The sequence below is a fragment of the Tachysurus fulvidraco genome, chromosome 16 (genome assembly GCF_022655615.1).
Source record: "Tachysurus fulvidraco isolate hzauxx_2018 chromosome 16, HZAU_PFXX_2.0, whole genome shotgun sequence".
Classification (NCBI taxonomy): Eukaryota; Metazoa; Chordata; class Actinopteri; order Siluriformes; family Bagridae; genus Tachysurus; species Tachysurus fulvidraco.
In genome coordinates this window covers 19586439-19721021 of record NC_062533.1, presented here as the reverse complement: position 1 = coordinate 19721021, position 134583 = coordinate 19586439, and the positions used below count along the sequence as shown (strand labels likewise).

General features: G+C 41.0%; 5 protein-coding genes and 3 long non-coding RNA genes across 9 annotated transcripts; 7 read left to right on the top strand and 1 right to left on the bottom strand.

Annotated features, from left to right (window-relative positions):
* Positions 1–36210: 36210 nt before the first annotated feature.
* LOC113635523 lies at positions 36211–37749 on the top strand. The gene is made up of 5 exons (XM_047801546.1): positions 36211–36250; positions 36377–36706; positions 36835–37176; positions 37268–37310; positions 37575–37749. Exons 1-5 carry the CDS (start codon positions 36211–36213, stop codon positions 37747–37749), a joined length of 930 nt encoding a protein of 309 aa, XP_047657502.1.
* Positions 37750–59811: 22062 nt separating this feature from the next.
* LOC125138965 lies at positions 59812–60661 on the top strand. Its single transcript, XR_007138050.1, has 2 exons — positions 59812–60486; positions 60575–60661. It is a non-coding gene; the product is annotated as an uncharacterized LOC125138965 (long non-coding RNA).
* A 593-nt stretch (positions 60662–61254) lies between these two features.
* On the top strand, positions 61255–62275 carry LOC125138973. Its single transcript, XR_007138060.1, has 3 exons — positions 61255–61353; positions 61450–61487; positions 61651–62275. It is a non-coding gene; the product is annotated as an uncharacterized LOC125138973 (long non-coding RNA).
* An 11071-nt stretch (positions 62276–73346) lies between these two features.
* LOC113649916 lies at positions 73347–100836 on the top strand. The gene is made up of 3 exons (XM_047801545.1): positions 73347–73932; positions 100029–100346; positions 100475–100836. Exons 1-3 carry the CDS (start codon positions 73893–73895, stop codon positions 100834–100836), a joined length of 720 nt encoding a protein of 239 aa, XP_047657501.1. The 5' UTR covers positions 73347–73892.
* LOC125138971 lies at positions 82968–84161 on the bottom strand. Its single transcript, XR_007138058.1, has 2 exons — positions 83544–84161; positions 82968–83258 (listed from the first exon to the last, which is right to left on the bottom strand). It is a non-coding gene; the product is annotated as an uncharacterized LOC125138971 (long non-coding RNA).
* A 260-nt stretch (positions 100837–101096) lies between the features above and the next one.
* On the top strand, positions 101097–107712 carry LOC125138954. 2 transcript variants are annotated; one of them, XM_047801435.1, is made up of 3 exons: positions 101097–101321; positions 102158–103378; positions 107344–107712. In XM_047801435.1, exon 2 carries the CDS (start codon positions 102430–102432, stop codon positions 103333–103335), a length of 906 nt encoding a protein of 301 aa, XP_047657391.1. In that variant the 5' UTR covers positions 101097–101321; positions 102158–102429; the 3' UTR covers positions 103336–103378; positions 107344–107712. The 2 variants fall into 2 exon arrangements, with proteins under 2 accessions (XP_047657391.1, XP_047657390.1); XM_047801434.1 differs by having other exon boundaries at positions 101098–101321; positions 107341–107712.
* On the top strand, positions 104096–106730 carry LOC125138989. Its single transcript, XM_047801544.1, has one exon. The coding sequence runs from the start codon at positions 104244–104246 to the stop codon at positions 106728–106730; it is 2487 nt and encodes an 828-aa protein (XP_047657500.1). The 5' UTR covers positions 104096–104243.
* A 5921-nt stretch (positions 107713–113633) lies between the features above and the next one.
* On the top strand, positions 113634–115199 carry LOC113656709 (T-cell surface glycoprotein CD8 beta chain-like). Its single transcript, XM_047801449.1, has 6 exons — positions 113634–113885; positions 113974–114324; positions 114476–114532; positions 114663–114761; positions 114858–114895; positions 115059–115199. The coding sequence occupies exons 1-6, from the start codon at positions 113834–113836 to the stop codon at positions 115182–115184; spliced, it is 723 nt and encodes a 240-aa protein (XP_047657405.1). The 5' UTR covers positions 113634–113833; the 3' UTR covers positions 115185–115199.
* Positions 115200–134583: the final 19384 nt, after the last annotated feature.

Below are 134583 nucleotides of genomic sequence, written 5' to 3'. Positions count from 1 at the left end.
GAAAGACCTCGGTGTTATATTAGACAGTAACTTGTCTTTTAAAAATCATATCGCCCATACTACCAAAACAGCCTTCTTCACCTTAGAAATATCACCAAGCTGAGAAACATCCTGTCTGTATCTGATGCTGAGAAGTTAGTTCATGCCTTCATGACCTCTAGACTGGACTATTGTAATGCATTACTAGGTGGTTGTCCTGCATCTTTAATAAATAGGTTACAGTTAGTCCAAAATGCAGCTGCCAGAGTTCTCACTAGGACAAGAAAGTATGACCATATAACCCCAATTTTATCATCTCTACACTGGCTACCTGTTAAGTATAGAATTGACTACAAACTGCTGCTACTTACGTACAAAGCTCTTAATGGTTTAGCTCCCATGTATCTAACTAGTCTTCTAACACGTTACAATCCTTCACGCTCTCTGAGATCACAAAACTCAGGACTTTTGGTAGTTCCCAGAATATCTAAGTCTACTAAAGGTGGTAGAGCATTTTCTTATTTAGCTCCCAAACTTTGGAATAGTCTTCCTGATAGTGTTCGGGGCTCAAACACACTTTCCCAGTTTAAATGTAGATTAAAAACTCATCTCTTCAGTCAGGCGTACACATAATACATCCCATAATATCATGCACCAGTACATCAGACCAGCACATTTTTATGAACAGCAGATATGTTAATCCCTTTCCACTGCTTCTCTCTTTGTACCTATCCCGAGGCATCCAGACACTGTACCAGCTCCCAACGTCCTCTGTGGGACGAAGCCTTTGGACGTCCACTGAACCGAGGCCGACTCTAAGAATCCTGAGACATCTCCAGTTAGACTCTGTGATACTCAGGAGATCAGAAGTCCTTGAACCTCACACCAATACAACATTTAACTGACTGTATATTACAATCACACCCCCAGTGTCACCCATATGAGGATGGGTTCCCCCTTGAGTCCGGTTCCTCTCAAGGTTTCTTCCTTTACCAATTTAAGGCAGTTTTTCCTTGCCACTGCTGCCTGAGTCACCTCAGACTTGCTCATAGGGGAATAAATACATACACACTGTGAACTATATACATCTAATAATAATCTAGAATTTTTATTCTGTTAATTCTTATTTCTTTTATTATTCGTTATTTCCTTTATCATTAATTATGTTTACCTTCTGCTCTGTGTTTATGTTCTGTAAAGCTGCTTTGAGACAATGTCTATTGTAAAAAGCGCTATACAAATAAACTTGAATTGAATATATATATATATATATACAGCCATCTCTTCCTCAGGTAAGTACCACGCACATGCAACAGCCCATCTGCATGAAGTCCTTACACCTTACACCTGACTTACACCTGACTTACACCTTACACCTGACTTACACCTGACTTACACCTTACACCTGACTTACACATTACACCTGACTTACACCTTACACCTGACTTACACATTACACCTGACTTACACCTTACACCTGACTTACACCTGACTTACACCTTACACCTGACTTACACATTACACCTGACTTACACCTTACACCTGACTTACACATTACACCTGACTTACACCTTACACCTGACCTACACCTTACATCTGACTTACACCTGACTTACACCTTACACCTGACCTACACCTTACACCTGACTTACACCTGACTTACACCTTACACCTGACCTACACCTTACACCTGACTTACACCTTACTTACACCTTACACCTGACCTACACCTTACATCTGACATACACCTGACTTACACCTGACCTACACCTTACACCTTACTTACACCTTACACCTGACTTATACCTTACACCTGACTTACACATTACACCTGACCTACACCTTACATCTGACTTACACCTCACTTACACCTTACACCTGACTTACACCTTACATCTGGCTTACACCTGACTTACACCTTACACGTGACTTACACCTTACACCTTACCTACACCTTGCACCTGACTTACACCTTACACCTTACACCTGACTTACACCTTACACCTGACCTACACCTTACATCTGACTTACACCTCACTTACACCTTACACCTGACTTACACCTTACATCTGGCTTACACCTGACTTACACCTTACACCTGACTTACACCTTACACCTTACCTACACCTTACACCTGACTTACACCTTACACCTGACTTACACCTTACACCTGACTTACACATTACACCTGACTTACACCTGACAACTGACTTACACCTTATATCTGACTTACACCTTGCACCTGATTTACACTTTAAACCTGACTTACACATTACACCAGACTTACACCTGACTTACACCTTACACCTGACTTACACCTTACACCTGACTTACACCTGACTTACACCTTACACCTGACTTACACCTTACACCTGACTTACACCTGACTTACACCTTACACCTGACTTACACCTGACTTACACCTTACACCTGCCCAACAAGACAACTGTTCTGTAACACTGACACATTAAGTGCCAAATAAACTCATTGTGTAAGAAAAGGTCAGAGGTCAAAATGAGAGCTTTTTTTAAATGAATATGCAGTTATTATATTATAAAGTGTAACACAACAGAGTCAACAGTCAACATTAAAAACAGCAAATATCAACCAGGTGGAAGAGGATTAAGAAGAGGGAAGAAGGGAAAAAAACACTTTCCTGAAGAAAGAATATTTGGTATCAGAGTAAAACTCCACCTTAATGTGATCTGTCATTGTGATCTGGTCTTTTTGGCGTAGATTCCCGATTTCTTTAACTAGCATTGGGTGGTGTTGAGGGCAGGTGTAAATGGGCAGGAGCAGTTTGGAAGAGTCATCTGATTGGAAGAAAGGGCAGGGTTGGGATTTGTAGGCATTCCAGAAGAAAACAATTTACTATGAACATGGCTGCCTTTCTAGTTGTTGAGTTTAACGTCTGTCACTGAAACATTACATGGTGCTAGATCACACAAGCTGTCATTTGTCCTCATCCACTCCCTCCCACCCCACCCTGACTTTTCTTCACTTACATATCATCTTCTGACATATCATCATGAATGACAGCTAATCAACTGAAACTCAATCCCAGTAAAACCAAACTGCTGTTTATCCCAGGTGATTGATCCCCATGTCAGGATCTTGTGCTCTCCCTGGATGATATCCTGATATCCCCTTTATCCATTGCACTCAACTTTGGAGTAACCATGAATAAGGAAATGTCCTGTTCTTCACACATTGCCAGTTTTACATGTTCATGTTGATTTCTCTTTCACAACATCAGAAGGATATCAGCCATTTTTTATCCAAATTTTATCCATATTTTTTAAGCCACTCAGGTGCTTGTTCAGTCTCTGAAACCCTCTGATGGCAGGTTTACATCTAAGCACAACTTGACCTTTGAAAGGATCTTTGGATTTTTCAACCTTCCAAAGTTCTCATACACCACCCCATTGCTGTGCTCCCTCACTGGCTTCCAGTAGCTCAAGCATTAGGTTTAAAACACTGATTCTTACCAACAAAGCCAAAAATGGATGAGAACTATTTTACCTCAGAGCTCTTATCCCTCCTCACACTGCACCATGCTCTCTCTGACCTTTAGCACTGCACGATTGGTCCAACCATATCTCGGAGTACAAGGTAGTTAACCATCAGAACTCTTCTCCTGGCACCTAGCCAGTAAAATGACCTTCCCTTAAATGTCAAAACTGGTTAAATGACAGGTAAAGGCCTACATCTTCCTAAAATCATTAAACTAGCATATTTTTAATTGTTTGTCTGTGTGCTCTAGGCATCTCCCAAATGCAGTAAATGTACAATATATATATATATATATATAAAACATCATCCCCACATGTTCTACATGTGACGTGTGGAAGTATTTTGGAGTTCTGACTTTGGGTTTGTTGAAGTCTCCAGTACAATAAGCCCTGTCAGGCTCCTGCATCTCCTTTGCTGCTGCTGTTTGATGAACAGTCGACCTGGACAGTTTTAAGACTTTGCTTCTCAGATTTTATACTGTTTTTAATTTTAGTGTTCCAGTGCTGTGAATTATTTCTTCTTGTGCTGTGGATAATATTACTGTTCCTGTACTGTGTAGAATATTACTGTTTCAATGATTTGGATTACACTACTGTTACTGTGCTGTACATTTCTATACCAGTGCTGTGGAATATATTACCAATATTACCGTTCCACAAATATATTACAGAGATAAAATAAAGACGATTCAGAATAAGGCATGAATATATAAGGAAGACAATTAGACACATAAGAGACAGGTGTACTGCGGCAGAAAGGAATAGACAAGGGAAGCGCCGAGCAACATCCACAGCCGAGTAGAAGCACCAAGCGGCAACCCCGGCAAGCCGCAACCAGATCCAACAATAAACAACAAAAAAGGGCAAACATACGGGCCTGCAACATCCTCAGCAGAAAGGAAGTGAGGCGGCTTCCTCCATGGGAAAAAAGGAAATGAGGTGGCGTCCTCCACCAGAACAGATGCGTGATGTCCAGCGAAAAAAAAAAAAAAAACCTTCTGTCAGAGAACAGGGGTGTCTTCATAAATAAAATTAAACAAAGATTCTGCCCTGCCAAAGGCAACACAGCACAAATAAATAAGAAAGACAGTTAGACACATAAGGAACAGGTGTGCTGAGGTGGGAAGGAATAGACAAGAATGGGGCAGATGCATGAACACAAAATGTAAACAAAAGGCACATGGCAAAAGTCCAGGCTACATCCTCATGACTTTGTTAAGAACCTATGGGTTCAGATGACAAGGACATGTTTTATGTTATTATTAGTGTTTACTTCAAAGAAAACAAAATGCTATTAACACGTATCAGCGGTGTGTTTTTAAATGCTTGTCACTGGGAACTGGAGCTTAAGCTTAAACTGGAAGCTCTTATGTAAAGTTGCGTTCTTAAGTTTGATTCAAAGTAAAAGATAAACTTATTTAGAAAATAACTTTTTTGCTCTTCATTAAACTTCTTTTATCAGAGAGATTTCAGCACACAGGACTGATAAAGCTCCAGTGTATCATATCTGTAAAGTCATGTGACTCGTCACACCATCAGAATAGACAAGAATTCACTGTGAGCTTCACACCTCATTACAGCTAATGGACCAATCAAATCAGTCCACAGCTTCAAAACATCCAATCAGGTGTGAGTCTGGACCTGGTTTTGTACTGAACACACAAGTTCATTAGATCACTTGGTGTGAACAGGAACGATGATCAGACTCTTTGTCGCTCTTTGTGCTCTTTTTTCTCTCTTCACAGCTGGTGAGTAACTTTCTGACACTTTAATGTAAAACTATAATATTTTATATTTAACTCATTTACTGACATTAAATATTAAACATTTTTACAGTGAAAACTTCTGACATCAAGGAGATTGACGTGATAACAGTAAAGAATGGAGAAGATGTAACTATGAAGTGTAGCATTAGCAGTGACACAAAGAAAGAGAATGTAGTTTGGTACAGACAGATTTCAGGAAAATTACCTCAGTCTTTTGCAAAACCATACACGAACGAATTGGGCTACAGATTTAGTGGTGGATTTAATGATACTCGTTTCAGTTTTAGTGTAAATGACAATAAATTTGATCTTAATATTAAAAAAACAAGAGAAGATGATGAAGGAGAATATTTCTGTGGAGAAATGGAAGGAAGTGTAGTGACGTTCACATCTGGAACACGTCTGCAATTTGAAGGTAAACAGTTTTACTCTGATAACCTGCTAATTCCAGATCAACACTTTAACCAGAATTAATGTCTACATATGTATTAAATGTTGAATATTTCACTTTATTTATATTTAGCATAATTTCTGTTTATTTTCTCCTTTACTGATGTATCTGTAAAGATAAAGAGACGACACACCGTCCAACACTTGGAACACCCATGTGCAATGAAATGAGTAAGAACTTTAAGATCTACATTTATTTAATGTATGAATTTGATAAATTTTTGCAGATTTATTAGTTATTCTTTGTTTGACAGCAATTTACCAACACAAAACAACACAAGTCAATGTGCAATAAAACAATTTAATACAAAAAAAAGCGTTGCGAATTGTGTCAACCAGGGGCGGTTCTAGCCCTTTTTTAGGGTGGCTTCAGCCCCCTGTCTGTAAACTCAGCCACCCTAAAACTATAAGGATAATTTTTACTTTCAAAAATAAACAATAAAAATTACATTAAAATGCAGGACATGTCGTCGATGGAAAGAAAATTATTTATCAGTTTGATCCAAGAGCGATTTATTTTTTACTTAATTTTACACGAGTGTGTTGTAGTCTTTCAAAAGTGCATCTTCAGCTGTCTGCTTTATTTGAACGGAGAAGCACAGGTACGCGCAGCGTGCACACGCAGTCAGAGCTGGAGGCGTTTATCTATAACGTTAATCGGCGGAAAGACACAAAGACGGCAACCAAAAGCAGTGAAATTATTCTCACTGAGGGCTAAAACCCCTAAAGATGAAACCCTAGAACTGCCCCTGGTGTCAACCCAAAAAACACGAAGTGCTTAATTTAATTAACATTAATTTTGTCATTTGTAAAACATCACAATAATTTTGAGTTGTTTTCAAGGACAGAGCTGGAATCTCCCTACAGTTTGGGATATGGCCTTGGCGATACACTTGGTATATATTGTATTTTCCAAAAATTTTTTCTGATCTCATCCCTACTGAACACCTTTGGGATGAATGTGAACACTGACTCCACCCTACCTCACCTACATCAGTACATCACACACACACACACACACACACATATATATATATATATATATATATATATATATATATATATATATATATATATATATATATATATAAACATGACGTCCAGTTACCAGCATGACACTAAACAGGTAGTAGTAACGGTGACTTTTTACGTAAATACATGTCAGAGCCCAAACTTCTTTACTTTACCTTGAGTAAAAGAGTGTAGTCACTACTTCTACTTTTACTGGAGTCTTTTAAAAAATGAGTATCTGTACTTGAGTAAAGGATGTGTGTACTTTTGCCATCTCTGCTTCATGATGATAGGAGTAAGTGCAACAGGACGGTAATCATTGAAGTATGATGGAGATGGCTTTTTCGGGACTGGAAGGATGGTGGCAGCTTTGAAGCATGTGGGGACAACAGCTTGACTGAGTGAGATGTTAAAAATGACTGTGAATTCTACTGCACAGTATCTCAGTATATGCCCAGTAATGTTGTCAGGACCCAGAGCTTTGCGTACATTGATCCTACTGAAGGATCTCCTCACACTATCCGGGGTCAGCATCATCACCTGGTCACCGGGAGGAGGTGGAGTCTTCTGAGCAGTGGTGCTGTTTTGCTTCTCAAAGCGAGCAAAGAAGGCGTTCAGCTCATTCAGCAGAGAGATGTTACTGTCACAGGTCCGTGGTGGAGACTTGTAGTCCGTAATGGTCTGTATCCCCTGCCACGGGCTCCAAGTGTCTCTGCTGTCGCTGATTTGATAGGCTATCCTCCTGGAGTACTGCCTTTTAGCCTCTCTAATGCCACGGGATAGGTTGGCCCTGGCTGTCCTCAGGCCCACCTCATCTCCAGCTCTGAAGGCGGCGTTCCGCATCTTCAGGAGTCTATTGGTGCTCAGTGCTCATCATTATCAATAGAGAAATATACTGCAGTAGAGGTCAATGATTTGTCTTTTAGTGTTGTTACCATGTGTGATTCACTGTATTTTATCTGCCATATCTAATAACATTTATGTGGGTGCCTGACTCAACTTGATAAAGTAGGTCTTGGTTCTTAGTTCTACCCTCTGATCTCTAGCATGCACAGACTTAAAGGGTGACTGTTGTTTGAGGTTGGGGCTGTGGGATGGCCCAGTGAGCAGTGAGACTGTCTTTGGTGATCCTTAGGAGCATGCACAGGTTCCGTTTAGAAGTAAGCAGGCATTGATATATTATGAGTATATATTGGCATGCTCTGTACACTCCGCTCCACAGACTGTATGATATCATTTGTTTGTGACCTACTTTTTTGTCCTTGTCTATGATTGTGGTGTACTTTGACTTCATCTGGACATTATTGTTCTGTTAAAAATGAGCCAAACCCAGAAATTTCATAACAGGCTCCTAAAAACATCAACAGATGCGTTAACCCCGAATACTACACCTTTATTCTGTACAAATACTTCCTGTAAGTCTCAGTAATCTTTGAAGAGCTTCACTATACAAACACAGTGTGTCTCTTTTCCCTGAATTCAGCTCAGAGGTAGCGACAGCAGGGCGACAGCAGGATGACAGAATTCTCCAAATAAACCTGACAAAATGTATCAGTGTTCTTAACTATGAACGGAAACATGAACTAATTATTTTTGTTCACTCAAATAGTTGACTTCATTCATACTTTGGAAAAAACCTGGAAGAAAACATTTCTTGTCAAACTTTGTGTGTACAACATGAAATTACAATACAAACATGAACAATGGTAAATCATAATACTGAAAAGGCTTGCGGCGGCGAGCATGTTGCGGAGAGCGTTTGCCAAGGTGGATCGTGAGAGAGACTGACGCATCCCTGCCGCAGCGGGGCGAAGGCGTGTGTATAACTGCCAGCTAGTGTGGACGGAAGGGGCAGCGCACCCTATAGAGAACTCTGGAGCTGGGAGCTAATATGCATAGCGGAGGCATGAAATGAGAGCGAAGGCAATAGCAGGAGAGGAGAGAGAGAGGGAAGGGAACACACATTAGGATGACAGACATGATCAGAGGAGGTCCATGGCTTTTTGAGCATTTAACATGTCCTTAGTTCACGGACAGACGTACCGTTTGTATGCCGCGGAGGACCATCGTCCCAGACATTTTAAGGTGGGAATCGTGGTGACCGAGGCTGCAGTTGTCACGGCTCTGATGTGGAAAGAGTGGGGTGTGTAGAGCTCCGGTGAGAGGCCGCAGGCTCGCATTCCTCCACTGGCTTCCGGTAGCTACACGCATCAGATTCAAAACACTGATGCTGGCCTACAAAGCCAAAAAATGGACCAGCTCCCTCTTACATCAAAGCCCTCATCACTCCTCGCACTGCACCCCGCATCCTCCGATCTACCAGTGACAATGAAAACTTTGGCAGGTTGAAATCAAGCAGTGCAGCAGCATTTTAGATCATTTGCAGAGGACGGATTGCATTCATAGGTAGACCTGCCAGCAGTGTGTTGCAGTAATCCAGTCTAGAAATGACAAGAGATTAAACAAGTACCTGAGCAGCCTGTGAGGACAAAAATGGCCGAATCCTTCTAATGTTGTAGAGAAGAAACCGACATGAGCGAGTCACAATAGCAACATGAGAGGAAAAGGACAGTTGATTGTCCATAGTTACCCCAAGGTTGACGAGAGCATCTGTGACAGTAGGAATTGAGTACAGAGATAGGTTTGAGGCACATATTTGCAGTCAACCAAAAGTGAGAATTATGGTATAGTATAATATATCAAAACAGTAATAGACACTTATGTTACAATGTGAGATAAAGAGATACTTACAAATGAGAACCTTCAATTTAAATGGCTAAGCGCTGCCCACAATTCACACCTTAAGGGAGACTGAAACTACTTCTGATTAATCAGCTGAGAGAACAACAAAGAGCAGCACTATAAAAATCAACAATGGTATAGAATATTACAAAATTCAAATCACACTATTCTAGAACAAAGTGAGTTGAGCAGATAGTATACAAAAGTCAGGAACCTACTTTACCAGAAGACAATATATAAGGCATAAAAACTCAAACACCACCAGCTCAAAACCAGCTGAAACACAAATAAAATCTTTATATATATATATATATATATATATATATATATATATATATATATATATATATATATATATATATATATATATAACTGTGCCTCTTTTTAACAACAAAAAGCAAAAGTATATATATTTTTTTGTGTGGGCCTTAATATGAATGAATGAGAACTGGAGTTTGGGTGAAGGCTTCTTTCAGCTCTTCGAATGCTTTTGTAGCTAAGGCAGACCAGCACAGGGATTTCGGTTTGCTTCGGAGGAGTGAGGTGAGGGGTGTGACTATGAGGCTGAAGTTGTGGATAAACCATCTGTAGAAGCATCTGTAGCAAATCCCAAGAAGCACTGAAGCTCCTTGATGGTGACTCCTTGACAGCTTTTACCTTCTCTTCATCTATAGATGATACCTCATAGCCTTTGAAAGGCTATATGGGAGGTATGGAACTCACACTTTTTGGCTTTGAGATACAAATAGTGTTACCGGAGCTTCCGAGGGACTGCAGTGACATGTTGGATATGTTCTGGTAAAGAATTGAAAAACATGAGGATATCGTCGATATAGACAATCACGAATTGATTCAGGAAATCCCAGAATATGGTGTATAAAGTCCTGGAATACAGATGGCGTGTTCACTAAGCCATACGGCATCACCAAATATTCATAGTGGCCTGTCAAACGCCGTCTTCCACTCATCCCCAGAGCGAATTCTGACCAGGTTGTACGCACTTTTTAGATCAAGCTTAGTGAAAATCTTGCAGTCACGTAGTTCCAGGGAAGGGGTAGTGGAACTGGCTGGTGATACTGTTGAGTGACCGGTAGTCAACACATGGTCGGAGGCCTCCGTCCTTCTTAGATACAAAGAAGAAGCTGGTCCTGACTGGAGAGTTAGATGTACGCATATTGCCTTGAGCGAAAGCTTCTAAAATGTACTCCTGCATGGCCTTTTGTTCAGTCACAGATAGTGGGTAGATCCTTTCCCTGGGCACTGGTTCACCTGGTAGAAGATCATTTGTGCAATCCCTTGGACTATGAGGCGGTAGCTGCGAAGCTCTCTTGGGACAGAATACTTCGGCATACTCCAGATATTTGAAGGGAAGGGAATTTTCTGGTGAGGGCTTTTAATGGAAGTGGTACATACTCGTATTCTGGATATCAATGGACTCTGTCGTAAAGGCAGTTGAGGGAAACAGGTCGACACACAGGAAGAACTCCACCTCTTCACCTCAGTGGTTTCCCAAGAGAGCTCCTGGTGGTGTTGTATAAGCCACGGATGACCGAGGATGATATCAGAGGTGGAATTCTCCAGAATTAGAAAGGTGATATACTCCACATGCAGCGTTGCCACTGTCAGCGTTTAATAGTTTAATAGTTTGCCGGTGATGGAGTGGGCAATTCTCTGCCGAACCAGAGTAGGGTGCCGAGCTGGCCATGGGGGATGCGACTTTGCTGTGACAGGTGTAGTGGTGCTGGATTGTAGCGATGAGTAAAATGTTTTAGTGAATCCTCAGAAGCTTCAGAGCCTCAGACATGTACTCTGTATCGTCATATATATTGCTGTGTAGTTTAAACAATTCTTAAAAATAAAGCATGTTAAAAAGAAATGAGTCTGTGACTGCATGTGAGAACAGAAAACAAAAACTTGAATTATTTTAACTCAATATACAACTGAAACTGTATTCCTGATGTAACAGAATGTGATTTAATAGTGCTCCTGAAAGACTAGTTTAAATCGAGCCACTGCGCCACCTGCTGTTTTGAAAGAGGAAGAGGAAGCTTTTAAATCTGCTTTGATGCATTTGTGAGAAAATCAAGACAATCCTCTTATACACTTTTCCCCTTATATTGTCTTTTGTATTTGCAAACTGCTTCTGTATATTTGAGAATGAACTTTTCCTTTACAAAGAAGCAAAATAATTTCTTTAGATTTGGCACAAATTTATCTCTCTAAATGTCCCATGATCAGAGGTTGTGAGATTGTGAAGGTGTTCTGAGTTGTCACCTAGATATTAGCAGCAGATCCCTTAAGGCCTGTAAGTGAGGTGAGGTTCCCGTGGATCAGACTTGTTTGTACAGCACATCCCACAGACGTTTGTTCAGACTGAGATCTGGGGAGTTTGGAGGCTGAGTCAACAACTTTAACTCTTTGTCTTTGTCTTGTACAAACCGTTCATGAACAGGTTTTTCAGTGTGTCTGGGCACATTATCATGCTGATAGAAAGATGCCACTGCCACTAGGGTTTTGCATTGCAGTGAATAATAGACCTGAACAGCTCCTCTGTGTTTACCAGCAGAACATTGCCCATACCAACATACTTGCCTTGTTCTTCATTTAATCCTGGAGCCATCTCTTTCTCAGGTAAGTACCACACACATGCAACAGGCCATCTGCTTTAGGTCATTAGTTATGCTCACGTGTCCATCTGGGTGGGCTCTTTGGATGAGGAAGGGGTCCAGAATTAAAGACCTGCGTTCACTCTTCCAGCCTGGATCTCTCCCAGTTCACCAAGTACCGCACTATTTGTCTCCTGTAATGGACATTAAAGACATATATTTGTATAGCACTTTTTACAATTGATATTGTCTCAAAGCTTTACAGCACATAGAATAAAAGATCTGCAAGTGATCTAATGTTCAGAAGCCCAAACTTTAGGAACTGTTTTTGTTTGTTTCTTTGGTATTTTTCTGGTGTAATTACGATAAGATTATTTAGAGAACTTCCGGGAACAGACACAGTTTCTATAGGATGAGCTATGTGTGCTTTTATGTCAATGTGATGAGATGAAGGATGGCTATTGAAATTTAGATTTAAATCGTAGTTTACCAGTCAGAAGGTGTGTAGGTGCCCTGGAGATGTGGTCCGAGAGGATCTCAGCTTCAAATCTGCTGGGGTGAGTGCATCAGCACGAAAATGCCTAGGACACTCCCAGAAACATTCCAGTTATCAATAAAGAGTAAATTCTGAGCCTGACACCATGACTGTAGCTAGTTATTTAAAGCAAAATGTCTACTGAACCTCTCAATTCCTCGGCTGGTACGTGGGAAGCGGTCCAGACACAATGATCCTTGCCGTGGGCACTGTGCTGCAAACCGTCTCCACCAGGGTGTTGAAGTCCCTCTTCAGGATCTCCGACTGCCTTAGGCTGGTGTCGTTTGTGCCGGCATGAAGAACCACAGCTCCGGTGTTCCTGCTCACGATCCCAGCGAAATCAAGAACACGAGCACTAGGTAAGCAGTGAGTGCGAGCCTTACCTTTAGCCACAGCAGCACGGACGTGGTGAACAATGGAATCTCCGATGATCACGGCGTCAAATTCCGTGGGGTGAAGTTGTTCTGGATGGGGATCTTGAAGACCGGTGGAGGCGGAGGGGTAGAGGTCCTCGAATGGGGCCCGGCTCACGTCTTCCGCTGCTGCTGCCTGGGCCTGGGCAGAGAAATACATGGAGTAGAGGTGGAGGGAGTACTTATTTCACACCGGGAATTTACCTGAGACAGGTGAGCGACTGACCGGGAAGCTTCCAGTGTGGCTTTCCTCTCCCTATGCAAAATGCATATCTTAATGTTATTTAAAAAAAAACATGAAATTGTTTATAATGTAGTGAAATAAATATTAATATAGTGAAATAAAATAAATTCTCATGACTGCAAGACAAACACAAAATGTCCTGATTTGCTGGATAATCAGATTATTACACTAAAAGTCAATCTGGACAAATTTTAAGAACTTGTTGCATTTTTTATTTCATGGCGCCTTTCAGAACACCCAAGGTCACCTTACAAGCAATATACAGGTCACTGCATAAGACAAAACACATGTACAAACAATATGTACAAATAAAGTGCATTTAAGTGTCATATTCTTCCTGCTCAGTCGGTTGTTAAACGGCCACTTCCGGGCGGCAGCCATCTTGGCTGTGGCACTTCCGGGTTATACCATTTTATAATCCGCCACACTATATAAGCACGCAGTCTGCAAACACTCCTTGCCAGATTGTCTCATCGCGTTACCGCTCATGTATGCCTCTTCGGCCTGTAAGTTTCACTTTCATTCTCGTGTTGGATTTCAGCCGGGTGTGTGTCAAATCGTGGATTTTCCCTTTTGTTATTTTTTTGGATTACTCATTTTTGCCTTTGTCGGCCAGAGACCCTTTTTTGTATTTCTGCTTATTTCGTTTGTGGATCAGTCCTATTTTTCTGACATTTTGGTGGGATTTATTTTTTGTTTTTCCTTCTGTGGACTTAAGGGCCTTGTTGGATTATTCATTTGTTTTCTTCAAGAATTTTTCCTGGACTCTCTCTTCTTGATTTCGTTTGTGGATTCTTATCATAGTTTCTTGTTGGAACATTTTGCTTGGCCTGTTTTTTCTGCGACTGTTTATTTCTGTGTTGGATTATTCCCTGATATTATATACATTCCCCTTATTAAACCTATTTTTGTGGAAGTCGTATGTGTTCTGCATTTTTGGGTCCATTCCCCCTGCACTCTGACATTAAGTCTCAATAAAACATTGTTATAAGAAGAGCATTGCAGTAGTCTATACGTGAAGTGACTAGTGCGTGAATGAGAACTTCAGTATTATTATTTAAAAGAAAGGGACGGAAACAATTGATGTTACGCAAATTGAAGTATGCAATCCGTGTTATATTCTTAATTTGAGCTTTAACCCTCTGGGGTCGACAGGCTTGTAGGCGTGTTTTTGGTGCTTTTTTCCTCCTCAACGTAAAAATCCATTGAAAATACTGTCATTCATAATCATACACATACATGTAATACATCATTCGAAACTGTGAAGTGTCTACTTTTATTTGACTGCCTTCATAATAACAACAAAACGCTGTTGTTACGAACCCCACTTTCAACACTGCTCGTGGGGGGGGGGGGGGGGGGGGTCAAGTAACATAAAAAGGACACGCGAGTCAGAAAGGACAGTTTTATCAGTTTATTAATTCATTAACTGCACTCACGCATCACAGGCAACTAGTACTTCCCTAAACCATTCATGAACATACACAACACTGAACAAAAAGGAAAATATAATGGAAACCAAAAAGAACACAACGATCAGCAACACCTGGGCAAGACGCACACAAAGCTCAGTTCGGTACAAAACGTCAACACAAATGTGACGGAAGAGAGAAAGAAAGAGCTTCCCTTCAGTGGGTGCCGCGCCCACTGGAAGCTAAGCCAGGGGTAGTGGCCGTGACCTGCTGACTGGAGTTCTGCGTGGAAATAGTGCAAACTCAGGCCCCCTCTTCGCTCGTTACTCTCCCCTTTTATTTCCACCCGATTATGAATGGCCGCAGGTGTGCAGGGGCGGAGCCTAACCTGGGAGAAAGAAAAAAGAAGAGACCAAGTCAAATTGAAAACACCGCACTAATGCAAGAATAAAGGCTTAAGCCGTAACACTTCCCCCCTAAAAAGACAGAAACTGTTCTGTTTAACTCCTTTTGGAGCAACAACAAAACAAAACAAATAAAACCAGTTCTGTAAACAAAATGTGAGTTTAAGCCCGTGACAAAGCATCCGCCACCACATTCTCAGATCCCTTCTTATGACGTATCTCTAGATTATACGGCTGCACCATTAGAGCCCACCTCATCAAACGTTGATTGTGATTGTACATTTTGCTGAGAAAGACTAATGGATTGTGGTCCGTATAAACTATGACCGGATGCATACTGGCCCCCACATAAACATTAAAATGTTGTAATGCCAATAAGAGGGCTAAGGTCTCCTTCTCAATGGTTGAGTAGTTACGCTGATGACGATTAAACTTGGAAGAGAAATAGGATACGGGATGAGCTATTCCATCAGCACCCTCTTGTAGGAGAACAGCTCCTGCTCCGACATCACTGGAATCTACCTCCAGCTGGAACGCCCGATATACATCCGGAGCAGAAAGGACTGGAGCACTGCAAAGAAGAGATTTTGCAGACAGAAATGCCTGTTGACAGTCATTAGTCCAACTGAAATCAATCTTAGGACTACACAATTGAGTTAAAGGAGCAACAACACTCGAAAAGTTCTTGCAGAAACACCTGTAGTATCCGACCATTCCGAGGAATCTACGCAGCTCTCGCCTCGTAGTGGGCACCGAATACTCAAGAACAGCAGCCACTTTCACATCTAATGGTCGAACCTGCCCATTTCCCACCTGTTTCCCCAAGTACGTGACCGAAGCTCTAGCAAATTCGCACTTTTTTAAATTTAATGTAAGGGACGCTGCAGACAAACGACGGAACACTTCATGCAAAATTGATAAGTGTTCAGCCCAGGTACACGAATAGATAACTACATCGTCCAGATAGACGTTACAGTTCGAGACATCACCCAAAACCATGGACATTAAACGCTGAAACGTTGCTGGTGCATTTCGCAGGCCAAACGCCATCCGCGTATACTGGAGAAAGGAATCTGGGGTGACAAATGCGGAGATCTCAGAGGCACGCTCAGTTAAAGGCACCTGCCAGTAACCTTTTAGCAGGTCTAATTTTGTAATATACGTCGCCACACCCAGATTATCGATACAGTCATCGATACGCGGCAACGGAAAAGCATCAGGCACAGTTACCAAATTAACCTTTCTAAAATCTGTGCAAAAACGAAGCGATCCATCAGATTTAGGCACTAAAACACATGGCGAGCTCCAAGGGCTGGTACTTGGAACTGCAAAGCCATGTTGCCGAAGATAGGTCACCTCGCGTTTCATTTCTTCCCGTTTTCTTACCGGACAACGATATGCATGTTGTTTTATGGGTGATGCACTACCGACATTTATATCATGCGAAATGACATTAGTACCTGGAGGGACATCGTTAAACAAGTTCGGGAAACTATCCCACAATTTCTTAATGTCCTGTTGTTGTTCACTGGGCAAATAAGACAATTGAGTGGGAAGTGTTGACAAAACTTCTGAGTTTTTCAAATTTCCACCCCTTACAACCTCCATGGATACCTCCAATCCATCATCCACGTCATCTGTAGGCAGAGTTAGAGTAAGCAATGAAACACGCTCCCTTGAGTCAGTCACTGGCTCAAGTGAGGCAATATCAGCGGTCTCGCCCTTAACCTCAGAACGGCACAAATATGGCTTTAACATATTTACATGACATAAGCGGGTTTTTCGCCGCCGTTCAGGTGTATGGATCACATAATCCGTCTCACTGACCTTACTTTTAATCACATATGGACCAGAGAACCGCGCTGCAAAAGCCGACCCAGGAGTAGGAATTAATACTAAAACTCTCTCTCCTGGTAAAAAGTTACGTGCAACTGCCTTCTGATCAAAACAACGTTTCATTTTCTTTTGTGACCGAGCAAGAGCTTCTTTAGCTGCAGTACAGGCGGTGCCTAAATGTTCGCGAATACGAGAGACAAGATCCAGTACATTAGTCTTTTCCAAAGGACCTGTACAGAGAAATTCTTCCTTCAACATTTTCAAAGGACCATGAACCTTATGACCAAACACTAACTCAGAAGGGCTAAATCCCAACGAATCTTGTCGTGCCTCGCGCACCGCAAATAACACAAAAGGAACTCCCTCTTCCCAATCGTTCCCCGTCTCTAGGCAATACTTGCGCAGACTTGATTTCAATGTCTGATGCCAACGTTCAAGAGCCCCCTGAGATTCAGGATGGTAGGCACTCAACACAACATGAGACACTCTTAGAGCTTTTAAAACATTACGGAAAACACGAGATAAAAAGTTGGAACCCTGATCTGTTTGGACAATCTTTGGGAGGCCAAAAGTCGTGAAGAATTTCATCAGAGCTTTGGTCACAGATTTGGCAGTTATACTCCTTAAAGGAATCGCTTCTGGAAACCGGGTAGCCACACACATGATAGTCAATAAATATTGACACCCAGACTTAGCACGAGGAAGTGGACCCACACAATCTACCAAAACACGCTCGAATGGCTCTCCTACAGCAGGGATAGGACAAAGAGGAGCAGGTGGTACCACCTGGTTAGGCTTTCCTCCGGTTTGGCAGACGTGACATGTTTGACAGTATTTAGAGACATCAGATTTTAAACCTGGCCAGAAAAAATGTTGAAGAACTCGATTATAGGTTTTATTAACTCCGAGGTGTCCAGACCAAGGATGATCATGAGCCAAACTTAGTACATGCTGTCGAAATTGTGAAGGAAGCACAATTTGATGCACCACATTCCAATCATCTACCTCCTCAGCATTACGTGGATGGTTCCATTTGCGCATCAGCACATCGTCACGCCAATAAAAATGTTGATTACACGGCGACAGTAGATTCCCGGCACTCGCACGACATTTTTGTAAGGTCACATCATCTTTCTGCGCATCAATCAGGGCTTCACGAGAAATTGACGCATCAGAAACAAAATCAGAGTACACTTGTGAACTCCGAGTCATCGTAGTAGCGGGCAAAGCTTCTGGAAGTGAATCATTTCCTAGAATCTCTGAGAAGGCAGTCTCACAAAGACTAACCTCCTCCTGAACGTCCCGTTTTGCTTGTGCTCGTGTCGTCACAGCACTTATAGAAAAAACATCAGGTAACATTTCAGCCAGCACATCAGACTGCGTCTCTCTGCTCGGAGCATCAGTTACCCTTACAACCGGCATGACTTTACCACCAGCTATATCGTTCCCCATTATAAAGTCTATACCTTTCACAGGTAGCGATGGGCGAACTGCGACTTCAAAACATCCAGATGCTAATTCGGAAGTTATCCATATGCGATGAAGAGGAACAGTTACAAACCCCATCTCAATACCCTGCACAATCGTGCTGGTTTCACAAGCAGAACTCCCAGAAAAATCTAAAACATTTGACATTATGAAGAACTGAGATCCTCCAGTGTCACGCAAGATACGCACTGGTTTCTGACTTTCGACCCCATCTAAAGATACGAATCCATCAAACACAAAAGGCTGGAAACAGGGATCAAGAGTAGAAGTAGTGCCGGATGTAGGGATGGTTTTTACTAAAACAGTACCGCGAGGTTGAACAGGCAGAGAATCCTGTCGCTCGCGTTTTCGTTTCAAGCTATGACATTCCGCCATCACATGTCCCATTTTGTGACAATAACTACACTCTTTACGAGCGTTTGCACTACTGGGAACCCATTTGCTTTTAGCATCTGAGACAATCTCATGTGGTGCAGTACCTCCAAAATCACTTGAACGCTTATAAAACACTGTTTTATGCATCAGAGCATATTCGTCTGCTAATACAGCAGCTTGCTGCACCGTACTGACTTTCTGTTCATTCAAGTACAGAGCAGTGCGCTCTGGAACACAGTTCTTAAATTCCTCAATCAGTATCAGCTCTCGCAAAGTAGTATAATCCGTAACCTTACACGCTTTAATCCAGCGGTCAAACAACATTGCTTTCTCACGAGCAAACTCAACGAAAGTTTGAGACGCAGATTTTTTCGTGGTACGGAAACGTTGTCGGTAATGTTCCGGGACCAATTCATACGCCCTCAGAATCGCAGTCTTCACGCCATCATAATGAACGCTCTCTTCCAACGAAAGAGATGCACACACATCTTGGGCTTTACCGGTTAATTTACACTGCAACATCAGGGCCCAAACTTCAGTTGGCCACTTCAGAGCACTCGCGATACGTTCAAAAGCTTGAAAATAGGCTTCAACTTCTTTCTCACGGAACGGTGGAACGATTGCAATATTTTTAGCCACATCAAAATTTGGAGATGACTCAACTACAGACTCAGATACATGACCTGATGGAACAGAGTGATTGGAGACAACATTTGGATTCGATGGAACAGCAGCTGCCTCAAAACGATCATTCAAACCAGTAGATGTTTTAGCAATCGTTTGCTTAGAGAGATCTTGAGCAGCCTGCAACTCCACCTGCCGAAGTCGCACTTTTGTGTCAGCATCAATTCGATACATTTCAATCTGACGTTTTAAATCATCTTGTCTCGCCTGAGCTCTATCCTGAGTCTCTAATTGTAGACGAGCTAAACAAACTTTTAAGCGCACATCCACATTGATTTCAGGCGAAGCCCCGGAAGAAAGAGAACTCGGGTCGAATTTAGGCATGGAGAATGGTGGACCTACCGCGGCACTAACAGTCACAGGAGTAGACTGATCACCAACCGGAACTCGTGAGGGAGGACTTCCTGCAGCAGTTATCGCGGGACCTGCTGTCTCCACAGAAACAGTCTCCGTAGGAGGAAAAACCCCTGTCTCAATCAAAGCAGACATAGTACAAGATTTGATTTCCGCTTTACGCTGTGTTTTCAAAATAGAAATCTCATAATGCTGAGCGATCAGAAACAAATCAGTTTTCCGACACACCTCTAACGCCTCAACACTAGGCTGATCTATGAATTTGTGAATGTCAAAAGTTGCCATCTTACAAAATCGGGCGAAGCGAACACGCAAAAATCCACACAAACTCCGGTCCTACCTACCTAACCAGAAGCCAACTATATCCTACTGCTAGTCTTCGGAGGGTACCGATTAAGAGATTTCTCTTCCCCTTCCCGGAATACCTCCAAACAAAATAAACTAAAATAATAAAGAAAACAACAAACAGTAAACCGTAGCCAGAACTGGCGCTAAGCACAGCCCCGTTGGCTTACTCTGACTCACCGGAGAATGTGTAGGACAAACTCAATGCGTGCGCACACGCAACACGTTAATTACTAACAGCTGAACTCTCGGGAAACGGTAACACAAGGCAAATCCCGGACGAGCCCCCATTTATGTTACGAACCCCACTTTCAACACTGCTCGTAGGGGGGGGGGCAAGTAACATAAAAAGGACACGCGAGTCAGAAAGGACAGTTTTATCAGTTTATTAATTCATTAACTGCACTCACGCATCACAGGCAACTAGTACTTCCCTAAACCATTCATGAACACACACAACACTGAACAAAAAGGAAAATATAATGGAAACCAAAAAGAACACAACGATCAGCAACACCTGGGCAAGACGCACACAAAGCTCAGTTCGGTACAAAACGTCAACACAAATGTGACGGAAGAGAGGAAGAAAGAGCTTCCCTTCAGTGGGTGCCGCGCCCACTGGAAGCTAAGCCAGGGGTAGTGGCCGTGACCTGCTGACTGGAGTTCTGCGTGGAAATAGTGCAAACTCAGGCCCCCTCTTCGCTCGTTACTCTCCCCTTTTATTTCCACCCGATTATTAATGGCCGCAGGTGTGCAGGGGCGGAGCCTAACCTGGGAGAAAGAAAAAAGAAGAGACCAAGTCAAATTGAAAACACCGCACTAATGCAAGAATAAAGGCTTAAGCCGTAACACTGTGCTTTTGGCAAATAAAGAAAATAACCAGGGTGTGCATTCAGACATCTCTGTGTCCTTGACCATCTTCCTGAAACACGTTACAAACATGAACTGATAATTCCTGCAATACTTATCACACCAACATGATACATATGTCTAATGAAAGCCTGAAATGTCTACTTTTAAATGAGGTAATAAAAATCGAAAGCAAATATTGTCTTTTTGTGCAATCTGTATGTAAGTAAAGAGAGGTACAGTTTTTCTGGCTCGACCTCATTAGCGCTAATGTGATCCCACCTACCGCGCGTGCGCCATTCATATGGAAATTACCTGACGCGGGCTATGCGAACAAGATCAACGCCCACAAACAATGCTATAAGAAGCACCAACTTTTAACAGATTCCATTAAAGATTAAAAAAAGATTCCATTAAAGATTCCATTAAAGATTTTAACAGAGCCATATTGTATTGGTCATATACAATATCGTTACTTGTATACATATTGTTACTTTATTATTCATTTTAAGCATCTGTCTTGTAGTGTCTGTTTGCTCGGTCTCTTGCCTGGCACACATGCACTATGTGGATTTTAGGATTTTTTTAGTACTTTTCTCTTGTCTGGCACTGTTTGCACTAGTTAAATATTCTAAATAAACTACAAACACAAAATATACACATTTATTTTGTCTTCACATTCTTTTAACGCCTTCTTCTTGTAATCTCCACATTCTTGTAACTCCTCTCTCAGTCACACACTTACCTGTAAGGCTCATTATGCAGCTCATTATGCGGGCCTTTGTCTTCTCAGGTGTGAATAACATTAATATGCATGATAGTTGATGCCTACTCGCATATGCCCTTTACAAACAAAAAGTGTCTTTGAAAATGTAAATCAATATATTGTTTTCTGTGAGCGAGTAAACAAGATGATTTTCACATAATTTTGAAGCAAAAACACTAGGATACAAGATCCAGTTCTCAAAAGTTCTGTGAACCTGTGTCCTATGTTCTGTATGTGTTTTATGACCTTTTTCAAGTTATTTATAATGTTTCATTTTTCACTAACCATGCATAATTGTTTTCTCAAAAACACAATCATGTACATACAAGCTGCTCACATATTATTGTAGTCCAGTTTGTGCTGATTACAGTGATATTAGACTTTAGCCATTTATATCTTCATAAGCAACTGAAAAAGCACAAATATCAGGGAATGTCAAAACTTCTACAGGCCCAAAAATACCCTTAGACCTCAGAGGGTTAAATGATAGTGTGCTATCCAAGATGACACCCAAACTTTTAACCTGAGAGGAAGGGCAGATTGTAGTATTGTCGATATGTAAAGAGAAACAGTTAGATTTAGACACAACAGATCTAGTGCCAACAAGCAGAGCCTCAGTTTTATTGCTATTTACCTTCAAAAAGTTCACTGAGAGCCAGCCTTTTATTTCAGCTAAACAGCTTGACAAAGACGGCGGAGGAAAAGAACCAGTGGGTTTGGCAGACAGGTAGAGTTGGGTGTCATCCGCATAGCAGTGGAAATTAGTACCATATTTCCTAAAGATATCACCAAGAGGAAGCATATAGATAATGAAAAGAAGTGGGCCCAAGACAGAACCCTGGGGAACACCAGTGGTGACTGTAGATGTTCTTGAACAAAAACCTTTTAAATGAATACGGTGACTGCGCCCAGATAGATATGACCTAAACCAAGACAGAACAGTGCTAGTAATACCAATGGAAACTAATCTGTCAATAAGTATGTTATGTGAGATAGTATCAAAGGCAGCGCTCAAGTCTAGAAGGACAAGTATAGAGTCAGCTGCCAACAGCAGATCATTGGATATTCTGACAAGAGCAGTCTCAGTGCTGTGGTGGGGCTGAAAACCGGATTGGAATGTTTCATACAAGTTATTGTTGGACAGATGTTCATGAATTTGAGTTGCAATACACTTTTCAACTACCTTAGGTATAAATGGTAAATTTGAAATAGGACAAAAATTTTCAAAATTGAATGGATCACCCCCTGCTTTCTTAAGTATTGGTGTGATAATAGCAGATTTAAGAGATGGAGGTACAAAACCAGAACCAAGTGAAGTTAAAACTCTCTGAGAATAAAATCACTGCATGGATCAGAAACATATGCTGATGTAGCTCAATGTAGATAAATTCACATGGAGCTGAATAATACTTTAATTATTTATACTAAGATTTTTCACAACATTACTCCCCCCTTTGAGGCTGTAAAGCATCAACCAAACCTATGTTGCAGTAATCCTGACATAAATCCTAACCCTAACCCTAACCTTATGAACATCAACAGGGGTTATAAACAAACAAAAAAATGAAATCAAAACATTTAAACAAAACAAAAATTTCAAACATTTAAACAAACCAAAAACTTAAACTTTAAACAAAACTTCAACAAATTTTAAACTTTAAACAAAATTTCAACATCACCACTTTTAGCATCCCCATTTACCAGATTACCTAAGAAATCTTAATATTTTAATAACACTTTAATTTTTTCTCCATCTTGACTACCTTTGACTACCTTTGAATCTAACAAAATAACATTTCAGTGCTCTAGTATAACCATTACCCCCCCTCCATATACGTAACATATTCTACGTGCTCATTCTCAAAGGCTTAACCAGGAGTGAGTGAAAAAACCCTCAGAGGCCAATTTGAGGGAAAATTCTCACTCTGCCCACATATATAGCACGACAGTGAAGTCAGTGTCACCAGGGTCACCATAATATACAACACACACATATATCAACAGTTTTTCCAGGAAAGAGAGTAAGTGTACACGCAGAGTCACACTATTATTAGTCATATTATTAGTCCCTCAGGGCCGTGATCAAGACAAGCCTTGTGGTGTCCTCGAGGCGGTTGGGGTCAGAGACGTCGGGATGGGTGGCACTCCATGGATCTGCACACAACGTGGATCTGCACACAACACTTAAAAAAGATACACAAACAGGGGAGACGCAGACAAACAGGGACAGTAGACACAGAACATATGACAACATATTTTTACAGTCTACAGTTTTATAGCCCACGTCACTGGGTTGGAAACTGATTTTGGAAAAGTGCCTGTGTAATCGAACGAGTACATAGCAAAGTAATTCGTGTTGTTTTGTATTTTCTTTTGCATGCTAGCATGGCAAGTAGACCTAGGGCGCACTTCATGTGTCTTTCTATAGCTGATTGGGCTGTTCCTTTGGTAACTCCTGTTAATGTGGGAATTAACCCTTCTCCTTTACACACTGTATAGCCATCAATAGTGGTGGACCCTGTGCCTGTACTACGTTTTGCCCGAGACCCACTTCTAACAGCATCAGAAGCCACCTGGGCATTACAGGTACCATTGTCGTGGGATAGTGGTATGGATCTCTATCGTAAGAAAGCCTATTGTGATTGCTAGGTTCAATATCAATACTATTACGCATGCTATATAAAAGATCTGGGCAGTTAATCTATCTGCTTCATTTTGTTTGCCAGTTTTACCCTACTTTGCCCTTGTTTTGGAGCAAGGCTAACTGCACCATGGCTTACAGATGCACTTTTACAGTTTTAGTTTTGAAATGATGAGTCAAGTGTCTCAAAGTCTTCTGGCGGGTCGATGTCGACGGCTCCTTGCTCTGTCTTTGAGGTTGAGGGCTCCTCCCCAGTGTTTGCTACAGCTGTCACACGACAACAGTGATTGAGGTGATACCAATATTTCTTACCTTCAACCTTGACCACTGTGGGAGCAGCCAACACCACTTTAAAAGGTCCTTCTCTCCTTGGTTCTTGCCAATGTTTTTTCTTGAATCTTCTGATGTACACGTAGTCTCCTGGTTCTACCTGATTATGTGGCTCTTCTACTGCTGTACCATGCATAGCCAGACCCACCTGAGGATACAAGAGTCTGTGGACATTGGTTAAATGTTTTACATAACTGTTGGAACTAAGTGGAGTTCTATGTTGACTCCTTAAGCTTACTAAACCTATGAGCTGAACATTATCTCAGTCTGTCACTTTCCAGACTGGGCTTGCACAGGCATATTTTAAGCCATAGTTTCTCTATTCCAGCAGGTCTGTCCAGCTGGTCGCCTGATTCAGGCTGATGCCTGTTGATCAGAGAGCTCAGACTGACTAGGCCTGATAGCACTGAGTCTGGTTATTTTTTACTAAGTTTATGATTACAATAAACATCTTTTCTTGTTTACACTTTGACCCAGGTGTGGCAATTTACATGTTAGTCATATATTACCTTAAAACTATTACAACATCTGTGGCCTACAAACTCGACTACATATGTCTTATGACACCAATTGCAATATTTTGCAAGACTTAATACTTTATTTTGGTTATAGTATTGTAAGGAATAATACTTTAACTATTTTTACTAAGATTTTTTCACAACAGGTTGCATTGTGCTGTTTATATATACACTCACCAGGTGACTATCACAAGATACAGGTCAAGAGCTTCAGTTACTATTCACATCAAACATCAGGAAAGGAAACAAAATGATAGACACTTGATGCCAGACAGGCTGCTGATCAACTGAAATTTTCACACAAAAGATTCCCTCAAGTTTATACAGTGTGTGTAAAAAACAAATCATCTAGCAAGTGTAACTTTTTCACAGGTGGGCATCACCTGAAACACACAACTACGGCCCACAGCTAATAGCTACAGTAGTTACTTAGGGATAACATGTAATATGTATGCAGTGGCCCAACAGGATCCTGGATTCTCAGGATGGTGTACTGGCTGATCTCCCTGTACCTAAGAAGATTTACAGCACAAAACAGGAAATAGTATTTAAGGTGACTAACAAAAAGATTGATATTCAGTAGTGCGGAGCCTCCACTGGTGATTATTACACTTAATTGTAGTAAGCAGTGTGTAATGTATATCACCAGAACATGAAAATACAATAACATTATGATTTCCTAAACTCTTTGTGTGTGTTTGTGTTTGTGTGTGTGTGTGTGTGTGTGTGTGTGAGTTGCCATTACACCCAGGTTAGAATAAAATAGAAAATGAGGCTTTATTAATTATGTCCTGCAATAGTTAGTCTGCAGCTTACAAATTCTCAGAAATATAAACCGTGAACATCGAACATAGCATTCGTAAGTGTCACGATGTGACACGGTGAGACAAAGGCGGGTGAGGATCCAAACGCAGTTTAAGGTTTTTAATAAACAAAACACAAACAAACAGGCAGGCAACGCGGAACAAACAGGAAACGGGAACACGGACATGCACACACCAACAACATTGAAGTGAACAGACAGAGTATATATGGTGAACCAGAACCAATCACAAAACAGAGACAGACAAGGACTAAGACAAAACACCTGAGGAAGAGATTGAATGTAATTAGTGTCCATGGTAACAGATAGGTGGGCGGGGTCAACAATTAACATCAGGGAGAGACGGCAGACAGAAACAAGGGGAAACAGACAGACACGTTACAGAACCCCCCCCCTACGAGCGGCTTCCAGACGCTCCCAAGTCCACAAAAACCAGTCCAGGAGGGTGGAGCGAAGGTGTAGCCAGGGTGGGAGGGCGGGTCGGGTTCGTGTAGTGGTGGCGCCCGCTGAGCAGGAGGCCAGGGCGGCGCCGGCAGAGCAGGAGGCCAGGGCGGCGCCGGGAGAACAGGAGGCCAGGGCGGCGCCGGGAGAACAGGAGGCCAGGGCGGCGCCGGGGGAGGAGCCAGAGACCAGAGCAGGACCAGAGACCAGGGTGGTGCTGGAGGCGGAGCCAGAGACCAGAGTAGGACCGGCGACCAGGGTGGTGCTGGAGGCGGAGCCAGAGACCAGAGCAGGACCGGCGACCAGGGTGGTGCTGGAGGCGGAGCCAGAGACCAGAGCAGGACCGGAGACCAGGGTGGTGCTGGAGGCGGAGCCAGAGACCAGAGCAGGACCGGGGACCAGGGTGGTGCTGGAGGCGGAGCCAGAGACCAGAGCAGGACCGGAGACCAGGGTGGTGCTGGAGGCGGAGCCGGAGGCCAGAGCAGGACCAGAGACCAGGGTGGTGCTGGAGGCGGAGCCAGAGACCGACGAGCGCATCTGTGACAGTAGGAATTGAGTACAGAGATAGGTTTGAGGCACATATTTGCAGTCAACCAAAAGTGAGAATTATGGTATGGTATAATATATCAAAACTGTAATAGACACTGATGTTACAATGTGATATAAAGAGATACTTACAAATGAGAACCTTAAATGGCTAAGCCCTGCCCACAATTCACACCTTAAGGGAGACTGAAACTACTCCTGATTAATCAGCCGAGAGAACAACAAAGAGCAACACTATAAAAATCAACAATAATATGGAATATAACAAAATTCAATTCACACTATTCTAGAACAAAGTGAGTTAAGCAGATAGTATACAAAAGTCAGGAACCTACTTTACCAGAAGACAATATATAAGACATACAAACTCAAACACCACCAGCTCAAAACAAACAGTGGAAATAAATTAAGGCCTGAAACACAAATAAAATCTTATATATATATATATATATATATATATATATATATATATATACATATATATATATATATATATATATGTATATAAAACTGTGCCTCTTTTTAACAAGAAAAAGCAAAAGTATATATATTTTTTTGTGTGGGACTTAATAATGTAGCAAGGTTACAACTTCTACGGTGAAGGGAAGCTGTGGATTGGGATGAATGAGAACTGGAGTTTGGGTGAAGGCTTCTTTCAGCTCTTCGAATGCTTTCAGATTCAGGAATACCCAGAACACATGGTGCATAAAGTCCTGGAAGACAGATGGCACATTCACTACGCCATACCCCATCACCAAATATTCAAAGGGGCCTGACGGGGTCACGAACGCCGTCTTCCACTCATCTCCAGAGTGGATTCTGACCAGGTTGTACGCACCTTTTAGATCAAGCTTAGTGAAGATCTTGCAGTCACGTAGCTGGGACGAGTGGAAGCGGGTAGCGGAACTTGGTGGTGATACTGTTGAGTGACCGGTAGTCAATAAATGATCGGAGGCCTCCGTCCTTCTTAGATACAAAGAAGAAGGTGGATGCAGCTGGAGAGGTAAATGGATGGATATAGCCTTCAGCGAGAGCTTCTGGAATGTACTCCTCCATGGCCTTTTGTTCGTGCATAGATAGCGGGTAGATCCTTCCCCTGGGCACTGGTTCACCAGGTAGAAGATCATTTTTGCAATCCCATGGCCTATGAGGTGGTAGCTGCGAAGCTCACTTGGGACAGAATATGTTGACATACTCCTGATATTCGACTGGAATCCTGGAGAGAATATTCTGGTGAGGTCTTTCAATAGAAGTAGTACATACTCAGACTTTGGATATCAATGGACTACGTCGTAAAGGCAGTTGAGGGAAACAGGTCGACAACCAGTGAGAACTCCACCTCTTTACCTCACCGGTTTACCAAGAGAGCTTCGGGTGGTGCTGTATAAGCCACGGATGCACGAAGATGATATCCGAGGTTGAATTCTCCAGGACCAGAAGGGTGATATTCTCCACATGCAGTGCTCCCACTGTCAGCACCACGGGTCCTGCACTATGGTGTATGTTGGCTCTGTTTAATGGTTTTCCGGTGATGGAGTGGACTTGGAGTGCCTTAGGAACTCTGATCTTGGGGATCTTAAGGGAGTTACATAGTTTCGAGGAGATGAAGTTACCGGCTGAACCGAGGAGAGCTGAAATAAAAATAGAGTGATGGTGAAAAAATATAACACTTGAGTTTGCAATGGTGAGTGAAGGTATGGCTCAGACTGGATAACACTCACCGGGTGTCATGGTGGGTGGATGGAGCATGAGGTAATAGTATGCTCTGAAGCTCCACAGTAAAGACACAATCCTCGATTAATTCTCCGCTGATGCTCTGACAGTGAGAGATGAGTAGAGTCCACCTGCATGTTTGTAAATTATGGAGTAGCGAACTCTGGTCGGCTGAAACGGGTGGTGAATTTTCCATCGTCAGACAACCTAGTGGCCGTGATCCGTGCAAATGGACAGTTGAATGAATCTCTCCAATCCCATTAGATCATCATAAAAGACGAGATTTATCCGTAATGAAAGATTCAATCCATTGTGCTAGGGTGCGAATCTTCAAGGCATTGTCAGTCACATTCATCTTTCCTTGTTGTAAGTGATACAATTTGTCACGTGCCAAGGAATCAGCATCAGAAATATGAAAAACTTCCTTGAACTTCCCTTGGAAATGTGATTTGATGAAAGTTATTTTGGAGCATTTGGTGGGGTATTGCTGCAGCTGCATCTCGGACATGAGTGATCATTGCAGGAAAAATCTGGTGAAATTCTCTGCTGAACCAGAGTAGGGTGCCGGGCTGGCCATGGGGGATGTGAATACGGTGGCAGAGGAGGACAGTTCCGTGACAGGTGCTGGATCGTAGCGATGAGCGAAGAAGATCCATTAGTTCGCAAATGGAATCCGATGCTCGAATGTTTAGCTTGCTTCTGGTACTACGTCTGGCCTTCTGTAATGATACACAGACACTACAGACCAAGGTAAGCAAAACAGAGTGAGGTTTATTGAAGTCCATGAACATATCTATCAGGAAAGAAAGTACGAAGCACCAAAATGTTGCAACACACACAAACACACATGCAGGGGATATCACAGGAATCCGAGTAACTGAATCCTTAACTTTAGGAAGTATATATAGGAGCGAATCCTGTCCAAAAGCGAGTACGAATTAAGGGTAGCCGATTGCTGTGAGACAAACAGGAATCTGGAGCTTGAATGACTGCAGAGAAAATCACGTTAATACTTACAAAACCAGACAATGAGTGAGTGACTGAGAGTGGCTTATATACGGTGTGTGTTGATTGGTGAATGTGGAATAGGTGGTGCTGATTAGTACTCAGGTGCATGTGAAGGCTGGTGAGTGAAGGAAGGACCTGGTTACTCCATGACGTGGTTGTTTAAGCTGAAATTATATTTCAGACACTGAGCATTAAATAAGATTAAAAACGTTTGTTAAACTCCTTTTTTTTAAATGATTTTTAGAGTATTTTTAATTCATTACCCCTCCTTGAACCGGCACCTTATTGTGGTGGAGGGTTTTGCGTGCCTGAATGATCCTAGGAGCTATGTTGTCTGGGGCTTTTTGCCCCTGGTAGGGTCTCCCAAGGCAAACAGGTCCTGGGTGACAGGCCAGACAAAGAGCAGTTTTAACCTCTTACGGGCCCCGTGCCATACACGGCACGGAAGTAGAAGTGACCACTAGGGGATGACCCAGAAACAAGCTTCAATTCAACTTTAAAGCATCAAATCCTCGAAAAACCCGAAAAAACCTATTTACCTAGTAAAGTTTTTACTCTCAATAATTTTTTAAGCCCACACACAAAGCACAATATGATTCACAGCCTTCATACAATTAGAAAAAAATTTCAGACAAAACTGACCTAGGTGGCGCTAGACCGGTTTTTCCCTTACCTTTAGACGCATCTCTTTCTTCACTGGGGTAATATATTCCAACACAAATAATCCACAAAAATACACACAGGTCCAAGGAATTGAATTGAAAGCCTTTTAATCCAAAACGCTCTGGTCGCGCCGCAAATATTCCGTTAGTGTTCTGAAAACTGGAAACAGAAGTGCGCCATCATCTCGTTTTGCCGCTCTAACTCCTAATTGGGATATTCAGAAATTCAAAGTCTACGTCATATTTATAACGTAAAAAATTATATGACCTAATTTTTGGGAACCCGCATTTGACTGACAATTACTCCTTCTAATAGCAATGAAATGGGCTGGGACCTATACAGCCGTTTAGCCAATAAGCAGACGATTCCAACGGTATATGACATGCAGTATGTTCTTTGCCTGTGTCTGCGTGAACTGGATGCGCAGAAGAATTCTTGCGTAATCCCTGACCTTTTGTCCCTCTCACAGCTCAGGGTGTCAAGTTACAGGCCTGTTTTCACACCAGAGTGATAGAGAGAGAGTCTAGGCTTATTTATGGCTTGTCAGACTGAGCCTGCAGACTTTTATTTCAAAGTTATATAGTAAACAAGTACACAAAAACGCTGCACCCGACGACCAGGGCCGTAGAAAAATATTCATATAAAATCCATTTTTGGGTCTTTTGACTTGAAATTTTTTTTGGTGAAAGCCAAGACATGTGGCTATGACTCTCAGTTGTTGGTTTGTCCCTAACATGTTCCAGAAAAATAATATTAATCAGTTTATCAGAAAAACAACCCAGGCGGACAGGAAAATCTGCATTCAAACCCCTGTAACTTTGTGCCAGTAAGGCCTAGAATCAATCTGAAACTAGTTTCTGAAACTAGAGAATCTCTTCTTTCAAATGAGACCAGGCTCACTCCTGTGTATGTGGGAGCTGTACCACTTTTTGTTGGACAATGGATATAGGCGGAGGTCCATAAGAGGTTAAAAACCCTTATGAGTAAATTAAGTTCAAGGTCCGTGACGTCGCCCGGTAAGGTGCAACCGGGGCCCTGCCCTGGAGCCAGGCCCGGGGTTGGGGCTCGCATGCGAGCGCCTGGTGGCCGGGTCTTGCCCCACGGGGCCTGGCCGGGCTCAGCCCGAAAGAGCAACGTGGGGCCGATCTCCTTTGGGCCCACCACCTGCAAGAGAAACCGTAAGGGGCCGGTGCAATGTGGATTGGGTGGCAGTCGAAGGCGGGGGCCTCGGCGACCCAATCCCCAGACACGGAATCTGGCACTAGGGACATGGAATGTCACCTCGCTGGGGGGGAAGGAGCCTGAGCTGGTGCGGGAGGTTGAGAGATACCGACTAGATATACACTAGTCGGGGTCGGGGATAGGTCTCTCACGGTTATTTGTGCTTATGGGCCAAATGGCAGTGTAGAGTACCCGACCTTCTTGGCGTGTCTGGAAGGGGTGCTGGAAAGTGCTCCTACCGGGGAGTCCGTTGTTCTACTGGGGGACTTCAACGCTCACTTGGGCAGTGACAGTGACACCTGGAGGGGCGTGATTGGGAGAAACGGCCCCCCCGACCTGAACCCGAGTGGTGTTCTGTTATTGGACTTCTGTGCTAGTCACAGTTTGTCCATAATGAACACCATGTTCAAGCATAAGGGTGTCCATCAGTACACATGGCACCAGGACACCCTAGGTCGGAAGTCGATGATCGACTTTGTGGTTGTTTCATCTGACCTCCAGCCGTATGTCTTAGACACTCGGGTAAAGAGAGGGGTAGAGCTGTCAACTGATCACCACCTGGTGGTGAGTTGGATCCGATGGCGGGGGAGGAAGTTGGACAGACTTGGCAGACCCAAACGTACTGTGAGGGTCTGCTGGGAACGTTTGACAGAGTCTCCGGTCAGAGAGATCTTCAACTCCCACCTCCGGCAGAGCTTCAATCAGATCCCGAGGGAGGTTGGAGACATTGAGTCCGAGTGGACAATGTTCTCCACCTCCATTGTCGACGCAGCCGCTCGGAGCTGTGGCCGTAAGGTCTCTGGTTGCCTGGTGGAAATCCCCGAACACGGTGGTGGACCCCGGAAGTAAGGGATGCCGTCAAGCTGAAGAAGGAGTCCTATCGAGCCTGGTTGGCTTGGGGGACTCTGGAGGCAGCTGATAGGTACCGAAGGGCCAAGCGAGCTTCAGCCCGGGTCTTCAGCCCCAGGCAAAAACTCGGGTCTGGGAGGAGTTCGGTGAGGCCATGGAGAAGGACTATCAGTTGGCCCCGAAGAAATTCTGGCAAACCGTCCGGTGCCTAAGGAGGGGGAAGCAGTGCCCTGCTCACACTGTTTACAGTGGGAGTGGGAATATGCTGACTTCGACTGGGGACATCCTCGGACGGTGGAAGGAATACTTCAAGGTTCTCCTCAACCCCCCGACATGTCTTCCATTGAGGAAGCAGAGGGCGGGGGCTCAGTTGTGGACTCGTCGATTCCCCAAGCTGAGGTCACTGAGGTAGTTGAGAAGCTCCTCAGTGGCAAGGCACCGGGGGTGGATGAGATCCGCCCTGAGTACGTCAAGTCTCTGGATGTTGTGGGGCTGTCTTGGTTGACACGCCTCTGCAACATCGCATGGAGTTTGGGGACAGTGCCTCTGGACTGGCAGACTGGGGTGGTGGTCCCTCTGTTTAAGAAGGGGGACCGGAGGGTGTGTTCCAACTATAGGGGATCACACTCCTCAGCCTCCCCGGAAAAGTCTATGCCAGGGTACTGGAGAGGAGAATTCGGCCGATAGTCGAACCTCGGATTCAGGAGGAACAATGCGGGTTTCGTCCCGGTCGTGGAACACTGGACCATCTCTATACCCTCGCCAGGTTGCTGGAGGGTTCATGGGAGTTTGCCCAACCAGTTCACATGTGTTTTGTGGATTTGGAGAAGGCTTTTGACTGTGTCCCTCGTGGTGACCTGTGGGGGGTGCTCTGGGAGTATGGGGTCCGGGGCCCTCTGTTAAGGGCTGTCCGGTCCCTATATGACCGGGGCAGGAGTTTGGTTTGCATCGCCGGCAGTAAGTCAGACTTGTTCCCGGTCCATGTTGGACTCCCGCAGGGCTGCCCTTTGTGACCGGTCCCGTTCATTACTTATATGGACAGGATTTCTAGTCGCAGTATGGGGCCAGAGGGAGTCCGGTTTGGGGACCACAGGATTTCGTCTCTGCTTTTTGCAGATGATGTTGTCCTGCTGGCTTCCTCAAACCAGGACCTTCAGCGTGCACTGGGACGGTTTGCAGCCGAGTGTGAAGCGGCGGGGATGAGAATCAGCACCTCCAAGTCCGAGGCCATGGTTCTCAGTCGGAAAAGGGTGGCTTGCCCCCTTCAGGTTGGTGGAGAGCTCCTGCCTCAAGTGGAGGAGTTTAAGTATCTTGGGGTCTCGTTTACGAGTGAGGGAAGGATGGAGCGGGAGATCGACAGGCGGATTGGTGTATCTTCTGCAGTGATGCAGTCGATATACCGATCTGTTGTGGTGAAGAAAGAACTGAGCCACAAGGCGAAGCTCTCTATTTACCGGTCGATCTACGTTCCTACCCTCACCTATGGTCATGAGCTTTGGGTCATGACCGAAAGGACGAGATCCTGGATACAGGTGGCCGAAATGAGCTTCCTACGCAGGGTGGCTGGGCGCTCCTTTAGAGATAGGGTGAGGAGCTCGGTCACTCGGGAGGAGCTCAGAGTAGAGCCGCTGCTCCTCCACATCGAGAGGAGTCAGCTGAGGTGGCTCGGGCATCTATTTCGGATGCCTCCTGGACGCCTCCCTGGGGAGGTTTTCCGGGCATGTCCAACCGGGAGGAGGCCCCGGAGAAGACCTAGGACATGCTGGAGGGACTATGTGGGCTGGAGCCAGGCCCGGGGTTGGGGCTTGCATGCAAGCGCCTGGTGGCCGGGTCTTGCCCGAAGGAGCAAGCGAAGGAGAACCGTAAGGGGCCGGTGCATTGTGGATTGGGTGGCAGTGGAAGGCGGGGGCCTCAGCAACCCAATCCCTGGACACGGAATAGGAACGTTGCGGGTTTCGTCCCGGTCGTGGAACACTGGACCATTTTGTACCCTCGCCAGGTTGCTTGGGGGTTCATGAGAGTTTGCCCAACCTGTCCACATGTGCTTTGTGGATCTGGACAAGGCATTCGACTGTGTCCCTCGTGGTGACCTGTGGTGGTGCTCTGGGAGTATGGGGTCCGGGGCCCTGCTAAGGGCTGTTCGATCCCTATATGCCCGGAGCAGGAGTTTGGTTCGCATAGCCGGCAGCAAGTCAGACTTGTTCCCGGTCCATGTTGGACTCCGGCTGGGCTGCCCTTTGTCACCGGTCCTTTTCATTATTTATATGGACAGGATTTCTAGGTGCAGTCGGGGGCCGGAGGGAGTCTGGTTTGGGGACCACGGGATTTCGTATCTTGTCAGATAAAAACAGTGCCGGTAGCACAATTTATTCAGTGTAGAAGTAATGGGAGTGAGGGAGTGAGTGAATGGTGTTAGAGAGAGAGAGAGAGAGAGAGAGAGAGAGAGAGAGAGAGAGAGAGAGAGAGAGATATGCTTCAGCAGAATTTAGTCCAGGGAGCCTTAGGAAGATTGAGGTCACCATTAACATTACTGTTACCATTCATTTAAAGCAAAAAGTCTTTATTCAAAATTCATTTTTACTTTTTAAAACTATATAACTAATAAACAAATCTTCCAGGTCAGTTCAGGGTTGACTTGTGCCAACACTTACAGCCCCAATGAAAAAATAATAAACTATAGTTGTAATTTTAACAACTAAACACTTCCTCAGATTTGAAACAGTTTAAGCAGGTGTGATGTTTCCATTAACTTTAACATGTATTGTATAGTGTGAGATGTTCTTAAACCAAACACCAGCATGAGGACGGCGTGTGGTTTATACCACATAAAAGGTGTTAAAATGCAGCAGCAGTTTGTGTGCAAGTTTTGCATAAATAAGAATGTAACCCTTATCTTTTTATAAATGGTTAACATAAAGTTATCTCCAGTGTCCCAGGAATATAATAGAACTTTCAGGCTATAATAGTGAAAAGGATTTATTTAGTGACCAAACCATGAGACGCTAGATTACCCACTCACACCATACTTTGACATCTTCCTCTAGAAACAGTGAAAGGTGAAAGTACAGAAATGTCTAGAATGTCTTTGAATGATGTAGATTCCACTTAATTGGATCATAGACATGGTGTGTGATGTTTGAGTGAAAGAACTCAAGCGTCCATAGAGCTTTGACCACAGGATGATCTGATGAGACTAGTGTATTAGTGCAGTAATGTTCATGCTTTTTTACTAATCTTCTCATCTGCAGCCTGCTTCTGCTGGCTAGTCCTTGTGGTGAATTGGGAAACAGACTTGTGTGTAAGCCTCCCCTTCCCAGTATATAACATCTTCACCAAGATACCACCAACCCTCTCTGATTCCACACATGGTAACTGGGTGCACTGGCATACAGCATGGAACCAGGAGGAAACATGAAACCAATGAAATTCAATCATATTCTAATAGTAAATACATAACAGTTTTTAAAGGTAAATTAAAAAATAATAATAAAAAAGATTCCTTCAGTTGTCCCAAGCCAGCCTCCCATCTCCTCATTCCTACCTGAGCCTTGGTTCTCATTACAGCCACTGGACCAATCAAATCAGACCACAGCTTCAAATCATCCAATCAGGTTGACTCTAAACTTGGTTTTCTACTGAACTGTCTGAGTTCCTAACATCACTATCACTTTGTTTGAACAAGAACGATGATCACACTCTTTATTGCTCTTTGCCTCTTAACATCAGGTGAGTTAGATTTTTAAATTTTTATATTAAAGAATTTGATAAAATTATATTAAAAATAAAAACATTATGACACATTTGACTTTATTACTAAAAAACCATTAAACAATGTGTATTTTTTTTTTTCAGTGAAACCTTCTAACATCAAGGAGATTCAAGTTAAAAAAATAAAGAGTGGAGAAGATGTTACTATGAAATGTGGCGTGTTTAATGACAAAACTAAACTTGTTTGGTTCAAACAGAGTTTTGGAAAGGTTCCTCAGTTGGTAGGGAGAGCAGTGGGGAAAGATTTCAGACTTGATGCAGAATTTAATGATGGACGCTTCAGTGTTAGGGATGACAAATTGTTTAATCTCGACATTAAAAATGTGACAGAAGAGGATACAGGAACATACTTCTGTGTAGAAATGCTGAACACTTCACCAGACTTTACATCTGGAACCCTTTTGGTTGTTGAAGGTAAACAGTTTTACTCTGATAACCTGCTAACTATAACTAATAACTAACTCCAGATCAAGACTTTATGTAGAATTCTCTGTAATTTCACACCACTCCTTATTTATAGTAATATTTTTACTACGTTAAAGATGAGGAGATGAAACGATCTCCTCCAGCTGTAAAGGTGTTGGAGAACGGAGAGTTGCTCACACTCCAGTGTTCAGTACAAGCCATTACTTCAAGCTGTGAAGAACCGAGCGTGTACTGGTTCAGACACGGCTCAGGAGAATCTGATCCAGGAATCATTTACACTCATGGAAACGCCAGTGATGAGTGTAAGAAGAGCTCTGAGGCTGGTTCTCCTCCACAGAGCTGTGTCTACACTCTCCCCAAGAGGAAGCTCACAACCTCTGGTAAAGAAATGCTCTACTGTGCTGTGGCTGAGTGTGGACAAATCCTCTTCAGGAATGGAATTATGCCTGCAGAGAAAAGTAAAACCTCTTCTTCATAAACAAGTTTAACTTTAAACTTTCATTATCTTCAAAAATAAGTGTTTTAAAACATCTGTATTTTTCCATACAGGTTGTTGTTTCCAGAATCAGGTGATGATCTATCTTTCCGGGGGGTGTTTTACAGTTGAGTTCTTTCCTTTCTTGTGGTGCTGGTCGGTGGGCTTGTTTACAAAGTCAGTGGGCTGTGTAGGAAAAGAATAAAAGAATTGGTGAGGTGGTGTTTGGTCGCGTGTGTGGTGCTTGTGATACGAAGGGGTGATTCCGGAGGCGTATGTTGTGTGTAGGTGGTTGGGGGGTTGTCGGCTCTTCTCAACATGTAAAATCAGGGGGGGCGGAATTTGTGTATACAAATAAAACACAGAATAGGTGTTCTCAAGGCAGAGTCACGCACAGCTGCGGACGGCCTTTAATGTCAACACGGTTGATGGAAGGGCCGCGGTGCACTTACAGACAGACGTGTGCAGGGTTTGGGAGCACGGGTGTCTGAGCATCAGCCGCGAGGGGGTAGCGGCGAGATCACTGGCACTGGACACGTGGCTGGGTCACGTCTAGAGTGGGGGCAAAAGGCACTGCAGAAAACTATGGTCAGGCGTAATCGGTACGATCGCGAGGGGGCACAAAAAAGGAAAAAAGAGAAGGTGCTCGGGCGCGGGAAGGTGGTATGAGCGGTGATCACCGTGATTGGTGTAAGGGAGCCTGTGAGTGTGACAATAGGACTCAGGTAGTGGATATAAGAGCCCGGGACGGCGAATCGAAGACCCCTGCGAGCAGGGACGGGGCGGGATTGTGTTGAGGGCGGAATAAGTTTGAAATAAAACCTCGACACGCAGGGCGACGTGCAAGAATCGTACGATAAGCGAACTCACGAGTACGGGAGAAAAAAGAATTGTGAGCAGACAGGAGGACAGGAGCGGGGGTACGGGGGTCGGGCGAGGAAAAGGAGGTAGGAGTTTATATGAACGTCTTAATGTATCAGGACGACAGCAGAAAGGGGGGGGGAGGGAGGGGATGGCCGCGCGGCGTAAGCCTGGAGGGGAAAAAGCAAACGGTCCCACGGAGACCACGGAACCCAAGACTCGGTCGACTAACAAAGCTCGACACGGGGCTCGGGTGGGAGGGAAGTCCAGAGCAAATCACGCAACCCAACGAATGTCGGGGGTGGAGTGGTCCATGGGTTGGAACCAACATTAAGGGCGGTGGTGTGATGAAGGGCGCCCTGTGGCGTGACTTCCGTGGCTGGGCCGCCTGGTCTAAGCGGGGGTTGGCGGCAGAAGGCAGTAGGTGGCACATGGAGCCGGGGAGGATCACATAGTGGGAGCTTCGGAGAAGCCCGGGAGGGAGTAGACCAGTAGGCGGACAAGGCCCAGTAACATGGTATGCACACGCGACGGAGCACAGTTGTACAGCAGCTTCACAACATCAGCTCGGGTGTGAAAATTCCTTCGTGAACGGTGGAGCGGGCAGGGCACCACTTTGGTCTCACGGGAGCAAAGGGCCAGCCAGAAGGGCAGGTCTTTTGGTTCTGAGTTTTGTTTCCATGGTCCGTGGCCCAGAGTGCTACTGGAGCTGGTGTGTCAGGTGAACCAGTAAGCCTACTGGTGTACCTGGGAAAGCAGCAGGTAATCATTGACAAACAAATGACCAGGGGATCATTAGGTTTGATCGAGGTAGATGCACTGAGGCAGGGGTCAGGAGAGCTCAAACTCCCACATGAAGGCCTCCATGCGTGAAGGAGGGTAGATGGCATCAGAACACAAGAACTACACAAACCTTAGAAGTACCATCAACTTCAGTCATAGCATCAAGAGGTCTAAGGAACAGGGCATTCAGTATGGATGGTACAGTAAGAACTTAAACACTGGCTAAGTTGAAGACCAACAGTCTGAATATTTTTCACCAACTGAAGTCAGTCTAAACAATAAATTGCTGCTTAGCTTCCATGAGCTGGTGCCTCCACTCCTCCATGGTTACCTTCATTGCTAGTAACTAACAATTTAACGCATTGTATTTGCATTAAACTGGGGAGAGGCTGCAATGAAAATGGTATAGTTCAGTGGATCCTAAATGAACATGATGGTGAGGAAGCACTTCATGATGTCATCCACAGTTTGAGAGTCAAGAAAACACTTGAAAAAATGAAAAAGGGGAGAAACAATGAGAAATTCACAGGGGCTTTGGCCCAGAGCATGAGAATTGTTGGCACATTTGACAATAAACAGGGGTCAGCCTGGGCACTCTGACTTGTCTGAGGCTATGCAGTGCCATGTACAGCAAACTGCAATGAACTGTGTGTTCTGCCACCTTTCTATCATAGTCACCATTAACCTTTAGAGCAATTTGACTACAGTTGGTATTTTGTGGGATCAGACCACATGGGATAGCCTTCACCCTAAATGCACATAAACAAGCCTTGGGTGACCATAACTATGTCAGACCACAAGTGGTAACACCACATTTAGTACTAAGTACTGCATACTAGGGAAATCCCCACAAGATTTGTCATTTTGGATATGCTCAATTTGGCCTTTTTTTTTTTAAAAAAAATTTCTTACTTGCACCTTTGTGTCAGGAAGGACAGCTGACCCAAATGTGAGACAGAGGTAAAACTGAACAGTCTTTAATGACCTCTCAAGCAGATAAACAATCCCAGGGCTGCCAACTTTTGAGTTCAGCTTAGAGCGAGATTTTGGGGGGTCGGGGCTTTGGTTAAGGGGGAGGGGCTTATGGAGGGGCATGGTGTGGAAAAAAATACAACCACAACATCCTTGCATTAGCAGAAGTGTATTACTTATATAGTGATTGTCAAAGTATTTGGTACCTGAACAGAATATCTTGGGAGATTTACATTACATTTAATTTTAACAAACATTTTACAGAAACAGGATTAACATGTTCACAGTTTAACATGTGCGCTATTGTGGCTGGTGGTAAGTGCTTTTGTACTGTTTTTTATGATAAAGTCATGTACAATAACTGCTCAGTACTGCAAAACAAACAACTCTGCTAATGCTAACTTAATTCTATACAAACTATATAACAGCACAGGCCTATTAGTTACTAGCCTAAACTGGACTTAACCCTTGTGCAGACCTGGGGTCTATTTGACTCATCTGGAAAGTTTAATGTGTCATAACTTGGGTTTCCTTCCACACATTTGCCTGAAATTTACAAGGATTGTTCCAAATTATGCAAATTATTATTTGCAAGTAAAATTAATTCTGTCTATTTTTGTTGAACTATTTGTTCTTAAAATAAATACCTTCCTCCTCAAGTCCTCCCGAGTCAACATTTAGTGGGGCAATAGGTCAACCTTTTGCCCTTTTCAGCGCAATGAACATACATACAGACACAAAAATGCACACACAAAATGTCCACTAACACACGCACCCAAAACACACACTCACACACCACACACACACATACACACACACACACCACACACACACACACACACACACACACACACACACACACACACACACACACACACTAATTGGGCATTGCATTTCATTAGGCCTCCAGACAAAACAAAAGCTACTCATTTGTAACTATTTCACACTTGTTATATGCATATGTCCAGCTGGGGACAATATCTTCTCTTCTTCTTCTACCAACAAGCTTCACACACACACACTCACACACACACACACACACAAACACACACACTACATATTCATATTTTCATGTTCAAATCATATTATGCCATGTTTTTGAGTGGTGTGTGTGTGTGTGTGTGTGTGTGTGTGTGTGTGTGTGTGTGTGTGTGTGTGTGTGTGTGTGTGTGTGTGTGTGTGTGTGTGTGTGCGCGCATGTGTGTGTGTGTGTAGCCCATTTTTGGGTGATCAGATGGCATCTGGTAGGCAAAATAGACATAAGTGCAAATTGTTCACAAATGTAAGCTGATCATACAGAATGGTGATCATTGTATAATTTTTGATTTCTAAGAATTCAAGTCAATTTGGCATGTAAAAAAAACAGGTTTTAATATTTACTGACATTAAAAATGGTCAAAATGGTTTCAAAACAATCTCCTGGCTTTGAAATACTGTATACCAGCCTGTAATTGTGCATTAACTTTTGTGCCTCTAGAGTGAAAATAATTCAAAATTTTTTGTTGTTTTTTTTAACTAGAAAATGAGGCATTATTGCATATTAATGAGATTTATTATACCAAATATTACAAAATCCTTTTGCAAAATATACGTTAATATGTTGTAAACAAGTTAGCCTTTTTTTCCCACCCTTTTTGTCTATCATATATACTTCATTTTTTATAAGAGTCAAAACAGACAAGGTCAACTCGGTGCTCCTAATTTGTATAGGAATTCAGGATGGTTAGGTTTGACTGTTTTTTAGTATTCGCTTTTCGGATTTTGCACTTTGCAGACGGTCCCTTGGAGTTTGTCTCTCAGACGTCTGCACATAGAGACTTACGTATTTTGTCCACCGTGGAGTTAAGCTGATATTGAGGAAAATTGGGTTGTAGATGCCTCTTTACATTACTACGGTAAAAAACAGGTATTATGTGTGTAATAAGAGCATTTAGCTCAGGAGTTATCGACTCAAATTTGTGAGTCGATAACTCATTTGGAAATTCAATAACTAATTTGGAAATTCAAATCTGTGAATATGCGGCCAACTTTAGCCTAAACTGGATGGAGACACGGAGCGCCCTGTAACTTACTGACCTGCCTGTGTTCACAATTCACATGGTGTAGATGGGAGGGAGAACGGCTGACTACACAGTTTATGGGAATAAATTGTGTATTTCCCTCACAATTGTCACAAAAAACTCACTACACTGTCTGTCTGGTCTCTCTGCGTGTTGCTTTGCGAGATCATGCGGTGGGGTTTTTTTTTCCCTGTGGGGGTAAATAGTCCATGGAAAACAGATCCTAAGATACTCCAAACTTGTAAACAATAGACAGTCTAAGCAATCGACAAACAGGGCATCAAAAGCGTGGCTATAGTAGGAAAATGGGAAGAAACTGGAGTCAAAAACAGGCAGAGAAACACAAGAGCAAGATGTGATACTCAAAAGCTGAAGAGAGCCGGTGTCCATAAATAATGCAGAGGCATACAAAATGGCAGTGAGCTCCAGAATTGCTCTGTCCAAGATGGTTGTCATCTCAAAAGTGGAGGAATCGTACTTTGTTTATTTTTCTATACATTAGTGTTGGTTTACAGGCTACAAGCAATAAAAAAGGTCAAACAGTAAACCAGAGACACCAGGCAAGGGTTTGAACATGATGCAATCTGGCTTGGATATTACACAGCTTGAATGAACAGCAAGAATGTGTTAGATCTCTATGAAGTCTTTACAGATATAATATAATAATCATATAATAATCTCAAATAACTTTTCATAAATATGAATAATTTAATAAGTAACTGTATAAAACATGCCCATATTTATTTAATCCAAACCTGTGCACAAAGCGCTACAAAGAGCTAGAAGGATGTCCTTTAATATTAACTTTTACTTTAAAAGATTGTCCAGTAGAAATAATCCATAGTTTAGAATTAATTTCTGTGTGAAAACAAACCTGGGATTATGAGCCAAAGCTCCTAACAAGCCTAGAAACACTCATGAGAGTAGACTGAAGTGTTCAAGCCATGTCTGAAAATACTCTTAACACATGTGTAGAAGTGTTACTGGCTGCAGCAGCGATCTCTCTCACACTACGCTGTAGTCTCAGTTTAAATGAAATAGCATTGTGGTTTCTGAGTTTCAGAGGCTGGGTGTTTTAGCCAGCAGCTCACACACACACTTATTCTGGGTCACGTTAATGGTCTAAATGTCTTTTTATGTTAGAATCTCAGGCCAAAACACAAAAGCTGGAATTCATACATTAAAAATATCTTTAATAAATAACATGTATGTTAAGAGCACTATTCAGGCTGAGCTAGAAACCGTGCTCTAACTGTGTAAGGCCTGATATCCAGCCTAAAGGTCTCAACAACAGAGTAAAGTATAAACTGATATGTTTTTTGTAAACATATGAATAATTATGATAAGCCCAAATAAAACACTGAGTCAAGTCAAGTAGCTTTTATTGTCATTTTAAACATATATAGCTGCATGAGTCTATAAGTTTCCCAGTAGGCATCCCAGAAGAAGTCCACTATGAACATCGCTGACTCTCTAGTGGTCGAGTTTAATAGCTGTTACTGAGAAACTACATGCTGCTAGATCAGCCAAGCTGTCATCTGTCCTCATCCTACTCGACCTTTCAGAAGCGTTTAACACAAGACTTCAGACTTGGAATTCATCGAGCAGCATGGCAATGATCTGAGTCTGGACCTGGTTTTGTACTGAACACACAAGTTCATTAGATCACTTGGTGTGAACAGGAACGATGATCAGACTCTTTGTCGCTCTTTGTGCTCTTTTTTCTCTCTTCACAGCTGGTGAGTAACTTTCTGAAACTTTAATGTAAAACTATAATATTTTATATTTAACTCATTTACTGACATTAAATATTAAACATTTTTACAGTGAAAACTTCTGACATCAAGGAGATTGACGTGATAACAGTAAAGCGTGGAGAAGATGTAACTATGAAGTGTAGCATTAGCAGTGACACAAAGAAAGAAAATGTAGTTTGGTACAGACAGATTTCAGGAAAATTACCTCAGTTTATTGCAAAACCATACAATAAAGAATTGGGCTACAAATTTATTGAAGGATTTAATGATCGTTACAGTATTAGTGTAAATGACAAAAAAATTGATCTCAATATTAAAAAAACAAGAGAAGATGATGAAGGAGAATATTTCTGTGGAGAAATGGAAGTTAATGTAGTGAAGTTCACATCTGGAACACGTCTGCAATTTTCAGGTAAACAGTTTTACTCTGATAACCTGCTAATTCCAAGTTGCTAACAAATCTACATTTCTCAGGAATAAAGCTATTATTAAATGAGAAATGTAGTTGCATGTGTGTGTGTGTGTGTGTGTGTGTGTGTGTGTGTGTGTGTGTGTGTGTGTGTGTGGTGACATGATGCAACATGTGTGGAAGTGCAGTAAGTAGACATTGCATGGTTTCTTGCTAACTTGCTAATCTGCTGCCATTGGCTAGCCCTTGTGGTGAATTGGGGAACTGCCTTGAGTGTAAGCCTCTTCATCAACAAGACTCCTGCCAGCCCTCACTGCTTCCAGACACTGTAACTGGGTGCTTTGCTGCCCCAGGCTACATTTGGTAGGGCATTTTGCAGTAGTGCCCAGAAGCTGTTTATGCCTGCCACTTGGCATAAACATTATAAGTATAAACATTCTTCTGGAGAAGCTACCTCCTGGTTGCTAATATCAGTATGGTGTTGGACTAGCAACTAATAATAAAACTGTTACGCAGCTTTAATTGAACATCCACTACAATGAATGAGAGGCTGATGATGTTCTGTATACCCCTAACAAAGTGCATATGTTCCCACAGCGCCATCATACAACAGTTTGAGGTCAAGTTGAACTGTGCAACCAAGAACACCTGAGAAACTAATATGTCAGGGTAATGTCTGTGTTCATTATAGACTCAACACTAATTCCTTCCTGCTGAAGTTTTCAAATGATAGATTAGGTATGCTTGTAATTATCTGATGGTTAAAGACAATATCTACATTATGTGCAACATGCAGGCAGGAACTCCAGCAAGACTATGACATCATAATTAAACGTGAGAGCCAAGATGTGACACAGACATGGGCGCTTCCTGGGACATAAAGTGTCCAACTGCTCTACAGTCAGCAAAGAGAGACAGGAGTCAGTAATCACACCAAGGTCTTTTACTGCTGCACATGATGAAACAAAGACCAGGGTTCTTCTGGAATCAGAAAGCTTACATCTGACTGCATGTGGTCCTAGTACAAGCACTTCTGCCTGTCAGAGTAAAGCAAGAGGAAGTTTGTAAGCCTCCACTGTCTGGTAGGTGAATGATGTCATCCGGAGCTCCGTGTGTAACCTGCTGGACTTGGATGTGATCTAAGGGAGCAAACATTGGAGAACATGATGGTTGAGTGAACGGCTGTCTAAAGTTCATTTTTAGCCTGGCACTGGCTTTCATCTCCTTGTGATAATCAACAGGACTTATAAATATTAAGTGAAGGTAAAGGTCATATGTTCAGTCATTGTTATTAGCTGCAGCAGCTCTCTGTCACACCATGCAGTAGTTTCAGTTTAACAGCAATAACATGTGGTTTCTGAGTTTCAGAGACGAGTGTTTCAAAGTGTTTTAGACTGTAGCTATTTTGGGTCATGTTAACAGTCTAAATGTCTTTACAATAGAATCTCAGGCTAAAACACAAAGTTTAACTTTATTAATAAAAAGTCTTTAATAAATATCATGTAGAATACTAAGAGCACTGTTTACTCAGACTGTGCTAGAAACTGTGCTCTAACTATATAAGGCCTGTTATCCACCCTAAAGGACTTAACAACAGAGAAACAGTTGGAATTAAATGATTCATATCTTCCAAAAAGTTTGACTTTATAACTTAATTAAGGATTAACCTGAATAAAACATATACAGTGTTATTTATGCAAAATGTTTAGACAAAGTGCTGCTGCAGTCTATAAGTCCGGCAGTTTCACACCTTTGTTTGTGGTTAAAACCTTAATGGCCTCATGCAGCTGTTTCTTTGAGATGTTTGTGCTGTACTTTCCATCACACCAGATAGTGCGAGTGTGTGTGTGTGTGTGTGTGTGTGTGGGTGGGTGTGGGTGACTGTTAATGGAAACATTTCTGTGGTTTTGTATCTGAGAGATACAAATAAATGACACAAAGAATTGTTAGACTTTTATAAAGCCGCCATTAGAACATTAGAACAGAAGTTGAAGCTCAGAGACACATTTCATTATTGAGAAACTTCAGTAATAAGTAGAGAGAGAATACTTTAAAGATAAAATTAATATAGTTCATCACTTCAACACATGGAAATGTCAGTATGTTTCTTGTAATGAATGTGTTGTAGTGACCAACACATTCACACTAGAATAAAAGTTCTCTATTAAACAATGTTAACTTACACCTTACTTACACCTGACTTACACCTTACACCTACATTTACATTTACAGCATTTGGCAGACGCCCTTATCCAGAGCGACGTACATAAGTGCTTAAATCTCTAACATTGAGTAAATGAATGCTGGTTCACTAGGTTACATACTTAAGATACCATGAGTTTAAAACATTTGTTTGTTTGTTTGTTTGTTTGTTTTTTTATGCAAAAGAAGGAAAGAAGTGCTAGTTGAAATGGTTCCTGAATGAGTAGGTCTTCAACCACCGCTTGAAAATAGCCAGTGACTCAGCTGTCCGGACCTCTAGGGGAAGTTCATTCCACCACCTTGGTGCCAGAACAGAGAAGAGTCTTGTATTATACTTGCCTCTTTCCCTGAGAGATGGTAGAACCAGTCGAGCAGTGCTGGTAGATCGGAGGTTGTGGGGTGCAGTGCGAGGAATGATGAGGGCTTTGAGGTAAGAGGGAGCTGGTCCATTTTTGGCTTTGTAGACCAGCATCAGTGTCTTGAATCGGATGCGTGCAGCTACCGGAAGCCAGTGGAGGGATCGCAGCAGCGGGGTGGTATGCGAGAACTTTGGCAGGTTGAAAACAAGCTGGGCAGCTGCATTTTGGATCATTTGCAGAGGATGGATTGCGTTCATAGGTAGACCTGCCATCAGTGCATTGCAGTAATCCAGTCTAGAAATGACAAGAGACTAAACAAGTACCTGAGCAGTCTGTGTCGACAAAAATGGCCGAATCCTTCTAATGTTGTAGAGAAGAAACCGACATGAGCGAGTCGCATTAGCAACATGAGAGGAAAAGGACAGTTGATTGTCCATGGTTACCCCAAGGTTGCGAGCTGTGGCTGAAGGGGAGATCAGATCTTTGTGCAAGGATATAGCAAGATCGGCAGTTCAGTTTTGCTAGGATTGAGCTTTAACCCTCTGGGGTCTGACCATTTTGGGACACTGGCAGAGGTTCTGACATGCTCTTACATTTGGTCTTTTTTTCAGTTGTTTCAAAACATATTAACCTCTTACGGGCCCTGTGCCGTACACGGCACGGAAGTAGAAGTGACCACTAGGGGATGACCCAGAAACAAGCTTCAATTCAACTTTAAAGCATCAAATCCTCCAAAAACACGAAAAAACCTATTTACCTAGTAAAGTTTATACTCTCAATAATTTTTTAAGCCCACACACAAAGCACAATATGATTCACAGCCTTCATACAATTAGAAAAAAATTTCGGACAAAACTGACCTAGGTGGCGCTAGACCGGTTTTTCCCTTACCTTTAGACGCGTCTCTTTCTTCACTGGGGTAATGTATTCCAACACAAATAATCCACAAAAATCCGCACAGGTCCAAGGAATTGAAATCTGTAAGCCTTTTAATCCAAAACGCTCTGGTCGCGCCGCAAATATTCCGTTAGTGTTCTGAAAACTGGAAACAGAAGTGCACCATCATCTTGTTTTGCCGCTCTAACTCCTAATTGGGATATTCAAAAATTCAAAGCCTATGTCATATTTATAGCCCAGGTCCTAACGAATCAAATAAGCCCTCATTTGAGCCAATCGGTGCTTGTATGGCAGAGATAGACGGCTGGGAAGCCAATGGTGGCATGACCTCATTTTTGGGAACCCACTTTTGACTGACAAATACTCTTTCCAATAGCAATGAAATGGGCTGGGACCTATACAGCCGTTTAGCCAATAAGCAGACGATTCCAACGGTATATGACATGCCGTATGTTCTTTGCCTGTGTCTGCGTGAACTGGATGCGCAGAAGAATTCTTGCGTAATCCCTGACCTTTTGTCCCTCTCACAGCTCAGGGTGTCAAGTTACAGGCCTGTTTTCACACCAGAGTGATAGAGAGAGAGTCTAGGCTTATTTATGGCTTGTCAGACTGAGCCTGCAGCCTTTTATTTCAAAGTTATATAGTAAACAAGTACACAAAAACGCTGCACCCGACGACCAGGGCCGTAGAAAAATATTCATATAACATCCATTTTTGGGTCTTTTGACTTGAAATTTTTTTTGGTGAAAGCCAAGACATGTGGCTATGACTCTCCGTTGTTGGTTTGTCCCTAACATGTTCCAGAAAAATAAGATTAATCAGTTTATCAGAAAAACAACCCAGGCGGACAGGAAAATCTGCATTCAAACCCCTGTAACTTTGTGCCAGTAAGGCCTGGAATCAATCTGAAACTAGTTTCTGAAACTAGAGAATCTCTTCTTTCAAACCAGGCTCACTGTGTGTCAAAGTATGTGGGAGCTGTACCACTTTTTGTTGGACAATGGATATAGGCGGAGGTCCATAAGAGGTTAATGGCTAATATCACATAACATTGTATTCAGCACAAACTGGGCTATAATATTATGCAAGTAAAGTGTATGTACATGTTTGTATTTTTAAGTAAATGATGTTTATGCATGGGTAGTAAAAAAAAAGAAAAAGAAAAGATGCTTAAATAAGGCCAAGAAACACATACTAAACATTTGTTAACACACAATAAAGTTCTCTACTCTTGTAGAGTCGATAATTTGCTACAATGTGAAAACCATTTTACCCACTCATTCACATGAAACAATACATTGATTTAACTTTTGTAAGACAGTTTTTGTTGTGTAAAGGCAATATGCAAGGGAGGGTCAATGGTCATGAATATTGATGATTCACACCTGAGGAGGCCCAACCCCCTAATGGCTTAGTCTGGATTGTGTTGACAAAAGAATGAATGTGGGGACTTAAAGAAAAATTCTTTTGCTTGTAGTGTAATAAAATAGTGTACAATAAAGTACAAAAGACTTAAGATATTATTTATATCTGTACTTGACAAAATAAGACTTTTATTTTACCAATGTTAAAAAAACATGAACAATACAATAGAGTCGAGTCAAGAATTGCATGCAATGATTGAAAATGTCAGCTGTAAATGTACAGTTTGGTGTGCATCTAAAAATACTTTACATATAAATTAAATATTTATATAAATATAAATTTGTTAAATGTTGTCATGCCATACTTTTAAATGAGGTAATTAAAATTCAAAGCAAATATTGTCTTTTTGTGTAATTTGTATGATTACACGAGTGAATGAATCTGTTAAAACTTTGTGCTTCTTATAGCATTGTTTGGGGGCGTTGATCTCGTTGCATAGCCCGCTCAGGTAATTTTCATATGAATGGCGCGCGCGCGGTAGGTGGGATCACATTAAGCGCTAATAAGGTCGAGCCAGAAAAACTGTACCTCTCTTTACTTACATACAGATTACACAAAAAGACAATATTTGCTTTCCCTTTTAATTACCTAATTTAAAAGTAGACATTTCAGGCTTTCATTAGACATATGTATCATGTTCGTGTGATAAGTATTGGCGGAGTTATTAGTTCATGTTTGTAACGTGTTTCAGGAAGATGGTCAAGGAGACAGAGATGTCTGAATGCACACCCTGGTTATTTTCTTTATTTGCCAAAAGCACAGCGTTTTGTTGTTATTATGAAGGCAGTCAAATGAAAGTAGACACTTCACAGTTTCGAATGATGTATTACATGTATGTGTATGATTATGAATGACAGAGTATTTTAAGTGTATTTCATGTTGAAGAGGAAAAAAGCGCCAAAAACACGCCTGCGAGTCTGTCGACCCCAGAGGGTTAACTGATGAGCAGTAATCCATGATGAAATTTCTGCCAGACATGCTGAGATCCGGTCAGAAGCTGTGGCATCTGAGGGTGGGAAAGAGAAAATAAGTTGTGTATCATCAGCATAGCAGTGGTAAGAGAACCCATGTGATGAAATAACTTCACCAACTTCACCGAGAGTGAGTATACAAGGAGAAAAGAAGAGGACCAAGTACTGAGCCCTGTGGGACGCCAGTGGAGTGTCTGCGTGGAGCATATGTCACTCCAATCCATGTTACCTGATATGAGTGTCCTTCCAGGTAGGAAGCAAACCATTCCCAAGCTGATCCGCAAATCCCAAGACTCTTGAGGGTGGATAAGAGAGTCTTGTGGTTGACCATATCAAACGCTGCTGAAAGGTCAAGGAGGATAAGGATGGATGACGGTTTGGCTGATCTAGCAGCATGTAGTTTCTCAGAGACATCCAAAAGGGCTGTCTCTGTAGAGTGAGCTGCTTTAAAGCCAGACTATTTGGGGTCTTGGAGGTTGTTCTGTGAGAGATAGACAGACAGTTGATTATAGACAATAAGTTCAAGAATTTTTGAAAGAAAGAAGAGAAGTGATACCGGTCTGTAGTTACTGATGTCTGATGGATCCAGAGCAGGTTTCTTTAGGATGGGAATAACCCTTGCTCTCTTGAAAGTAGTTGGTACTTGACCAGATGCTATGGATCTATTGACGATAGCGGAAATGAAGGGCAAGAAGTCTTGTGAGATGATCTGGAACATAGTGGAAGGGAGTGGATCCAATGGGCAGGTGGTAGGATTGCAGGACTGGATGAGTTGTAAAATCTCTTCTGCTGCTACAGTTGAGAAATATGACAATGAAGGTGTAGGGGAATCCATACTCTGAGATGTAAGTGCAGTTGGGGCTGAAGTGAAGGTCCGGCAGATTTCCTCAATCTTCTCCTGGTAGAAAGAAGCAAAGTCTTCTGCAGTCAGGGAGGATGAAGAAGGTGGAGCCGGGGGGTTGAGCAGAGAAGAGATGATGTGGAATTTCCGAGGGTCATGTGAGGAAGCTTCAAGCTTTTCCTTGTAGAAGGAAGTCTTGGCAGAAGTCACATCTCAGGAGAACTTGACAAGAAGTGTTTGGTAAAAGTCCATAGTTGAGGAAAGAGATGAGAGGAAAGTATCTGCGGTTGAGTCCAAGGGTAGTGAGGAAAAAGACTCAGTATCAGGAAGGGAAGAAAGAGTGCCAGAAGCTACAGATGAAGGGGAGACAGAGTGAAGGTTGCGGCAAGTAAGAGCGAGGGGATGAGAGGTAGTTTTAGGTAGGATAGGTAGAGTGATGGTGAAGGATACCAGGTGATGATCAGAGACGTGTAGTGGGGTAGCAGTCACGTCTGTAGCTGGAGAAGGACGGGTGAAAACCAGGTCCAGGACATTGCCTCATTTGTGTGTGGGAATGTAGCTGTTGAGTGTGAGGGAGAAAGAGTCGAGAAGAGACAGGAGGGAAGAAGAATGTAGCTTGTCAGAGGGGAGGTTGAAGTCACCAAGCACTGTCAGGGGGAGCTATCGGAAGGGAAAGCACTAAGCAGTGAGTCCATTTCTTCCAGGAAGTCTCCTAGGGGACCAGGAGGGCGTTAGACAACAATGATAACAAGGTTGTAGGAGAGGTAACTGAAATGGCATGGAATTCAAAAGAAGAGATGGTTAAATGAGAGAAGAGTAGAGGTGTAAAGCACCATTTCTTAGACAACAATAAACCTGTACCACCACCCCTGCCTGTTTCTCGTGGTGAGTGAGAGAAAGCATAGGCAGAGGATAAAGCAGCTGGTGTAGCAGTGTTCTGTGGGCATATCCAGGTCTCTGATTTACACCTGACTTACACCTGACTTATACCTTACACCTGACTTACACCTTACACCTGACTTACACCTGACTTACACCTTACACCTGATTTACACCTTACATCTGACTTCCACCTGGCTTACACCTTACTTACACTTTACACTAGAGGTCTTCAGGGGTCCACTTAAATCTGAAAACCCGAGGTCTAAAAGTTTCATGTGTACCTCGGACACGGGTCGGGTATAATAATAGCGGCATCAGGTCTCAGGTAATTTAAAGTGAATGTGTTTTTACCAAACGGACCCGAGAAGACCCGAACTATTGTATCTCGCATGTGTGTATCGAGTCCTTTTCCAACCTCTCCTCTGTTTCCCAAGGCCACATGCAACATGTGGCTGGTGACATGTGGCTGGTGGTAAGCTAATTTTCGTTGAAACAGACCTGTCAATCAATTCTTAATCCATGCTGTAGCGGTTATTTTAATGTAGAGTTATGCAACGTTCAGGTCCAGTCAGGTTAAAAAAAATTGCCAACGGGTCAAGTTGAACACGGGTCTAATTTTTTCGGGTTTGTCTCAGGTCGGGTCTTTCTTTAAAAAAAAAATAAAATATGCACGTCGGGTTCGGGGTAAAAAGTGATTCGGGTCACTTCGGGTCGGGTACATTTCTTTAGACCCGAGAAGGCCTCTACCTTACACCTGACCAACAAGACAACTGTTATGTAACACTGACACATTAAGTGCCAAATAAACTCAATGTGTAAGAAAAGGTCAGAGGTCAAAATGAGAGCTTTTTTAAATGAATATGCAGTTATTATATTATAAAGTGTAACACAACAGAGTCAACAGTCAACATTAAAAACAGCAAATATCAACCAGGTGGAAGAGGATTAAGAAGAGGGAAGAAGGAAAAAAACACTTTCCTGAAGAAAGAATATTTTGTATCAGAGTAAAACTCCACCTTAATGTGATCTGTCAATGTGATCTGGTCTTTTTGCTTAGATTCTCGATTTGATTAATTATCATTGGGTGGTTTTGAGGGCAGGTGTAAATGGGCAGGAGCAGGTTGGAAGAGTCATCTGATTGGACGAAAGGGCAGGGTTGGAATTTGTAGGCATTCCAGGAGAAAGCAATCCACTATGAACATCGCCGCATTTCTAGTTGAGTTTAAGAGACAGGTGTCTTAAACACGGGAAAACAGGAAGTGAAGCGACATCCTCCAACAGAACAGATGCATGATGTCCACCAAAAAAAACAAAAAAACAAAACATAAATAAATAAAATACCAAACCAAAAAGTAAAGGGCAGAAAGAATAATCCAAAGAAATGCTCCCATAATTATCCGGTGCCAGGCTAGACACTATCCATCTGTCAGAGAACAGGGTTTTTTTTTTGTGAAAGAAAGATTCAAAAAACAAGACACAAAAGACGAAGACATTGCAGACATAAAACAAAGATTCTGCTGTGCCAAAGGCAACACAGCACCAGAGGTGGGAAGTAACGGAGTATAAATACTTCGATAACGTACTTAAGTAAATTTTTGTGGTATCAGTACTTTACTCCACTATTTATTTTTCGGACAACTTTTTACTTTTACTCATTACATTTTTACACAAATATCTTCTTTTTACTTCTTGCATTTTCAAAACGGACTCGTTACTTTTAGTATTATTTCTTCTCATTGAGCGCTGTTTCCAGCCTATCATCCTATCATTGTGTGGCTTTTTCCCCATGTGACTGGTGTACTGTATTATTTACTGGCTATCAGACATAGACTAAGGATAGCGGAGCTAACAATGAGCAGCGCCTACAAAAGGAATGGCTAATGTTCATTCAGAGGGAGTCACCGATGTTAAAATAACTAACAACGAGGACATTCCTGAACACACATGGCCATATATGAGAGAGATGTTTGTAATACTCGGCGTCAAAAAGGATTCCTGGCGAATGCATTGCAAATTGTGTCAACCAGGGGGGGTTCTAGCCCTTTTTTAGGGTGGCTTCAGCCCCCGGTCTGTGATCTCAGCCCCCCTAAAACTATAAGGATAATTTTGACTTTCATAAATAAACAATAAAAAATTACGTTAAAATGCAGGACATGTCGTCGATGGGAAAGAAAATTATTTATCAGTTTGATCCAAGAGCGTTTTATTTTTTACTTTGCTTTTACACGCGTGTGTTGTTGTCTTTCAAAAGTGCGTCTTCAGCTGTCTGCTTTATTTGAACGGAGAAGCACAGGTACGCGCAGCGTGCACGCGCAGTCAGAGCTGGAGGCGTTTATCTATAACGTTAATCGGCGGAAAGACGCAAAGACGGCAACCAAAAGCAGTGAAATGTCACTATTCTTATTACCTTAGTTGTCATATGTAATATAGAACTCTCCTTGTTTTAAATTCTCACTGAGGGCTAAAACCCCCTAAAGATGAAACCCTAGAACCGCCCCTGGTGTCAACCCAAAAAACACAAAGTGCTTAATTTAATTAACATTAATTTTGTCATTTGTAAAACATCACAATAATTTTGAGTTGTTTTCCAGGACAGAGCTGGAATCTCCCTACAGTTTGGGATATGGCCTTGGTGATACACTTGGTATACATTATATTTCCAAAAGTATTGTGTCACCTGACCTTTCCTGCTATATGTGGTTGTTTTCTGATCTCATCCCTACTGAACACCTTTGGGATGAATGTGAACGCTGACTCCACCCTACCTCACCTACATCAGTGTCTGCCTTTCGTAACAATCTTGTGGCTGATGAACGCAAATATCCAGCAGCACACTCCAAAATTATATATACATATACATACACACACACACACACACATACATATAACATAACGTCCAGTTACCAGCATGACACTAAACAGGTAGTAGTATCGGCGACTTTTTACGTAAGTACATGTCAGAGCCCATACTTCTTTACTTTAACTTGAGTAAAAGAGTGTAGTCACTACTTCTACTTTTACTGGAGTCTTTTAAAAACTGAGTATCTGTACTTCTACTTGAGTAAAGGATGTGTGTACTTTTGCCACCTCTGCACAGCACTAATAAATAATGAAGACAGACACATAAGGGGCAGGTGTGCTGAGGTGGGAAGGAATAGACAAGAGTGGGGCAGATGCACGAACACAAAACATAATCAAAAGGCACATGGCAAAAGTCCGGGCTGCATCCTCATGACTTTGTTTAGAACCTATGGGTTCAGATGACAAGGACATGTTTTATGCTATTATTAGTGTTTACTTCAAAGAAAACAAAATGCCATTAAAAGTATCAGAAGTGTGTTTTTAAATGCTTTCACTGGAATGGAACCATTAAGAGATAGTTTTTGTATATTTAACTACAAAAATATGAAAGTAAATAAATATTTATGGTCATTGAAGGTAAAAAAAATTGGAGCTTAAGCTTAAACTGGAAGCTCTAAAGTAAAGTTGCGTTCTTAAGTTTGATTCAAAGTAAAAGATAAACTTATTTAGAAAATACATTTTTTGCTCTTCATTAAACTTCTTCTATCAGAGAGATTTCAGCACACAGGACTGATAAAGCTCCAGTGTATCATATCTGTAAAGTCATGTGACTCGTCACACCATCAGAATAGACAAGAATTCACTGTGAGCTTCACACCTCATTACAGCAAATGGACCAATCAAATCAGTCCACAGCTTCAAATCATCCAATCAGGTGTGAGTCTGGACCTGGGTTTGTACTGAACACACAAGTTCATTAGATCACTTGGTGTGAACAGGAACGATGATCAGACTCTTTGTCGCTCTTTGTGCTCTTTTTTCTCTCTTCACAGCTGGTGAGTAACTTTCTGAAACTTTAATGTAAAACTATAATATTTTATATTTAACTCATTTACTGACATTAAATATTAAACATTTTTACAGTGAAAACTTCTGACATCAAGGAGATTGACGTGATAACAGTAAAGCGTGGAGAAGATGTAACTATGAAGTGTAACGTTAGCAGTGACACAAAGAAAGAGAATGTATTTTGGTACAGACAGATTTCAGGAAAATTACCTCAGTCTTTTGCAAAATCATACAATAAAGAACTGGGCTACAGATTTAGTGATGGATTTAATGATGATCGTTTCAGTATTAGTGTAAATGACAATAAATTTGATCTCAGTATTAAACAAACAAGAGAAGATGATGAAGGAGAATATTTCTGTGGAGAAATGGAAGGAAGTGTAGTGAAGTTCACATCTGGAACACGTCTGCAATTTTCAGGTAAACAGTTTTACTCTGATAACCTGCTAAATCCAGATCAACACTTTAACCAGAATTATGTCTACATATGTATTAAATGTTGAATATTTCACTTTATTTATATTTACGATCATATCTGTTTATTTGCTGAATTTCTGATGTATTTGTAAAGATAAAGACACGACATACAGTAATACACCTGGAACTACACGCAGAGATTCACCCAGCTGCAATGAAACAAGTAATAATTTGGTTTCCTTTCACTGTCTATAACAGAATGTTCCATAGTGACAACCTCTCACTGTTCATAAATAGGCTCAAAAATAAGTGTTTTAAAACATCTGTATTTTTCCATACAGGTTGTTCTTTCCACATTCCAGTGATGATCTTTCTTTCCATGTTTAGAGTTGGTGTTCTTGGCTTTCTGGTTATCTCTACAATAATTTTTTTTTGTAAAAAAAATAGAATACATTCGTTAGTTTCACTTTTGCTGTAATTTACCATGCATTATTACATATTGTCTTTCTTGTTTTCTTGTGATCTCGACATAAAAAAAATCAGTTTTCGTAATTGTATAGCGAGAAAAATCACAATAATAAAGTTACAGACATCACAGCCTACTTCTAGACCAGTCTTGGTCTGTGATTTCATTGACATTTTGCTTGTAGTTTTGTATTTTGTCTTTAAAATATTTTTAAAAGAAAAAAGTCTCAGATGTTTCACTGTCATGTAGAGCTGCAATGAATGTACTGAATAAATACTAACTCAACAGTACTGAAAAATAAATTGTTATTCAATACATGATTTAAATGTATCTTTCTTTCTTTCTTTCTTTCTTTCTTTCTTTCTTTCTTTCTTTCTTTCTTTCAATCGATTTATTTATTTCTTTATTTTATATTTAACCTTCTTAATGTAGAATCATGAATACATGTCAGGACATTTGTTTGTATTTTATTTTATGAACATTTCTTAATGCCCTGATAAAGAAAGAATCAACGTTTTACTTTATACCACTTTAAACCACAGAGCTGTTTCCACTAACACTGACACATTCTCTGGTGTGATGGAAACCAGAGCACAAACAGCTCAAACCAAACAGAAGCGTGAGGCCATTAAGGTTTTAACCACATTAAAGGTGATGAAGCTGCCGGACTCGTAGACTGCAGCAACACTCTGTCTAAAGGTTTTGCGAGCATAAGTCAAGATGTGTTTTACAGTTTAATTCTTTAGTAATCACATAGTGTGAGAGCATTCATTAATTAATACCCTTTATTTATTAGACCAGTTATGGAGGACAAGTCCTCATAGACATTTATGCACACTCTAGCAGAGACACAGGTTGTACATCATCTTCATCAAGGAGATTCATCTCTTGTGTCAATTCCTTCTGAACTGTGGATCAGTTGCAGTTTCACCACTTTTTGCTCACTGTTATGCAAAATTGCAGCCATTTTTTCATGTTTTTTCTTCTAAAGTGATGAACAGCACATTTTAGAAGGATGGCATGTCACATGCATCAAAACCTGCAAAAGACAAGTCATTTTGTGCAAGAGGTTTTTAGCCATGGAAACTGCTCCACTGCAGAGACAAAGGACTGACCTTTGGTTTCATGGTTGGCCACCAAAAGTGTGACCTCAGCAGGCCCAGAGTGCTACTGGAGGTGGGGGTGTCAGGTGAACCAGGAAGCCTACTGGTGGACCTGGGGAAGCAGCAGGTAATCATTGACAAACAAATGACCAGGGGGACCATTAGGTTTGGTCGAGTTAGATGCACTGAGGCAGGGGTCAGGAGAGCTCAAACTCCCACTCTGACCTGTCTGAGGCTATGCAGTGCCATGTACAGCAAACTGCAATGAACTGTGTGTTCTGCCACCTTTCTATCATAGTCACCATTAACCTTTAGAGCAATTTGACTACAGTTGGTCTTTTGTGGGATCAGACCACACGGGTTAGCCTTCACTCTTCATGCACATAAACAAGCCTTGGGTGACCATAACTGTGTCAGACCACAAGTGGTAACACCACATTTAGTACTAAGTATTGCATACTAGGGAAATCGCCACAAGATTTGTCATTTTGGAGATGCTTAAAAATTTCTTACTTGCACCTTTGTGTCAGGAAGGACAGCTGACCCAAATGTGAGACAGACGTAAAACTGAACAGTCTTTAATGAGCTTTCAAGCAGATAAACAATCCACAGAAAGAGAACGTTCAAACAGTGTTCAGGAAAACAGTCACAACAAATGGTGGGCAATGGTGTGCACAAAAACAAATTATTATAACTATGGCAGGTAAAACAGCAGTAAAAATACATATTCCAGGCAGAACTCACGAAAAAACGTTGCATGGTTTAAACAGTGGCACATATCGAAGCTCAGGTACAGTGGGGTAAATAGTCCATAGCAAACAAATCCTAAAATACTCCAAACTTGTAAACAGTAGACAGTCTAATCGACAAACAAGGCATCAAAAGTGAGGCTATAGCTGGAAAATGGGAAGAAACCAAGGTCAAAAACAGGCAGAGAAACACAGGACCAAGGTGTGATACTCAAAAACAGAAGAGAGCCGGTGTCCTTAAATAATGCAGAGGGATACAAAATTGCAGTGAGATCCAGAATTGCTCTGTCCAAGATGGCTGTCACTGCAAAAGTGCTTTTCACATGAGGAATTGTACTTTGTTTATTTTTCTGTACATTAGTGTTGGTTTACAGGCTACAAGCAATAAAAAAAGTCAAACTGTAAACCATAGACACCAGGCAAGGGTTTGAACATGATGCAATCAGGCTTGGATATTACACAGCTTGAATGAACAGCACGAATGTGTTACAACTCTATGAAGCCTTTACAAATGTGATATAATAGTCTCATATCCTTTTTCATAAATATGAATCATTTAATAAGTAACTGTATAAAACATGCCCATATTTATTTATTCTAAACCTGTGCACAAAGTGCTATAAAGAGCTAGAAGGATGTCCTTGTAATATTTTACTTTACTTTAAAAAATTGTCCAGTAGAAATAATCCATAGTTTAGAATTAATTTCTGTGTGAAAACAAACCTGGGATTATGAGCCAAAGCTCCTAACAAGCCTAGAAACAGTCATGAGAGTAGACTGAAGTGTTCAAGCTATGTCTGAAAATACTCTTAACACATGTGTAGAAGTGTTACTGGCTGCAGCAGCGATCTCTCTCACACTACGCTGTAGTCTCAGTTTAAATGAAATAGCATTGTGGTTTCTGAGTTTCAGAGGCTGGGTGTTTTAGCCAGCAGCTCACACACACACACTTATTCTGGGTCACGTTAATGGTCTAAATGTCTTTATGTTAGAATCTCAGGACAAAACACAAAAGCTGGAATTCATACATTAAAAATATCTTTAATAAATAACATGTATGTTAAGAGCACTATTCAGACTGAGCTAGAAACCGTGCTCTAACTGTGTAAGGCCTGATATCCAGCCTAAAGGTCTCAACAACAGAGTAAAGTATAAACTGACAATTTTGTAAACATATGAATAATTATGATAAGCCCAAATAAAACACTGAGTCAAGTCAAGTAGCTTTTATTGTCATTTCAAACATATATAGCTGCATGAGTCTATGTGTTTGACAGTTTCACACCTTAATGGCCACATGGTGTTGTTAGTTTGAGATATTTGTGTTCCATCAGTGTGTGTGTGTGTGTGTGTGTGTGTGTGTGTGTGCGCGTTTGTGTTTGTGTGTGTGAGTTTGAGTGTGTGTGTGTGTTTTTTTGTGTTTTGTGTGTGAGTTTGAGTGTGTGTGTGTGTGTGTGAGTTTGAGTGTGTGTGTGTGTGTGTGTGTGAGTGTGTGTGTGTGTGTGTGTGTTTGTGTCAGAAACCATGTCCGACTTTAGAAAGAATACTGATATGGTAGAAAACAACAAGACAACATTTCTGTAACACTGACATATTAAGTGGCAAAAAAATGGTCAAAGGTCAAAATGAAGGCTTTTTTAAATGAATTTGCAGTAATTATAAAAAGCGAGTCAACAGTCAGCAATAAAAACAACAAATATCAGCCAGAGGAAAAGAAAAAGAAAGAACAAAAGAGAACAAGTGAAAAAACACTTTCCTAATGGAACTTTATGGTATCTGAGTAAAGCTCCATCACCAAAGTCAGACCCAGACATGTCCTAGTCCACGCAATCTAAACTGTCCTGTAGCGTAGAATCTAAACTGTACCACCAGCATTGTTTGGTTCTGAGGGCGGGTTTAAGTTTGCACGAGCAGGAGGGAAGCGTGATCTGATTTGAAGACAGGGCGGGGGGTGGGATTTGTAGGCATCCCAGAAGAAGTCCACTATGAACATCGCTGACTCTCTAGTGGTCGAGTTTAATAGCTGTTACTGAGAAACTACATGCTGCTAGATCAGCCAAGCTGTCATCTGTCCTCATCCTACTCGACCTGTCAGCAGCGTTTAACACAAGACTTCAGACTTGGAATTCATCGAGCAGCATGGCAATGATCTGAGTCTGGACCTGGTTTTGTACTGAACACACAAGTTCATTAGATCACTTGGTGTGAACAGGAACGATGATCAGACTCTTTGTCGCTCTTTGTGCTCTTTTTTCTCTCTTCACAGCTGGTGAGTAACTTTCTGAAACTTTAATGTAAAACTATAATATTTTATATTTAACTCATTTACTGACATTAAATATTAAACATTTTTACAGTGAAAACTTCTGACATCAAGGAGATTGACGTGATAACAGTAAAGCGTGGAGAAGATGTAACTATGAAGTGTAACATTAGCAGTGACACAAAGAAAGAGAATGTAGTTTGGTACAGACAGATTTCAGGAAAATTACCTCAGTTTATTGCAAAACCATACAATAAAGAATTGGGCTACAAATTTATTGAAGGATTTAATGATCGTTACAGTATTAGTGTAAATAACAATAAATTTAATCTCAATATTAAAAAAAAAAGAGAAGATGATGAAGGAGAATATTTGTGTGGAGAAATGGAAGTTAATGTAGTGAAGTTCACATCTGGAACACGTCTGCAATTTGAAGGTAAACAGTTTTACTCTGATAACCTGCTAATTCCAGATCAACACTTTAACCAGAATTATGTCTATATGTATTAAATGTTGAATATTTCACTTTATTTATATTAAGTATAATTTCTGTTAATTTGCTACTTTTTTGATTTATCTGTAAATATAAAGACACGACACACAGTAATACACCTGGAACTACAGACGGAGATTCAAAATGCAGCCCAGAAACAAGTAATAATTTGGTTTCCTTTCACTGTCTATAACAGAATGTTCCATAGTGACAACCTCTCACTCTTCATAAATCATACAATATTTATACAAGTTGTAGATTTATACATTGTGTGTATTTTCCAGAACACGACTGGATTAATCCCTTAATAGCCTCCAATATATTCTCTGTTATCGTAATCACACTTCTGCTTGGAGTTTTATATAAAAATCACAGAAAAGGTTTGTTTATTTTTATTTGTTGTTATTTATAAAGTTATTGTATAAAGTTGTTGTATGATGTGAATTTCATCTTTACTTGTGTGTCTTATTGTTCAGATGCTTCATCAAGCAACCATCAAATTCCCACCAATCAGGTAATCCAGTCTTCTATTAACTGGGATTCTGTTCTGTTAAATAAATCCACATCTGAATGCACAGAGAATTTTAATAGACATCTATTCACCTAAATATCAGTGTAGTCATTATTTTAGTCGTTTAATCCGCTCTGATTAATAAACAGCTCTTGTTCTTCATCAGACTGCTGCTGCTGATGATGTCTTGAACTATGCAGCTGTGAGCTTTGCTAAAAAACCTTCATCCTCCAGAACATCCAGAGCCAAAAATACCCATGAAGACGTTTACGCTCAAGTTAAAATAAAATAGAGAAATCATATTTTTTACTTTTGTGTACTTTTAATGAGGCCTTCTTCAGGTTTCCTCAGCATTTTTTTTAAATAGTGCAGATGATATTTAATGTAAATATATACATATATATTATTTGTTTGATTTAGAAGGTTAAATTGTTAAGAAAAAGTTCTTGGTGCACAATTTATTTAAACTTTTATTTCTGTTTTAACTAAAACATTAACTTTTCCATAAATATTAAGAGCCTGTAAGTGAAAGAGGGCTGAATATAAAGATTCCAACATTACTGATGAGATGTGGCTGTTTAACCTGAAATTAAATTTCAGACACTGAACATTAAATCAGATTAAAAATGTATGTTGAGACCGATGATGTGCCAAGAAGTGCTTTATTTTAAATGTTTTCAGACTATTTACATTAACAAATTTTACAAATACCACAGTGTATTTTTTGTGTTCATATTTAAGCTAATTTTAGCAACATGTTCATTCCCACAGATGTCTCTAAATGACTTCACTGGTTGTATTAAAATCTCTGTTTAGTAAAGAATTAATAAACAAATCTTACAGTTCAGTCCACAGTTGCCTTGTGACATCATTTATAGCCAAAAAACACAGAATAATCTCTGGTTCCTATTTTAAGCACTAAACAATTTTAGCAGGTTTGTTGTTTCTATTAACTTTCCCATGTATCGTCTAGTGTGAGATGATCTCAAACTAAACACCAGCATGAGGACAGTGTGGTTTTTTTTTTACCACGTCAAAGGTGTTAAAGTTCAGCAACAGTTTGTGTGCAAGTTTTGCATTAAAACGAATTCAACCTTTATATTTTATAGATATGGTTAACATTTTTTTGTCCCCAGTGTCACAGCACAAAAATAGAAACCTCAGGTAATAGTGGAGCATGTGAAAAGGATTTAACAACCAAACCATGAGATGCTAGCTTGCCAAGTGACGCACAAACTGAGCTGTGATCTTGGGGATCTGAAGGGAGATACATAGTTTGAAGGAGATGAAGTTACCTGCTGAACCGGAGTTGAGGAGAGCTGAAATAGAAATAGAGTGATGGAGAAAAGATATAACACTTGAGTTTGTATGACTGTACTGTCGGAGAGTTTTGTTGCCACAACAAATCTGCCCATTGGAGGGCCTTTCCTTGGAAATGTGAAATCTTGCTTACGGTACTAGGTCACACGCTACAGACCAAGGTAAGCAAAATAGAGTGCGGTCTATTGAAGTCCATGAACATTTCAATTCAATTCAATTCAAGTTTATTTGTATAGCGCTTTTTACAATAGACATTGTCTCAAAGCAGCTTTACAGAACATAAACATAGAGCAGAAGGTAAACATAATTAATGATAAAGGAAATAACGAATAATAAAAGAAATAAGAATTAACAGAATAAAAATTCTAGATTATTATTAGATGTATATAGTTCACAGTGTGTATGTATTTATTCCCCTATGAGCAAGTCTGAGGTGACTCAGGCAGCAGTGGCAAGGAAAAACTCCCTTAAATTGGTAAAGGAAGAAACCTTGAGAGGAACCGGACTCAAGGGGGAACCCATCCTCATATGGGTGACACTGGGGGTGTGATTGTAATATACAGTCAGTTAAATGTTGTATTGGTGTGAGGTTTAAGGACTTCTGATCTTCTGAGTACCACAGAGTCTAACTGGAGATGTCTCAGGATTCTTAGAGTCGGCCTCGGCTCAGTGGATGTCCAAAGGCTTCGTCCCACAGAGGACGATGGGAGCTGGTACAGTGTCTGGATGCCTCGGGATGGGTACAAAGAGAGAAGCAGTGGAAAGGGATTAACATATCTGCTGTTCATAAAAATGTGCTGGTCTGATGTACTGGTGCATGATATTATGGGATGTATTATGTGTACGCCTGACTGAAGAGATGAGTTTTTAATCTACATTTAAACTGGGAAAGTGTGTCTGAGCCCCGAACACTATCAGGAAGACTATTCCAAAGTTTGGGAGCTAAATAAGAAAACGCTCTACCACCTTTAGTAGACTTAGATATTCTGGGAACTACCAGAAGTCCTGAGTTTTGTGATCTCAGAGAGCGTGAAGGATTGTAACGTGTTAGCAGACTAGTTAGATACATGGGAGCTAAACCATTAAGAGCCTTGTACGTAAGTAGCAGCAGTTTGTAGTCAATTCTATACCTAACAGGTAGCCAGTGTAGAGATGATAAAATTGGGGTTATATGGTCATACATTCTTGTCCTAGTGAGAACTCTGGCAGCTGCATTTTGGACTAACTGTAACCTATTTATTAAAGATGCAGGACAACCACCTAGTAATGCATTACAATAGTCCAGTCTAGAGGTCATGAACGCATGAACTAGCTTCTCAGCATCAGATACAGACAGGATGTTTCTCAGCTTGGCAATGTTTCTAAGGTGGAAGAAGGCTGTTTTGGTAGTATGGGCGATATGATTTTTAAAAGACAAGTTACTGTCTAGTATAACACCGAGGTCTTTCACTGTCGAGCTACTTGTAACAGTACATCCCTCTAAATGGGAGTTAAGTTGTGAGAGTTTATGTGCACTGGTTTTTGGACCTATGAGTAGTATTTCAGTCTTATCGGAGTTTAACAATAGAAAGTTGCAGCTCATCCAGTCTTTTATCTCTCTAAGGCACCGAGTTAATTTGGACACTGTGGCTATTTCATCTGGTTTTGATGAGATATATAACTGTGTGTCATCAGCATAACAATGGAAACTAATCCCATGTCTTCTAATAATGTTCCCTAATGGAAGCATGTATATAGAGAAAAGCAGAGGTCCTAGAACTGATCCTTGAGGGACCCCATAATTAACTGGTAGTAAACTGGAGGATTCACCATTTAATTCTACAAAATGGTATCGGTCAGACAGGTAGGATCTAAACCAGCTTAAAGCCTGACCATGAATACCTGTGTAATATTGTAAGCGATCTAGAAGAATGTTGTGATCTATAGTGTCGAATGCAGCACTAAGGTCAAGTAGAACTAATAGTGACATACAGTCTTGGTCCGAAGCTAAGAACAAGTCGTTTGTAACTTTAACAAGTGCAGTTTCTGTGCTATGATGGGGCCTGAAACCTGACTGAAACTCTTCAAGGATGTTGCTCTCCTGTAAGAAGGAGCTCAGTTGAACAGACACAACCTTTTCAAGTATTTTAGACATAAACGGGAGGTGTGAGATAGGTCTGTAATTTGATAGTTCATTAGGGTCTAAGTTAGGTTTTTTGATGAGTGGCCTAATAACTGCCAACTTAAAAGACTTCGGGACGTAACCTAAAGATAACGAGGAGTTAATGATATTAAGAAGAGGCTCACCAGCTTTATGTAACACTTCTTTCAGTAGTTTAGTTGGGATGGGGTCTAGTGAACATGTTGTTGGTTTAGCTGTAGTAATAAGTTTATCTAACTCTTCCTGTCCTGTACTTGTAAAGCTGTGTAAAGCCTTAGGTGAGATTGTGTCACTGGTTGCTCTCATATGTTGGGCGTCACCTATTTTATTCCTGATACTTTCGATTTTATCAGTGAAGAATCTCATAAAGTCCTCACTACTGAAATGTGATGGAATAGTGTGTTCAGATTTCTGATTTTTTGTTAAACTAGCCACTGTGCTAAATAAAAACCTGGGATTGTTCTGGTTATTTTCTATGAGTTTGCTCAGGTGCTCAGCCCTAGCAGCTTTTAGAGCCTGTCTATAGCTGGACATACTGTCCTTATACGCAATTCTAAACACCTCTAATTTAGTTTTTCTCCATTTCCGTTCGAGGTTACGGGTTTCTCTCTTGAGGGTATGAGTGTGACTATTATACCATGGTGCAAGTGTTTTATCTCTAACCTTCTGTAATCTGACTGGGGCAACAGTGTCTAATGTGCTAGTGAATATAGCGTCTATGCTGTTAGTCATTGCATCTAGGTCGTTTGAGTTTGAGGGTACATTAAGAAGTCCAGACAGATCAGGCAGGTTATTTGTGAATCTGTCTTTGGTGGTCGGAATAATGGTTCTACCGAGTCGATAACGTGGTGAGACACAGTTAGTCTGTTCTATAGGTAGTGTGTACATTATAAGGTAATGGTCTGTGATGTCATCACTTTGGGGTATGATATCTATATCAGTGACTTCTATTCTGTGAGATATTATTAAATCTAGTGTGTGGTTACGTCGGTGAGTTGCACTAGTGATGTTTTGTTTGAGCCCAAGTGAGTTTAGTAACATATATATAACATGAACATATATAATAGAACATATATAATAACATATATAATATGTTATTAAGAACATATATAATAGGGAAGAAAGTAGAAAGCACCAAAACGTTGCAACACACAAACACACATGCAGGGGATATAATAACTGAATTCTTAACTTGAGGAAGTATATATATGTATATAGGAGCAAATCCTGTCCAAAAGTGAGCATGAAGGAAGGGTAGCCGACTGCTGCGAGACAAATGGGAGTCTGGAGCTTGAATGACTGCAGAGAAAATCACATTAGTACATACGAGACCAGACACTGAGTGAGTGACTGAGAGTGGCTTATATAGGGGGGGTGTCGATTGGTGAATGCGGAATAGGTGGTGCTGATTAGTACTCAGGTGGATGTGAATGCTGGTGAGTGAGGGAAGGACCTGGTTACTCTGTGACATGTGGCTGTTTAACCTGAAATTATATTTCAGACACTGAACATTGAATCAGATTAAAATGTTTGTTTAGGTCCTTTATTTTAAATGATTTTTAGAGTATTTTAAATTTATTAACAAATTACACAAATACCACAGTGTGACCATTTTATGTGTTTCTATTTAAAAACATTAACACAAAATATGTTCATTGTGTAGGGCACAAAACAACAGCACTGAGTCAGGAAGTCAGAAACTGAAACGGGAAGCACCTGCCCTCAGGACAATCCAATGCTGCTCGGACCAATCAGACGCTATACTACAGAACTCTTTTGATCACGTGGACTGGGACATGTTCCGGGCAGCGTCTGATGATGACGACATAGAGGCTACCCCAACTGAAAACCGTGATTAATAGTGATGTTCAAGCGGCCTTGTCAGCGCGGACATCTGCTTTTAAATCCGGGAATCCTGATGATCGCAAACAAGCCAGCTACGATCTCAGGAAAACCATCAAAGCTGCAAAAAGGCAATATAAAAACAAAGTTGAAGAACAATTCAACACCAATGATGCAAGAAGCTTGTGGCAAGGCATCAACAACATCACAGACTTTAAAGGGAACAAACCAGCGACTGTGAACATTGCTGCCTCTCTACCGGATGAGCTAAATAACTTTTACGCTCGTTTCAAGGCTCACAACCCCACCCACACAGAGCTGCTGCAGAAGATGTGAGTGCACTCTCCGTCTCTGTCACGGATGTAACCCCATCCTTTCGATGAGTAAACATCCGCAAGGCTGCGGGTCCTGATGGCATCCCAGGCCGTGTGCTCCGAACATGCACATCCCAACTAGCCGGTGTGTTCACAGACATTTTCAACCTCTCCCTTTGTCTGTCTGTGGTTCCATCGTCCTTCAAAAAATCCACCATTTTGCCCATACCAAAGAAAAATAAAATGCCTAAATGACTGGAGACCAGTTGCTCTCACACCCATCTTCAGCAAGTGCTTTGAGAGACTCATCAGAGAAACAATTTGCATATCGTAGCAACCCTTCCACAGACGATGCTATCACTTTCACCCTTCATACTGCTTTCTCCCACCTGGAAAATAAGAACACCTATGTGAGAATGCTGTTTGTGGACTACAGCTCCGCATTTAACACTATAGTGCCTGCCACACTTGTTGTGAAGCTCCAGACTCTGGGACTAAACAGATCTCTGTGCAGCTGGATTCTGTATTTCCTGACAGGCAGGAGTCAGGTGGTAAGAATGGGCAGCAATACTTCATCCCCGCTGATCCTCAACACTGGTGCTCCTCAGGGCTGTGTTCTCAGGCCACTCCTGTACTCCCTGTACACACACGACTGTGCAGCCACACATAGCTCCAAAGTCATCGTCAAATTCGCTGATGACACAACGGTGATAGGCCGATCGCTGACAACGATGAGACGGCCTACAGTAAAGAGGTGAGCACCCTGACTACATGGTGTCAGGAGAACCACCTCTCACTCAACATTGACAAGACCAAGGAGCTGGTGGTGGATTTCAGGAGACAGAGGATTAAATACAAACACATCACCATCAACAAGACACCTGTGGAGCGTGTGAGCAGCTTTAAGTTTCTCGGTGTCAACATCAGCGAGGATCTCACCTGGGCCATACAGAAGAAAGCACATCAACGCCTCTTCTTCCTGAGAGGGCTGAGGAACTTTGGAATGAGCCCCAGCATCTTCAGAACATGCTACACCTGCACTATAGAGAGCATCCTGATGGGCTGCATCACTGCCTGGTTTGGAAACAGCACCGCTAACTGCAAACTGCCAGCCACATTGTAGGAGGTGAGCTTCCCTCCCTCCAGGATATCTACACAAGGCGATGTATAAGAAAGGCCTGAAGGATCATCAGTGACACCAGCCACCCGTCCCACAGACTGCTCTCTCTGCTCCCCTCAGGAAGACATCTCCACAGCATCCGATCCCGCACCAGTCGACTGAGGGATAGCTTTTTCCCTCAGGCTATCAGACAGTCACAACTAATTCACCCTACAGCATACTTTACAATATGGTATGCCACACACTGCACCTTAACTTCGGACTATCCACTGGACTATACACTAACACTGCACTAGACACACTGGACTTTACATACACACTGCATTCAATGCCATAATCCATCTGCTACCACTAGATACCATCTGATGCACACTTCTGTACCTGTACAATCTGTTTTGCACGTTATAGTATTTTATATATAATATATTTACATATATTTACACATATACATATATAAATGCATACTGAATATAATGTGTAGTGCTACTGAAAGGAGGCCCAATAGCACACTGTGTGTACTGACACGTATGAGCATATTGCACATGTTCATTTGCTGATTCCATTATCTGTTTGTTAATTGTACATATTGTACACACATTGTGCCAGCTATATACAGTATATGAGCATACTGCACATTTCACCTGTTGAATTCATTGTGTTTGTTAATTGTACATATTGTACACACACATTGCACTATAAAAAAAACTATATGTATGAGCAAATTGCACATTTTCACTTGTCAACTCATTACCTATATATTTATCAGTATATCTGTACAACTGTTCTGCAATTTCTGGAGTTTGCTCCTAAGAATTTCACTCACCAAGGCACATGTGCTGTGGTGATGTGACAATAAAAGTGACTTTACTTGACACATGAAAACAATGCCGGTAGGGCAATTTATTCAGTGTAGGGGCAATGGGGAGTGGGGGAGTGAGTGAATGGTGATCTGACTGCCTCAGGCTGGTGTCGTTCATGCCAGCATGAAGAACCACAGCTCCGGTTTGCTTGCTCAGGATCCCAGGTACCTGTGCAGCGACATCAAGAACACGAGCACTAGGTAAATAGCGAATGTGTACATTACCTTTAGCTGCAGAAAATATTACAAGTGGTGTCATAGGACATATGTAGGCGATGTTGTAGGCCAGATGTAAAGAAGAAAAGATGTTTATTGTAATCATAAACTTAGTAAAAGTAACCAGACTCAGTGCTGTCAGGCCTCGTCAGTCTGACCTCTCTGATCAACAATGTGTGAGGAAGTGAAAATCAAGAGTTCAGCTGAAACAGGCGTCATGTAGGGAGAAGGGCGAGACAGCTGACTCAGGCGACCAGATGGACAGACCGGCTGAATCTGAGATTGAGGGTCTAAGGGGAACCTGACCTTTAGTGGAAATAGAGAAACTAAGGCTTAAAAAATGCATGTGCGTGCAAGCCCAGTCTGGACAGGGACAGACTGAGATCATAACAATGTTCAGCTCATAGGTTTAGTAAGCTTAAGGACTCTTAACATAGAACTCCACTTATATACAAAGCAACATTATAAGAGCAAGGGCTTAGCAAAAACAGCAATACAACATAACCAATATAATCAAGAACTTTTATCATAATTCAAACTCATAAAGCTAACATATAATCAATCAATTATATAATAATTGTATATATATACAGTATTTTCCACACTATAAGGTGCACCTAAAAGCCCTAAATTTTCTCAAAAATCGGACGTGCGCCTAATAATCCAGTGCGCCTTATGTATGGGTTAAGTACAGAAATAGACCCATAATTGAGACTGTGCCTTATAGTGCGGAAAATACTGTATATATATTTGTTATGCTCACGTGTCCATCTGGGTGGGCTCTGTGAATGAGGAAGGGGTCTAGAATGAAAGACCTGCGTTCACTCCTCCAGCCTGGATCTCTCCCAGTTCACCAAGTACCGCACTATTTGTCTCCTGCAAAGAACATTAGAAATATGTTTGTGTAGCGCTTTTTACAATTGATATTGTCTCAAAGCAGCTTTACAGAACATAAACATAGAACAAAAGATCTGCAAATGATCTAATGTTCAGAAGCCCAAACTTTAGGAACTGTTTTTGTTTGTTTCTTTGGTATTTTTCTGGTGTAATTACGAAAAGATTATTTAGAGAACTTCGGGGAACAGACACAGTTTCTATAGGATGAGCTATACAGTATGTGCATTTGTGTCAATGTGATGAGATGAAGTATGGCTATTGAAATTTAGATTTAAATCGTAGTTTACCAGTCAGAAGGTTTTCAGCGCCCTGGAGATGTGATGCGAGAGGATCTCCACTCCAACTCTGCTGGGGTGCAGACCATCGTCACAGAAATGCCTAGGACGCTCCCAGAAACATTCCAGTTATCAATAAAGAGTAAATTCTGAGCCTGACACCATGACTGTAACCATCTGTTTAAAGTAAATAGCCTCTTCAGGACCTCCGACTGCCTTAGGCTGGTGTCGTTTGTGGTGGCGTGAAGAACCACAGCTCCGGTGTTCCTGCTCACGATCCCAGGTACCTGTGCAGCGACATCAAGAACACGAGCACTAGGTAAGCAGTGAGTGCGAGCCTTACCTTTAGCCACAGCAGCACGGACGTGGTGAACAATGGAGTCTCCGATGATCACAGCGTTGCGTTCCGTTGGGTGAAGCAGTTCAGGATGGGGATCTTGAAGAGCGGTGGAGGCGGAGGGGTAGAGGTCTTCGAACGGGGCCCAGCTCGCAACTTCCGCTGCTGCTGCCTGGGCCTGGACATAGAAATACATGGAGTAGAGGTGGAGGGAGGACTTATTTTCACATCGGGAATTTACCTGAGACAGGTGAGCGACTGACCGGGAAGCTTCCAGCAAGGCTTTCCGCTCCCTATGCAAAATGCATATCTTAATGTTAGTTTAATGTAAAAAAAAAAAAAAAAAAAACATGAAATTGTTTATAATGTAGTGAAATAAATATTACTATAGTGAAATAAAATAAATTCTCATGAATGAAAGACAAACACAAATGTAGCCGTCTCACCAATAAATGTGGCTCAAATGTGAGAATTAAGTCTAGGGAAATCAACAATAACCTGGTGAGAGACACATTTCTAAATTATACCATTAATCACATTAATCCTATTAATCACAACACCCAGATCTCAGATATTCACTTGATTTTTTGTGTTTACCTTTAAATTGGAAATGACAAATATTCAAAAAAAGAAAAAAACAATTTTACAATGAACTCAACAAATGTATTTATTTTTTCTCAGAACTATTTTGTCTTGGTGTACTCTTTTCTTTTGTGTGTTCCTTTAAATGGTCAAATAATGAAATTTGCAGAGTCACTCACAACAACAGTAGATCTCAATAACTGTAACCCCAAATAAAATGAAGAAAGAAAAAAACAATTGTCCTGTACTCTCAAATTTTACCCAGCTGGGATTTTCAATACACAGATGGTGCACTAGTTGGAGCTTTTTTTCATGCCAGGCCAATGTACTCACTAATGAGAGGAAAAATGAAATTCCAATTACAGAATGACAACCTCCAATCCTCACATTCAGACGAGATGACAAACAGCATCCGGGACATTTTCCATGACGACGATGAAAGGACCCGCAATGAACTCCTCCCTCCTTGAACGGGTTTGATGCATCCGCGAGATTCAACACAGAACTCCCGATTTTGACTCGTCGGATTCAATTTCTTAAGCACACTAAGCACGGATTTGACAAACTTTCTTCGGTAGCTCTGACTCACGAGTTGAAATGCGCGCGGCCTGTCGCCGAATTCTGTCGAACTCCAAAAGTTACACACACAAATCTTCACAGATAAGTTGTCACTCAGAATGTCCGTGAGCCTTGGCTAATGTCAGTTTTTCTCCAAACCGACCAATTTTCCATGTCAAACTCAACTTTTTCCCGCGCAATATTCTCACTCCCCCGTATCCTTTTTTCTCTAACCCCTCCCCTTGAATTTGAGAGGTCAAAGTCCACATCTCTCATGGGACAGAAAAGAAATGATGTTTTCAGTAAACACAATATAATGCAGTTTTTTTTTTCAATATTTTACATACACACATTTGAAAATTCCTTTAAAAATATGACTAAGAAAAGAAAATAATAACATAAATAAAAACATTTGTCAGGTGTGCATTATGTCAGACACAAAACACACACAAAATAAAACAGTTAAAGATTCAGAAATCCAAAGATTTGTTCAGGGTTCTACACAAAATATCCTAATTATTTTTATATTATATTATTTTTATAATTTTTATTATTATTATCACACTAAAAGTCAAACTGGACAAATTGTAAGAAATTGTTCAGTTAAAACTCTCTGAGAACAAAATCACCTCATGGATCAGAAACATACGCTGATGTAGCTCAATGTAGATAAATTCACATGGAGCTGAAATGTAGTTAACTTTAAACAGAAAGCTGTTCTACAAACTCTAAAATCCTACTGTAATCAGACACTTTAGAAATGTTGATGCTGAGAGCAAATTGTCCCGCTTTTGAACAAAAAGATCTTATTGTATGAATATAAAATAATAAATCTGTGTTCAGTGAGACATGAAGTTAAAGAGATGTTTCCTTTCCAGACAGTAATGATGGCTGAAATCGCTGCACTGCTCTTCAAGGGCTACGGCTTTCTGTGTCAGCGTACTACTCCGGAGCTCCAGTTTGCGGCGCTCACCCCCTATTACCTCCTAACGCTTGCTGATATTCTGAGGCGAAAGGTGAGTGGATCAGAGTCACTGATTCTGTGTGTACTGTTCTGTGTGTACTGTTCTGTGTGTACTGTTCTGCGTGTACTGTTCTGCGTGTACTGTTCTGCGTGTACTGTTCTGCGTGTACTGTTCTGCGTGTACTGTTCTGCGTGTACTGTTCTGTGTGTACTGTTCTGTGTGTACTGTTCTGTGTGCACTGTTCTGTGTGCACTGTTCTGTGTGTACTGTTCTGTGTGTACTGTGTTGGTCAGTATCATGTGGACCAACATGAGCTTTTCTACTCCCTGAGCTTTGTTTTCCTCTGATTACCTGGAATCAGATCAACTGGTGTTTGACCCTTTGGTTCACAGTATGTTACAATCTACACAAACCACTGTTAACATGATACGATAAGATATACTTTTATTCGTGCCACAATGGGAAAATTTCTGTTACAGCAGCAAAGAGAAAGAAATGCAAATATATAAAAGAATAAAGACATAATATAATAAACAGTATAAACACAACACAATGTTTAAATACAAAGAAGAAAAAAGAGACCATGAGTAAGTAGTTACACTAACAGACATACTGCTCACAGGTAATATTGCACGGTTTTAAAATTTCTGTTAATGCATGTGATGTTTAAATACTTTGTTATAGTTATAATTGCAGGTAAACAGTAATAACGGTGTTTAATTATGGTGACTGGTTCACCCAGGGTTTTTTAAGCATTAGAATTTCAGTGCAGTTAATATTGTTGATGTGCTGCATCTTTTCTCATCATCATTATTTGAAGACTACATACAGTCTGTTTTTTACTGAGATCTCATTACAGCCACTGGACCAATCAAATCAGACCACAGCTTCAAATCATCCAATCAGGGGTTGACTCTAAACTTGGTTTTCTACTGAACTGTCTGAGTTCCTAACATCACTATCACTTTGTTTGTACAAGAACGATGATCACACTCTTTGTTGCTCTTTGCCTCTTAACATCAGGTGAGTTACATTTTTATATTTTTATAGAAATGAATTTTATAAAAAAAAAACTATAAAAATTCATGACATTTGACTTTATTACTAAAAACCATTAAACAATTTTTTTTTTTCCAGTGAAACCTTCTAACATCAAGGAGATTCAAGTTAAAAATGTAAAGATTGGAGAAGATGTTACTATAAAATGCGGCGTGTCCAGTGACAAAGATAACATTGTTTGGTTCAAACAGAGTTTTGGAAAGGTTCCTCAGTTGTTAGGGAGAACAGTGGGGAAAGATTTCAGACCTAATGATAAACGCTTCAGTGTTAGTGATGTAAAATTGTTTAATCTCGACATTAAAAATGTGAAAGAAGAGGATACAGGAACATACTTCTGTGTAGAAATGCTGAACACTTCACCAGACTTTACATCTGGAACCCTTTTGGTTGTTGAAGGTAAACAGTTTTACTCTGATAACCTGCTAACTATAACTAATAACTAGCTCCAGATCAAGCCTTTATGTAGAATTCTCTGTAATTTCACACCACTCGTTATTTATAGTAATGTTTTTACTAAATTAAAGATGAGGAGATGAAACGATCTCCTCCAGCTGTAAAGGTGTTGGAGAACGGAGAGTCGCTCACACTCCAGTGTTCAGTACAAGCCATTACTTCAAGCTGTGAAGAACCGAGCGTGTACTGGTTCAGACACGGCTCAGGAGAATCTGATCCAGGAATCATTTACACTCATGGAAACGCCAGTGATGAGTGTAAGAAGAGCTCTGAGGCTGGTTCTCCTCCACAGAGCTGTGTCTACACTCTCCCCAAGAGGAACCTCACAACCTCTGGTAAAGAAACGCTCTACTGTGCTGTGGCTGAGTGTGGACAAATCCTCTTCAGGAATGGAATTAAAGCTGCAGAGAAAAGTAAGACCTCTTCTTCATAAACAAATTTAACTTTAACCTGTTCATGCACACGAACGATCGGACGAAATTGTATACAAAACAAAAAGTGATACAGCTCCCACATACTTTAACACACAGGGTGGACCCTGGTCACATTGGAAATAAGTGATTCTCTAGTTTCAGATACAAGTGTCAGATTGATTCTAGGCCTTACTGACACAAAGTTACAGAGGCTAGAATGGAAAATTTTGATTTTCGCCTGAGGTTTTTAATTTATCTTATTTCTCTGGAACATGTTAGGTAACATTTAACACCTGAGGTTCATAGCCACATGTCTTGGCTTTCACCAAAAAAAAAATCAAGTCAAAAGACCCAAAAATGGCTTCAATAAAACTATTTTTCTACGGAAATGTCCATCCGGTCATGTGTTTCTTGTTTACTCGTTTACTGTATAACTTTGAATTAAAAGACTGCATGTGTAGTGGGTTTTCTTCTGCGTTGTGTATTTTTAGAATTAAAGAGATGTCACACCATGATGCAGTTGTCAAATGGTTTACTTTTGGCCTCTCGGGATCTCTCCTCTTTGTGTTACACACAACAGACAGCATCAGGCAGTAACAGGATTACGTCTGATCGAGAAGTGCCTCTCATCGCATTGAAATCCCGCGAAAGAGCGCATTAAAACAAAATATCAAACATACAATTGTAACATGAGAAATAAGAAAATCTAAGAATAGGCACGAACACTGAAATTATCTATTTACATACCTGTGTTACACACAACAGACAGCATCAGGCAGTAACAGGATTACGTCTGATCGAGAAGTGCCTGTCAATCATTACAGGTATATTTATATACGTGTAAATCTCTTGGATCATTAAGAATAAATACAACGTTATACAACAAAGTTTCAGCAGCCCATTGCACGTGTCATGGCAGCCATTACGTGAATTCGCACTTTACATTAAACATATTTTTACAATGTGCATAACTCAGATTAATAATGTCTTAACAAAAAAAAGTACTAAACAATCACATTTTGTACAGAACGTACATAAACAGTAAATAATTAACTACTTTTGAACACTTTCTTGGGGAGCTGATAAAACATACCTCTCATCGCATTGAAATCCCGCGAAAGAGAGCGCACACCGGAAATTACGTCAGCTCCACCCTCACGCTTGCACATGACCATTATACAATTCTTAATAAAAATTTTTTAAAAAGGTGAACAGTTTCAAAAAGGAGAGAAAACAAAACCAATAAAGAAATAATGTTTGTAGAAAAAGAAATAAAAATAATATTTTTCTAGTGGTCACGTGACCATTCATCACCGTGCCATCTCTTCTAACACGAACTTCAAAATAAAAGCCTTGTGTTAGTACAATTAATTAATAATAATTTAAATAATCTAGTGTAACAACATTACCCTCGCCACATTCACCCCCACTGTTTTACACTAGATTATTGGACAACCAACCCAGCATCTCTTCATATCAGTGTAGTCATTTAAACAAACCACCTTAGGTTGTACAGCTATGAAGCTCTCTCATTAAAGAGTCACATAGACCGAGGGTAGCTAATCCCCAATCTAACATTTGAAAAACCATGCCATATACACAGTTTCAATAATGACGTACACCAATAATCACACTGCACGCTTATTTTCTCAAGCAAACTCGTGAGTTGTGGACCATAGAAGGTTATTTTTCCCATCCAATTAATGCAGGCCCATTCCATCAAATACCCTCTGAAACAACAAAAGAAATACCTAAACAAAATTAAACTTCCAGAGCAGGACGAACTCTTTGAGATGACATTGTTTGTATCAGTCTACACACAGGTTTAATCAATCTACCAAATCTTGTTCTTGGACCCTGCTGTTCACCAGATACAATTGCATTGTGACCAGAATGTGTGGCATCTTGAGATGAACTCATAGGCATCTCACTCACAACAGCAGAAACATCATAGACATTATCAACAGCAGGCGTGACAGTTTGGGATACAGAGTCTACATTCTGTACGTCTGACATAAACGATGTCTCATCATTCGAAGCCATGTACACAGACAATGAAGTACTGGATATACTGTCAGAGATGTCTTGACACTCTGCCCCTTCAACATGTTCAGTTTGTCGCTCCACTTCAAGACCATAAGTCCCATGTTCACTACTGTGAATTACATCACTCAGTTCAACTTTCTCCCTCCCTACAACTGCACCCAAGTCAGCAATCCACTGAGAAGTTCTGTCTGCAGTGTCACTTTTCTGGAGGTCAGTACTTGATGAATTACAAATTGAACTCAAGTTACATTCTGAATTCACTGAATCCCCCCAAGCAGGCAATGGTAAAAAATTTACAGGCATTAGCAGGTTCCGATGTACAGTTCTGACACGACCATTAACAGGGTGGCGAATCTTGTACGTGTTCAAAGAACAGTTCTTGCTCACAACAATGTACACCGTGCTCTCCCAACGATCTGCTAATTTTCTTTTTCCTTTTTCACCTTTGTTTCCAGCAGGACTCTATCACCCAACTCTAATGAATGACCCTTGCATTTACGATTATAATGTTCAGCCTGTTTGTTTTGCTGCTGACGTGCATGTTGTTGCGCAAGTGACATTGCCTCCCTTAAATCCTTCCCTAGAGACTGGACATATTTACTTACATCAACAGTCCCCACATCCAAGATTACGCTCTCAAACAAAACATCTACTGGCAATCTCGGGGTACGACCAAACATCAAAAAGAATGGTGGGTAGCCAGTAGTCTCATGCCTGGTACAATTGTAAGAAAAGGTCAGTGTGTTCAACATCTGAGGCCAATTAGCTTTAGTCCTCGGAGGCAGGGACCTTATCATGTCACCAAGAGTACGATTGAACCTTTCAGTTTGGCCATTACCCATAGGGTGGTACGGTGTGGTGTGAGATTTGGAAACACCTGACAAAGTCAACAATTCTGCAATCAGCGAGCTTTCAAAGTTCGCACCCTGGTCAGAATGGATTCGGGCTGGGAAGCCGTATATACAAAAGAAGTTGTTCCACAGAACACGGGCAACAGACTTCGCAGTTTGATTTGGGCAAACATACGCACATGCAAGCTTTGTGAAATGGTCGGTTATTACCAACACATCAACTGACTTGTTATGGACATTCTCGGCCGTCCAGAAATCAATACAAACCAACTCTAGTGGTGCTGTTGTCATTATGGATACGAGTGGTGCTCTAGCCTGCGGCTCAGGAGTTTTACTTAACACACATCTCTTGCATTGCGACACATACAGTTTCACATCTTTCTCCATAGAATTCCAGTAGAATCTCTGCCTCGCAAGCCAAAGAGTGCGGTGCTGGCCCTGATGACCAGTATCATCATGCACCCCTTTTAGGACCAAATCCCTTAAAGCTGCTGGCACAACAAACTGGTAAGACTTAGTCTTGGTTACAGGATTCTTAGACACACGGTAAAGTATACCTAACCTGAATGTAAATTTGCCCCACTGTCTGAGTATTCGTACGGTTTCTTTCAACTCGTTAGTCTTTTCTCTCCTAGAGGGACGTCTAGCTCGCTCCACAAAGAACCTCACCCTACTAATCACTGGATCATGACATTGCTTTTCGAGCAGCTCATCATGGGTAAGCTTGTTGAGTGGGCACTGTGCTACGTCCTCCAATCCCCTCAAATGCTGAACATATGCGACTGCTCTAGCCGCCGCGCCTTCCTCCCAGTGACGATGAGTACGGAACACAGCTGACATCTCCTCACAGGACACTCTCCCTGGAGCAAAACTCTGCACCAGGTTAGCCATTTCACGACACTTCTGTGACCCAGACAAGTCCACAAAAACCTCCCCCTCTGTGCGTTCGCAAGACGAATGAAACATACCCTGCACCTGCTCAACCCCAAGAGTCTCCGCTTCATGCCTCAAGACGTCATACGGTGTTCTGGTCAGTCTGTGCAAAATCCTGGAAGCAGCAAAAGGCTCCCTACTCAACGCATCGGCTACAACGTTTTTCGATCCAGGTATGTATGTTATGTAAAATTCATAAGGGGCCAGTTTCGCAACCCATCTCTGTTCGCCGGCATCAAGCCTCGGTTTGGTCAAGATATACTTGAGCGGGTTGTTATCCGTCCAAACCGTAAACCCGTGCCCGCGAAGCCAATGACTGAATTTATCGCAAATGGCCCATTTCATAGCCAAAAATTCGAGCCTATGAGCCGGGTACTTAGACTGAGCGTGATTGAGTGACTTTGATGCAAAGATGATTGGCCTTGCAACCGCATGACCCTCCTGAACCTGGGATAGAACAGCCCCAAGTCCACTCGTCGAAGCATCTACTGACAGTAAAAATGGTTGTGAAAAGTCTGGGTGAGCAAGTAGGACCTGACCTACCAGTACAGTCTTGAGATTCTCGAACGCGACTCTGCATTCCTCAGTCCAGTCATTAGGAGTGAGTTTCCGGACCACTCCCAACCTTTTTATCGCACCCCTCCCCTTTCTAGGTTTCTTCTGACCGGTCATTAACTGAAAGAGAGGCTTCGCAATCATGGAACAATTTTCAATGAAATGTTGATAGTATACGACCATGCCCAGAAATGACCTGATTTTGCCCACAGATGGGGTAACACCATCAACTTCCATCAAGTCTTTCTCGGACACATTCACAATAGCCTCAACCTTCATAGGATCACTAGCTACTCCGTCCTGTGAAATAATGTGACCCAAGAATTTGACTGATCTACGCAAAAACCTACACTTGGAGGGTGAAAGTTTCAAGTTGTGATCTCTGAGACGCTGAAACACCAACTCCAATCTCTGTAAACTCTCTTCCTCTGTCTTACCAAAAACTAAGAGGTCATCCAGGTAACAGAGCAAACTCGTGAAATTTTGATCACCGAAAATAGTCAACATCATTCTCATGAACGTAGCAGGACTGTTGCAAAGCCCTTGCGGCAACCGGTTGTACTCATGCAAACCAAGGGGAGAACTGAAAGCTGTAAATTTCTTATCCTCCTCATGTAAAGGAATGTTGTAGTACCCTGATGTTAAATCCATGGTACAAAATAAGTTATTCCCCCCCAACGCCGCTAGAACATCTGCTTGGTGAGGGAGAGGATGCGCATCCTTCACCGTACGAGCGTTAAGCCACCGAAAGTCAGTGCACAACCGTAAATCACCGTTCTTCTTCCAAACTAACACCGGAGGTGACGCAAACTCGCTGGTCGATTTCCTGATTATCTCCATCTGTTCCATCTCATCGAGCGTCTCTCTCAACTTTTGATATTGAGCCGGGGAAACTCTGCGATACGGTAACTGGAAGGGTTTGTCATCGGTCAACCGAATGCGGTGACAAAACCCCTTCGCTTCACCGCAATCCAACGAATGCCTAGAGAAAACACACTCATATTTCTTTATCAGATCAATGAGCTTGCTTCTTTAAAAGGGCGACACCTCACAGTCATTTAAGTTTAAGTCATTTAGGCCCAGTTCATCCAAACTAATGTCATTGAAGTGATTAGCACCAGACACTGAGCTCTTTGCTGACAAACTACCACATGCACTACCGCTGTTCATGGCTACGTTCTGGAAAACTCGTTGTCCTTGCACATTATCAAAATCTTCCAAAGCAATGCATGGGTAGACATCACCCAATTTCGCATTTTTGCGCAGCACAATTTCTGAGTTCGTCGGGTTTATCATTTTCACCGGGAGCCAACCGTCGCCCCATAAGGGAGAGATTACTCTACCGATAAGCACATTACGGTGGACACAGCGAGAAGTACTAGGTTCAATTACAACCGTGCTGCCCACTGAGAGTTTTAGCCCTGGTGGTAGTCGACCCCAGACAAGGTGTTCGCTCATCGGCTGCAAAACCACGGCAGACTTAGACTTTAAAGTACCAACTTTGTCCGGGATAGTACTACCCCTCCATCTCTTGATGCACGAAAGCTTACGCAGAAACTGACAGTCTTCGCTCTGATTTGATTGGTCTGGTTTATCTAGAACTCTCCAAAATCCCTCATTTGATTTCATCTCTCTGATCAGGGGTTTCAGTACATTAGTGCCAATGATAAGCTGGTCTACTTGTCCACTCACAATAAGGACTGGTACACTAAAACTGAATCCGTACACCTCAAGTTTCAGATCACACATACCTGCAGGACTAGTCTGCTTCCCACCGCACCCAACCAGGACAATGTCTGACGGAGGAAACAACTCCTGATCCAGGACTCCGGCTTCTCTTAGTTGAGGCACCACACTAGCACTCAAGGTAGTCGCCATAGAGCCACTGTCCAGCATTCCCTTAAGACAAACCTTGTCCTGTACCAAAACACTGGTGTAGAACAGACTGTCACTCTGCATTGACTGAATAGTATTTTGAAAAATCACAGTTTTATCTTTGCCTACACTCTCACAATAAAATGAATAAACCGATTCAACATCAGCGTTTAAGGAGGAACTATCATCATGCCCCACATTGCCCTCCCCCCAATGGAGGCTCTCTAGTTTCCCTGAGACGCGACATTATCTTGCCTGCCAGTGTTTTCCTTGGGCATGATTTTCTCACAGTTAAAGCTCATATGTCCAGAAGAAAAACATTTAAAACAGAGATTATACATCCTGCAATGAGTAGTAGTACTATGGTCTTTGCTATTACAAACTTTACATTCACGGCTCAGTTTGTTAGAATTCTTAGGCCAACCACCACGAACAGTTTGAGCATTGCACACAATAGTCTTTTCTAACATGGTCAGAACTTTGTCTAAAGTGTTATCGGTTGACGGTGTGGCTGTTACTGACCTATGAGGAGGCAGAGAAGTCGGATCATCAATGGGCTCCAGAGCCCTGGCTGTTTGTTGACACACGACAATCTTTGTCGCTTTCTGTTCCCTAAGCATCTCATCCAATCTCTCCTGGACCTCAGAAGCTGTCCATGACTGTGTAGGTTTGCTTTTGAACACAATAGACAGGTCCTTATCAGGGCAATGTCGAATAAACATGACAGCCAGTTCTCTGCACCGATTCTCCAAGGTTCTGCCCTCCTCCCTAAGGCTTCGCTCAGCCACCTCAGCAGCTTTGTTCAACCTTAACCAATAATCCAATGGGCTCTCATTTGAATACGGTTTTACAGAGTAGAAATCGGCTAAAGGCATTCCTGAGCTACAGGAATCGCTAAAATGGTGTCTCAATACTGTGAACACAGCATCTACGGTGGGAGTTACCGTTCTGTTGCTCAGCCAGACCTTGATAATGTCCCTGGCCCTCCCCATTAGTCTGTTCATTACTTCATCAACCTTTTCAGATTCTACCATTTCCTTTTTGTTTAAGTACACTTGCATCAGTTCTTCCCACTCCAACATGGAACACTTATCTGTACCATCTCCACGATAATAAGGAGGTGCAGTTATCTCTGACTTTAATACTAAGTTTAACTTGGAAGCATCAATAATGGTTGCATTCGACATCTTAGGGTCAGAAACACTAGTGTTTCCTCCAAAACAACCACTAGACGGCATACTTAAATGCCTAGTCTGCAACAAACTGTCCCTGATAGCTTCACCAATTTCAGATCCAATGCGTCTAATGAGGTTATTCATGTCCTTCGAGAGCCCTGAATCATGTTTGATACACTCTGGGTTGCCAGGTTTTGTTATTGGACTACAGCTTATGTCATGTCGTGCATTCAATGATCTCAGCATTTCACCCCTCCCAGTGCTTGTGTACTGAGGACTCATAAACTGAAAACCTCTGTCAGGTGTAGTTAGTAGCGCACCCCTACCCCTACCAGCTAACATGCTGTGTTCAAATGTGAAACTTTCATCAGTCATAACTACTTTCCTCAATTTTCACTAACAAACAAAAAAAAAATTTGTCCTTAAATCAAAAGTCCTTAAAGACAAATGTCCGTACTCAGAAATAAAAACAACAATTGTCCTTCCAAAGATAAACAAGCCCAAACCAGTCACAGATGAGCCGTTCCAGTCACGCAATTCAACGATGATGTCACCGCAATCCGAGGAAAGACGGTCACACTTTCAGCACCCCAGGCGGTCAGCATCCAGCAAACCAAACGACAGGTCACGGCACCATTTTGTAATGGGTTTTCTTCTGCGTTGTGTATTTTTAGAATTAAAGAGATGTCACACCATGATGCAGTTGTCAAATGGTTTACTTTTGGCCTCTCGGGATCTCTCCTCTGTGTTACACACAACAGACAGCATCAGGCAGTAACAGGATTACGTCTGATCGAGAAGTGCCTCTCATCGCATTGAAATCCCGCGAAAGAGAGCATTAAAACAAAATATCAAACATACAATTGTAACATGAGAAATAAGAAAATCTAAGAATAGGCACGAACACTGAAATTATCTATTTACATACCTGTGTTACACACAACAGACAGCATCAGGCAGTAACAGGATTACGTCTGATCGAGAAGTGCCTGTCAATCATTACAGGTATATTTATATACGTGTAAATCTCTTGGATCATTAAGAATAAATACAACGTTATACAACAAAGTTTCAGCAGCCCATTGCACGTGTCATGGCAGCCATTACGTGAATTCGCACTTTACATTAAACATATTTTTACAATGTGCATAACTCAGATTAATAATGTCTTAACAAAAAAAAGTACTAAACAATCACATTTTGTACAGAACGTACATAAACAGTAAATAATTAACTACTTTTGAACACTTTCTTGGGGAGCTGATAAAACATACCTCTCATCGCATTGAAATCCCGCGAAAGAGAGCGCACACCGGAAATTACGTCAGCTCCACCCTCACGCTTGCACATGACCATTATACAATTCTTAATAAAAATTTTTAAAAAGGTGAACAGTTTCAAAAAGGAGAGAAAACAAAACCAATAAAGAAATAATGTTTGTAGAAAAAGAAATAAAAATAATATTTTTCTAGTGGTCACGTGACCATTCATCACCGTGCCATCTCTTCTAACACGAACTTCAAAATAAAAGCCTTGTGTTAGTACAATTAATTAATAATAATTTAAATAATCTAGTGTAACAACATTACCCTCGCCACACATGCTCAGTTTAAATGGCCAAAAACAAGCACAGCTTCTCTCTCTACTATTCTGTTGTGTAAAGAGGCTGTAACCTGACACCCTGAGCTGTGAGAGTGAGAAAAGGTCGAGGATTGCGCAATAAACCCATCCTGCACGATTTTCGCGCGGAAGCCAGCATTAGAGAGGCGGGTCGTGGCATACCGTTGGAATCGTCTCCTTATTGGCTAAAGAGCTGTATAGGTCCCGGCCAATTTCATTGCTATTGGAAGGAGTAATTGTCAGTCAAGGGAGGGTTCCCAAAAATGATGTCTGACCTCATTGGCTTCTCAGCCGTCTATCTCTGCAATACAAGCACCGATTGGCTCACGTGAGGGCTTGTTTGATTCGTTACGCCCTGGGCTATAAATAGAATTTAGAATTTTTGAATACCCCAATGAGAAGTTAGAGCCGAAACAAAGATGGTGGCGCACCACTGTTTCCAATTTTTCGGAATATTTGCGGCGCGACGAAAGCGTTTTGGATTAAAAGGCTTACAGATTTCAGTTCCTTGGACCTGTGTGGATTTTTGTGGATTATTTGTTTTGGAATATATTACCCCAGTGAAGAAAGGGAAGCATCTAAAGGTAAGGGAAAACTGGTCTAGCACCACCTAGGTCAGTTTTCTCCAAAAAAAAATGTTTCTAAGAGTAAGACGGCTATGAATCATATTATGCTTTGTGCGTAGGCTTGAAAAATATTGAGAGTATAAACTTTACTAGAAACATAAGTTTTTTTCGTGTTTTTAGAGAATTTAATGCTTAAAAGTTACAATGAAATTATGCAGCTTCAGCCCCTAGCGGTAGTGTTCCACAGGTGGAACGGTGTTCAATAACAAACTTTAATTATCCTCAAAAATAAGTGTCTTAAAACATCTGTATTTTTCCAAACAGGTTGTTGGTTATTATCTTTACAATCATTTTTTGTTGTAAAAAGAAATAAAAAAAAATTGTTAGTTTCACTTTTTCTGTAATTTCACATGCATTATTACATATTGTCTTTCTTGTTTTCTTGTGATCTCGACATAAAAATCAGTTTTTCGTAATTGTATAGCGAGAAAAATCACAATAATAAAGTTACAGACATCACAGCCTACTTCTTAATTGTCAGACACTTATGTGGAAGTTGTCAATCACTGACAGACAGAGAGCTGTTTCAGTTTGAGTCCCTGATCAGAGCAAACACATTGATCCATGATGCTGCATTACTGAGCTTTTGCTAACTCTAGAAAGTTTTTTTGCAAAAATCACGAGAAAATTAATTCACGATCACGATAAAACAAGAAAGAAAAAAGGAAGCCTAGTGGTGGGCCTGAGAAAGCAGCAGATAATCATGGTCTGTGATTTCATTGACATTTTGCTTGTAGTTTTGTATTTTAGCTTTAATATATTTTTCAAAGAAAAAAGTCTCAGATGCTTCACTGTCATGTAGAGCTGCAATGAATGTACTGAATAAATACTAACTCAACAGTACTGAAAAATAAATTGTTATTCAACACATGATTTAAATGCCTTTCTTTCTTTCTATTTATTAATTTCTTTATTTTATATTTCTTTATTTTATACATTCTTAATGTAGAATCATGAATACATGTCAGGACATTTGTTTGTATTTTATTTTATGAACATTTCTTAATGCCCTGATAAAGAAAGAATCAACTTTTTACTTTATACCACTTTATACCACTTTAAACCACAGAGCTGTTTCCACTAACACTGACACATTCTCTGGTGTGATGGAAACCAGAGCACAAACAGCTCAAACCAAACAGAAGCGTGAGGCCATTAAGGTTTTAACCACATTAAAGGTGATGAAGCTGCCGGACTCGTAGACTGCAGCAGCACTCTGTCTAAAGGTTTTGCGAGCATAAGTCAAGATGTGTTTTACAGTTTAATTCTTTAGTGATCACATAGTGTGAGAGCTTTCATTAATTATTACCCTTTATTTATTAGACCAGTTAAGGAGGACAAGTCCTCATAGACATTTATGCACACACTAGCAGAGACACAGGTTGTACATCATCTTCATCAAGGAGATTCATCTCTTGTGTGAATTCCTTCTGAACTGTGGATCAGTTGCAGTTTCACCACTTTTTGCTCACTTTTATGCAAAATTGCAGCCATTATTTTCATGTTTCTTCTTCTAAATTGATGAACAGCACATTTTAGAAGGATGGCATGTCAAATGCATCAAAACCTGCAAAAGACAAGTCAAGAGGTTTTTAGCCATGGAAACTGCTCCAGTGCAGAGACAAAGGACTGAGTGTCCTTTGCGGGTTCCATGGTTGGCCACCAAAAGTGTGACCTCAGCAGGCCCAGAGTGCTACTGGAGGTGGGGGGTCAGGTGAACCAGGAAGCCTAGTGGTGGGCCTGAGAAAGCAGCAGATAATCATTGACAAACAAATGACCAGGTGGATCATTAGGTTTGATCGAGGTAGATGCACTGAGGCAGGGATCAGGAGAGCTCAAACTCCCACATGAAGGCCTCCATGCCTGAAGGAGGGTAGATGGCATCAGAACCCAAGAACTACACGATCCCAAGAAATATCATCAACAACAGTCATAGCATCAAGAGGTTGAAAGAACAGGGCATTCATTATGGATGGTACAGTAATACTTTTGGCAAAAAGTAGCTACTGAAGGTTTAGACATTTCATGTCAGTACTGCAGTCATTATGGGATTCTACTTATTATAAAACATAGAACAGTACATGCAATTCTTAATGTTGGATGTATTGTGTGTGTGAGAGCTTAGAGGACTTTTCGGAATTCCCTATTCAAGTCTAGGGGATGTTCGATCGTCGACTACGGGAAAACCGAAAATTCCGTGGGAATTCCGAAATAAAAACTTCGTCCGGAGTAAGGTCCTAAAGGACCTGACCAAGTTCGGTGTAAATCGATCAAAAGCTTGCCGAGTTATATGCTGTAAATGTAAGTGTGTGTGTGTGTGTGTGTGTGTGTGTGTGTGTGTGTGTGTGTGTGTCAGAAACCATGTCCAACTTTAGAAAGAATACTGATGAGGTAGAACACAACAAGACAACAGTTCTGTAACACTGACATATTAAGTGGCAAAAAAATGGTCAAAGGTCAAAATGAAGGCTTTTTTAAATGAATTTGCAGTTATTATTAAAACCGAGTCAACAGTCAGCAATAAAAACAACAAATATCAGTCAGAGGAAAAGAAAAAGAAAGAACAAAAGAGAACAAATGAAAAAACACTTTCCTAATGGAACTTTATGGTATCTGAGTAAAGCTCCATCACCAAAGTCAGACCCAGACATGTCCTAGTCCACGCAATCTAAACTGTCCTGTAGCGTAGAATCTAAACTGTACCACCAGCATTGTTTGGTTCTGAGGGCGGGTTTAAGTTTGCACGAGCAGGAGGGAAGCGTGATCTGATTTGAAGACAGGGCGGGGGGTGGGATTTGTAGGCGTCCCAGATGAAGTCCACTATGAACATCGCTGACTCTCTAGTGGTCGAGTTTAATAGCTGTTACTGAGAAACTACATGCTGCTAGATCAGCCAAGCTGTCATCTGTCCTCATCCTACTCGACCTGTCAGCAGCGTTTAACACAAGACTTCAGACTTGGAATTCATCGAGCAGCATGGCAATGATCTGAGTCTGGACCTGGTTTTGTACTGAACACACAAGTTCATTAGATCACTTGGTGTGAACAGGAACGATGATCAGACTCTTTGTCGCTCTTTGTGCTCTTTTTTCTCTCTTCACAGCTGGTGAGTAACTTTCTGAAACTTTAATGTAAAACTATAATATTTTATATTTAACTCATTTACTGACATTAAATATTAAACATTTTTACAGTGAAAACTTCTGACATCAAGGAGATTGACGTGATAACAGTAAAGCGTGGAGAAGATGTAACTATGAAGTGTAGCATTAGCAGTGACACAAAGAGAGAGAATGTAGTTTGGTACAGACAGATTTCAGGAAAATTACCTCAGTGTTTTGCAAAACCATACAAGAGCGATTTGGGCTACAGATTTAGTGAAGGATTTAATGATGCTCGTTTCAGTTTTAGTGTAAATGACAATAAATTTGATCTCAGTATTAAAAAAACAAGTGAAGATGATGAAGGAGAATATTTCTGTGGAGAAATAGAAGGAAGTGTAGTGAAGTTCACATATGGAACACGTCTGCAATTTTCAGGTAAACAGTTTTACTCTGATAACCTGCTAATTCCAGATCAACACTTTAACCAGAATTATGTCTACATATGTATTAAATGTTGAATATTTCACTTTATTTATATTTAGTATCATTTCTGTTTATTTTCTCCTTTTCTGATGTATATGTAAAGATAGAGACGACACACCGTCCAACACTTGAAACACCCATGTGCAATGAAATGAGTAAGAACTTTAAGAACTACATTTATTTAATGTCTGAATTTGATAATTTTTTTTTATTTTTGCAGATTTATTAGTTATTCTTTGTTTGACAGCAATTTACCAACACAAAACAACACAAGTCAATGTGCAATAAAACAATTTAATACAAAAAAAAAACAAACTTAACATAAACTTCTGACCAATCAGAATCCAGAACTGAATGATTCCTAACAATAATTGTGTTTCTCCCTGTAGGTGAGAGCTGTACTGCTAACATGCGTCTGTTCTTCTGGCTCTCCATTTCAAGAATCGGAGTTCTCAGTGTTACAGTTATTATAATTACAATATGGTACAAGGTTTTAAAGTCAAGGACTTAAACTTGATAATTATCTTGTTTAATAATAATATATAATATAATGAATATAATAATATATAATTAATAGTAATTGTCTTTTAACTGTTGTCTGTGTCGCTCTAACTGTATTTTCCAGTACATGACATTTATTATTTTTTTTAAATTTTACTCCAGTGTGTATGTGTGTGTGTTAGATTGAGTGTGTGTGTGTGTGTGTGCATGTGTGTGTGTGTGTGCTTACGTGTGTGTGCGTACGTGTGTGTGTGTGTGTGTGTGTGTGTGTGTGTGTGTGTGTGTGTGTGTGTGAGAGAGAGTGAATGTTCATTTATATTGATCTAGAAAAGTCGATTAAAAACAAATGTCTGAACTGATATTGTTCAGGGTTTGCTTTGATTCTGCTGAAACTGAAGTGTTTCATGAACAATGCAATAAAATTAGACTTTAATAAGATCTTCAGAGTCATCATCATTTTTTCTTTTTTATTTACTTAACATGATTGCAGGAAGATGTCAAGTCCAAAGAAAATCATTCAAATTGTTGCAGCATGAAAAAGTATTGAACCCCTTAAACACATTTCTGTTCAAAACCAGCAAAATTGAATCTTTCACTTCCCACATCCAATACATTTATTTAATATTAACACATAGATTTCACATCTTTCTGTTATAGGCAGAAAAAAAACGTTCTTTTTGCCATTTTGTTTCAGTAGTTTAAATACCTCTTCACACAAACACACACACACACACACACACACACACACACTTCTCCCTTCAACATCTTTCTGTCCTTCTTAATCTGCAACAGAGAACAGTGATTATAGCCATTTCTAAATACATTACACACCACTGTTTCTCCTGACAATGTTTTTTCATCAGTGTTGCCTAAAGTTAACACCAAGAATTACACCTTCCTTCTGTATAAATACTCCTTTAATCCAGCTCAGATGTAGCAGCAGCAGTGAACTCAAAAAGATTCTACAGAGCTCTCTGAGGGTTGTACAGGAGTAACCAGGAGGAGGTAAGGTCCAGGGGAGCTGTAACATGGCTGGCATTACATCTAAAGTTGGGACACGTGGAGACAGAATTTCACAGTGCTGTAATGTGTATGTGGCAAATAAAGGCCTCTTCTTACTATCTGCCACCATGTGGTGATCATCTGTTATCTCAGTTAAATATCATATTCTTAAACTGCAGGGTTTCTGTCATCTGAATCATGTAAAAAGTAACTGAAAGGAGTCGATTAGTTGTTAATCTTCACTAAGTAGCAGGAGATTTGTTCGTTCCTCGTTTTAACAGGAGGTTTGCTCATTCTCTGCTATGCCAGAAGATCATGAATATGTTAGAGGTAAATTTGACTTTGTCCTGCTGTTTGTGCTGCACAAGCTCCTCTAACTCTGTCGTCTGTGTGTCTTAATTGTCTTTGTGTCGCATGGAAGTGACCAGTCTAATCCAATATCTAATAATTGAATGTATAACCATTGTTATGATATTTTTGTTCCAATTTTTTCCCTGGATATTGCTCGTAGTTTGTTCTGACATTCATAAAGCATTTAGTTGGGTCTGTTACCATATTGGTGTCAGTGGTCATCATTATCCCTAGAGAAATATACTGCAGTAGAGGTCAATAATTTGTCTTTTAGTGTTGTTGTTATCATATTCAAGTTCAAGTTCAAGTTTTTCTTTATTGTCAACTCTTCCACATGTACAGTACAAACATAGAGAATTGAAAATGTATTTCTCTCAGTCCCAAGGGGCAAAATATTAACAATGGAATTTAAATAAAGCATAGAGTATGCAGATAAAGTGAAAAATGAGCAGACCAATGCTGCACAAAGTGACTGGTGCAGGTTTCCGTATGTTAGTCGGAGGGGGGGGTGGAAGGACCTGGGGATGTGGGATCTGGAGGGGTGTATTGGGTTCATAGATCTGTGGTGCCTGGGGCAGAAAAGAGAAGTGGAGGCAAGTTTGAGAGCGAGTTCAGCTTCCTGACATGAATGAAGCTGTCCTTCAATCTGTTGGTCCTGGCCCGGAGACTCCGCAGTCTCCTCCCTGATGGCAGCAGACTGAAGAAGCTGTGTAATGGGCGGGATCACCTGCAATGCAGAGGGCTTTGCGGGTGAGACGGGTCTCGTAAATGTCCTGGAGGGAGGGGAGAGAGACACCAATAATCTTCTCAGCTGCTCTCACTATATGCGCTGTAGCGTCTTCTGGCAGGATGCGTTGCAAGCACCGTACCACACAGTGATGCAGCTCGATAGTATGTTCTCGATGGTGCCTCTGTAGAAGGTGTGCATGATGGGTGGCGTGGCTCTGGCTCTTCCCAGTTTGCGGAGGAAGTAGAGTCGCTGCTGTGATTTCTTTGCCAGTGCTGCAGTGTTTTCAGTCCAGGAGAGGTCCTCTGTGATGTGCACACCCAAGAACTTGGTGCTACTTACACTCTCTCTACAGTGGCACCATTGATAGTCAGAGGAGCATGCTGAGTGTGTGCTCTCCTGAAGTCGATAACAATCTCCTTTGTCTTTTCCACATTCAGAGAGAGATTGTTGTCAGTGCACCACCCGGCCAGGCGTCTCACCTCATGCCTGTGGTTTGTCTCATCTTTGTACCTAATGAGACCCACTGCAGTCGTGTCATCTGCAAACTTGATAAAGAGGTTGGAGTTGTGTGATGGTGTGCAGTCATGGGTCAGCAGGGTGAAGAGAAGGGGGCTCAGCACACATTCTTGGGGGGGCCCCAGTGTTCAGTGTGATGGTGCTGGATGTGTTGAGGGATGATAGTGTTGAATGCTGAACTAAAGTCTATGAACTGCATTCTAAAGTACGAGTCCTTTTTGTCCACATGAGTGAGTCCTGAATGGAGGGCAGTTGAGATGGCATCATCAGTTGACGCAATGCGAATTGTGTCAACCAGGGGCGGTTCTAGCCCTTTTTTAGGGTGGCTTCAGCCCCCTGTCTGTAAACTCAGCCACCCTAAAACTATAAGGATAATTTTTACTTTCATAAATAAACAATAAAAATTATGTTAAAATGCAGGACATGTCGTCGATGGAAAGAAAATTATTTATCAGTTTGATCCAAGAGCGATTTATTTTTTACTTTGCTTTTACACGCGTGTGTTGTAGTCTTTCAAAAGTGCGTCTTCAGCTGTCTGCTTTATTTGAACGGAGAAGCACAGGTACGCGCAGCGTGCACGCGCAGTCAGAGCTGGAGGCGTTTATCTATAACGTTAATCGGCGGAAAGACGCAAAGACGGCAACCAAAAGCAATGAAATTATTCTCACTGGGGGCTAAAACCCCCTAAAGATGAAATCCTAGAACTGCCCCTGGTGTCAACCCAAAAAACACGAAGTGCTTAATTTAATTAACATTAATTTTGTCATTTGTAAAACATCACAATAATTTTGAGTTGTTTTCAAGGACAGAGCTGGAATCTCCCTACAGTTTGGGATATGGCCTTGGTGATACACTTGGTATATATTGTATTTTCCAAAAGTGTTTTCTGATCTCATCCCTACTGAACACCTTTGGGATGAATGTGAACGCTGACTCCACCCTACCTCACCTACATCAGTACATCACACACACACACACACACACACACACACACACACACACACACACACACACACACACACATATATATATAACATGACGTCCAGTTACCAGCATGACACTAAACAGGTAGTAGTAACGGTGACTTTTTACGTAAGTACATGTCAGAGCCCATACTTCTTTACTTTAACTTGAGTAAAAGAGTGTAGTCGCTACTTCTACTTTTACTGGAGTCTTTTAAAAAATGAGTATCTGTACTTCTACTTGAGTAAAGGATGTGTGTACTTTTGCCACCTCTGCTTCATGATGATAGAAGTAAGTGCAACAGGACGGTAATCATTGAAGTATGATGGAGATGGCTTTTTCGGGACTGGAATGATGGTGGCAGCTTTGAAGCATGTGGGGACAACAGCTTGACTGAGTGAGATGTTAAAAATGTCTGTGAATTCTACTGCACAGTCTCTCAGTATACGCCCAGTAATGTTGTCAGGACCCAGAGCTTTGTGTACATTGATCCTATTGAAGGATCTCCTCACACTATCCGGGGTCAGCATCATCACCTGGTCACCGGGAGGAGAAGGAGTCTTCTGAGCAGTGGTGCTGTTTTGCTTCTCAAAGCGAGCAAAGAAGGCGTTCAGCTCATTCAGCAGAGAGATGTTACTGTCACAGGTCCGTGGTGGAGATTTGTAGTCCGTAATGGTCTGTATCCCCTGCCACGGGCTCCGAGTGTCTCTGCTGTCACTGATTTGATAGGCTATCCTCCTGGAGTACTGCCTTTTAGCCTCTCTAATGCCACGGGATAGGAGCCCTGGCTGTCCTCAGGCCCACCTCATCTCCAGCTCTGAAGGCGGCGTTCCGCATCTTCAGGAGTCTATTGGTGCTCAGTGCTCATCAATATCAATAGAGAATTATACTGCAGTAGAGGTCAATGATTTGTCTTTTAGTGTTGTTACCATGTGTGATTCACTGTATTTTATCTGCCATATCTAATGACATTTATGTGGGTGCCTGACTCAACTTGATAAAGTAGGTCTTGGTTCTTAGTTCTATCCTCTGATCTCCAGCATTCACAGACTTAAAGGGCGACTGTTGTTTGAGGTTGGGGCTGTGGGACGGCCCAGTGAGCTGTGAGACTGTCTTTGGTGATCCTTAAGAGCATGCACAGGTTCCGTTTAGAAGTAAGCAGGCATTGATATATTATGAGTATATATTGGCATGCTCTGTACACTCCGCTCCACAGACTGTATGATATCATTTGTTTGTGACCTACTTTTTTGTCCTTGTCTATGATTGTGGTGTACTTTGACTTCATCTGGACATTATTTCTGTTCTGTTAAAAATGAGCCAAACCCAGAAATTTCATAACAGGCTCCTCAACATCAGTAAATGCGTTAACCCCGAATACTACACCTTTATTCTGTACAAATACTCCCTGTAGGTCTCAGTAATGTTTGAAGAGCTTCACTATACAAACACAGTGTGTCTCTTTTCCCTGAATTCAGCTCAGAGGTAGCGACAGCAGGGCGAAAGCAGGGCGACTCAGAATTCTCCAAATAAACCTGACAAAATGTATCAGTGTTCTTAAATATGAACTGAAACATGAACTAATTATTTTTGTTCACTCAAATAGTTGACTTCATTCATACTTTGGGAAAAACCTGGAAGACAACATTTCTTGTCAAACGTTGTGTGTACAACATGAAATTACAATACAAACATGAACGATGGTAAATCATAATACTGAAAAGGCGTGCGTCGGCGAGCATGTTGCTGAGACCGTTTGCCAAGGTGGATCGTGAGAGGGACTGACGCATCCCTGCCGCAGCGGGGGCGAAGGCGTGTGTATAACTGCCAGCTAGTGTGGACGGAAGGGGCAGCGCACCCTATAGAGAACTCTGGAGCTGGGAGCTAATATGCATAGCGGAGGCATGAAATGAGAGCGAAGGCAATAGCAGGAGAGAGAGAGAGAGTGAAGGGAACACACATTAGGATGACAGACATGATCAGAGGAGGTCCATGGCGTTTTGAGCATTTAACATGTCCTTAGTTCCCGGACGGACGTACCGTTTGTATGCCGCACGAGGACCATCGTTCCAGACCTTTTAAGGTGGGAATCGTGGTGACTGAGGCTGCAGTCGTCACGGCTCTGATGTGGAAAGAGTGGGGTGTGTAGAGCTCCGGTGAGAGGCCGCAGGCTCGTATCCCTCCACTGGCTTCTGGTAGCTACACGCATCAGATTCAAAACACTGATGCTGGCCTACAAAGCCAAAAAATGGACCAGCTCCCTCTTACATCAAAGCCCTCATCACTCCTCGCACTGCACCCCGCACCCTCCGATCTACCAGTGACAATGAAAACTTTGGCAGGTTGAAATCAAGCCGTGCTTCAATTATATATATATATATATATATATATATATATATATATATATATATATATATATATATATATATATATATATATAAAACTTTGCCTCTTTTTAACAACAAAAAGCAAAAGTTTATATATTTTTTTTGTGTGGGTCTTAATAATGTAGCAAGGTTACAACTTCTACGGTGAAGGGAAGTTGTGGATTGGGATGAATGAGAACTGGAGTTTGGGTGAAGGCTTCTTTCAGCTCTTCGCATGCTTTCGTAGCTAAGGCAGACCAGCACAGGGATTTCGGTTTGCTTCGGAGGAGTGAGGTGAGGGGTGTGACTATGAAGCTGAAGTTGTGGATAAACCATCTGTAGAAGCATCTGTAGCAAATCCCAGGAAGCACTGAAGCTCCTTGATAGTGTTGGGAATTGGCCAATTCTGAACAGCTTTTACCTTCTCTTCATCTATAGAAATTCCAGACGATGATAACTCATAGCCTAGAAAGGCTATATGGGAGGTATGGAACTCACACTTTTTTGGCTTTGAGATACAAATCGTGTTACCGGAGCTTCCGAGGGACTGCAGTGACATGTTGGATATGTTCTGGTAAAGAATTGAAAAAGATGAGGATATCGTCGATATAGACAATCATGAACTGATTCAGGAATACCCAGAACACATGGTGCATAAAGTCCTGGAAGACAGATGGCACATTCACTAAGCCATACCCCATCACCAAATATTCGAAGGGGACTGACGGGGTTACGAATGCCGTCTTCCACTCATCTCCAGAGTGGATTCTTACCAGGTTGTACGCACCTTTTAGATCAAGCTTAGTGAAGATCTTGCAGTCACGTAGCAGGGACGAGGGGAAGGGGGTAGCGGAACTTGGTGGTGATACTGTTGAGTGACCGGTAGTCAATAAATGGTCGGAGGCCTCCTTCCTTCTTAGATACAAAGAAGAAGGTGGATGCAGCTGGAGAGGTAAATGGATGGATATAGCCTTCAGCGAGAGCTTCTCAAATGTACTCCTCCATGGCCTTTTGTTCTGGCATAGATAGTGGGTAGATCCTTCCCCTGGGCACTGGTTCACCTGGTAGAAGATTATTTGTGCAATCCCATGGCCTATGAGGTGGTAGCCGCGAAGCTCACTTGGGACAGAATATGTTGACATACTCCTGATATTCGACTGGAATCCTGGAGAGAATATTCTGGTGAGGTCTTTCAATAGAAGTAGTACATACTCAGACTATGGATATCAATGGACTACGTCGTAAAGGCAGCTGAGGGAAACAGGTCGACAACCAGTGAGAACTCCACCTCTTTACCTCACCGGTTTACCAAGAGAGCTTCGGGTGGTGCTGTATAAGCCATGGATGCACGAAGATGATATCCGAGGTGGAATTCTCCAGGACCAGAAGGGTGATATCCTCTACATGCAGCGTTCCCACTGTCAGCACCACGGGTCCTGCATTATGGTGTATGTTGGCTCTGTTTAATGGTTTTCCGGTGATGGAGTGGGCTTGGAGTGCCTTTGGAACTCTGATCTTGGGGATCTGAAGGGAGTTACATAGTTTCGAGGAGATGAAGTTACCGGCTGAACCGAGGAGAGTTGAAATAAAAATAGAGTGATGGAGAAAAAATATAACACTTGAGTTTGCAATGGTGAGTGAAGGGATGGCTCAGACTGGATAACACTCACCGGGTGTCATGGTGGGTGGATGGAGCATGAGGTAATAGTATGCTCTGAAGCTCCACAGTAAAGACACAATCTTAGATTAATTCTCCGCTGATGCTCTGACAGTGAGAGATGAGTAGAGTCCACCTGCATGTTTGTAAATTATGGAGGAGCGAACTCTGGTCGGCTGAAACGGGTGGTGAATTTTCCATCGTCAGACAACCTAATGGCCATGATCCGTGCAAATGGACAGTTGAATGAATCTCTCCACTCCCATCATAAAAGACGAGATGTATCCATAATGAAATTCAATCCATTGTGATTTGCTGTAAAAAATGCCACTTCATTACATCCACTCACAGCAGCTAGGGTGCGAAACTTCAAGGCATTGTCAGTCACATTCATCTTTCCTTGTTGTAAGTGATACAATTTGTCACGTGCCAAGGAATCAGCATCAGATATATGAAAAACTTCCTTGAAGTTCCCTTGGAAATGTGATTTGATGAAAGTTATTTTGGAGCGTTTGGTGGGGTATTGCTGCGGCTGCAACTCGGACATGAGTGATCATTGCAGGAAAAATCTGGTGCAATTCTCTGCCGAACCAGAGTAGGGTGCCGGGCTGGCCATGGGGGATGTGAATACGGTGGCAGAGGAGGACAGTTCCGTGACAGGTGCTGGATTGTAGCGATGAGCGAAGAAGATCCACTAGTTCACAAACGGGATCCGATGCTCGAACGTTTAGTTTGCTTCTGGAACTATGTCTGGCCTTCTGTAATGATACACAGACACTAAAGACCAAGGTAAACAAAACAGAGTGAGGTTTATTGAAGTCCATGAACATATCTATCAGGAAAGAAAGTACAAAGCATCAAAATGTTGCAACACACATAAACACACATGCAGGGGATATCACAGGAATCCGAGTAACTGAATCCTTAACTTGAGGAATTATATATAGGAGCGAATCCTGTCCAAAAGCGTGGACGAATTAAGGGTAGCCAATTGCTGTGAGACAAAAAGGAATCTGGAGCTTGAATGACTGCAGAGAAAATCACGTTAGTACAAACAAAACCAGACAATGAGTGAGTGACTGAGAGTGGCTTATATAGGGTGTGTGTTGATTGGTGAATGTGGAATAGGTGGTGCTGATTAGTACGCAGGTGCATGTGAAGGCTGGTGAATGAGGGAAGGGCCTGGTTACTCCATGACGTTGCTGTTTAAGCTGAAATTATATTTCAGACACTGAGCATTAAATCAGATTAAAACGTTTGTTAAACTCCTTTATTTTAAATGATTTTTAGAGTATTTTAATTCATTACCCCTCCAAAGAGTGGTTCAAATACCCCCTTATGAAGAAATCAAAATCAAGGTCCGTGACGTCGCCCGGTATGGCGCAACCGGGGCCCCACCCTGGAGCCAGGCCCGGGGGTTGGAGCTTGCATGCAAGCGCCTGGTGACCGGGTCTTGCCCGAAGGAGCGACGTGGGGCCGAACTCCCATGGGCCCACCACCTACAGGAGGAACCGTAAGGGGCCGGTGCATTGTGGATTGGGTGGCAGTGGAAGGCGGGGGCCTCAGCAACCCAATCCCTGGACACGGAATTGGAACAATGCGGGTTTCGTCCTGGTCGTGGAACACTGGACCATTTCTGTACCCTCGCCAGGTTGCTTGAGGGTTCTTGAGAGTTTGCCCAACCTGTCCACATGTGCTTTGTGGATCTGGAGAAGGCATTCGACTGTGTCCCTCGTGGTGACCTGTGGGGGGTGCTCTGGGAGTATGGGGTCTGGGGCCCTGTGCTAAGGGCTGTTTGATCCCTATATGCCCGGAGCAGGAGTTTGGTTCGCATAGCCGGCAGCAAGTCAGACTTGTTCCCAGTCCATGTTGGACGCTGCCCTTTGTCACCTGTCCTGTTCATTATTTATATGGACAGGATTTCTAGGTGCAGTCGGGGGCCGGAGGGAGTCTGGTTTGGGGACCACGGGATTTCGTCTCTTGTCAGATTAAAAACAATGCCGGTAGCACAATTTATTCAGTGTAGAAGTAATGAGGGTGAGGGAGTGAGTGAAAGGTGGTAGAGAGAGAGAGAGAGAGAGAGAGAGAGAGAGAGAGAGAGAGATATGCTTCAGCAGAATTTAGTCCAGGGAGCCTTAGGAAGATTGAGGTCACCATTAACATTACCATTACCATTCATTTAAAGCAAAAAGTCTACTGAACCTCTCGATTCCTCACTGGTACATGGGAAACGGTCTGGACATGAATAAAATGTTCATCTTTATTCAAAATTCATTATTACATTTTAAAACTATATAACTAATTAACAAATCTTCCAGGTCAGTTCAGGGTTGACTTGTCCCAATGAAAAAATAATAAACTATAGTTGTAATTTTAACAACTAAACACTTCCTCAGATTTGAAACAGTTTAAGCAGGTGTGATGTTTCCATTAACTTTAACATGTATTGTCTAGTGTGAGATGTTCTTAAACCAAACCCCAGCATGAGGACGGCGTGTGGTTTATACCTCATCAAAGGTGTTAAAATGCAGCAGCAGTTTGTGTGCAGGTTTTGCATGAATAAGAATGTAACCCTTATCTTTTTTAAATGGTTAACATAAAGTTATCTCCAGTGTCCCAAGAATATAATAGAAATTTCAGGCTATAATAGTGAGAAGGATTTATTTAGTGACCAAACCATGAGACGCTAGATTACCCACTCACACCATACTTTGACATCTTCCTCTTGAAACAGTGAAAGGTGAAAGTGTAGAAATGTCTAAAATGTCTTTGAATGATGTAGATTGGATCATAGACATGGTGTGTGAAGTTTGAGGGAAAGAACTCAAGCGTCCATGGAGCTTTGACCACAGGATGATCTGATGAGACTAGTGTATAAGTGCAGTAATGTTCATGCTTTTTTACTAATCTTCTCATCTGCAGCCTGCTTCTGTTGGCTAGCCCTTGTGGTGAATTGGGAAACAGACATGTGTGTAAGCCTCCCCTTCCCAGTATATAACATCTTCACCAAGATGCTACCAACCCTCTCTTATTCCACACATGGTAACTGGGTGCACTGGCATACAGCATGGAACCAGGAGGAAACATGACACCAATGAAATTCAATCATATTCTAATAGTAAATACATAACAGTTTTTAAAGGTAAATTAAAAAAAAAAAAGATTCCTTCAGTTGTCCCAAGCCTTCCTCCCATCTCCTCATTCCTACCCGAGCCTTGGGAAACATAACAATCCTGCACTCAACACAGTAAACAAACTCAATCCTGACCATTTTGAATATTTTACACTTATTAGTCTTTGTGATCGTTTTTCCATGAATTCTTCTGTAGCAGGTGGAATGGGAATTACACACATGTTCACACCTCTAGTGGAGATCTCATCACTCTTTTTGTATTGTTCACATTTTTTTGTATTCATTGATTTAAAGTCAGTTAGGAAAAAAAATATATTTATTAATACATTTGTCAGTTTAGTAAAATATTTGCTTGTATGAGATCGTGTTATATCCGGGTATAAACTCCACCATCAGTTCTCATTACAGCCACTGGACCAATCAAATCAGACCACAGCTTAAAATCATCCAATCAGGGGCTGACTCTAAACTCAGTTTTCTACTGAACTGTCTGAGTTCCTAACATCACTATCACTTTGATTGAACAAGAACGATAATCACACTCTTTGTTGCTCTTTGCCTCTTAACATCAGGTGAGTTACATTTTTATATTTTTATATTAAAGAATTTTATAAAATTATATTAAAAAAAACATTGACACATTTGACTTCATTACTAAAAACCATTAAACAATGTGTTGTTTTTTTTTGTTTTTGTTTTTTTCTCAGTGAAACCTTCTAACATCAAGGAGATTCAAGTTAAAAAAATAAAGAGTGGAGAAGATGTTACTATAAAATGTGGCGTGTTTAATGACAAAACTAAACTTGATTGGTTCAAACAGAGTTTTGGAAAGGTTCCTCAGTTGTTAGGGAGAACAGTGGGGAAAGATTTCAGACCTAATGATAAACGCTTCAGTGTTAGTGATGATAAATTGTTTAATCTCGACATTAAAAATGTGACAGAAGAGGATACAGGAACATACTTCTGTGTAGAAATGCTGAACACTTCACCAGACTTTACATCTGGAACCCTTTTGGTTGTTGAAGGTAAACAGTTTTACTCTGATAACCTGCTAACTATAACTAATAACTAGCTCCAGATCAAGACTTTATGTAGAATTCTCTGTAATTTCACACCACTCATTATTTATAGTAATATTTTTACTAAATTAAAGATGAGGAGACAAAACAAATTCCTCCAGCTGTAAAGGTGTTGGAGAACGGAGAGTCGCTCACACTCCAGTGTTCAGTACAAGCCATTACTTCAAGCTGTGAAGAACCGAGCGTGTACTGGTTCAGACACGGCTCAGGAGAATCTGATACAGGAATCATTTGCACTCATGGAAACGCCAGTGATGAGTGTAAGAAGAGCTCTGAGGCTGGTTCTCCTCCACAGAGCTGTGTCTACACTCTCCCCAAGAGGAAGCTCACAACCTCTGGTAAAGAAACGCTCTACTGTGCTGTGGCTGAGTGTGGACAAATCCTCTTCGGGAATGGAATTATACCTCCAGAGAAAAGTAAGACCTCTTCTTCATAAACAAATTTAACTTTAAACTTTCATTATCTTCAAAAATAAGTGTTTTAAAACATCTGTATTGTAGTGGAAATTTTTACTTTAGAGAAGAACACATGAATCTGTCCTTCTAGGCTTCTGTATTTCCCATGGCTGGTAGTTATTGTGACTAGAGATTTCAGTTGTTTCTTCCTAAAGCTGTATTCTTCTGCAAAGCTGAAAACAATAAACCGTGAAAACCTTTATACTCTTGCCCGTGCCTGTTGGTGTGATATTTTTATGCTTTAATTCTCTCGAACCTCAAAACTTCCACAACAGGCTGGTGTTGTCGGCAGGATTCCGCGTTTGAGAGTCGACTTCGGGGATTCCCGGGGAGGCTTGCAGCGCTCGAGCCTTGAAGGCTGTTAACTTCACCTCGACCGCAAAATTGGCTATGAGCGTGAGAGGACTCGGGAGTTCACCGTGAGCCGCCTCAACGCTGGAATCAAAAGTACTTGGATGTGTGGAAGGTGAGAGAATCTATTTTTATTTGTGTTAAAGAACACTGATTAATCTGCTAAAGTTGTAAGGGTTTTATTTTGAAAACCATAGTTGAATTCATTAGTGTTGAATAGTGAATATTGTTGGTTGTCTCTGTGTAGAAAGTGCTGTAAAGACAGGATTTAAACCTGGATCTGTCGACAGGTCAGTGACCTGGATAGGCACCTAGTGCAAGGCCTAAAATACAAAAGTAAAGCACGGCACTAATCTGGGATTAGGTGCTAAAGGTGTCTTGTTTGCGAGGTTTTGAAAAAACCCGCCGCTAAGAGCTGACGAGCTCGGTGTAGACTCTCCGGAGAGCAAAGCAGGTTTGGGGAAAAGAGAAAAGGCCAAAACAAAAGATAACACACACACATAGCACAGGCTTTCTGGTGCAGAGACTGTCAACAATAAACTAAGATAGTCTTGGGCAACAGTATTTCTAAGAGCATGCTCAATAAAAACCCAGTGTGTGTCACTGGACCTAATGTGAATTATATGAGAAATAATTATGGTCCTGATTCTGTGTCACAATTGCTGTGGTGGGTGACGGAGTGTGGCTTCCCAGATGGCGGCAGTTTTAGCTTGAAGCAGTTAGATTTGCTGAAAGGTAACCTGACCCAAATGGAAAGAGATAATGTTGGGAAGAAGAAGAAGAGCAGGGTAGAAATAAACTGGACAGCTTTTCACTTGTGGAAGTTAGAGGCTGAAAAAAGGTTTCAAAAAGCACAATGTACTCCAAAGAGAGCATCTATACAATATGTACAGAATACACAAAGTACAATAAGTAACTCACAAAGTCTCCAGTGTCTTAAATCTTTTTCAGATGATCCTGACCTGGATGGACCGCCTCCTCGACCACGTCTGGCAGCGGCTGCGTCATGTCGACAGGTGTGCGCAGATCCGGAGCCAGCTCGTGTGGAGCCGAAGGAGAGTCCACTGCCTCCACCGAAGGCAGTTAAGGCTGACCCACCCTCTCCACCGATCGCGGATCATACACGCCAGAAAGACAAGCAAAAGGAGACTACGGATCTTGAACCTGTCAGAGAAGAGGCTTCGATTCCAGAGGTCAACGAGAAACTTCAGAGTGTGATTACAATGCCCATGGTGGAAGTAGCGGGGCCGGATGGAGACCCTATGTTAGTACACCGTCCGTGGACACTAAAGGACATTGAGCATGCTCATGAGCACCTCCCTGACCCGAGAGAAGTGGGGGGGAAAAAGTTTGGTGTGGAGTTGGAACGTTTCTGCAAAGAATTTCGTCCCACCTCTCTTGAACTGAGGCGCCTGCTGGGAAGAAAACTAGCATCTGACATAACGCGGATTAAGTATGAATGGCCGGATGAAAATCTGTGCATGAGACATCCAGATCATGAGAGCGGGAGGAATGCGACGTACTATAACTTCGTAACGGAATTACGTGAAGCGTGTTGTGAGGCTTTTCCAGTGAAGATGGATATGACAAAGATTGCGCTGTGCAAACAGCAGGACAGCGAGACAGTTGCGCAATATCTTCATCGCCTCACGGAAGTACACAACGCGCACAGCGGCCTTACTGCCCCCGAGAATATGAGTGAGGGGGTAGTGACCGCATACGAGGCGCATTTGAGAAACAGTTTCATGAATGGACTGATTCCGGAAATATCTGACAAGGTGAAAAACCTATGCATCACGTGGGACACTGGAAAGCTGAGCCTTATCGAACAACATGCTCTGCATGCGGAAAAGCTGCTCACGCAAGCCAAGCAAGAGCAGGGAAAAAAGAGAGAAGAACAAACACACAAAGTTCAGCTGACGATGATGCAAGCCATGACGAGATCTCATACACAATGGAGAGGGACTTCCACATATCGAGGAAGAGGGCGATATCGAGGAAGGGGGAGAGGAAGAGGAAGAGCCAGAGGCGGAAAAGAAAAAGGGGGAGAGAGTGGATGTTTTGTTTGCGGAGGACAAGATCACTGGGCAAGGGAATGCCCTAAGAGACATGATGAGGAAACTGCATGACCATCAACATCTCAGGTCGAGGAGGTCAGTCCTGAAGGGATGGGTGAGTCAAAATCTTTGATGCTATGCAATGAGGAAATGCTTCAGCTAACTTCTGATTCCGACTTAAATTTTAAGGTTTTGAATGCTATTGATTTACTTGAAAAGAAATGTACTCCACAAGGCACATGTGCAAAATACAGTTTAGATGCCTACAAGCACATGCCAGTGCACACATTGAATGTAGAAGGGAAAGACAGTTTGTTTTTAGTAGATTCTGGTGCAGGAAACTCTGTGATCAAATTACATGAGTTGAGTGAGATGCCAGAAATGAGTGGTAGATCCCTGAATTCAGTTGGAGCGTCTGGGATTATCGTGAAAGAAAAATTTACAGCACCCTTAAGGTGTGTTGAGAATAACCAACAGTCATTCACATTTTCTTTTCTGCTTTCTGAATGCTGCCCGATTAATTTGATGGGCAGGGATTTGATCTGCAAATTGGGAATAAACCTAATTAGCACCCCAAACGGATTAAAAGTGTGTAGAAGTCAAATAGGTGAATTTCAGGGCGTTAAGTGGGACCCCAGACCTCTGTTGTATGTGTATGAGTGGGAACTCAGCACCTCTTCTGTGAATTCAGTGAATCAAGCACTCTTGGATAAGGCCTATGATGTTACTAACCCTACACGCACACAATACATGAACACACATGATCTGCACTGCACAGCACACACACACACAGAGCCTGATGTAGTTTATGAACAAGAGTGGTTTGAAAGTTGTATTGGGATAATTACAGATGTACTGCAGAAGTGAATCTTTCTAGTATAAATGTGAAGCCGGGGAAGGCCCATCCGTTCACTATAGAGAATTCACACCCACATGTGTCTTTATCAAAAGGTGAAACAGAGAAATGGGAAGATTTAGGGATGTGGACATTAAAATGTGTGAAAGCTGATGATTGGAAACCCAGTTCAGATCCCACAGTGTTGTACAGTGAGAAAACTAAATCCTATTGCATGCACTTGAATTGGATAGCTTTTGTTGACAGAACAGTTGAGATAATGCCACAGGCAGACACAGATGTACTGAAAACAATGTGGCAGATGACACACATTTCTGGGGAAGATCCCCGATTACAAGCAGTTCCTAGAGAACTTTGGGCAACAGGGAAATATGATGTAGGTCTGATCAAAAATTGTGCACCGGTGCAGATAACACCTAAATCGGATTACAGACCTTGCAAAACTCAGTACCCCTTAAAGCCAGAGGCTATTAGGGGTATCACACCAGTGTTTAATTCACTGCTTGAAGCTGGAGTGATTGTGCCATGTGAAACCTCCCCAGTGAGAACACCTATTTTTCCAGTGAGGAAACCTAGGCCTCTGGGTGAACCAGAGGAGTGGCGTTTTGTCCAAGATTTGCAAGTAGTGAATGATGCAGTAATTCCAAGAGCTCCAAATGTGCCAAACCCTCACACAATCTTGTCTCAGATTCCACCAGAAAGCAAGTGGTTTTCTGTGGTAGACTTAGCTAATGCTTTTTTCAGTGTACCAGTTCATCCAGACAGCCAGTTTTGGTTTGCGTTTTCTTTCAATGGAAAGCCGTACACTTTTACCAGATTGTGTCAGGGATATTGCGAATCTCCAACTATTTACAATGAAGCTCTTAAAAACAGTCTTGAATCTCTGACGCTGACCCCAGGGTCAGCAATTCTTCAATATATGGACGACTGCATGATTGCAGCGCCATCTAAAGAGCAATGTGAAAAAGACACTATTGCGTTACTTTGTCATCTAGCGGAGGAAGGTCACAAGGCGAGCTTGTCAAAGCTGCAGTTTGTAAAACAGCAAGTGAAATTCTTGGGGCATCTGATATCAGAACAAGGCAAAACTATTGAGCAGAACAGAGTTGCAGCAATACAAAACATTCCAAAGCCTAACACAAAAAAACAACTGATGTCATTTCTAGGCATGTGCTCTTATTGTAGGACTTTCATACCAAACTATGCAGTCCTCGAAGCACCTTTGAGCGCAATTGCTCATGGGAAAGGCCTACAGGCCCACAGTGCACTGACTTGGACACCAGAGGCAGAAAAAGCCTTCGTAGATTTGAAAATGGCTTTACAAACCACCCCAACATTAGGGATTCCAGATCCAAACGAATTGTTTGTACAAACAGTTGATGAAAAAAGTGGTTGTATGACATCAGTGCTATTACAAAATCATGGTGGGAAAATGAGACCAGTGGCCTACTTCTCTGCTAAATTGGATCCAGTAGCAGCAGGCCTGCCAATGTGTTTAAGAGCAGTAGCAGCAGCTGAGAAAGCAGTTAATGCTTCTAGAGATATTGTGGGATACAGTGAACTAACTCTTTTGGTCCCACATGCAGTGTCGCTTCTTCTTCTTGAACAGAAAACAGCACATATGTCTGCGGCACGTTGGCTGAGATATCACACTATTTTGCTTGACATGCCAAATGTGAAAGTAAAACGCTGTACTGTGTTAAACCCTGCAACTCTTCTCCCTACAGAAGCAGATGGAGAACCACACAATTGTGTTGCAGTTGTAAATGAAATTTGCAGTCCTAGGTCTGATTTGCAGGAAACGCCGTTGCAGAATCCAGATCTTGAGTTTTTTGTGGATGGATCAGCCTTCAGAGATCAGAAAACAGGCCGCAACTGCGTGGGGTATGCAGTAGTAACACAACATGAAACGGTTAAAGCAGAATCATTACCAGAGCATCTCTCTGTGCAGGCAGCCGAATTGGTTGCTTTAACAACAGCATGCAGGTTAGCAAGAGACAAAACTGTCACCATTTATACTGACAGTAGATATGCATTTGGGGTAGTACATGATTTTGGTACATTGTGGAAAAACAGAGGTTTCCTGACTTCTTCAGGTAAAGCAATCACGCACAATGGCCTGATTTCTGAACTCCTGGATGCAATCCTGTTGCCAAAATCTATTGCCATATGTAAGTGTGAAGCACACACTGGGAAACATGACCCCATTTCACAGGGCAATGCGCAAGCAGATGCAGCAGCAAAATCAGCTGCGCAGAAACTGATTTTTTCGTCAGAGAACGACGAAACTTTGTGTATGTTGCAAATATGTACTCCCACAGCAGATCTCAAAGATCTTCAATCACAGTCTACAGCCCAGGAAAGAGCCACATGGAGGAAAGCAGGAGGTGTGGTAAGAGATGGGGTTTGGTACGGCCCTGATGACAAGCCATGTTTGCCAAAGAAATTGTTTCCATTCTATGCTAAATTGGCACATGGCCAAGACCATGCGTCAAAAGGGGGGATGTATAGCAGTGTCTCCAGATACTGGCACACTAAGGGCTTTGCAAACTATTCCCAGAAGTTTTGTGAGAAATGTGTGTGCAACAAACAACATTGGCCGAGGCGTTAAAGTCTCCCAGAGCGCCCATCCTCCGCCACAGCGAACATTTGAACACCTTCAGATGGACTTTATTGAACTGACACCCAGTGAAGGAAAAAAATACTGTTTGGTGATAGTGGATATGTTCTCTAAGTGGGTGGAAGCTTTCCCCACTTCCAAACAGGATGCAAGTGCAGTAGCTAAAGCACTCCTGTCTGAAATTATTCCTCGTTGGGGAATCCCTGACAAAATCAGTAGTGACAATGGGACTCCATTTGTAAACCAAGCACTTCGACGGGTGGGAGAGTACTTGGGTATAGATCTCAGACAACACTGTGCGTACCACCCTGCAAGCGGAGGGGCGGTGGAGCGAGAAAATGGTACGCTAAAGAATAAATTGGCCAAGTGCTGTGATGAAACAGGTCTATCATGGGTAAAGGCCCTTCCCATTGTGTTATTATACATGAGAACGAGAACTAGAGGGAGAGTGAATTTAAGCCCATTTGAGATACTGTTTGGCAGACCCCCAAATACAGGAATTGAGCCTGGACACACACCCAGATTAACCACAAGCTAATGTGAAGATGAAATGCTGTGTTATTGTGCAAACTTGTCCTCTGTTTTGTCTCAAATCCATAAGCAGGTGAAGGAAGCACTGCCTAAGGTGACGCAAACAGATCTGCACAGTCTCAAACCAGGTGACTGGGTGGTGGTGAAGGATTTCAGGAGGAAAAGCTGGAGAGCCAGGCGGTGGCTGGGACCATTTCAGGTACTTCTGACCACGCAGACTGCGGTGAAGGTTGCAGAGAGAGCAACGTGGATTCACGTTAGCCACTGTAAGCGGGTTCCTGAGCCAGAGGAAAAACCAACACCCGACAGCTGCAAAGAGGAATGAGAAGGGGCATCAGGGCACACGGTGACGTGCTAGTAACCTCTCCCGTGAGCTCCAACTGACTTTCCACGACGCGTATAGTGTCTGAGTCAGAAGAAAACCCTGATACAACGCAGCAGCCGACACAGCACAGAAGGAGCAGCGTCATCTGAAGGAGTAACATCGACACACAAACACACACATGAATGTAAACACAAATGTAAATGAAATTAATGAACTGAAAGAGGTAAATGTGACCGACACTTACGACAGCAGATGACGACAGCATTACACATTTACGACAGCCAGACTCCCATACAAACACAAATATAAGATCTGACTTCTACAATCAATCAACATTGATGAGTAAAAGCTCCTGTTAAGATGAGGAGCCTGTTTGACTATCACCCAAGAGTTTTAGGGATCATTGGCATCCTTATGATCTGCCTGTTAATTAGAGGGAATGCAGAAAAGACTTCCACCTTTGGTAGAAGTCGCAGAGACGTGCATGAAAACACTTATTGGCAATTTGCCAACTACACTGCCAAAATGATCACAAATGAGTCTTGTTATGTGTGTATGATTCTCCCCACAGCTGCGAGTAAACACACAATGATCCCCATGAAAAGTAATGGTAGTGAATTGAAAGCCATAACCCAATACTGTAGAAATTCTTACTGCATGTGGAAGCAGGATGCTTATAGAGTCCAGAATGGCACACATTTGAGTCTGGTGATAAATTCACCGGCCTCCCTGTGGTGTGAAGCTGGAGGTCCTGGGAGGACTGATTTAACTGGTACCACCATATGTCTACGGACTCTAATGCGTGTGACAAAACGAACATTCAAGGTAAACCAAACAAGAGTTAACACATTTGTTGCACAGCCTCCTCCTAAATTGAACTACACACACTGTTTTGTAGGTACAGGAAACATACCGTTAGGTAATATTGCCAGCCGTAGGTGCACTCATTTATATTACCCATATTCTGATGACGGAACCTGCCCACAGGCAGAGTGTTCCCTCATTCATCCATCTGACACCGGCACATTACTCAGGGCTGACGACTGGTACTGGGTCTGTGGTAAAAACGTGTATCTAGCCCTACCCCGTAACTGGGGAGGAGTATGTACTTTAGCAAGGTTTAGGTATCCAGGTGTGGTCATAGCTCACTCACACTCACCAATAAAGCGACCCAAGAGAGAGGTGTCTGATAATGACTTTCCTCCGCCAGAACATAGACTGAAACACAGTATGGGATGACTCAGGTTTGGAATCAACTAGAAGTTACACATTATCGGCTTGCCACTTATATTAACTCCACTAATCGGGCAACCGAAGGCATTAAACAGGAATTCGCGGCCCTTAGATTGACTGCTACACAAAATAGAATGGCCTTAGATATTCTATTAGCTAAAGAGGGAGGTGTATGTGCCCTGATTGGAGATCAATGTTGCACCTTCATTCCCTCGAACGATGACGACCATGGGTCTATCTCAGATGGACTGCATGATATGCACAAAGTAGCAAACCAAATGAAACGAGACGAACACGGAGATAATAGTTGGGGAATTTGGTATACACTGTTCGGACAGTGGACTCCCTATCTATCAATGATAATCCCAGTGATTGTGGTATTACTCTTATTATGTTTGTTTGGCCCTTGCATATACAAATGCATTCATTACATCATAATGTCCAATCTAACGACCAAACAACTTGTGAAACTAGACGATATCGACGATGACCCTGAATGGAGTCCTCCGTTCAGTGATGACTATTTCACTGAATTTGCCCAGACTGATCCAGAAACAGACAAAGGTGAATACGGACAGTAGAGACTGTGACTTGTAGTGAAGTTACGACTTGATTAATGCTTAATGCTTTGCCTTTAACTGCATATTTTTTATATATACGGGTCCTGTCCCCACAAAAACAGCATATTATCCACTAAAGATCATGTATTTTATGAAGCATTCATGTGAACCCTACAGGGGTAATGATACGCTGATGTGAGACTTTACATGATTAGCTTAAGATTTAAGTGATTATATTCTAGCTGATTAACAATGTTGTAGATTAAGTAGTTGATTAACAATACTGGTATCGATCGATCATTTAGAGTTTAGATTTTGTTACAGATTAATGATTAGTAAAATTTTGTGTATTGTCCCAGGGACAAAAGGGGGGAATTGTAGTGGAAATTTTTACTTTAGAGAAGAACACATGAATCTGTCCTTCTAGGCTTCTGTATTTCCCATGGCTGGTAGTTATTGTGACTAGAGATTTCAGTTGTTTCTTCCTAAAGCTGTATTTAATCAGACCTTTCCCATGAGACCTTTTCTGTTCCCGTGGGATTAGCTTGGTCAGAAGATGAACAGGCGATGCTTCTAAGCCAATGGTGGATGATGTTTTGGTTTTACATGTCCTGTTTATTTTATTCCTGTCTATAAAATGCTGGTGTTTTCAATAATGGAGGCCCTTCCTCTCTGATTTTACACGTAGAGTGTTGGGTCCTTCTGCAAAGCTGAAAACAATAAACCGTGAAAACCTTTATACTCTTGCCCGTGCCTGTTGGTGTGATATTTTTATGCTTTAATTCTCTCGAACCTCAAAACTTCCACAACATGCCTTTCTGGTTATTATTTTTACAATCATTTTTTGTTGTAAAAAGAAATAAAAAGAATTGTTAGTTTCACTTTTGCTGTAATTTACCATGCATTATTATATATTGTATTTTTTTGTTGTCTTGTGATCTCAACATAATAAAAATCAGTTTTTCGTAATTGTATAGCGAGAAAAATCACAATAATAAAGTTACAGACATCACAGCCTACTTCTTAAGTGTCAGACACTTATGTGGAAGTTGTCAATCACTGACAGACAGAGAGCTGTTTCAGTTTGAGTCCCTGATCAGAGCAAACACATTGATCCATGATGCTGCATTACTGAGCTTTTGCTAACTCTAGAATTTATTTTTTTTTGCAAAAATCATAACTTTTGTAGTAATTGCTTTGTTTTTCTACCTAGATTTTTTAAATTTTATTCAGATAATTGACTAATATTTACATTGAATGTAAAAAGTCCTCTTTATTTCTGAGATCTTAATATTCCATCTTGGTCTGTGATTTCATTGACATTTTGCTTGTAGTTTTGTATTTTGGCTTTAATATATTTTTAAAAGAAAAAAGTCTCAGATGTTTCACTCTCATGTAGAGCTGCAATGAATGTACTGAATAAATACTAACTCAACAGTACTGAAAAATAAATTGTTATTCAATACATGATTTAAATGTATCTTTCTTTCTTTCTTTCTTTCTTTCTATTTATTAATTTCTTTATTTTATATTTAAGCTTCTTAATGTAGAATCATGAATACATGTCAGGACATTTGTTTGTATTTTATTTTATGAACATTTCTTAATGCCCTGATAAAGAATCAACTTTTTACTTTATACCACTTTAAACCACAGAGCAGTTTCCACTAACACTGACACATTCTCTGGTGTGATGGAAACCTGAGTACAAACAGCTCAAACCAAACAGAAGCGTGAGGCCATTAAGGTTTTAACCACATTAAAGGTGATGAAGCTGCCGGACTCGTAGACTGCAGCAACACTCTGTCTAAAGGTTTTGCGAGCATAAGTCAAGATGTGTTTTTGTTCCAAAGTTGGCCACCAAAAGTGTGACCTCAGCAGGCCCAGAGTGGTACTGGAGGTGGGGGGTCAGGTGAACCAGGAAGCCTAGTGGTGGGCCTGAGAAAGCAGCAGATGATCATTGACAAACAAATGACCAGGTGGATAATTAGGTTTGATCGAGGAAGTTGCACTGAGGCAGGGATCAGGAGAGCTCAAACTCCCACATGAAGGCCTCCATGCCTGAAGGAGGGTAGATGGCATCAGAACCCAAGAACTACATGAACCCAAGAGCTACCATCAACTACAGTCAGCATCAAGAGGTTGAAAGAACAGGGCATTCATTATGGATGGTACAGTAAGAACTTAAACACCGGCTAAGTTGAAGACCAACAGTCTGAATATTATTCACCAACTGTAGTCAGTCTAAAGAATAAATAGCTTCTTAGCTTCCATGAGCTGGTGCCTCCACTCCTCCAGGGCTACCTTCATTGCTAGTGACTAACAATTTAACGCATTGTATTTGCATTAAACTGGGGAGAGGCTGCAATGAAAATGGTATAGTTCAGTGGATCCTAAATGAACATAATGGTGAGGAAGCACTTCATGATGTCATCCACAGTTTGAGAGTCAAGAAAACACTTGAAAAAATGAAAAAGGGGAGAAACAGGAAGATATCCATACCATAGAATCCATAGAAACAGAACGTTCAAACAGTGTTCAGGACAACAGTCACAGCAAATGGTGGGCAATGGTGTGCACAAGAACAAATTATTATAGCTATGGCAAGTAACACAGCAGTAAAAATACATATAACAAGCAGAACTCACGAGGGTTAAACAGTCCTTGCTCTGTCCAAGATGGCTGTCACCCAAAAGTGCTTGTCACATGAGGAATTGTACTTTGTTTATGTTTCTATACATTAGTGTTGGTTTACAGGCTACAAGCAATGAAAAAAGGTCAAACTGTAAACCAGAGACACCAGGCAAGGGTTTGAACATGATGCAATCAGGCTTGGATATTACACAGCTTGAATGAACAGCAAGAATGTGTTACAACTCTATGAAGCCTTTATAAATGTGATATAATAGTCTCATATCCTTTTTCATGAATATGAATCATTTAATAAGTAACTGTATAAAACATGCCCATATTTATTTATTCCAAACCTGTGCACAAAGTGCTATAAAGAGCTAGAAGGATGTCCTTGTAATATTAACTTTTACTTTAAAAGATTGTCCAGTAGAAATAATCCATAGTTTAGAATTAATTTCTGTGTGAAAACAAACCTGGGATTATGAGCCAAAGCTCCTAACAAGCCTAGAAACAGTCATGAGAGTAGACTGAAGTGTTCAAGCCATGTCTGAAAATACTCTTAACACATGTGTAGAAGTGTTACTGGCTGCAGCAGCGATCTCTCTCACACTACGCTGTAGTCTCAGTTTAAATGAAATAGCATTGTGGTTTCTGAGTTTCAGAGGCTGGGTGTTTTAGCCAGCAGCTCACACACACACTTATTCTGGGTCACGTTAACGGTCTAAATGTCTTTATGTTAGAATCTCAGGCCAAAACACAAAAGCTGGAATTCATTCATTAAAAATATCTTTAATAAATAACATGTATGTTAAGAGCACTATTCAGACTGAGCTAGAAACCGTGCTCTAACTGTGTAAGGCCTGATATCCAGCCTAAAGGACTCAACAACAGAGTAAAGTATAAACTGACAATTTTGTAAACATATGAATAACTAGATTTGAAAAAATTTGTCGCGAAAAATTTTGATGTTGGCTTTGACGGTGCAAGTTTAGTCATAAAGAACCTGTCCGAGTTCGGAGTAATTCGATCAAAAACTTGCCGAGTTATATGCTGTAAATTTAAATGTGTGTAAGTGTATGCGTGTGTGTGTGTGTGTGTGTGTGTGTGTCAGAAACCAAGTCCAACTTTAGAAAGTATACTGATGAGGTAGAACACAACAAGACAACAGTTCTGTAACACTGACATATTTAGTGGCAAGAAAAAGGTCAAAGGTCAAAATGAAGGCTTTTTTAAATGAATTATATAGTAATTATAAAAACCGAGTCAACCGTCAGCAATAAAAAACAACAAATATCAGTCAGAGGAAAAGAAAAAGAAAGAACAAAAGAGAACAAGGGAAAAAACACTTTCCTAATGGAACTTTATGGTATCTGAGTAAAGCTCCATCACCAAAGTCAGACCCAGACATGTCCTAGTCCACACAATCTAAACTGTCCTGTAGCGTAGAATCTAAACTGTACCACCAGCATTGTTTGGTACTGAGGGCGGGTTTAAGTTTGCACGAGCAGGAGGGAAGCGTGATCTGATTTGAAGACAGGGCGGGGGGTGGGATTTGTAGGCATTCCAGAAGAAGTCCACTATGAACATCGCTGACTCTCTAGTGGTCGAGTTTAATAGCTGTTACTGAGAAACTACATGCTGCTAGATCAGCCAAGCTGTCATCTGTCCTCATCCTACTCGACCTGTCAGCAGCGTTTAACACAAGACTTCAGACTTGGAATTCATCGAGCAGCATGGCAATGATCTGAGTCTGGACCTGGTTTTGTACTGAACACACAAGTTCATTAGATCACTTGGTGTGAACAGGAACGATGATCAGACTCTTTGTCGCTCTTTGTGCTCTTTTTTCTCTCTTCACAGCTGGTGAGTAACTTTCTGAAACTTTAATGTAAAACTATAATATTTTATATTTAACTCATTTACTGACATTAAATATTAAACATTTTTACAGTGAAAACTTCTGACATCAAGGAGATTGACGTGATAACAGTAAAGCGTGGAGAAGATGTAACTATGAAGTGTAACATTAGCAGTGACACAAAGAAAGAGAATGTAGGTTGGTACAGACAGATTTCAGGAAAATTACCTCAGTATTTTGCAAAATCATACAAGTACACGGACAAATTGGGCTACAAATTTATTGAAGGATTTAATGATGCTCGTTTCAGTATTAGTGTAAATGACAGTAAATTTGATCTCAGTATGAAACAAACAAGAGAAGATGATGAAGGAGAATATTTCTGTGGAGAAATGGAAGGAAGTAAAGTGGATTTCACATCTGGAACACGTCTGCAATTTGAAGGTAAACAGTTTTACTCTGATAACCTGCTAATTCCAGATCAACACTTTAACCAGAATTATGTCTACATATGTATTAAATGTTGAATATTTCACTGTGTTTATATTTGGCATCATATCTGTTTATTTGCTGCTTTTCTGATTTATCTGTAAAGATAAAGAGACGACACACAGTAATACAACTAAAACTACACAACGCAGCAATAAAACAGGTAATAATTTGGTTTCCTTTCACTGTCTATAACAGAATGTACCATAGTGACAACCTCTCACTGTTCATAAATCATACAATATTTATACAAGTTGTAGATTTATACATTGTGTGTATTTTCATCATTCCAGGTGAACACAACTGGATTAATCCCTTATTAGCCTCCAATATATTCTCTGTTATCGTAATCACACTTCTGCTTGGAGTTTTATATAAAAATCACAGAAAAGGTTTGTTTATTTTTATTTGTTGTTATTTATAGAGTTATTGTATAAAGTTGTTGTATGATGTGAATTTCATCTTTACTTGTGTGTCTTATTGTTCAGATGCTTCATCAAGCAACCATCAAATTCCCACCAATCAGGTAATCCAGTCTTCTATTAACTGGGATTCTGTTCTGTTAAATAAATCCACATCTGAATGCACAGAGAATTTTAATAGACATCTATTCACCTAAATATCAGTGTAGTCATTATTTTAGTCTTTTAATCTGCTCTGATTAATAAACAGCTCTTGTTCTTCATCAGACTGCTGCTGCTGCTGATGATGTCTTGAACTATGCAGCTGTGAGTTTTGCTAAAAAACCTTCATCCTCCAGAACATCCAGAGCCAAAAGCCATGAAGACGTTTACGCTCAAGTTAAAATAAAATAGAGAAGTTACATTTCTTTTCTGAAGCCTTTTCTCAGCATTTTTTCTTGGAATAGTGCAGATCATTTCTAAATTGTAAAAAAAATAATAATATTGTTTTTGATAATAAAGGATTTTAATTAAGCTTTTGTTTTTGTGAACCACAGTTTTTGTCCATTTTTAAGTTATTTCAGATTAACTAAAACATTAACTTTTCCAGAAATATTAAGAGCCTGTAAGTGAAAGAGAGCTGAATATAAAGATTCCAACATTACTGATGAGATGTGGCTGTTTAACCTGAAATTACATTTCAGACACTGAACATTAAATCAGATTAAAAATGTATGTTGAGACCGATGATGTGCCAAGAAGTGCTTTATTTTAAATGTTTTCAGACAATTTACATTAACAAATTTCACAAATACCACAGTGTATTTTTTGTGTTCATATTTAAGCTAATTTTAGCAACATGTTCATTCCCACAGATGTCTCTAAATGACTTCACTGGTTGTATTAAATTTTCTGTTTAGTAAAGAATTAATAAACAAATCTTACAGTTCAGTCCACAGTTGCCTTGTGACATCATTTATAGCACCAATAAAATCAGAATAAGCTTCGGTGTCTATTTTAAGCACTAAACACATTTTAGCACGTTTGTTGTTTCTATTAACTTTCCCATGTATCGTCTAGTGTGAGATGATCTCAAACTAAACACCAGCATGAGGACAGTGTGTGGTTTTTTTTTACCAAGTCAAAGGTGTTAAAGTTCAGCAACAATTTGTGTGCAAGTTTTGAATAAATACAAATGCAACCTTTATATTTTATAGAAACGGTTAACATTTTGTTGTCCCCAGTGTCACAGCATAAAAATAGAAACCTCAGGTAATAGTGGAGCATGTGAAAAGGATTTAACAACCAAACCATGAGATGCTAGCTTACCCACTCACACCATACTTTCACAACTTACTGTTGACATCTTTCCCTAGAAACCGTGCACACAGAGCAAAGGTGAAAGTCTAGACTTGTCTAGAATGTCTATGAATGGTGTAGTTTAAGATTCCACTTCACTGGAAGTAAGACATTAAGGACAAACACTGTTCTAGCATGACAATGTCCCTGTGCACAAAGTGAGCTCTATGAAGACACGGTGTGATAAGGTTGAGTGAAAGAAATTGAGTGTCCATGGAGCTCATTTTGTGTACAAGGTTCTGACTGCATGTGGTCCTAGTACAAGCACTTCTGCCTGTCAGAGTAAAGCAGGAGGAAGTTTGAAGCCTCCACTTTCTGGTAAGTGAATGATGTCATCCGGAGCTCAGTGTGTAACCTGCTGGACTTGGATGTAATCTAAGGGAGTAAACATTGGAGAACATGATGGTTGAGTGAAAGGCTGTCTAAGGTTCATTTTTTCACCTCCTTGTGATAATCAACAGGACTTATAAATATTAAGTGAAGGTAAAGGTCATATGTTCAGTCATTGTTATTAGCTGCAGCAGCTCTCTGTCACACCATGCAGTAGTTTCAGTTTAACAGCAATAACATGTGGTTTCTGAGTTTCAGAGACGAGTGTTTCAAAGTGTTTTAGACTGTAGCTATTTTGGGTCATGTTAACAGTCTAAATGTCTTTACAATAGAATCTCAGGCTAAAACACAAAAGCTAAACTTTATTAATAAAAAGTCTTTAATAAATATCATGTAGAATACTAAGAGCACTGTTTACTCAGACTGTGCTAGAAACTGTGCTCTAACTATATAAGGCCTGTTATCCACCCTAAAGGACTTAACAACAGAGAAACAGTTGGAATTAAATGATTCATATCTTCCAAAAGGTTTGACTTTATAACTCAATTAAGGATTAACCTGAATAAAACATATACAGTGTTATTTATGCAAAATGTTTAGACAAAGTGCTGCTGCAGTCTATAAGTCCAGCAGTTTCACACCTTTGTTTGTGGTTAAAACCTTAATGGCCTCATGCTGCTGTTTCTTTGAGATGTTTGTGCTGTACTTTCCATCACACCAGATAGTGCGAGTGTGTGTGTGTGTGTGTGTGTGTGTGTGGGTGTGGGTGTGTGTGTGGTTGACTGTTAATGGAAACATTTCTGTGGTTTTGTATCTGAGAGATACAAATAAATGACACAAAGAACTGTTAGACTTTTATAAAGCCGCCATTAGAACATTAGAACAGAAGTTGAAGCTCAGAGACACATTTCATTATTGAGAAACTTCAGTAATAAGTAGAGAGAGAATACTTTAAAGATAAAACTAATATAGTTCATCACTTCAACACATGGACATGTCAGTATCTTTTTTGTAATGAGGGTGTTGTAGTGACCAACACATTCACACTAGGATAAAAGTTCTCTATTAAACAATGATAACTTACACCTGACGTACACCTGACGTACACCTGACTTACACCTTACACCAGACTTACAACTTACACCTGACTTACACCTTACACGTGACTTACACCTTACACGTGACTTACACTTTACATCTGACTTACACCTTACACCTGACTTACACCTTACACCTGACTTACACCTTACACCTGACTTACACCTTACACCTGACTTACACCTTACACCTGACTTACACTTTACATCTGACTTACACTTTACACCTGACTTATACCTTACACCTGACTTATACCTTACACCTGACTTACACCTTACACCTGACTTACACCTTACACCTGACTTACACCTTACATCTGACTTACACCTTACACCTGACTTACACCTTACACCTGACTTACACTTTACACCTGACTTATGTAACAGGTATACAAAGTATACAACTAAATATTGTTATAATTCACACAAAATTTTTCTCTTGTACATTTTATGATACCTGATAAAGGTGTGCTCCTCCTTTAAGTGTTGCGTGGTCACGGTATAACATAATTTCCTGTCCTAACTCTTCCCTTTTGATCTGTGATTCAATGGAAGAGGTAGGTTTCTTTTGTCATCCTGTTAATTTAATGTAATCCTTATTTTAATATTATTTTGTATATTGGTATTTCCACCCCAATTTATGTGTAAAGTATTTTTTTATTTATTCTTGGGATTATTTTTGTCATTTTACATTCTTTGAGATATATTTTTTTTATGTGAGACCAGCACATGCTAATAGAGGTACATCATTTGTTTTATAGAGTGTTATAAGGGCCACTCAATCTGAGGCTGCTTATTTGTCTCTGTTAATCAGTAAAGAGATCCAGTGAATCGGCTGCCTGCTGTCCCGTGTCTGTTCTTGCATCACGCAACACAACGCAGACCAAGTTTTAATACCCGTTGACGCGAGCCACACGTTAAACTGTGCATAAGCGAGCCGCGCGGGTTACACTTACACCTTACACCTGACGTACACCTTACATCTGACTTACACCTGACTTACACCTTACACCTGACCTACACCTTACATCTGACTTACACCTTACACCTGACTTACACCTTACACCTGACCTAAACCTTACATCTGACTTACACCTTACACCTGACCTACACCTTACATCTGACTTACACCTGACTTACACCTTACACCTGACCTACACATTACATCTGACTTACACCTGACTTACACCTTACACCTGACCTACACCTTACATCTGACTTACACCTGACTTACACCTTACACCTGACCTACACATTACATCTGACTTACACCTTACACCTGACCTACACCTTACATCTGACTTACACCTGACTTACACCTTACACCTGACTTACACCTTACATCTGACTTACACCTTACACCTGACCTACACCTTACATCTGACTTACACCTGACACACCTTACACCTGACTTACACCTTACATCCGACTTACACCTGACCTACACCTTACACCTGACCTAAACCTTACACCTGACTTACCCCTTACACCTGACTTACACCTTACATCTGACTTACACCTGACTTACACCTTACACCTGACTTACACCTTACACCTGACTTATACCTTACACCTGACTTACACCTTACACCTGACTTACACCTTACACCTGACTTATACCTTACACCTGACTTACACCTTACACCTGACTTACACCTTACACATGACTTACACCTTACACCTTACTTACACCTTACACCTGACTTACACCTTGCACCTGACTTACACTTTACACCTGACTTACACCTTACATCTGACCTACACCTTACATCTGACTTAAACCTGACTTACACCTTACACCTGACCTACACCTTACATCTGACTTACACCGACTTACATTTGACTTACACCTGACCCACACCTTACACCTGACTTACACCTTACACCTGACTTACACCTTACATCTGACTTACAATTGACACCTGACTTACACCTGACTTACACCTGACACCTGACTTACACATTACACCTGACTTACACCTTACACCTGACTTACACATTACACCTGACTTTCACCTTACACCTGACTTACACCTTGCACCTGACTTACACCTTGCACCTGACTAACACTTTACACCTGACTTACACTTCACACCTGACTTACACATTACACCCGACCTACACATTACACCTGACTTACACCTGACTTACACCTTACACCTGACTTACACCTGACTTACACCTTACACCTGACTTACACCTTACACCTGACTTACACATTACACCTGACTTACACCTTACATCTGACTTACACCTGACACCTGACTTAAACCTGACTTACACTTTACACCTGACTTACACCTGACACCTGACTTACACCTGACTTACATTTGACTTACACCTTACACGTGACTTACACATTACAGCTGACTTACACCTTACACCCGACTTACACATTACACCTGACTTACACCTGACTTACACCTTACACCTGACTTACACCTTGCACCTGACTTACACCTTGCACCTGACTTACACTTTACACCTGACTTACACTTTACACCTGACTTACACCTTACACCCGACCTACACATTACACCTGACCTACACATTACACCTGACTTACACCTGACTTACACCTTACACCTGACTTACACCTTACACCTGACTTACACCTAACACCTGACTTACACCTTACACCTGACTTACACCTGACTTACACCTGACTTACACATTACACCTGGCTTACACCTTACACCTGACTTACACTTTACACCTGACTTACACTTTACACCTGACTTACACCTTACACCTGACTTACACCTGACACCTGACTTAAACCTGACTTACACTTTACACCTGACTTACACCTGACACCTGACTTACACCTGACTTACATTTGACTTACACCTTACACGTGACTTACACATTACAGTTGACTTACACCTTACACCCGACTTACACATTACACCTGACTTACACCTGACTTACACCTTACACCTGACTTACACCTTGCACCTGACTTACACTTTGCACCTGACTTACACTTTACACCTGACTTACACTTTACACCTGACTTACACCTTACACCCGACCTACACATTACACCCGACCTACACATTACACCTGACTTACACCTGACTTACACCTTACACCTGACTTACACCTGACTTACACCTTACACCTGACTTACACCTTACACCTGACTTACACCTGACTTACACCTTACACCTGACTTACACCTTACACCTGACTTACACATTACACCTGACTTACACCTTACTTACACATTACACCTGACTTACACCTTACATCTGACTTACACCTGATACCTGACTTACACCTTGCATCTGACTTACACCTGACACCTGACTTAAACCTGACTTACACTTTACACCTGACTTACACCTGACACCTGACTTACACCTGACTTACATTTGACTTACACCTTACACGTGACTTACACATTACAGCTGACTTACACCTTACTCCCGACTTATACATTACACCTGACTTACACCTGACTTACACCTTACACCTTACTTACACCTTGCACCTGACTTACAACTTGCACCTGACTTACACTTTACACCTGACTTACACTTTACACCTGACTTACACCTTACACCCGACCTACACATTACACCTGACCTACACATTACACCTGACATACACCTGACTTACACCTTACACCTGACTTACACCTTACACCTGACTTACACCTTACACCTGACTTACACCTTACACCTGACTTACACATTACACCTGACTTACACCTGACTTACACCTGACTTACACATTACACCTGGCTTACACCTTACACCTGACTTACACTTTACACCTGACTTACACTTTACACCTGACTTACACCTTACACCTGACTTACACCTTACATCTGACTTACACCTGACTTACACCTTACACCTGACCTACACCTTACACCTGACTTACACCTGACTAAGACCTTACACATGACTTACACCTTACACCTGACATACACCTTACACCTGACCTACACCTTACACCTGACTTATACCTTACACCTGACTTACACCTTACAGCTGACCTACACCTTACATCTGACTTACACCTGACGTACATTTGACTTACCCCTGACTTACACCTGACCCACACCTTACACCTGACTTACACATTACACCTGACTTACGCATTACACCTGACTTACACCTTACATCTGACTTGCACCTTACATCTGATTTACACCTGACACCTGACTTACACCTGACTTACACCTGACACCTGACTTACACATTACCCCTGACTTACACCTTACACCTGACTTACACCTTACATCTGACTTACACCTGACACCTGACTTACACCTTACATCTCACTTACACCTGACACCTGACTAACACCTGACTTACACCTGACACCTGACTTACACCTGACTTACACCTGACTTACACCTTACACCCGACTTACACCTTACACCTGACTTACACCTTACACCTGACCTACACCTTACACCTGACTTACACCTGACTTACACCTTACACCTGACATACACCTTACACTTGACCTACACCTTACACCTGACTTATACCTTACACCTGACTTACACCTTACACCTGACTTACACCTTACAGCTGACCTACACCTTACATCTGACTTACACCTGACTTACATTTGACTTACCCCTGACTTACACCTGACCCACACCTTACACCTGACTTACACATTACACCTGACTTACACATTACACCTGAGTTACACATTACAAATGACTTACACCTTACATCTGACTTACACCTTACATCTGATTTACACCTGACACCTGACTTACACCTGACTTACACCTTACACCTGACTTACACCTTACACCTGACTTACACATTACAAATGACTTACACCTTACATCTGACTTACACCTTACATCTGATTTACACCTGACACCTGACTAACACCTGACTTACACCTGACACCTGACTTACACCTGACACCCGACTTACACCTTACACCTGACTTACACCTTACACCTGACTTACAGCTTGCACCTGACTTACACCTTGCACCTGACGTACACTTTACACCTGACTTACACATTACACCTGACTTACACCTTACACCTGACTTACACCTGACTTACACATTACACATGACTTACACCTTACACCTGACTTACACCTGACTTACACCTGACACCTGACTTACACCTGTCTTACACCTTACACCTGACTTACACCTTACACCTGACTTACACATTACAAATGACTTACACCTTACATCTGACTTACACCTTACATCTGATTTACACCTGACACCTGACTTACACCTGACTTACACCTTACACCTGACTTACACCTTACACCTGACTTACACATTACACATTACACCTTACATCTGACTTACACCTGACACCTGACTTACACCTTACATCTGACTTACACCTGACACCTGACTAACACCTGACTTACACCTGACTTACACCTTACACCTGACTTACACCTGACTTACACCTTACACCTGACTTACACTTTACACCTGACTTACACATTACACCTGACTTACACCTTACACCTGACTTACACCTGACTTACACCTTACACCTGACTTACACATTAAACCTGACTTACACATTACACATGACTTACACCTGACTTACACCTGACTTACACATTACACCTGACTTACACTTTACAACTGACTTACACCTTACACCTGACTTACACATTACACCTGACTTACACATTACACCAGACTTACACCTGACTTACACCTTACACCTGACTTACACCTTACACCTGATCAACAAGACAACTGTTCTGTAACACTGACACATTAAGTGCCAAATAAACTCAGTGTGTAAGAAAAGGTCAGAGGTCACAATGAGAGCTTTTTTTAAATGAATATGCAGTTATTATATTATAAAGTGTAACACAACAGAGTCAACAGTCAACATTAAAAACAGCAAACATCAACCAGATAGAAGAGGATTAAGAAGAGGGAAGAAGGGAAAAACACTTTCCTGAAGAAAGAATATTTGGTATCAAAGTAAAACTCCACCTTAATAAGATCTGTCATTGTGATCTGGTCTTTTGGCGTAGATTCCCGATTTGTTTAATTAGCATTGGGTGGTTTTGAGGGCAGGTGTAAATGGGCAGGAGCAGTTTGGAAGAGTCATCTGATTGGACGAAAGATCAAAGACGAAAGATTGGGATTTGTAGGCATTCCAGAAGAAAACAATCTACTATGAACATGGCTGCCTTTCTAGTTGTTGAGTTTAACGTCTGTCACTGATACATTACATGGTGCTAGATCACACAAGCTGTCATGTGTCCTCATCCACTCCCTCCCACCCCCCACCCTGACTTTTCTGCACTTAGATATCATCTTCTGACAAATCATCATGAATGACAGCTAATCAACTGAAACTCAATCCCAGCAAAACCAAACTGCTGTTTATCCCAGGTGATTGATCCCCATGTCAGGATCTTGTGCTCTCCCTGGACTATTTGCTGATATCACCTTCATCCAATGCACTCAACTTTGAAGTAACTATGAATAAGCAAATGTCCTTTTCTTCATACATTGCCAGTTTTACATATTCATGTTGATATTCATGTATGTATGTATGTATATATATATATATATATATATATATATATATATATATATATATATATATATATATATATATATATAAAACTACATATCGTATATATTGTGTAGTGCACTGTAATATGTCTAATAGCACACTGTGTGTGCTGACTATGTTTGAACATATTGCATCTTTTTCACATTTGCACATTTCACCTGCTATTGAGCATTTTGCACATTTTCACCCGTATGTAAATTGTTCTGCGATTTCTGGAGCTCACTCCCAAGAATTTCACTCACCAAGGCACATGTGCTTTGGTGATGTGACAATAAAAGAGACTTGACTTGACTTGTTTCTCTTTCACAACATCAGAAGGATGCAGTCATTTTTATCCAATTTTTATCCATATTTTTTAAGCCACTCAGGTGCTTGTTCAGTCTCTGAAACCCTCTGATGGCAGGTTTACATCTAAGCACAATTTGACCTTTGAAAGGATCTTTGAATTTTTCAACCTTCCAAAGTTCTCATACACCACCCCATTGTTGTGCTCCCTCACTGGCTTCCAGTAGCTGTAAGCATTAGGTTTAAAACACTGATTCTTACCAACAAAGCCAAAAATGGATGAGAACTATTTTACATCAAAGCTCTTATCCCTCCTCACACTGTCACGCTCCTGCATCTCCTTTGCTGCTGCTGTTTGCTGACCAGCCGACCTGGACAGTTTTTTGGACTCTGCTTATCAGTTTTTACACTATTTTTAATATTACTGTTCCGGTGCGGTGAATTATTTCTTCTTGTGCTGTGGATAATATTACTGTTCCTGTCCTGTGTAGAATATTACTGTTTCCATGCTTTGGATTACACTACTGTTACTGTGCTGTATATTTCATAACTATTCCGATGCTGTGGAATATATTACCAATATTACTGTTCCTGTCTGTGGAATTCATTAATGGGACAAAAATAAAAAAAGACACAGACCAAGAAGATATTACAAAGATAAAACAAAGATGAGGATTCAGAATAAGCAAGACAATTAGACACATAAGAGACAGGTGTACTGAGGCGGAAAGGAATAGACAAGGGAAGAACCGAGCAACATCCACAACCAAGCAGAAGCGCTGAGCGACAACCCCAGCAAGCCGCAGACAGACCCACGTCCAGATAGCCAGAAAGGGAGAAAAATCCTCTGCCATGGAGAAAAGGAAATTACACAAGAAAAAAGGGCAAACCTACAGGCCTACAACATCCTCTGCAGACAAGAAGTGAGGCAGCGTCCTCAACGGGAAAACAGGAAGTGATGCAGCGTCCTCCACCAGAACAAATGCATGATGTCCACCAAAAAAAAAGAAAAGAAAAAAGAAAGAAAAAAAAAAAAAGAAACCAAAACTCCAGGGAACAAACCAAAACATAAACAAAAAGCACATGGCAGAAGTCCGGGCTACATCCTGACGTCCCCCAAATCACACCAGTTCATAACTGATCATTGAGACAGTTGTAGTTCATGCATTTATTCCATGCAAACCTACATGAGTTCATGACTTTTGTTATGAACCTATGGGTTCGGATGACAAGGACATGTTTTATGCTATTTTTAGTGTTTATGTCAAAGAAAACAATTTCCTCCGTAAATTCCATTAACAAGTATCAGAGGTGTGTTTTTAAATGCTTGTCACTGGGATCGAACCATTGAGAGATTTGTGTATATTTAACTACAAAAATATGAAAGTAAATAAATATTTAAGGTCATTGAAATTACAAAACTGGATCTTAAGCTTAAACTGGAAGCTCTAAAGTAAAGTTGCGCTGTTTATTTCGACACAAAGTAGAAGAATATTTAGAAAAAAATAACTTTTTTGCTCTTCATTAAACTTCTTCTATCAGAGAGATTTCAGCACACAGGACTGATAAAGCTCCAGTGTATCATATCTGTAAAGTCATGTGACTCGTCACACCATCAGAATAGACAAGAATTCACTGTGAGCTTCACACCTCATTACAGCTAATGGACCAATCAAATCAGTCCACAGCTTCAAATCATCCAATCAGGTGTGAGTCTGGACCTGGTTTTGTACTGAACACACAAGTTCATTAGATCACTTGGTGTGAACAGGAACGATGATCAGACTCTTTGTCGCTCTTTGTGCTCTTTTTTCTCTCTTCACAGCTGGTGAGTAACTTTCTGAAACTTTAATGTAAAACTATAATATTTTATATTTAACTCATTTACTGACATTAAATATTAAACATTTTTACAGTGAAAACTTCTGACATCAAGGAGATTGACGTGATTACAGTAAAGCGTGGAGAAGATGTAACTATGGAGTGTAGCATTAGCAGTGACACAAAGAAAGAGAATGTAGTTTGGTACAGACAGATTTCAGGAAAATTACCTCAGTATTTTGCAAAATTATACAATAAAGAACTGGGCTACAAATTTATTGATGGATTTAATGATGATCGTTTCAGTTTTATTGTAAATGACAATAAATTTGATCTCAGTATTAAACAAACAAGCGAAGATGATGAAGGAGAATATTTCTGTGGTGAAATGGACAGAAATGTAGCAAAGTTCACATCTGGAACACGTCTGCAATTTGAAGGTAAACAGTTTTACTCTGTTAACCTGCTAATTCCAGATCAACACTTTAACCAGAATTATGTCTACATATGTATTAAATGTTGAATATTTCACTTTATTTATGTTTAGTATAATTTCTGTTTATTTGCTGCTTTTCTGATTTATCTGTAAAGATAAAGACACGACACACAGTAATACAACTAAAATTACACAAAGCAGCAATGAAACAGGTAATAATTTGGTTTCCTTTCACTGTCTATAACAGAATGTTCCATAGTGACAACCTCTCACTGTTCATAAATCATACAATATTTATACAGGTTGTAGATTCATACATTGTGTGTATTTTCATCATTCCAGGTGAACAGAAGTGGATTAATCCCTTAATAGCCTCCAATATATTCTCTGTTATCGTAATCACACTTCTGCTTGGAGTTTTATATAAAAATCACAGAAAAGGTTTGTTTATTTGTATTTGTTGTTATTTATAAAGTTATTGTATAAAGTTGTTGTATGATGTGAATTTCATCTTTACTTGTGTGTCTTATTGTTCAGATGCTTCATCAAGCAACCATCAAATTCCCACCAATCAGGTAATCCAGTCTTCTATTAACTGGGATTCTGTTCTGTTAAATAAATCCACATCTGAATGCACAGAGAATTTTAATAGACATCTATTCACCTAAATATCAGTGTAGTCATTATTTTAGTCTTTTAATCTGCTCTGATTAATAAACAGCTCTTGTTCTTCATCAGACTGCTGCTGCTGATGATGATGTCTTGAACTATGCAGCTGTGAGTTTTGCTAAAAAACCTTCATCCTCCAGAACATCCAGAGCCAAAAATACCCATGAAGACGTTTACGCTCAAGTTAAAATAAAATAGAGAAACTATATTTTTTAATTTAGTGTATTTTTTTTCCTACTGAAGCGTTCTTTTCTTTCCTTTTTTTCTCAGCATTTCTTCTTGAAATAGTGCGGATGATTTCTAAAATGTAGAAAAACTAATATTATTGTTTGATTTTGAAGGTTAAATTGTCAAGAAAAGGTTCTTGGTGCACAATTTGTTTAAAATTTAATTTCTGTTTTAACTAAAACATTAACTTTTCCAGAAATATTAAGAGCCTGTAAGTGAAAGAGGGCTGAATATAAAGATTCCAACATTACTGATGAGATGTGGCTGTTTAACCTGAAATTACATTTCAGACACTGAACATTAAATCAGATTAAAAATGTATGTTGAGACCGATGATGTGCCAAGAAGTGCTTTATTTTAAATGTTTTCAGACTATTTACATTAACAAATTTCACAAATACCACAGTGTATTTTTTGTGTTCCTTTTTAAGCTAATTTTAGCAACATGTTCATTCCCACAGATGTCTCTAAATGACTTCACTGGTTGTATTAAAATTTCTGTTTAGTAGAGAATTAATAAACAAATCAGTCTACAGTTGCCTTGTGCCATCATTTATAGCCCCAAAAAACACAGAATAAGCTCTGGGGTCTCATTTATAAAGCGTGCGTATGCACAAAATGGGGCTGGAAACGTGCGTACGCCAGTTTTCGCGCAAAGGTTGTGATCTATAAAAAACAAACTTGACGGGAAAATATGCGCACCTTTAAGCAAACTTTGAGACGTGCGTACGCACATTCTGGAAACAAAGGGAATTGGCGACACAGATGGTGAGGTCGTGAACTGAAGTTAGATTGTAGAAAATTCATGTGAGACAACGATTATAAGAATTAAATTATAATTATAGAATTAAATGACATTCAATTTTCACTCCATTTCATACATTATATCCACATTATCATGAGGATTAAATCCAACAGTGTTATTTGTGCCGATGATTCTAGTAAAATCCAAACGTAATTCAAAATGTATTAAAAATAAAAAATAAAAAATAATAATCATCAGCGCTACTCCATCCAGGGTGTATCCTGCCTTGATGCCCAAAGACGCCTGAGGATAGGCACAGGCTCCCCGTGACCCGAGTAGTTCGGATAAGCGATAGAAGATGAATAAATGAATGAATAATCAGCGCTGCCTTACAGTCACATTGTCCACAACGGGAGCGCAGGAGGAGATGGTGCGACTACATGTGATACAGAATAGCATGAAATACCCTTTTATTAGAGAACTGCAGAACACAGTGTAAAAACTAAATACATATATCATAAAATGTCAAAGTCTGCAAATACAGTCATGAAGCACAATCGCTACTAACTATTACGGTGTTCATTACAAAACCGTCATGAAGAAGAGTGTTCACTATAACATTTTCGTCTTAAATTTTCGCACACAAATTAATTCTGTGATTTTGTCAAGGTGTTAACGATCAGTCTAATTGCTAGAAACATATAAATCCTCCGGTGACCAGGGTATGTAATGCTACATGATGGCACTGCTGGCACTGTTGGAGGATTACGCAATGGGAGAATAAGGAGAGAACGAGTTTCAGGGACCATGATGATTTCCTGTCCCATGATGATGACTGGCTAATAAGCCGATTTAGATTCCCTAGAGCTGTGCTCTTAGATCTATGTGTTGAATTGGGTCCAGTATTAGAGAGGGCAACATGCCGGAACCATGCCATCCCAGTCCAAATACAAGTCCTCACCACTCTGGGGTTCTTGGCAACCGGCTGTATCCAGCGGGAATTGGCAGCCAGGTAAATTATTTATATATATATAAACCTATAAGTAATCCTTTGTGTCTAAAACCTTTCCGTATATGAAATAATTCTATTGGAATCTATCATCTCACCCTATAGGTCTGGTATATCACAGCCGTCCCTTAGTGCCATAATATCTGTCGTTTTGAATGGTATACTTAATATGGGTAGTTGGTACATCAGGTTCCCCTACACTGTGCGAGAACAGGCCGAAATTACAATGAAATTTTGCATCAATGTCTGGTTTCCCAAATGTAATCGGCACAATTGACTGCGCTCATGTTGCTATAAGGGCACCATCTGAAAATGAATTTGCTTATGGTAACAGAAAGCATGTGCATTCTATTAATGTGTAAATCATATGTGACTCCAACACGACCCTCACAAACATTGTGGCATGCTGGCCTGGTTCAACACATGATTCCTTTATCTTGACACATAACAGTGTAGGGAACAGACTAAATGCAGGCGCAGTACGTGATGCCTGGCTTCTTGGTGAGTTTAACAATATTAAAAAGTAGAAAATGTAACAATGTTGTTTTTAATATATTTATAACAATGTTGTTTTTAATATAATTATGACCTGCAGGCGACAGTTGCTACCCCTGAGACGCTGGCTCCTCATCCCATTTTTAAACACACAGAGCGCAGAGGAAACTCATTATAACGAGGTCCACTCTCGTGCCCGCGCAGTGATTTGCATTGACTATTTATGGTTAAAAATGGGCGTGTACAGGGCGGGATTTGAGGCTGGTTCACGTACGCGCATCTCCGGGTGATCTGTTATTTATGAAGGGAAAATCACTTACAGGTGTGCGTACGCACAGTTTTATAAATTGCAATTTTTTTTGGCGTACGCCATTTTTGGCTTTTGGGCGTACGTAAACTTTTAGTAGGGATCCTAAGCACAGATTTATAAATGAGACCCCTGGTATCTATTTTAAGCACTAAACAATTTTAGCAGTTTTGTTGTTTCTATTAACTTCCCCATGTATCGTCTAGTGTGAGATGATCTCAAACTAAACACCAGCATGAGGACAGTGTGGTTTTTTTACCACGTCAAGGTGTTAAAGTTCAGCAACAGTTTGTGTGCAAGTTTTGCATTAATACGAATGCAACCTTTATATTTTGTAGATATGGTTAACATTTTGTTGTCCCCAGTGTCACAGCATAAAAATAGAAACCTCAGGTAATAGTGGAGCATGTGAAAAGGATTTAGCAACCAAACCATGAGATGCTCGCTTGCCAAGTGACGCACAAACTGAGCTGTGATCTTGGGAATCTGAAGGGAGATACATAGTTTGAAGGAGATGAAGTTACCTGCTGAACCGGAGTTGAGGAGAGCTGAAATAGAAATAGAGTGATGAAGAAAAGATATAACACTTGAGTTTGTATGACTGTACTGGCGGAGAGTTTTGTTGCCACAACAAATCTGCCCATTGGAGGGCCTTTCCTTGGAAATGTGAAATCTTGCTTACGGTACTAGGTCACACGCTACAGACCAATGTAAGCAAAATAGAGTGCGGTTCTCAGAACAACACTACACATACACAGGACTTTGCTCCCCCTATACCTCACTCACCACAAATACACCTTCCACAACTAGAATCCACTCCTACTGACCTGCTAAAACACACTGTACAATCTCCTATTAAGGTCAGTAATGCAGCTTACAGAACACGTTCAGGTTGTATCTGCAAGCCTAATGCAAGATATAAACAGTGAGTTCTAGTAATGGCATATTTAGTGACACTTTTGTTATTATTTTGAGTGCCTGTTTAAATGTGTTTATTATGGACATTTCCATACTGCCAGTGTCATTCTTCATTGTAGATTTCTTCATGCATACAGAGAACATCTTGAGATTTGTATCTGTTAACATTCGTTTTTCACTGCAATAGATACAATGTTATAATGGAAGTCATTCATATTGTTGGTTATTGAACAAGTCAGTGTCATGCCAGTACTGTTCATTGTTAAATATGTTTTCTTCCCTTTGATAGGAGGTTTCAGCCAAAGGAAGGGGATGTAGATCATTGTGATAAATGATCAGTTCATAAATACAATGTGATTTGTAAATTGTAATGTGCTGCACCTCAAACGTGTTGGGTTCTTTAAGAACGTCCTCCCACCCCCTGGGGGCGTAGGGGAGAGTGAAGTAAGATGAGCCAGATTTTAATTATGTGGATCTCCTGGCAAGGGAAATTTAGACAGAAGTAAAATTAAGACATCTACTGTTAATTTGGGATGTTGCCTATCAACTGAAAATAAAAGAATGCACCTATGACCTAGATCCTTGAAAATATGACCTCAGAAAAAAAGTGTTCATGTGACTCAACTTACCCCAGGCTAGAGGTAAGTTGATCCCAGTCAGTGTTTAAATTGAGCCATTTGGGTGTAAATTGACCATCCTATTTTATGCAAGTATAATACAAAAAAAACCTTTAAAAAAAGTTATTTAACAATACACTTACCTTTCCAAACAATGTCATTTATTAAAGCTACCTCAAACAACACAAAACAAACCAGTTAAAGTTGGAGTCCAACCTTTCAAGGTTTAGGAAGCTTCTTCAGCACATCATTCAGTGGGATAGATCCTACATAGAGGTGGAGGTTGAAGCCATGGGTTGATCTTCTACAGAAGTAGACAGCACATCAGGGTTTGGTCTGTCTGACACTGTGGATGGTTCAAACTCTGCATCAGAGAAAATATCTCTGTTGTAAGGAAAAATCCCTGTGGACCTGAATCCAGAACAGATATTCCATGGTGTCCTTGCTGACATGAAAGCCTCGTTCACACATACAGGGATGTGGTACAGTATATGCTGGCTGTAATTGGTCTTGAATGGACCATAGACACTCTTGTCCAGAAGCTGCAGGTGATGAGATGTGTGGGGTGGAATTGTGAGCATAACAATCCCCTTTCTCTTTGCTTAAATCAAGTAGTAGCACTATGAGATGGTCAGAGGAGCACTTGGTAATGCTGAACCAGATGTTCAAAGAACTCTGCAAAGGTGTCTTCATTGATCCAACCACTGGTTCAATTTACCTCACATCATCTGGCTCACTTTGCCCCATAGCCACCATTTTGGTAAAAATGGCCTAGCTTAGCAATTCAGGCTAACTTTTAGCTTGATGATTCACATAGTTTTATATGTTGACAAATCACCAAAATGTTTAGACCTAAACTTTAGACCTAGATAAATTTGCTTTGGCACAACAGTGAGTATACCTGAAATGCAGAAAATCAACTTTAACAAGCAAATAAGTGTTTTTGTGAAAAAAACAACTTATCTCTTGTCCCATGTGCTTCTCCTCTTCACAAAAAAATACAAATGATGGAGTCCTTCAGAATGTATGGTCACATTACACCAAATTTGCATAGTTGCCCAGAAACAGGGGGTGGGTCAACTTACCCACTGGGTCATCTTACCCCACTCTCCCCTATGTACTAAGAACACACAAGAGCTATGTTCATATGTGATGTGTGGTATGTTGGACACAAGCTCTGTTAAATAAATATCATCACATTGTCATGCCAGAACTGTCACTGTATAATTTAGTGGATAAACAACAGTATTGTTTCTAAATTTATTTGGGTGCATAGGATGACCTGGGTGGGTGTGGGATTTCCTGGCCTTAAATTGTGTCCCAGTCCAGCCCTGGTCAGTTCTGTGAGTTTTACACAATGAGCTCCTTTTTATCTCATCCTTAAGAGTGAATCGGAGATTGGCGGGTGACATGAAGAGTGTGGATTACAGATCATAATTAATCAGGGACTTTCTGTTTTTTGACCCTGCAGTTTTTGAGAGCAGGCAGAGAGCCTCCACACCTTCAATGAAGACATAAAGGATATAAGGGTAGGCACTTCAGAACAGAGAGAAACTGGTCTGAAAATTTTCTATTGAAGATTTAAGAAGATAAAGCCTTTAGTTTTTACATAAATTACTGCAGAGAGAAATTATTTCTTTGCATATTCAAGCTTTGGAAGTTGGGTTCAGATCATAGAGTCTTTATACTTTGAGTTAAGCAATTCATAGTGAAATGTTTAATGAAATCATTCATGACTAAAGCTGATGTTTGTAATCACTAATAATCAGTGTTGTAATGTAACAGAGTACAAATACTTAAGTAGAAATTTCACGTATCTGTACTTTACTTCGCTATTTAAATTTGTCAACTTTCACTTTTACTCCACTACATTTCCTAGATAAAATGTATACTTTTACTCCGTTATATTCCCACTAAACATCTTCGTTACTCTTTACTACAAAATAAAATCAGAAGAAATGTGTGTGACTGTAATAAGGGAGGTTTGGTGAATCACTGCTCCTTGATTACATCACGCTCCGCAAGCTGCACGGAGAAGCACAGGTACGCGCAGCGTGCACTCGCAGTCAGAGCTGGAGGAGTTAATGTATAACGTTAATCTGCTGAAAGCTGCAAATACGGCAACCAAAAGCAGTGAAATGTCACTTTTCTTATTACCAGAGTTGTAGCACATTAAAATATTATTGCAAACAATCCATTAATTACTAAATAAAAATAACATTTATTGATTTGGTCTTTGTCTTGTGAATATTTATTTATTAATGACTGCATTCATTGGACACACTGTTTGTAGAGAATGCACACATACATGAATTGATCTGATTCGAGACTGACATCATTACATCATGCATAACATTTTGGTGTCCACTTTTGCCATTTAATAACACCATAACTTTTGGCTTACTATGTAGTCATATAATATATAATATAAAACTCTTCTTGTTTTAAATTCTCACTGAGGGCTAAAACCCCTAAAGATGAAACCCTAGAAGCGCCCCTGATCTTATACCTACTGAAAATCACTGAAATTTTACTTTTTACTTTTTACTGATATCAGACAAATATCAGACAGATTGAAATGAAGTTAAATAAAAACGTCTCATGCCATAAATACTATTAGGCTCACTTCACCTCAACTTCACCTCAGAGCTGTATTTTCTCCTTTTTATTTACTTTTTTAACTCATTTGTATTCAGTCATGTGCTATTTATTATATGAGCTCTTATTTGCAAAGTAATCAGAGATGGGTGGGTGAAAAGGGGAAGGTGGATTACAGATAAATTTCCAGGGACTTTCTGTTTTGGGGCAGTGCAACATTAAGGATAACATGATTGGAAAATGGATGATGTTCTCAACACACTATGTGTGTGTGTGTGTGTGTGTGTGTGTGTGTGTGTGTGTGGGGGTGGGGGGGGTACTGATGAGCCAGTATTTTATG

What these genes read in the sequence shown, in the direction of transcription:
- LOC113635523 (XM_047801546.1), top strand. Translation starts at nt 36,211, where the DNA reads ATGATCACACTCTTTATTGCTCTTTGCCTCTTAACATCAG. An exon ending in TCTTTGCCTCTTAACATCAG is followed by an intron (nt 36,251 to 36,376) that starts GTGAGTTAGATT and finishes TTTTTTTTTCAG; the next exon opens with TGAAACCTTCTAACATCAAG. An exon ending in AATTATGCCTGCAGAGAAAA is followed by an intron (nt 37,177 to 37,267) that starts GTAAAACCTCTT and finishes TTTTCCATACAG; the next exon opens with GTTGTTGTTTCCAGAATCAG.
- LOC113649916 (XM_047801545.1), top strand. Translation starts at nt 73,893, where the DNA reads ATGATCACACTCTTTGTTGCTCTTTGCCTCTTAACATCAG. An exon ending in TCTTTGCCTCTTAACATCAG is followed by an intron (nt 73,933 to 100,028) that starts GTGAGTTACATT and finishes TTTTTTTCTCAG; the next exon opens with TGAAACCTTCTAACATCAAG. An exon ending in AACCCTTTTGGTTGTTGAAG is followed by an intron (nt 100,347 to 100,474) that starts GTAAACAGTTTT and finishes ACTAAATTAAAG; the next exon opens with ATGAGGAGACAAAACAAATT.
- LOC125138954 (XM_047801435.1), top strand. Translation starts at nt 102,430, where the DNA reads ATGCCCATGGTGGAAGTAGCGGGGCCGGATGGAGACCCTATGTTAGTA.
- LOC125138989 (XM_047801544.1), top strand. Translation starts at nt 104,244, where the DNA reads ATGTGGACATTAAAATGTGTGAAAGCTGATGATTGGAAACCCAGTTCA.
- LOC113656709 (XM_047801449.1), top strand. Translation starts at nt 113,834, where the DNA reads ATGATCAGACTCTTTGTCGCTCTTTGTGCTCTTTTTTCTCTCTTCACA. An exon ending in AACACGTCTGCAATTTGAAG is followed by an intron (nt 114,325 to 114,475) that starts GTAAACAGTTTT and finishes TTATCTGTAAAG; the next exon opens with ATAAAGAGACGACACACAGT. An exon ending in ATATAAAAATCACAGAAAAG is followed by an intron (nt 114,762 to 114,857) that starts GTTTGTTTATTT and finishes CTTATTGTTCAG; the next exon opens with ATGCTTCATCAAGCAACCAT.